Source organism: Dendropsophus ebraccatus, chromosome 6, assembly GCF_027789765.1.
Source record: "Dendropsophus ebraccatus isolate aDenEbr1 chromosome 6, aDenEbr1.pat, whole genome shotgun sequence".
Lineage (NCBI taxonomy): Eukaryota > Metazoa > Chordata > Amphibia > Anura > Hylidae > Dendropsophus > Dendropsophus ebraccatus.
The window spans coordinates 147,532,940-147,677,118 of record NC_091459.1 but is presented as its reverse complement, the minus strand read 5'-3'; the positions used below and the strand labels follow the sequence as shown (position 1 = coordinate 147,677,118).

Genomic DNA, 144,179 nt, shown 5'->3' with positions numbered 1-144,179 from the left:
TATTTATGATTTATTTATAGCAACCAGTCAGATTCCACCTTTCATTTTCCACAGAATGGCTATGTTCACACAACGTTTTTTCATCTCTGTTTAAAATTACGTCCGTCATTTTGAGTCTAAAATAACGGTGCAATGACTGGTGTTTGTACATTATTCTAGTTTGGGTTACTAATTGGATTTTGGGTGTGGCTAAATTAAAAAGACGGTTGAATTTAATAGTAAAAACTGAGAAAGAATGGTGACAAAAGAAAAACCATTAAAAAAACTGCTAATAAAAAACATTTGCTGTTTGCAAAAGACGTCCGAAAATAATGATCATGTTTATTATTTTGAGGTCCGCAGTAAAAATGTCTGTTATTCAATACACTGTGTGCATTGGACGTCCGTCTTTCCATTGGCTTCAATGCATTGCCATTGCAGTCAGTTAAATCTAGTTTTGACATTATGTGAACATAGCCAATCTGGCTATTCCAGCAACGTGTGTAAAGGACATGATGTGAATGGGACCTCAGTAACCCAGTAATAAATGACTCAATGTACACAGACAATGTAGGCTGGTCAGCAGAAAGTAACACAGCAGGTAGCATGGACAGGACTCACGGCTCAAAACCACGGGCAGGATCCACAGGCAGGAATCTTGGGCAGGAATCATGGGCAAGAAAGCTGGGGTGTGGGGTGACTGTGCCGGCCAGGGAGGGAGAATCCCTCCGACTTTCCTGAGTGCCGGACGCCCTCTTCAGCGTCATCAGATGCTCAGCCACAGCCAAGCCGATGACGCGGCAGAGGGCGGCCGGCACTCAGGACGGTCGGGGGGATTCGGCCCGGCCGTCCGAAGACGACATCGCAGACTGAAGATCGGAGACGAGTCGGCACGTGACAGGTATGTATAGCGCACCACACTTCCGGGTACACGGGTGGGGGTGGTGGGACACGGGGAAGGGGGCCATTCACAGACATAACATACATTACAAAGTTGTATAACTTTGTAATGTGTGTTATTCTGTGAATAATTCTTTACCGCCGCACTACCCCTTTAAGGCACAGCAGTAGCGAACATGGAGGCCAGTGAAGGCACAGCAGTAGTCAACATGGATGCCAGTTAAGGCCCAGCAGTAGTCAACATGGATGCCAGTTAAGGCCCAGCAGTAGCCAATAATGAGGCCAGTGAAGGCACATCAGTAGTCAACATGGATTCCAGTTAAGGCACAGCAGTAGCCAATTTGGAGGCCAGTGAAGGCACAGCAGTAGTCAACATGGAGGCCAGTACAGGAGCAGCAGTAGTCAACATGGATGCCAGTTAAGGCCCAGCAGTAGTCAACGTGGATGCCAGTTAAGGTCCAGCAGTAGCCAATTATGAGGCCAGTGAAGGCACAGCAGTAGCCAACATGGAGGCAAGGGCAGGCACAGCAGTAGTCAAGATGGAGGCCAGTGAAGGCCCAGTAGTAGCCAATATGGAGGCCAGTGAAGGCTCAGCAGTAGCCAATATGGAGGCCAGTGAAGGCCCAGCAGTAGCCAATATGGAGGCCAGTGAAGGCCCAGCAGTAGCTAAGATGGAGGCCAGGGCAGGAGTAGCAGTTGTAATGGGGTGACATGAGCAGCAGAGGAAGAATAATGAGGTCCATGGACAGGCGAGAGGTAGCAGGGCAGCAGGAATGGTGGAATGACCAGTAAGGTCTAGTTCACATATAGGCCATAATAGATGCAGAAAAGGTCCTACATCTTGGTGACAACAGGACCAAATCCTACTCTGTGGTATCAGGAGCAGGTGTCACAAAGTCCTTATCTATCCATGTGGCGTTCATTTTGATGAAAGTCAGACGTTCCACGCTATCACAGGACAATCTGGTTCTCCTGGGACTGGCAATATGACCTGCTGCGCTGAAAACTCGCTCGGATGACACAGTGCTGGCCAGACAGGAGAGTATGTCCAAAGCAAATTCAGCGAGTTGTGGCCAGACATCTAATTTTCCCACCCAGTAGACCAGGGGTTCCGGCACGTTAGGTGGCAACGTAGAGTCCAAAAACACTTGGACTTGCTGTTTGTGGTGTGCCGCCATGTCCTGCTGCGGTGCGGGTGCTCCTGTTACCCCGGCCTGTGGCTGCATGATAGCGTGCATCATGGACATCAGGCTCAGACTGGTGCCGCTGCTCATGCCACCCAAGCTGCTAGAGGAGGATGTGGAGGAGGCAGCGCTGCTGGTGGGGCCCAGGTGGGAATGGCGTGAATAAGAGCGTTGTGTTCCAAAGGCTGCCACTAACTGTGCACCCAGCTCCTCTCTATAATAATTCATTTTTTCCTCCCGTTGGGAAGGGTGAATGAATTCACACAGCTTGTTGCGATACCGTGGGTCCAGTAGTGTGGCCAGCAAGAACTCGTCCCGTTGCCGAATCCTTTGCAAGCGTGGGTCAGCCCAAAAGCATATCAACATGCGCTTAGCCATTTCCACCAGGGAGTGGGAAGGAGTCCCCACCTCCGTCTCCACAGCATACTGCCAATGGGTACTGCCTCCATCCTCTTCATCCTCCTCATAGCCCTGCATATCCTCCTTTGGCCCCCTCTGGTCTGGCAGGAAGGCTCATCTCCTTCTCCTCCACCCGTCTCCCCTTTGCATTCAGGTCCTCCTCCTCCTCAACTTCCTCTCCCTCCTCTTCCGCCAAGCTTTCCTACAGCGACCCATGCTGCGACAGTGGCAAGAACTCTTCCCCCTCGCCACTGAGTCGCATCAGCATCAGCTCCAGTACATGAAGCATGGGTATGATGGCGCTCAGTCCTGTGTTTTGCCCACTGACCAGAAAGGTGGCCTCCTCAAAGGTTCGTAGCAAGCGGCAGGTGTCACGCATGAGCTGCCACTGGCCCAGCTCCAGGTTACACAGGGAAGTCGCCGTGTCCGCCTGCATCAAGAGGAAATCAGTCAAGGCCTTCCTCTGCTCATAGAGCCGGTCCAGCATGTGGAGGGTGGAGTTCCACCTCGTGGCTATATCGCAAATGAGACGATGGTTGGGAAGACCATTCCTCCGCTGCAGGTCGAGAAGGATGTGGTGAGAGCGACTTGAATGGCTGAAATGGTTAGACAGCTTTCGAGCCATTGACAGCACAGTCTGTAAATGGGATGAAGACTTTAGAAAGTGTCTAACTATTAGGTTTAAAACATGTGCCATACACAGGGCGTGCCTTTTACCTCCTCGACGCAGCGCGGAGAGAATGTTGCTCACATTGTCACTCACCACCGTCCCAACTTTAAGATGGCGTGGAGCAGGGGCTGGCTGGCAAACTTTAGCCTGGGGGGCAAGCACACAGCAGTGGCCCATGAGTAGCGGATATTTGCCAGGGCACATATACTTAAAGGAGAACTCTTCCCGAACCTAAACATCCCAAGTCGGCAGGAGGTGAGGGGAACATAATAAAGAATCCATACTTACCTGTCCCTATGCCCCCGCAGTGCTGCGTCACTGCTCACAGATCGGTTCCTGCAGCTCCTGGTCCTGCAACATCAGGTATTGGGGCATGTGGGTACTTCCTGCCAGGACACGACAATGCAAGAAAGGGAGGAACAGAATAACGGCAGCTGTGAGAGAGGTGGTGAACCTGTACTGCAGGGGCACAGGGACGGGTAAGTATAGATTCTTTTTTATGTTCCTCCAACCTCTGCTGCCCCAGAATTTTTATGTAAGGCCAGAGTTTAATCTGCTCTGGATTGGATTATACCTTGTATGGACATGGACATCATACTATTACTGACTAAACCCTGTATATTAATATAACCAATAATACTAGTATACAAGGGACAATAATACCGCCACACCATGATCACATACTTCAATTACATAGTAACCACATTATAAATGGTTACTTAATAATACTGTTACAATATGAGCATTACTATTATACAGGTACTACACTCCACCACACGGGCCAATATTCCCCCATACGGTGACCAAATAGTGGTAGATACCAGCTGTACACAGGCTCTGTATACCATATAAGTTCAGTGCAAACACATCCAGTGACTCACAGGTGACGTCTTCTCTGATCAGAGTCGGTCAGGTTACCTTTTCTTTTTGATCCTGAAGACTTCTTCCAACCACAAATCATCACAGCAGTATCTGCCAGACAAACATCTTCAGCACCTTACTTTTACAGCACCTTTACCCACCTTTATAAAACTCCCCATCATAGTGCCCCTAAACAGTAACAGGACCTTCTTTAAAGATCAATCTGTAGTCACTGCCCTTTTCTGTGCCTGTATCTTTAGTTAGGCCCACCCTCTCCTTGTGCTAATTGAATGGCACCCCTTTGTCCTAATGAACTGTACTACTGTCCCCTTGGATAAACTGTGCCTCTTATGAACTGTGTCTATAATAAATAGTACCACTTCTCTCCCCCCCCGTACTATACTGTGCCACAATGTACTTTACCACTGCCTACCTAATGAATTATGCTACTGCCCCCCTAATGTACTGTACCACTGTCTTCTGTAATGTACTGTACCACTGTCCTCTAATGTACTGTACCACTGTCCTCTCTAATGTACTGTACCACTGTCCTCTCTAATGTACTGTACCATTGTCCTCTCTAATGTACTGTACCACTGTCCCCTAATGTACTGTACCACTGTCCTCTCTAATGTACCGTACCACTGTCCTCTGTAATGTGCTGTACCACTGTCCCCTCTAATGTACTGTACCACTGTCCTCTCTAATGTACTGTACAACTGTCCTCTCTAATGTACTGTACCACTGCCCTCTAATGTACTGTACCACTGTCCTCTCTAATGTACTGTACCACTGTCCTCTCTAATGTACTGTACCACTGTCCCCTCTAATGTACTGTACCACTGTCCCCTCTAATGTACTGTACCACTGTCCTCTAATGCAGTGATTTTCAACTAGTGTGCCGTACCACATGGTCGGGTGTGCCGCGGGGAAAGTTCCCCAAACTATGGTGCCCCTGTGAAACAGGAGAAAACAATGGGGGAGAGAAACCTGGGGATTGGGGAGAAACAGGGGAGAGAAGCAGGGGGGAGAGAAGTATGGTGGAGAGAAGCACAGGAGAGAAGCACGGGGGAGAGAAGCACAGGAGAGAAGCATGGTGGAGAGAAGCAGGGGGGAGAAGTAAGGTGGAGAGAAGCACAGGAGAGAAGCAGGGGGGAGAAGTATGGTGGAGAGAAGCACAGGAGAGAAGTAGGGGGAGAAGTATGGTGGAGAGAAGCACAGGGGGGAGAAGAAAACAGGTCCAGGCTTCACACTGAGTGAGTATAAATACATTTAGAATCTATATTATTAACTATATGTATAATATGTACTGTTTTAGTGTCATTCTGTGCCATTTTGGTTGGTGGTGTGCCCCGGGATTTTTAAGTATAAAAAATGTGCCGCGGATCAAAAAAGGCTGAAAATCACTGCTCTAATGTACTGTACCACTGTCCCCTCTAATGTACTGTACCACTGTCCTCTCTAATGTACTGTATCACTGTCCTCTCTAATGTACTGTACCACTGTCCCCTCTAATGTACTGTACCACTGTCCTCTAATGTACTGTACCCCTGCCCCCTCTAATGTACTGTACCACTGTCCCCTCTAATGTACTGTACCACTGTCCTCTAATGTACTGTACCACTGTCCTCTCTAATGTACTGTATCACTGTCCTCTCTAATGTACTGTACCACTGCCCCCTCTAATGTACTGTACCACTTTCCTCTCTAATGTACTGTATCACTGTCCTCTCTAATGTACTGTACCACTGCCCCCTCTAATGTACTGTACCACTGTCCTCTAATGTACTGTACCACTGTCCTCTCTAATGTACTGTATCACTGTCCTCTCTAATGTACTGTACCACTGCCCCCTCTAATGTACTGTACCACTGCCCCCTCTAATGTACTGTACCACTGTCCTCTCTAATGTACTGTACCACTGCCCCCTCTAATGTACTGTACCACTGTCCTCTAATGTACTGTACCACTGTCCTCTAATGTACTGTACCACTGTCCTCTCTAATGTACTGTACCACTGCCCCCTCTAATGTACTGTACCACTGTCCTCTAATGTACTGTACCACTGCTCCCCTCTAATGTACTGTACCACTGTCCTCTCTAATGTACTGTACCACTGTCCTCTAATGTACTGTACCACTGTCCTCTCTAATGTACAGTACCACTGTCCTCTAATGTACTGTATCACTGTCCCCTCTAATGTACTGTACCACTGTCCCCTCTAATGTACTGTACCACTGTCCTCTCTAATGTACTGTACCACTGTCCTCTCTAATGTACTGTACCACTGTCCCCTCTAATGTACTGTACCACTGTCCTCTCTAATGTACTGTACTACTGTCCCCTCTAATGTACTGTACCACTGTTCTCTCTAATGTACTGTACCACTGTCCCCTCTAATGTACTGTACCACTGTCCTCTCTAATGTACTGTACCACTGTCCTCTCTAATGTACTGTACCACTGTCCCCTCTAATGTACTGTACCACTGTCCTCTCTAATGTAAGGTACCACTGACCCCCTCTAATGTACTGTACCACTGTCCTCTCTAATGTACTGTACCACTGTCCTCTCTAATGTACTGTACCACTGTCCTCTCTAATGTACTGTACCACTGACCCCCTCTAATGTACTGTACCACTGTCCTCTCTAATGTACTGTACCACTGTCCCCTCTAATATACTGTACCACTGACCCCCTCTAATGTACTGTACCACTGTCCTCTCTAATGTACTGTATCACTGTCCCCTAATGTACTGTACCACTGACCCCCCCCCCCCCCCCCTAAATCATTGTTTCCCAACCAGAGACTCCTCAGCTGTTTATAAACTACAACTTACATTATGCCAGTAGGACATTATGCCACCGCCCTGGTTCCCTACCAATGGCAAAACTACACCTCCCATTTTACCCTGCTGGCAGGACATAATGAGAGTTGTAGTTTGGTAACAGCTGAGGAGCCACTGGTTAGGAAGCAAGGATTTATGGGTACAGTTTATTTAGTGTGATTTCTCCAACATGTGACCCTCCTGCTGTTATTAAACTACAACCCCCATTATATCAAGCCAGCAGGGCATGATAGGAGTTGTAGTTTGGTAAGAGCTGAGGAGCCACTGTTAGTAATTTAGGGGTACAGTTTATTTGGTGTGGTGTGACCCTCCTGTTGTTACTAAACTACCATCCCCATTATCTCCTGCCAGAAGGGCATGATGGGAGTTGTAGTGTTTCACTTACTGAGCAGTCACAGGTTGGAGAACACTACAAAAAAACTCTACCTAAATGATTGCTTCCTAACCAGTGACTCCTCAGCTGTTGCCAAACTACAACTCTCATCATGTCCTGCCACCAGGATATAATGGTAGTTGTAGTTATGCAAGAACTGGAGATTCACATGTTACAGAACAAATTACAATACCCCCCTCCCCCTCCTCCCCAATATACTCACTAGCAGGTCCGTGCTGCTCTGCTCTCTTCTTGTCAGGTCTGACAAGAGCAGAGCAGAGAGGAGCAATTAGCACTGCCTGAATCACGGAGGGGAAGCTGGCTGGCCGGACAGGGAGGTGAGTGGCCCCTGCTCCAGCCAGTCCTAGGCTACTGTATTGTATTGGTGTCTTACAGACCCCAGTACTATACAGTAACCCCCCCAGACCCCCTCCCCAGATACCAGATACAAGTCAGGGCGGTGGGCGGCTCCTCTCCCGGCAGGCGTCCTCTTCTCCATCCTCCATGTGCGTGCACTGCTCTTTGCTCACTGATGGAACAGGCTGCCTGCTCCACCAATGAGCAAAGTGAAGTGTGAGGCAGAGTCAGCGCGGCTTTCTGTCACCGCTGCTGACTGCTAGAGAGTGAGTGCAGCGGCCGCTACTGCACTTAATGAAGAGAGCATTAAAGTGGCAGAGCGGCCTCAGTAACATCCGGCCGCTGCGGCCATTAAGTGTACTGGGGGGACCGACCCGGGGGGCATATGCCACCCTGCCCCCCGGCCCAGCCCGCCCCTGGCGTGGAGTCAGCCACAAGAGGATTTCCGTCTCGAGCAGGTGGTGCAGCTCTTCCCCTGTTTGTCTCCTTTCACCAAGGCAGGCTAGATGCAGCACAGCGTGACACCTCCGTGCTACACCCAAGTTGTACTAGGGAGGAACTCTGGCGGTTGAGGAGGTTTTGGACCTACTGGAGGAGGTGGAGGGGGACCGCGACACAGGAACCCTGCTGTGACAACGGGGTGGTGTCATCGCCCTTCTCTGGCCAAGTTGCTGGGGGTCATATTACATTTACCCACTGAGCAGTAAATTAAAGGCCGGACGTAACACAGTTTAAGGGAGGCCGGCATGACAGGAAAAATGGCACATAGTGGGTTAAGGTGAAAGGTTCGGCTAGGGGTGGAGTTGGTGGGGAGGGGAGGTGTTATAAGGCTCCTACAGCAGCAGGAAGCAGCACACGTGAGGGAGCAGTGTAAGAGTGTGGACGTGTGTTGTGATCCCTGTAAGGTGGTTTCTTGCTGTGATCGGAGAAGTGCAGAAGTCCTTACCCTGATGTCGCTGTCAGTTCCTGAGCTCCTGCAGCACCTGTGTGAGGCGGCGGTGGCGTTCCCCGACCGGGCCTTGTTGGATACCCAGGTGCAGGCTATCCTGGCTACCCCTGCTCCTTCACCGGCGGCCGGCTCTCCTGTTCGGTCGGCCTTGGATCCCACGGCTGTGGTGTCCCTTGATCGTGGGCCGTCTCCTGGCCCTGCGTCCTCCCCTGCTCCGGACGGCTTTCAGGAGGTGGAGGTGAGCCCGCCCCTTCCTGCCCGGCAACGGAGCTCACGGCAATCCAGGCCTCCAGCGCGCCTAAGCCCGACTTCTCCCCCTAGATCCCGGCGTAGGAGCCCCCACAGTGATCCTCCAGGTCGGGCTTCCCTCCCCGCCACCCGGGGTCAGGCCGCCCGCTCTGTGAGGAATCTGGGAGAGCGGCCGGTTTCTGCGGGCCAGGGGAGGTGTCCGCCCCCATCTTCGGGCCTCCTCCCCCTGTCCGGACGTCATCTGCAGCTGTTTGCGGCAGGCGCCCCCGTTGATGACCAGGCCAGGCCGTCTGCCAGTCTTGCTCCCAGCCTTCTGATCTCCCAGGATTCTACGTGCCGGCCACAGTCGGTGGCCGGGCGCTCCAGCGATGATGTCATCAGCGGCGGACGTCCTCGCGCTCCCCTGCGGTCCTCGGTGTACCAGCCTGCCAGCGGTCAGCACTTCGGGGGGGGGGGGGGGGGGGGGGGAGGATCTCTCCTGCCTCTGTCTCGTCTTTCCTGGCCCGCAGTCCTGAGTCATTGGAGGCCCGTCTGGTGCCCGGTCCCAGTGCCCAGATGCAGAGTCAGCGGATGGATCCGGAGTCTCCGGCTGTCGGGCCACAGGGGCAGCCCGGTGAGTCTCTGTCTTCTGTTTCTTTGCCTGCTAGCGTGTGGGGAGGGGGGGTTTGGCCAGGAGGGTGTGCCTGCAGCTGGGGTTGGTCAGGAGGGTTTAGGCCCTTGGGCGGGTATGGGAGCTGGCTGGCTGGCTCCTGTCTGGCCTCAGGGCTATTGTGGCGGGGGGTGTAGCAGGTCAAGGGGGGCCGCCTGCGCGGGTTGTTGAAGGGCCGGGGGTGCTGGGTCCTTCAGTTGTGACAGGGTCCGGTGTGGCACGGGCGCCAGTTGCTGCATGGGTGGGGGTTCCGTCGGTGACTCCGGCTGCGGTGGGGCGTCTGTGGGTGAGCCGGCGGGGGTGGCGGTGTCGGTTCAAACTGATCATGAGAAGGAGGTGGACTGGGTGCATCTGGACGATAGGATGAGGGGCGAGGTGTACGTGTGTTTCGAAGGGCCTTTTGGGGTCCCATTTGAAACAGGACGTTAAAGACAAAATTTGGCGGGACGAATATGTGGAGATTTTCTCCCTGCTCCCGCTGGAGAAGTTTAATTTGGATAAGGGTAAGAGTTTTGAATTGAAGAAGGAGGAGGAGGAGAATCGCTGGTGGCGGCTGATTCCTCAGACGTTTACCAACTGGCTCCAGGCGTTCGCTATTTTGGCGAGCGTGATTGGGGAAAAGGCTCCGGCTAATTGCTCGGGCCTTTTTTGCTATCTGGACTCAATTGGAGAGGCATACCGGGTCTACGGCGGACAGGCGTGGCTCCGGTATGACGAGCAATTCAGGCAGCGGAAAGCGGTGCGGCCGAGTATAAAGTGGGACCAGAAGGATATTGGTCTTTGGTTGCGGGTCATGGGGCCGTCGCATCAGGGGCAGCCCTTTCAGGGGGGGCCAGCGTGTCCGGCCAGTCTTCATCGCAGGGCAGTTTTCCCAATCTGGGGGGGGGGGGCTTGTGTTGGCAGTTTAATGACGGCCAGTGCAAGTACGGGACGGCCTGTAAGTTCAGGCATGCTTGTAGGACCTGTGGAGGGACCACCTACGGTTCCGCCCGATGTTTTCGGACAGGCAGGGGCTGTGGTGCTTGACAAGGGGGCGACGCTGGTGAAGGTGTGCACGATGCGTGCCTTTCTAGATGGGTATCCGGACAGGGTCAAGGCGGATCTGCTCATTAGGGGTTTTACGGACGGTTTTGTAATCCCGCCTCCTCTGTATGCGGTTCCCTTCTCGTTGCGGAACTTGCGGTCGGCCTATTTATACCCCTCGGTGGTTTCTGAGAAATTGGCGAAGGAGGTGTCCCTGGGCAGGATGGCGGGCCCCTTTTCTGACCCTCCTTGGGGGGACCTGGTTGTGTCCCCACTCAGGGTGGTCCCCAAGAAGGAGGCGAATAAGTTTCGGCTTATTCACCACCTTTCTCACCTCCATGGCAGGTCGGTCAACGCTGGCATAGACCCGGAGCTGTGCTCCGTGGTTTACACTTAGTTTCATGCGGCGGTGGCATGGGTGCAAGAGTATGGTCAGGGGACATTGATGGCGAAGGTGGATATCGAGTCTGCCTTTCGTCTTCTTCCTGTACATCCGGTCAGCGTGCGTTTGCTGGGTTGCCATTGGGGGGGGCGCCTTCTTTGTTGATAGGTGTCTTTCCATGGGCTGTTCCCTTTCGTGCGCTTACTTTGAGGCGTTCAGTTCCTTCCTTGAGTGGGTGATTCGGGATCTGGCAGGTGTGAAGTCGGTCATCCATTATTTGGACAACTTTTTGTTTGTCGGGCCTCCCGGGTGGCCCATTTGTAGTACTCTGCTAGGAACCATGGAGTGGGTGTCGTTTCGGGGTCCCCCTTGCTAGGGAAAAAACGGAGGGTCCGGCGACGGTGCTCCAATTCTTGGGAATCACTATTGATTCCGGTCGGATGGAGTGTCGGTTGCCTGAGGATAAGCTTGAGGCTCTAAAGGTGGAGGTGAGGCGGGCTCAGGTTTTGAAAAAGATCCAGTTGCGGGAGCTTCTGGGCAAATTGAATTTTGCCTGTCGTATTCTGCCCATGGGGAGGGTGTTTTGCCGGGGGCTGGTGGGGGCGACTGCGGGGGTGAAGGCGGCGCATTATTTTGTCCGTTTGACTCAGGAGTTGCGGGAGGATTTGGGGGTGTGGTCTTCCTTCTTGGACACGTACAGTGGGAGGTCGTTGGTTCTGGCCTCGGTGGTGGATAGCTTTGATTGGGAGCTTTTCACGGATGTGGCTGGGGGTGTGGGTTTTGGGGCTTACTGCCAGGGTCGGTGGTGCGCAGGGTTGTGGCCCAAGGAGTGGGTGGAGGCAGGCCTCGTGAGGAACCTGGCTCTCCTGGAACTTTTTCCCATTGTTGTTGCGGTGTCAGTGTGGGGAACAAGTTCCGGGACAGAAAGGTTCGTTTTCACTGCGATAATCAGGCGGTGGTTTCGGCCATCAATTCAGGTTCGGCTTCTTCCCCTCCGGTGGTTCGCTTGCTGCGTCATTTGGTCCTTAGTTGTTTGGCCCTTAATTCTTGGGTGGTTGCGGTTCATGTACCAGATGTTAGTAACTCAATTGCAGATTATCTTTCTCGCCAGCAGTGGGATCGGTTCCGGTCGTTGGTCCCGGAGGCGGATACAGACGGGGTCGCCTGCCCGGAGCATCTGTGGAGGCTTGTCTGCTGAGGGCGGGAGAGCTCGTGCGGTGTTTACTGGCGGAAAGCACCTGGAAAGCGTATTCAACTGCATGGGAGGAGTGGCTGTCTTGGGAGAATGGTTGGGGTGATGTGCGGTCAGATCAGGAGCGGGTGTTGGCATTTTGGGTTGGTTAGGCAATGCAGCGGTGGCGGGCTGGTCAGTGGCACGGGTAAATCACTTTGTGGCGCCACTTGCTTTTGGTTTGAAGTTGCTCGGGCTTCGTGACGTCACAAAGGATTTCATGGTGGGCCAGGCCCTTAAAGGTTTTCGGAGAGGAAGGATGCAGGCGGATGCGAGGAGGCCGGTGTCTTTTGTTTTGTTGGAGCGGCTGGGGGCTTGCTTGGGGTCAGTTTGTAAGTCGGCAGGGGAGGTTTACTTGTTTAGGTTGGCTTTTTCGTGGGCGTTTTTTGAGGCATTAAGGGTGGGGGAGCTGGTGTCCCCGTCTGCTAGGAGGGCTGGGGGGCTGTTGCGGGAGGATGTTTGACTGGAAGCGGATAGGGTGGTCTTCCGGATCCATCGATCTAAGACGGATCAAAGGGGTAGAGGGCGGGAAGTCGTGTTGCATGCTGTGGGGGAGTCTGAGATGTGTCCGGTACGTTGTCTGGCGGCGTTTCCTTTGTTTGCGGGGATGGGGGCTGGCCCCTTGCTGAGGCATGGTGACGGTTCCTTTTTGTCCCGGTATAAAGTTTCGGCGGTTTTCCGGCAATGTTTGGGGGTTTTGGGGCTAGATGGGACTGGCTTCGCTCCTCATTCCTTCCGAATAGGGGCAGCAACTGAAGCGGCGGGCTGGGGGTTTAGTGCGGAAGTGGTGCGCCGTATCGGTCGGTGGGAGTCCGGGCGTTACAGGTCGTATGTTAGGCCTCATTTACTGCCAGTTTAAAGGGGGGGTGTAGTTTGGTTGCGGGGGTTGGTGGCTGTTTTTTCTGTGTGGTTTCATCCCTCCTTTTTCCTTGTTTCTTTTGTTCTTGCAGGGATCGGCCCCGCGCTCGTGTGGATTATGGGGCATTCTTATGTCTGCAGGGGTGCGCAGAGGGCAGCGGTGCGCCGGGATGGGCGTCAGCTCGGGTTTTCCAGAAGGATGGCAGTCGTTCGGTGGCTGGGGGTGAGCGGAATGGGGTGAAACCGTGTACTGGCTGAGTTTAATAGTTTTGCGCTGCTGGACAGGCCCCCAGATAAACTGGTGCTGCACGTGGGTGGCAATGATCTGGGGGTCCGTCCATTTCGAGAGTTAATTAAGGACATTCTTGCGCCTCTGGAGGACGTTTCCGGGGGTGCTGGTTGTCTGTTCTGACATTGTGCCAAGGAAGACGTGGAGGGTGGCTAGGTCGGTGGAGCCACTGAATAAGGCGCGGGTGAAGGTAAATCGGGCTGTCAGTTCATTTGTTGCTCGGAATGGGGGGGTGTCAGTGCGACATCGGGATCTGGAGGATTACGCTGGAAACTTGGGGATTGACTTGTGGGCGCTGGCACTACAGGAGGGTATTGAGAGGGCCCTGTGTTTGTGGAGAAGCTCGCACGTTTGAGGTGGTCAAAGGTGCTCGTTGTGGCAGGGTAGGGGGTCCTTGGGGTTGGCTAAAATGGATGGAAAAGGGGTACACGAGGAGTGGTGCAGCCCTCTTTAGTTAATGGATCATCGGGTTACTTGGAGGATTTTGGGCTCCTGGAAGGGTGGTGTCCCGGGGAGTATTTGGGTGTTATGCATAATCGACCAGGGTAATTGCAATTGGGCTCCTGAGCCTGGGGTAACCAGCTGGGGGCAGTATTTAGAACAATACAGGTATAGCACTAATGGAGAGTGCATTGCTATGGGTGGCCGGTTATGTTTTTAGCTTCAAGGACCCCCTCCCGTTTAGAGAAGCTTGGGATAGTTTGGGTAGCATATTTATTGCTATTGATATTTCATTAGTGTTATTTTATGTATGTATTTTGTTAATAAAGTTGGCTGCTGTGGCCAGATTTATCCAAACTGGGGTCGGTGTCTTTATTCCTTAAGGGGTAAGCATAGGGTATAAGTGGGGCCACGGTGGGATCATTTTTCCCATGTCAAGTAAAGGCCGGACGTAACGCAGTTTAAGGGAAGCCAGCATGACAGGGAAAATGGCACATAGTGGGTTAAGGTGAAAGGTTCGGCTAGGGCGGGAGTTGCTAGGGGTGGAGTTGGTGGGGAGGGGAGGTGTTATAAGGCTCCTACAGCAGCAGGAAGCAGAACACGTGAGGGAGCAGTGTAAGAGTCCCACCCACCCTCCCTATATATTTTGGTACGTTTTGGTTGTGTTGACCTGGGGGATGGGGCCAGGGGGTCGTTTTTTGTTTGTCACGGCAGCGTGGCGGGGTAGGGGGTCCTTGGGGATGGCTAAAATGGATGGAAAAGGGGTACACGAGGAGTGGTGCACCCCTCTTTAGTTAATAGATCATCGGGTTACTTGGAGGATTTTGGGCTCCTGGCAGGGTGGTGTCCCGGGGAGTATTTGGGTGTTATGCATAATCGGCCAGGGTAATTGCAATTGGGCTCCTGACACTAATAGCACTAATGGAGAGTGCAATACTATGGGTGGCCGTTTATGTTTTTAGCTTAAAGGACCCCCTCCCATTTAGAGAAGCTTGGGATAGTTTGGGTAGCATATTTATTGCTATTGATATTTAATTACTGTTATTTTATGTATGTATTTTGTTAAAAAAGTTGGCTGCTGTGGCCAGATTTATCCAAACTGGGGTCGGTGTCTTTATTCTTTAAGGGGTAAGCATAGGGTATGTGGGGCCATGGCGGGATCATTTTTCCCATGTCATGGACATATACTGCCCTTGCCTGTAATTACAGCTCCAGATGTCTGTGGTTAAATGTACATGTCTGCTCACTGAATGGCTCAGCGAGTGAGCAACCTTTTCGCTAACATAGCTATACATGGCCAAGATAGCTGTGTTGGAAAAGTAGTGTCGACTCGGCACCTTCCGCACACGACATCAGTTAACGGAAAGGTGCCAAGTCGACAACTTTAAACGGCAGAGCCTGGAGCACCAGCAACTTGGCCAGGTGGGCGTTCAGCTTGACTGCTGCGGGATTGCTGGGTGCATATGTCTGCCTCCGGTATAGGGACTCCATGATGCCAGGCTGCCTACTGCTAGCAACACAGGGGCCAACAGCCGAAGAAGGGAGTGAAGCCACACTCCCTTCCACAGAGGATGTCTGACTCTGTGAAAGGCCCCCCTGACTACTGCTGCTTCCTGCTGCTGTTGACCGTGGGTGTGCCTGGGCCTGCTGTGACCCACTATCACCCCGTTTTTCCCAAGCGGAAAGGTGGTGGCGCTTCATATGGGCAGCCATGGCGCTGGTGCCAGGATGGCAACTCTTGCCTCTTTTAATGCGCCTGTCGCACAGGCGACAGATGACCACATAGGTATCCTCCGGGCACTTTTAAAAAAACTGCCATACAGGCGAGGTGTAGAGTCTATTACCGACAGGCTGCAAGGATGGGCGGGCGCTGCCGATACTAGGACCTGCAGTGGAGGAGGTTTCCCCAGTGGTCATCTGCTTGTCCCGGCTACGCTTCCGACTTGTTAGTTGACTACTGCTGCCTGTCTGCTTCTTAGTTGTGGCGGGCCTGCTGACGGACGGATTCCCGGTCGACGAATCCGTCAAATAAGCCAAATCCTGCCGTGGATTCCATGTACCATCCGATGTAGCATCATCCTGTTCCAGAATGATGCTATCATCCTCATCAGCCCTCTCTCGTCTACTGACTACTGCTCTCCTGCCAGGCCTAACATGGGCCTGCTCTGATATCGCCCCCCACACAGCTATGCCCTGCACTTGATTGTCCCCTGTCTCTTCCCCCACGTGCTCATCATCATCAAAGAGCAGTTGGCTGCTCATAGACGCCAACAGTTCCCTTGCAGGCGGCGGGTCAAAAGTTAGCGGGACGTTGCTGAGGATGTCAGATGGAGGACGTGGGGGAATTGCTCCGTGCCCGTGCTAAGTCTGAGGTACCCACAGATACCTGGCGGGCTGTCTCACTACTCATCCTTGTGAACGTCGAAGTGTGAGCCAGCCACTCCAGGACTGTGGAATTAGACGTGTGGACACGACCCTGGTGTGACAAAGGAAGCTCAGGCCTGCCACTGGACCCTGGCGGTCCGGGGGTGTCGGTACCGCCGCTGCCAGCTGTGCCACGGGTGAGACGGGGGGGGGGGGGGGGGGCGAGGTGCTGCGGGTGGGAACGGGTGTGGTGGTGTCTCCCCCCCCCCAAGCCTTCACCTCCTCTCCCCCCCCCTTCACATCTCTCTTCCCCCCATCACATCTCTCTCCCCCCCCTTCACCTCCTCTCCCCCCCTTCACATCTCTCTCCCCCATCACATCTCTCCCCCCCATCACATCTCTCCCCCCTTGACATCTCTCCCCCCCTTCACCTCCTCTCCACCCCTTCACATCTCCCCCCCCCCCCTCTTCACCTCCTCTCCCCCCCTTCACCTCCTCTCCCCCCTTCACATCTCTCTCCCCCCCTTCACATCTCTCTCCCCCCCTTCACCTCCTCTCCACCCCTTCACATCTCTCTCCCCCCTTCACATCTCTCTCCCCCCTTCACATCTCTCTCCCCCCTTCACCTCCTCTCCCCCCCCTTCACATCTCTCTCCCCCCCCTTCACATCTCTCTCCCCCCCTTCACCTCCTCTCCCCCCCTTCACCTCCTCTCCCCCCCTTCACATCTCTCTCCCCCCTTCACATCTCTCCCCCCCTTCACATCTCTCTCCCCCCTTCACATCTCTCCCCCCTTCACATCTCTCCCCCCCCCCTTCACATCTCTCCCCCCCTTCACATCTCTCTCCCCCCCTTCACATCTCTCCCCCCCTTCACATCTCTCCCCCCCTTCACATCTCTCTCCCCCCCCCTTCACATCTCTCTCCCCCCTTCACATCTCTCCCCCCCCTTCACCTCCTCTCCCCCCCCCTTCACATCTCTCTCCCCTCCTTCACCTCCTCTCCCCCCTTCACATCTCTCTCCCCCCCCCTTCACATCTCTCTCCCCCCCCCTTCACATCTCTCTCCCCCCTTCACATCTCTCCCCCCCCTTCACCTCCTCTCCCCCCCTTCACATCTCTCTCCCCTCCTTCACCTCCTCTCCCCCCTTCACCTCCTCTCCCCCCCTTCACATCTCTCTCCCCCCTTCACATCTCTCCCCCCCTTCACATCTCTCCCCCCCCCTTCACATCTCTTCCCCCCTTCACATCTCTCCCCCCCTTCACATCTCTCCCCCCTTCACATCTCTTCCCCCCTTCACCTCCTCTCCCCCCCTTCACATCTCTCCCCCCTTCACATCTCTTCCCCCCTTCACCTCCTCTCCCCCCTTCACATCTCCCCCCCCCCTCTTCACCTCCTCTCCCCCCCTTCACCTCCTCTCCCCCCTTCACATCTCTCCCCCCTTCACATCTCTTCCCCCCTTCACCTCCTCTCCCCCCCTTCACATCTCTCTCCCCCCCTTCACCTCCTCTCCCCCCCTTCACATCTCTCTCCCCCCTTCACATCTCTCCCCCCCTTCACATCTCTCCCCCCCCTTCACATCTCTTCCCCCCTTCACATCTCTCCCCCCCTTCACATCTCTCCCCCCTTCACATCTCTTCCCCCCTTCACCTCCTCTCCCCCCCTTCACATCTCTCTCCCCCCCCCTTCACATCTCTCCCCCCTTCACCTCCTCTCCCCCCCTTCACATCTCTCTCCCCCCCTTCACCTCCTCTCCCCCCCTTCACATCTCTCTCCCCCCCCTTCACATCTCTTCCCCCCTTCACCTCCTCTCCCCCCCTTCACATCTCTCTCCCCCCCTTCACCTCCTCTCCCCCCCTTCACATCTCTCTCCCCCCCCTTCACATCTCTCCCCCCCTTCACCTCCTCTCCCCCCCTTCACATCTCTCTCCCCCCCTTCACCTCCTCTCCCCCCCTTCACATCTCTCTCCCCCCCCTTCACATCTCTCCCCCCCACCTTCACCTCCTCTCTTCCTCCCACCTCCATCTCCCCCATCACCTCCTCTCTCCTCCATCTTCACCTCCTCTCTCCTCCCTCCTCCATATAGATATATAGGGTCATTGTACTTCGCAACTCAACCCACGGCACCCAACCCCCCCACTCACGGCTCACCGGCTGACCTGCAGCCCCCCTCACTCAAATAACTCAACTCTGCTATGCAACGCACACAACTCTGCTATGCAACGCACACAACTCTGCTATGCAACGCACACAACTCGGCTATTCAACGCACACAACTCTGCTATGCAACGCACACAACTCTGCTATGCAACGCACACAACTCTGCTATGCAACGCACACAACTCTGCTATGCAACGCACACAACTTTGCTATGCAACGCACTCAACACTGCTATGCAACGCACTCAACTCTGCTATGCTACGCTCTCAACTCTGTTATATCTTGTGGATATCAGCTCTGCTACATCATGGACCAATCAGACGTAAGCATTGCATGATGGGAGATGTAGTTCTCTGGCTGGAGCCATGTTGGATATAGTTCGGCTTTCTAAAAAACTTGTAACTCAGGAATGGAAGCAGCTAGAAAGACGGGAGATGGCTCAAAATTCTCAGGGGTACTTGGTGAGTAAGACCAGCTAGGTTTGGGAGCATTTTATTTTTTTAGCTCTTGGGGGGAATACCCCTTTAAGTCATTAGAGGAGCGTAAGGCACGGGTAGGGCGGTAGACAGAGATGAGGGAGGAGATATAGGGAGGTGCAGCACTGTGAAGAGCCTTGTGGGTGAGCAGGAGGACTTTGTATTGTATCCTGTGTTTAACAGGGAGCCAGTGTAGTGACTGGCACAGGGGGGAGGCATCGGTATGGTGACTGGCACAGGGGGGAGGCATCGGTATGGTGACTGGCACAGGGGGGAGGCATCGGTATGGTGACTGGCACAGGGGGGAGGCATCGGTATAGTGACTGGTACAGGGGGGAGGCATCGGTATAGCGGCTGGACATGGGGATGAGCCTGGCCGCTGTATTGAGAATGGACTGAAGAGAGGAGAGTTTAGAGGAAGGAAGGCCGATTAGTAAGGAATTGCAGTAGTCAAGACGGGAATGAATGAGAACGACAATGAGAGTTTTAGCAGATTCAACAGGAAGGAAGGGACGGATTTTAGAGATGTTTTTTAGATGCAGATTACAGGAACGTGAAAGAGATTTAATATGAGGAGTGAAGGAAAGATCTGAGTCAAACATAACCCCAAGGCAGCGGGCTTGCTGTGTAGGGGCTATGGTCGCACCACAGACAGAGATGGAGATGTCAGGTGGGGGGCGGTTAGCAGAGGGAGGGAAGACAAGAAGCTCAGTCTTAGCAAGGTTTAGTTTTAGGAATAGGGAGGACATAGCGTTAGAGGCGGCAGACAGACAGTTACCGGTGTTCTGTAGAAGTGCGGGGGTGATATCACGGGAGGAGGTATATAGCTGGGTATCATCAGCATAGAGATGGTATATAGCATGGGGTGATATCACGGGAGGAGGTATACAGCTGGGTATCATCAGCATAGAGATGGTATATAGCATGGGGTGATATCACGGGAGGAGGTATACAGCTGGGTATAATCAGCATAGAGATGGTACTGAAAACCAAACTTGCTGATGATTTGTCCGATGGGTAAAGTGTAAAGTGAGAAAAGGAGAGGGCCCAGGACTGATCCCTGAGGAACCCCAACTGTAAGGGGAAGGGAAGATGACGTGGAGCCAGAAAGTGATACACTAAAGGAGCGGTCGGAGAGATAGGAGGAGAACCAGGAAAGAGCAGAGTCCTTGAGGCCGATAGAGCGGAGCGTGGAGAGGAGGAGCTGGTGGTCTACAGTGTCGAAAGCTGCAGATAGGTCCAGGAGGATGAGAAGTGAATGGTCACCTTTAGACTTGGCGGAGAGGAGATCATTAGAGACGTTAGTCAGGGCAGTTTCTGTAGAGTGGTGAGGACGGAAACCGGACTGAAGGGGGTCAAGGAGAGAGTTGTCAGAGAGGTAGCGGGTTAGGCAGGAATAGACCAGGCGTTCCAACAGTTTGGAGATAAAAGGAAGATTAGAGACAGGTCGATAGTTGGCGGCACAGTATGGGTCTAGGGAGGGTTTTTTCAGTAATGGAGTAATGACAGAGTGTTTGAAAGCCGAGGGGAAGACGCCAGAGGAGAGGGAGAGGTTGAAGATTTTAGTAAGGTAAGTAGTGACAACAGGAGAGAGAGACTGGACAAGGTGTGAGGGAATAGGGTCACTAGGGCAGGTGGTGGGACGAGATGAGGAGAGGAGTCTGGAGACTTCCTCCTCTGTTACAGGTTCAAATACTGAGAGGGAAGAGGAGGAAATACAAGAGAGAATGGGATCAACACTACTTGTGGACTGAGCGGTGATCTCCTGACAGATAGTATCTATCTTTTCCTTGAAGTAGGATGCTAGGTCTTCAGCACAGAGGTTAGTTACGGGTGTCTGAACTTTGGGTTTGAGGATGGAGTTGAGGGTATCAAAGAGACGTTTTGGGTTGTGGGATAGAGAAGAAATGAGAGCGGTAAAGTAAGATTGTTTAGCAGAATGAAGAGCGGAGTAGTAGCTTCTAAGCACAAATTTGTAATGTAGGAGGTTTGGATCAGTTTTAGACTTCCTCCACGAACGTTCAGCACACCTAGAACACCGTCTAAGAAAACGAGTTGAAGGTGTGTGCCAGGGTTGTGGTCGTCTGCGTTTTGCTGATTCAGGTGTGAGGGGTGCCATTTTGTCAAGGGTTGTTTTGAGGGTGTCGTGATAGCATTTGGCAGCCAGATTGGGACAGGAGAGCGAGGAGATAGGAGGCAGTGATGACTGTACAGAGTCTGTAAGTTGTTGGGTGTTGATGGCACGTAAGTTTCTGTACATGACCAAGGTTAGGGTGTCAGGAGGAGAATGAGTATTAGTGATTGAAAAGGAGAGAAGATTGTGGTCTGAGAGCCCGGTAGGAGTGTTATTAAGGCGAGAAACTGGGCAAAGTCTGGAGAAGACAAGGTCCAGGGTTGGACAAGATTTTGGGTTGGAGAGTCAGAATGCTGAGAGAGGCCAAGGGAGGAGGTTAGGGAAAGAAACTGAGAGGCCGATGGGGAAAGTGGTTTGTCAATAGGGATATTAAAGTCGCCCATGATGAGGGCAGGAATGTCAGAAGATAGAAAGTAAGGAAGCCAGGTAGAAAAGTGGTCAAGAAAGCGTTGTTGTGAACCAGGGGGGCGATAGATCGCTGCGACTCTCAGGGAAAAAGGCCAGAAGAGTCTAATGGTGTGCACCTCAAATGAGGAGAATGAGAGAGAGGGTAGAGGGGGAATGACCTGGTAAGTGCAGTCCTGAGAGAGAAGTACACCCACTCCTCCACCATGCCTGTTATCAGGTCTAGGAGTATGGGAAAATTAAAGGCATCCATGGGTCAGAGCAGCAGGTGAGGCTGTGTCTGACCCTTGTAGCCATGTTTCTGTGAGAGCCAGCAGATTGAGGGATTTATTGAGGAATAAGTCATGGGTTTCAGTGCGTTTGTTGCAGACAGATCTAGAGTTCCATAGAGCACAGTTAATGGAGATGGGGTCTGGCATGCAGGGAACTTAGTCAGGTTAAAAGGGTTTCATTAGGAGGCCGATGAAGAGAAGCTGTTAGTAAAGGTTGGAGGACCAGGGTTAGGAGAGATGTCTCCAGCAGTAAGCAGGAGCAGAGATAGAGATAGCAGGTGTGAGTAAGAGAGGGAGGGAGGATGTTTGGAGGGAATGGGAAGAAATGGTTTATTGTATGGGAAAAAGATAGCGGGGGGTTATTATTAAAAGTCTATTGCTTGATGTAGGAGTTGGGGGTTTGGAGCAGAGTTTGAGTATTAGGGAAGCAAAAGTAATAGTAAAGTTGAACATTTTTGGAGAGCAGAGGAGTATATGGAATGCAGTTACCTTCAGTTCCAATTCTGGTTTAATTCATCTAGACACTTTGACTGATCAGCACTTAGAATGATCAGCAATGACCATGGTCAGGAATGACCAGAGCAGTTCACTATATAGTTAGTTAACTACTAGCTAAGAAGTACTGCCGGGTGTGAGGGCAATAAAAGTCAATGTTGAGAAGAGTAGAGCCAGATATCATACCATGAAATTTAAACAATGCAATGAATAATGGGGGTAGGAGTAGATAGATGAAGCCAATTCATACCATGAAATTTAAACAATGCAATGGATAATGGGGGTTGGAGTGGATAGATGGAGCCAATTCATACCATGAAATTTAAACAATGCAATGGATAATGGGGGTAGGAGTGGATAGATGGAGCCAATTCATACCATGAAATTTAAACAATGCAATGGATAATGGGGGTAGGAGTGGATAGATGGAGCCAATTCATACCTGTGAATGGAAGAATATCGGATCAGGAGATGGTGATATTCCATAGTTAATTAATTAATTCTTTCTAGTTTAATTCATCTAGACACTTTGACTGATCAGCACTTAGAATGATCAGCAATGATCTGCAAGTACAATTGCATCCTTCTCGATCAGCGTCTCTCCCAGAGTAACTCCCCCCAGGACATATAATGCATGCGGGTTATTAGTACCCAGGTGCATAACTTTACATTTATCCACACTGAACCTCATTTGTCAAGTGGACACCCAAACAGCCAGTTTGTCAGCCTGTAAAATCTGCACATCTTCCATAGATCTTTTATAAGATGGTTAGGCCTCCTGGGTGCTGCAAATGGCCCTGTAAACAATGATGTCAGCTCAGGGAGACTGGGCCATTACATTACCGAGACACCAGGAACCCTAGCAGTTGCTACGGCTGCTACGGCAGGCAGGAACACAGCAGGTCGTGTGGACAGGACTCACGGCTATAGAAACACGGGCAGAAGTCATGGGCAGGAATCAAGGGCAACAGAGCTGGGACCGCAATTTTTAGGCTACCAAATGCAGAGGCCCCAACAGGGGGGTCAGGGCAGGTGCACAAATTTATTAGTGAAGTGTAAAGTGCAGCAACCAATTAAGGGTGTACTGTCAGAAGAGAAAGCGTTGAAGCGTAGAGTGGTAAGGTGCCATGAGAGGCCAAAGGGAAGGTGGTGCCAGAACCCCCCCCCCCCCCCACGTAGGCTCCGGTATCTGCCAAGCAGTGGGAGCAGGTGTGGTGGCGGCCCGGAGCATAGGTCGCAGCCGCAACTGTGACACTCGGTGAGTGCCGCACTGCATTTTTTCAATCTGCTTAGAATTGCCCACCTGGGACTTGATTACTTCAGTGCTGGATGCCACAACTTGAGAATCAGTGTCAGTTACCCTATGTTTTTTTTTTTTAAACATGTGTAAATAGTGCAAAGTTGTTTTTTTTTTTTTTTTTTTTTTTTTTTTTAGTAATAAATAAGACCATCATATTGTACCACCCTGCAAATACATGGTGTAGGCTGAAATTTAATTGCACAATATAGCAAGTGTGTGAGGACAGGGGAGGCAGGGACACGACACAGCAGTGAGCCCTAAAGCTGAACTTGGCGGCCGTTGACAACCACGAAGACGTTCCCTGCGCTGGATATGTGCACACAGAACAAGAGAGAAAAAAAAACACAATATGGGATAGTCAAACGAGCAAGGTCAGAACCAAATGGGCAGCATATTACAGAATCAAGTAACAATTGGATAGTCAAAACGTCAAGCCAGAGGTCAAGTAACAAAGTCGAGCAAGCAGAGGGAGTTAGGACGGGGATCGAAGGAATAGACAGGGGGAGCTGGGACCAGGGTATAAAACCTAATAGCCAGCGCTGGGAGACTTTTTTTTTATGCTGACCAAGAGCCCAGTCTGGATCCCCATTGGACTAGCGGTCTGATCTTCCGGGTAGCAGACAGGTAGAGAAACCAGAGAATCACACAGACTACTCAGCTGCATAATCAAATCCAGCAGAGCTCAACTTAACTCCTGAATAGCCAGGAAGCTGAGAGGCAAGCGGAAGTGTCACACAAAAGTAAAAACAGGCCCAGTTCACACCAGGTTACTAAAGATTCCTGACAGTACCCCCCCTCTTACTAGGGGCCTCAGGACCCTTATCCAATGGACCAGGCTTGGAAGGATTACCTGCATGAAATTGTGAACTAGACGTGGGGCATGCTTGTCCTTCCCAGAAACCCATGTACGTTCCTCTGGACCAAAGCCCTTCCAGTGGACAAGATGCTATATGGAACCCTGGATGACCAGGAGGAATAGAGGGAGACACCGGAGGAACATACCTTTTCAGGAGTGCTTTATGGAACACATTATGAATGCAAAATGAAGCAGGCAATTTCAATTTAACCCCTTAAGGTCAAAGCCAATTTTCGTTTTTGCACTTTTGCTTTTTCCATTTTATGTTTAAAAGTCCATAGCGCTTGCATTTTTTCACCTAGAGACTTATTTGAGTTCTTATTTTTTGCGAAACCAATTGTACTTTGCAATGACAGGCATTATTTTTCCATAAAATATGCTGCGAAACCGGAAAAAAATCATTTGCGCTGTCAAATTGAAAAAAAAAAAAGAATTTGTTTTGATTTCGGGGAGTTTTGCATTTACGACGTTCGCCCTATGGTAAAACTGACTTATTATGCATGTTCCTCAAGTTGTTACGATTACAATGATATATAACATGTATAACTTTTCTTGTATCTGATGGCTTTTAAAAAATTCAAACCATTGTTAACAAATATACGTTCCTTAAAATCGCTCTATTCCCAGGCTTATAGCGCTTTTATCCTTTGGTCTATGGGGCTGTGTGAGGTGTCAGTTTTTGCACCATGATGTGTTCTTTCTATCGGTACCTTGATTGCGCATATACGACTTTTTGATCACTTTTTATTACATTTTTTCTGGATTTGATGCGACCTAAATTGCGCAATTTTGCACTTTGGATTTTTTTGCGCTTACGCCATTTACCGTGCGAGATCAGGAATGTGATTAATTAATAGTTCAGGCGATTACGTGCGCAGTGATAGCAAACATGTTTATTTATTTGTTTATTTAATAATTTATATTTAGAAAATGGGAAAAGGGGGGTGATTTGGACTTTTATTAGGGGAGGGGATTTTTTATTAATAAAAACACTTTTTTACTTTTATTTTTACATTAACTAGAAGCCCCCCTGGGGGACTTGTATATACATAGCACTGATCCATCATATCGGTGATAGATTGCTATGGCCTGCTGCAGGCCATAGCAATCTATTGCCGAGCCGGGATCAGCTGAGGCCTGGGCCGGCCAGAAGAACGGATCTCCCCCCCGCGATCGCATCGCGGGGGGGAGATCCGTGCCACTAGACACCAGGGATGTGCAATACAAAGCACTTCAATGCAGCCGTCAGGTTTGACAGCTGCATTGGAGTGCTTAATTAGCCGGCGCGGCAACGGGACCCGCGCCGGCTAATAGAGGCACTGCCCGGCTGCAGATTGCAGCCGGGATCGGTGCCTTCCAGAGCAGGGTCCCGGCGGGACCCCGCTCTGAACACCCCCCGCGGCACCATGACGTACCAGGTACGTCATGGGTCGCTAAGGGGTTAAACTTAACAGGATTTATGATATCCACAACAGTGTACGGACCGATATACTTGGGTGCCAGTTTGCCAGACTGTACCCTTAACCTTAGGTTCTTAGTAGAGATCCAAACCTTTTCCTTTACTACGTATTGATGGCCAGGTATGAATCTTTTATTAGTGTGTTTCTGAAAAAGCTCTTGGGCTTTAACCAGTTTCTCATGAGCCTGGGCCCAAACTGTGCACAGTTTCAAAAAATTGCTTCTGCTGAGGGGTTAACTGACTTGGTTGCATGAATAGACGAGTACTTCTGGTTAAAACCATAGTTGCAGAAGAACGGTGACATCTTTAATGAGCTGTACTCATGGTTGTTTAAGGCAAACTCTGCTAAGGATATAAAGTCTCTCCATTTATCTTAAGCATCAGCCACAAAACACCTTAGAAACTGCTCCAGAGATTGGTTAATCCTTTCCGTCTGTCCGTTGCTCTGCGGATGGAAGGCAGACGAGAAGGACAAGGAGACACCCAATTGACCACAGAATTCTCTCCAGAATTTACCAACAAACTGAACACCTCGATCAGACACAATGTTCTCAGGAATACCATGCAGGCGCAGAATATGATTAATGAACAGTGTGGCCAGGGTGCGAGCATTAGGTAATTTGCATAAAGGGATAAGATGACACATCTTAGAAAACCTATCCACAACCACACAAATTACAGTTTTTCCCTTGGACAGAGGCAAATCAGTAATAAAATCCATTGAGATATGGGTCCATGGTCTCGTAGGCACAGGAAGAGGGTGTAATAACCATTCAGGTGGCCTCTGAGGGACCTTGGATCTAGCACAGGTCTCACATGCATCCACAAAGGCCTTCACATCTCGGTCCCAGGAAGGCCACCAGTAGTGGCGTGAGAGCAAGTATTTTGTTCCTTCCACCCCTGGGTGCCCAGCTAACACAGAGCTGTGAACCTCCTCCAAGACTCAGAGACGGAGGTCACCAGATCCGGCTGTAAAATGGCCACTACCACACCAGGGGACAAGATGGTATCAGGTTAAATCGTAGGCGTGGTCTTAAAGTCAAAGCTGCGGGACAAAGTGTCAGCCTTGCCATTCTTGAAACCAGGCCGGTTATTTCAAGGAGGGTGCAGTAACCTGGTCTGAACTGGACCTGTTTTAACTTTTGTGTGACACTCCTGCTTGCCTCTCAACTTTCTGGCTATTCAGGAGTTAAGTTGAGCTCTGCTGGACTTCATTAAGCAGCTGAGTAGTCTGTGTGATTCACTGGTTTCTCTGCCTGTCTGCAACCCGGAAGATCAGATCGCCGGTCCAATGGGGATCTGGACGGGGCTCTTGGTCAGCATAAAAGAAAGCGCTGGCTATTAGGGTTCACACCCTGGTCCCAGCTCCCCCTGTCTATTCCTGCGATCCCTGTTCTAATTCCCTCTGCTTGCTCGACTTTGTTACTTGACCTCTGGCTTGACGTTTTGACTATTCGATTGTTACTTGATTCTGTACTACGCTGCCCGTTTGGTTCTGACCTTGCTCGTTTGACTATCCCATATTGAGTTTGATGACTTGTTCTGTGTGCACGTATCCAGCGCAGGGAAAGTCTTTGTGGTTTTCCATGGCCGCCTAGGACCGATTGAGGCAAGTAGGTAGGGACAGTTGTGGGTTCAGCTTCAGGGCTCACTGTCGTGTCGTGTCCCTGCCTGCCCTGTCCTGACAGAATAGCCAGCCAGCTGGTTTTGTCTCACTGTCACCATGGACGCCATTACCGCCATAGTGGACCACATGCAGCATAGTAAAATAGTAATATAGTAACACAGTAAATAAGGTTGAAAGAAGACAAGAGTCCATCAGGTTCAACCTAGGGAAATCTTACTGTGTTGATCCAGGGAAGGCAAAAACCCCTATGAGGCAGACGACAATTGTCCCACCACAGGGAGACAACTCCCTCCCGACTGAAATGGCAACCAGAATAATCGCTGGATCAACGTATCACCGGAAATCTAATGCCCATAACTTGTAATTTTATATTGTTCAAGAAAAGCATCAAGGCCTCCCTTGAACTTATTTAATGAATCAGCCATGACAACCTCATGTGGCAGAGAGTTCCACAGTCTTACCGCTCGTACAGTAAAGAACCCGCGTCGACCTTTGTGGCCCTCCTCTGCACCCGCTCCAGTTCACCTATGTCCTTCTTATATACCGGTGCCCAAAACTGTACACAGTATTCCATATGTGGTCTGACTAGTGATTTATAAAGAGGCAAAACTATGTTCTCATCTTTAGCATCTATACCTCTTTTGATGCATCCCATTATTTTATTAGCCTTGGCAGCTGCTGCCTGGCACTGATCACTATGAGTTGAGTTTACTGTCCACCAATACCCCCAGGTCCTTTTCGGAAGTAGTTTTACCCAGTGTTTTATTATTTAGCACATAACTGTACTTATTATTTCTATGGCTCAAGTGCATAACCTTACATTTATCCACATTAAACTTCATTTGCCATTTCTCCGCCCAAGCCTCTAGCTTCTCCAAATCCCTCTGTAATATGATATTATCCTCCTCTGTACTGATTACTTTACCCAGTTTAGTATCATCTGCAAAAATGGAGATTCTGCTCTGTAGCCCCTCTACAAGATCATTAATAAAAATATTAAAAAGAAGTGGACCCAACACTGACCCCTGTGGTACCCCACTAGTAACTAAAACCCAATCTGAATATGTTCCATCAATGACCACCCTCTGTTTTCTATCACACAACCAGTTACTTACCCATTTGCATACGTTTTCCCCCAGTCCCAGCATCCTCATTTTGTAGACCAACCTTTCATGCGGCTCAGTATCAAATGCCTTTGAAAAGTCCAGATACACAACGTCCACAGCCTCCCCCAGGTCCAATCTATAACTCACCTCTTCATAGAAGCCGATCAGATTAGTCTGACAGGACCGATCCCTCATAAATCCATGCTGGTGCTGCGTCATAAGATTATTTTCATTAAGATACTCCAGTATAGCATCTCTTACAAACCCCTCAAATACTTTACCTACTATAGATGTTAGACTTACGGGCCTGTAGTTTCCAGGATCGCTCCTTGACCCCTTCTTGAATATTGGTACCACATTAGCTATGCGCCAGTCCTGTGGAACAATCCCTGTTGTAATAGAATCTTTAAATACAGTGGTACCTTGGTTTAAGAGTAACTTGGTTTAAGAGCGTTTTGGTTTAAGAGCTCACAGTTTTTCAAAATTGTGACTTGGTTTAAGAGCATTGCTTTGGTTTAAGAGCTCCCTCTACTGGGTGAGAGCGCAAGTGGGGGAGGGGCATGGTCTGCATAGCGGGGTCTACAGCCCTGTACTCTGACTCAGGAAATCTCCCTCACCTTCCAAATCATAGCAGATCCACTTCAGGCTGAGGCTTACATCAGGGGACAGGACTGTGGAGGTAATCTCTTCATAGCTGTAACCCCTCTCTCCCCGGACAGAGAGTGTTGCATTTATGTGCCCACCTCTGCCCTGCTCATTCTATCATGCTCCCTGTCCTCCCTTGTGTTTACCACCCTCTCCATTACTGTACAGTTACTTATAATATCACATATTCTGCTGTTTCTGAATGTTTGTTTCAATTGTTTATATGTTATTCAGAATAATAAATCATTATTTTTGGAGTGTGGAACCAATTGTCTGTATTTCTATGATTTCTTATGGGAAAATTTGCTTTGGTTTAAGAGTGGATTTGGATTACAAGCACGGTCCTGGAACGAATTATGCTCGTAATCCAAGGCACCACTGTAATAGGAATAACGGTCTGTCTTACTTACACAGTATTTAATTCTAGCAAAACTCTAGGATGGATACCTTCTGGGCCCGGTGACTTATGGATTTTAATGTTTTTAAGGCGTTTTCCCACTTCTTGTTGTGTTAGGCAGGTGAGATTTATGGAAGGATTTACATTATCCCTAGTCATGTCGTCTGTTATGGGATTCTCCTCTGTGAATACACTAGAGAAGAATGTATTTAGTAGATTGGCCTTTTCCTCTTCCCCCTCCACCATTACACACAGATTATTTTTGAGGGGACCAACATTTTCGGTTTTAAAGGACAACTCCGGCGAAAAATTTTTTGGCTTATTTAACACACATTACAAAGTTATATAACTTTGTAATGTGGTTAAATACCCCGTCTGGCCCCCTTCCCCCACTTTCCGACCCCCACCCCGGAAGTTAAAGAATATATACATTACCTATTACGGTCGTCACGGCCCTCTTCTCTGGTGTCGGGTGATGTCAGAGCTGGGGGCGGTCCGGGTCTTCTTCCTCCTCGGCGTCTTCATTGAGAGTGAATGGGAGAGAAAAGGCTGCTGGTGCACATGCGCACCAGCAGCCTTTTCATTGGCTGGAGCGCATCACATGGCTTCCAGCTTGCTCAGCCCTGATTGGCTGAGCTTGCTGGAAGCCATGTCATGCGCTCCAGCCAATGAAAAGGCTGCCGGTGCACCAGCGCACTGGCAGCCTTTTCTCTCTCATGAACTTGGAAGCAAGAGACATCGCTGGACGGCGGAGGCAGGTGACGGTGAGGCGGACGGCGGGCGAATGGAGTGGCGATTGTCACCGGAGGGATGGTGAGTATGGTGTCTGTGTGTGTCTGTGTTTTTTTTTTTTTGGGGGGGGGGGGGTCCCGCCGGAGTTGTCCTTTAAGTCTTTTGTTATTTATATAGGTGAAGAACATTTTGGGATTCGTTTTACTTTCTGTGGCTATCCTTCTTTCTGTTGCTATTTTTGCTTCTTTTATTTGCGTTTTACACATTCTATTCTTCTGTCCATACTTGCTCAATGCTTCCCCACTACCTTCTTGTTTTAGTAGTCTGAATGCTTGTTTCTTATCACTTATTGCACCCCTTACAGCTGTAGTTACCACCTTGGATTTCTCCTATTTCTACTACGTTTATTCCCATATGGTATGTGTCGTTCACATGATTTACCCAGGATGCCCTTAAATATGTCCCATTTTTCTTGTGTACTTTTATTTCTGAAGGCATTGTCCCAGTCTATGTCCTTAAGGTCCTCTCTTATATCTCAGGGCAGTGTCCCAGTCTATGTTCCCAAGGTCCTCTCTTATATCTCAGGGCAGTGTCCCAGTCTATGTTCCCAAGGTCCTCTCTTAGTTTTTTGAAGGATAATTGAAAACTTACTATGTTATGGTCACTATTACCTAGGTGACCCCCCCACCTCTATTTTTGATATTCTGTCTGGCCTATTGGTTAAGATCAGGTCCAGGAGTGCCCCCCCCCCCTCTTTTTGGTTCCTGTACTAGTTGGGAAAGGTAATTATGTTTTACTATTCCAAAAAACACGCTTCCCTTCCTGGAGCTGCAGGTTTCTGCTTTCCAGTTTATATTTGGGTAGTTAAAGTCCCCCATAATAATGACTTCCCCCTGCTTTCCTGTATATATTTGGGTAGTTATAGTCCCCCATAATAATGACTTCCCCCTGCTTCGCTGCCGCATCTATTTGTCTTATAAGAAGATTTTCCGATTCTTCCACTATACTTGGAGGTTTATAACTCACTCCTATAAGAATTTTATTATTCTTCGTCCCTCCTCTTATTTCTACACAAAGAGACTCCACATTATCATCACATATATCCTCCCGCAGAATAGGCTTAAGGCATGATGTAACATATAGACAGACCCCTTCCCCTTTCTTATTTTTACGGTCATTTCTGAATAGACTATAACCCTGGATATTAACTGCCCAGTCATAACTCTCGTCCAGCCATGTCTCACTTATCCCCACTATATCATATTTCTCTTCAACCATTATGAGTTCTAATTCCTCAGCTTTATTAGTGAGGCTTTGAGCATTAGTATACATACATTTAATATGTTTGTCCATATTCCCTTTCCTTTTATCACTAGTGACTGTTGTAACCCCTCCCGCCGCTCCACCCCCAGTTCCATAATCTAGGCCCAGCTCTCCATCTACTCTGTCTTTACTTACTATATTGTAGTTGCCCTCCCCCCGGTCCCTAGTTTAAACACTCCTCCAACCTCTTAGCCATCTTCTCCCCCAGCACGGCTGCACCCTCCCCATTGAGATGCAGCCCATCCCTACCGTAGAGCCTGTAACCGACCGAGAAGTCGGCCCAGTTCTCCATGAACCCAAACCCCTCTACCCTACACCAGCTCTTGAGCCACTTATTTACCTCCCTAATCTCCCGCTGTCTCTCAGGTGTGGCTCGTGGTACAGGTAATATTTCGGAAAATATCACCTTGGAGGTCCTAGTTTTAAGCTTCCTGCCTAAGTCCCTGAAATTGTTTTTAAGGACCCGCCACCTACCTCTAACTTTATCATTGGTGCCAATGTGCACCATGACTGCTGGGTCATCGCCAGCCCCTCCCAGTAATCTGTCAGCCCGATCGGCGATGTGACGAACTCGAGCGCCAGGAAGGCAACACACTGTTCAACGATCCCGGTCTTTGTGACAGATTGCCATGTCTGTCCCCCTATTAATTGAGTCCCCCACTACCAGTACCTGCCTGGCCTGCTCTGAACTCCTGTTTCCCACCTTACTGGAGCAGACTCCCCCCTTGGCTTTCAGAGGCAGTGTCCTGCTGCAGCAATGCCACCCCTGAATCAACATCCTCCTCATCCGCCAATTTGGCAAACTTGTTGGGGTGTGCCAGATCAGGACTGGGCTCCCTAACACTCTTCCCTCTACCCCGTTTTCTAACTGTGACCCAACTAGTTGCCTCTTCCTCCTGTACCTCCATGCTATCACTCTCTCCCCCATCTACCCCTTGGAGCGCTTGCTCAGTGAGAAGCAGACCCCTTTCCAGTTTGCTAATGCATCTCAATCGTCGCAGCTGCTCATTTAGATCCAGGATCTGGGCTTCCAAACCAGCAACATGCACACATCTCCCACAATGGTATGCACCCTCGATCGGTTGATCAAGGATTGCATAAATCACACCATACATCGCAGCTCAACACCATGGTGCAGTAGCTGGCTGAGAGGGTCCAGGAGCAGGAGACAGCACCCTGTCAGCTTACTATGAACTTTCCCAGCACCTCCTGAGCCTCCCATCTAGCTCTCTGATAAGTTCAAGGGGGACAGGAGAAGCTTCCGCACTTTTCAGATGGGATGTAAGCTGTTTTTCGACTGCGTCCTCATTCCTCTGGAGACAAGGCTCAGAGGGTGGGTATAGTTTTGTCCCTCCTCCAAGGGCCACAGCAGAAATGGACATTCTCCCTGTCACCTGACTCCCCAGACCTGCAATCAGTTGACCGTTTTAGCGACTACTAACAAGACTACGACAAGGTAAACATGCCGTAGAGGACTATTGTTCCGAATTCCGACAGTGGGGCAGCCCTTCCACTTGGAACAACTCCGCTCTCCGGTTCCAATTCCGGGCTGAGCGACCGACTAAAGGATATGTTAGTGGCCTACCCAACCCCTGATAACCTCAAGGTGAGTATGACCTTGGCCATTAGGGTGGATCGACGGTTGAGGGACCGACAAGGGGAGAGGGGTTCCCCAGACCTGACAGAACCTCTTTGTCTCCAATCTCCTTCCCTAAACCTTCTACTCCTGTCTCACCCTCTCGGGAAGAACCTACGCAAGTAGACGGCACCGATGCCAAGGCCATACGGGCACACCGCTTACAGTACAACCTCTGCCTGTACAGTGGGAATGTGGGACATAGAGTACGGCAATGTCCTTCCAGGCCAGAACCACCACCAGAAAGCTCCAGGCACCTGAGCAATTATCGAGGGGGTCACTCAAGCGCACAGGTAACCTTCATTCAAAGGAGCAAACTGTTACTGCCTATATCTTTGGTTTTGGGGGTAAGATGCATTTCTGGGTACACCCAGGTGGATTCTGGGTCATCAGCCAATTTAATTAATCCTGTGTTTTGGGTGCTTTTGGAAGCATGTCCCCTTCGGCTCAGGTGTCCAGTGAATGTCACTGGAGCAGAGTCAGCCCCCTTTGCTCAAGGGGATGTGCGGTACATTATCCCCAGTCTTGAAGTAAAGGTGGGGTCGGTACATTTGGATTTTCTTATTATGAATAATCTGTCATCTAATGTTATCCTGGGGTTGCCCTGGTTGGAAGAACATAACCCTGTGTTCGACTGGTCCAACAGGGAACTGGTTCAGTGGGGGCCTAAGTGTGGTCCTCGCTGTATTGCTGTGACACTTGCAGAATGTTTCCCTGGGGAGGGGGAGATTCCAGAATTTTTAGCAGACAACGCAGATGTGTTTGATAAGAGTGCAGTGGAGGGGTTGCTTCCCCATTGACCCTATGATTGTTCAATTGAGCTCATTCCAAGTGGCAAATATCCTAAAGGACGTATATTCAACTTGTCCTGTCTAGAGAGGAAGGCCATGCGGGAATATATAAAGGCCACATTCACCCCTCCTCCTCTCCTTTTGGGGTGGGATTCTTTTTTGTGGGCAAAAAAGACGGTGGGCTTCGGCCCTGTATTGACTGTAGAGAGTTAAACATCTACCCCTTATTTAACCAGATTGTGGGTGCTAAATGGTTTTCAAAATGGCTTTGCGGGGAGCATATCATTTGATAAAGATTAAAGAAGGTGATGAATGGAAGACTGCATTCAATACCCCTGATGGGCATTTCAAATACCTCATTATGCCCTTTGGGTTATGCAATGCTTCGGCAGCCTTCCAACATTTTGTGAATGATGTACCTTGGTCGTTTTTTGGTTGCGTTCCTTGATGATATTTAAATTCTTTTCCCCGGCTGGCTATTCTGTCAGGACAGGAGAGGCAGGGACACGACACGACAGTGAGCCCTGAAGCTGAACCCACCAACTGTTCCTACCTACTTGCCTCAATCAGCCCTAAGACGTTCCCTACGCTGGATACGTTCACACAAAACAAGACAGACAAACAAACAAAATATGGGATACTCAAACAAGCAAGGTCAGAACCAAACGGGCAGCTTTGTACAGAATCAAGTAACAATCGGATAGTCAAAACGTCAAGCCAGAGGTCAAGTAACAAAGTCGAGGAAGCAGAGGGAATTAGGACAGGGATCGCAAGAATAGACAGGGGGAGCTGGGACCAGTGTATGGAACCTAATAGCCAGCGCAAGGAGACTGCCTCAGCTTTCTTTTATGCTGACCAAGAGCCCGGTCCGGATCCCCATTGGACCGGCACTCTGATCTTCCAGGTTGCAGACAGGCAGAGAAACCAGTCAAACACACAGACTACTCAGCTGCATAATTAAGTCTAGCAGAGCTCAACTTAACTCCTGAATAACAAGGAAGCTGAGAGGCAAGCAAGAGTGTCACACAAAAGTAAAAACAGGCCCAGTTAACACCAGGTTACTGCACATACCTGACAAGGAGGATGTGATACCTGTGTCTTCTGTACCTCTAGTGCTCTGCTACATCAATGCCTTCCTTATATACTGTATGATGTATGTTTCCAGACTCCCCAGTCTACTTGCAGTAAGAGATGCCTCCATGGATACCATCGGATTCCTATAAAAGGACACCAGAAATGCTGCTACACCTGTGTCCCCTGCCCCGAGGGTCAGATCTCTAACACCACTGGTTAGTAACATGTATTGAATCAAATTAAGCGCAAAATGGGAAGTTTTTTCCCCATATGGATACATTAATTTGTTATTCACAGAGTGAATTATGATCAGAGGACTAAACAATAAACTTTAAAGTAAAGCATGGAGCTGCAGACCCATTTGGTAAGGAGCTATACCAAATCATACCTTTACTTTTACAAACAGCCGCTTGTAGAGGTATGAAATCATCTTTTATCTAAATAGCTTAAGTGCCATAGAGGTGGTGCCACGTTTCTGCAGCATGCCGCCTCCCCTTCCTGCCCGGCACACGATTGTTTCCATTATAGAGCCCTGTTCAGATGGGGGGGGGCGTTGTTTGCCACAGATAGTGCATCTTGGTGCTCACTATGTGGCTTTTAAGATTGAAGAGGATGTTATACCTCAACAAAAGGCCGAGTATCACATTAATGGCTTGGTTTCCTTAGCACCTAGAAACTCATCAATCCTGTAAGCCATACCCTCTGGTTTCAACAATGGTGAGAAACACAGCTTATATAATTCTTATTAAATTGATTTTCAGGTATGGGAAAATGTATCATGTGTCCAGAAGATCAATGGTCAAGCGAGGACAGGAAGGCCTGTGTCCCGCGAGCTACTGAGTTCCTGTCACATGGAGACACGCTGAGCTTATTCCTCATTGTCTTTTCTCTATTATTCTGTCTCCTGACTGCTGCAATATTAGGAATATTCATCAAATACAAGGACACGGCCATCGTGAAAGCCAATAACCAGACCCTCAGCTTTATACTCCTCCTCTCTCTCCTCTTATCCTTCCTCTGTCCTCTCTTATTTATCGGACGTCCCTCAGAGATGTCCTGTCTCCTCCGACAAGTGGCTTTTGGGAACATTTTTACAGTCGCCGTTTCCTCAGTTTTGGCCAAAACAGTCACCGTGGTCTTTGCCTTTAGGGCCACCAAACCTGACCGGACACAGAGGAGGTGGCTCGGGAAGAATCTTGCAATATACGTGTTGTTATTGTCTTCTTTTGGTGAGTTTTTGATCTGTGTTTTCTGGCTCATCATTTCCCCACCATTCCCAGAGTATAATACCTGGGTTGAAGTTGGAAAGATAATCCTACAATGTAATGAGGGATCTGCCATTGCTTTCTATGTGGCTATTGGTTACATTGGATTTCTGGCTGTATTGAGCTTTATTGTAGCATTTTTAGCCAGGAACCTCCCAGACACCTTCAATGAGGCTCAGTACATCACCTTCAGCATGCTGGTCTTCTGCAGTGTGTGGATCTCCTTCATCCCGGCCTATCTCAGCACCAAGGGGAAATACATGGTGGCCGTGGAGGTCTTCGCCATTGTGACATCCAGTGCTGGACTTCTGAGCTGTATCTTCATTCCTAAATGTTATATTATCCTACTGCGACCAGAAATGAATGTAAGATGTAAGTTAAATTCTGAAAACAAAATAAAGCTAAATCATTAGAATTAAATTAATAAAAAATAAAGATAGTTGTTCTGGTGGGCTGCCCCAGCCAATATGTCTGATTAATATTATTATAATTACTATATAAAATCAATAAATAAGTTGCTAATTGTTAATTGGATTTTTCTTATAACAACGTTTGTGCAGCGGCAATGAAGCGGTAGTACACGTAATATACAATCACCAAGGAGAATTTACAGATAGAAAAAGGAAGGCAACCTTATTATCCAGGCATATATCACCACGGGCAAGGCAAAGTATTCTCGATGACCTCAGTAAGTGTAAGTAGGGAGTTTCTCTCAGCTCCAGCGCGGAGGGCAGGATGTGGTTTTGCCACAATTTTTCCAAATCTCTATAAACATGATGCAATCATTTTAAAGGGAACCTGTCACCCCCTGTGCCGGGGTGACAGGCTTCTGACCCCCCGTTAGAGCCCCCTATACTTACCTAATCCCGCCGGGTCCCGCTTCTGGAGGTGGTCGGGTGATGAAGATCTCAGCCGCTGCAGCCCGGCGCGCGCGCTGAGAGATGAGTCCAACGCTCATAGAGAATGACAGGAGCGCTGGACTCTCCTGTCATTCTCTATGAGCTTTGGACTCATCTCTCAGCGCGCGCCGGGCTGCAGCGGCTGAGATCTTCATCACCCGACCACCTCCAGAAGCGGGACCCGGCGGGATTAGGTAAGTATATGGGGCTCTAACGGGGGGGGTCGGGAGCCTGTCAACCCGGCACGGGGGGTGACAGGTTCCCTTTAAATAGCACAATTTTGCTGCACCATTCGGGGGAAATCCCACCAAAAACACAGAGAGCTTCAATATAGGTATATAACGGTGGGATATTCTGATCCCATATGTAGGGATAGCAGCAGGAACATAATCATAGCTGAGTGGGGAGAGAAGGGGTTTGTGAGCTACTAGTTTAATAGATGATGATTAGAGATGAGCGATTACTAAAATGCTGGTTATTTGAGTTGAGTGCTAAAATCGAGTAACGAACCCCAATGGGAGCATTTTTTTCAGGGGCCTCTTATTGGGCAGAAGGGAGGGTGTCTGGTGTACCTGAAAACCTTAGAAAGTTATGGAAACATCACAGACATGGAACTGACACAGCAGGGGCAGCATGCATGCATTAAAGACTCCCTCCTCCCTCAATTACCCCACTTTTACAGTCTGACAATATTGTGCACCCACCCCAAGATAATGTCCAATTTAAAGTGGGGAAAAAAGCTATGAAACACTCTTTCCTGTATATTTACTTGTAAAAACCCCTTAAAAGCGGGCCCATCTCTCACCTATGTTTCAGTCATCTGACAACTATAGATGCCGTAGAGGAGGGGGAAACCAAATGACACCCACCGGTAACTGTTATTGTGTGTGCGTGACATTTTCAGACCTATCCCGTTTCAATTTATAAGGACGGACTTGTAGAATTAACAAGGCCATGCACCAAGTGCAATGGCTGCCACAAAATGTAAGGGAAAGAAGCAATTCCTTATACCCTTCATTACACCTAAAGGAGGGTCTAATGTACATTAAAAAAATTTTTACTCAAGAGCCTTATGGCGACCCTCCTTATAATTGGGGGGAGAGAGCTTGGTGGTAACCCCCTGAAAAATATTGCACAAAATCCCAATGGCAACATTTCTCTTAATTGTGGTGAGAGCCTGGTGTTGGTCCTCAAAATTAAATTTTTACTGAAAATATCCATGCCAAGCAGGATGGACAATTGTGATGGATCCAAAGTGGGTGAGAGCCTGTTGTGACCCTCATATAAGTTATTGGAGGTAGTAATGAATAAACAATACTGTTTCCCTAAGAGACCCGGGAATTTGAATGTGCAGACTCTCAATGCACTAACGACTATCTATGGGAGGGAAAGTGTGGCAGCTCTGGCAAACCATGGCACATTTACGAAAATGCTAAACTACCAATCTGAAAATATGGCACGTATGGGAGTTGAAACTAAAGGAGGGGTCAATGCCACAGAACAGGGATACAGCACCCCAACATATACTGATGTTTGAGACGCTTTAAATTAAAGAAAATAAAATTTGGATTAAAACACCCATTAGAGGTGCCTCTACCGAACTGATTGACCCTGCTTTCAAAACCACTACTACTTCCATGGAAGGCAGAAAGTGGTAAAAAAAAAAAAAAAAGCGGGAAAAAAATATCACTCCAAACTCGGTGGATCGGTGATGATAAGTAATAATACAGTAGCCTTAAGAAGCCCCAGAATTTGAATGAGGACACTTTTGATCCTTTAACGAATGTGTATGAAAGGGCAAGTCAGGCGGCCATAGCAAACCAGGGTATATTTTATAACAGAAATTTTATCTAAAATTAAATTTGAAATTGAATTTACATTTGAGACCCTCATGGTGACCCTCCTATTAATCTTGTGTCAGAGCCTGGTGGGACCCTCTTAAAAATACAATACAGAAATTCAAATAACAATACAGTATTCTTAAGAGGTCCCAGAATTTGAATGAATACACAACATAGCCCAGGCATTGCACTTGGGGTTGTGGAAGAGGGGTTGGTGCCTCAGAATAAGGAGACAGCAATCTGACATATTAAGGGCACAAGTAAATGACACAAAATTCAGTGTATTACACGTGTGCAACACCCTGGTGTGACCCTTTGAAAAACTGTTGGAGAGTTGTGTGACCCTATGAGAAAAATTTTATTTGAATACAATTCTGAAATGACTTTGAAACTGAATTTCAACATTAGTGGGAGGATGACATCTGACACTATTCTTAAGAGGCCATAGAATTTGGTAGGGACTTTTGTAAAAACTGTGGGCGAGAGCCTGTTGTGTCCCTCTTATAATCTGTGGGCAATAGCCTGTTGTGATCCTCATTATAATTGTGGGTAAGAGCCTGGTTTGATCCTCATAATAATTGTAGGTGAGAGTCTGTTGTGACCCTCATTATAGTTGTGGGTGAGAGCCTGTTGTGACCCCAGAAAAACTTCAGCACATTGAGTTTTATTAACATCAGCAGCAATGGGTGGAATAGACAGAAAGACACGGACAGTAAGCCAGGCACTGTTCCCGCCCACTGCCCCTGCCGACTTGCCACAGACAGCCCTAGGCGGCTGCAGACAACCACAAGGGCGGTCCCTGCTCTGGTATACGTAGTACACAAAACACGGACAGACAAACACAATAGATCAGTGTGGACAGACCGGATCAGCAATGTTGGGCAGCAAAAGTACAAAATCGGATCCCAAAGAATAATCAGAGTCAGGCAGAAAGATCGAGGAAGGCTGCAAACAGGGAAGGTCAGAGAACAAAAGCCAAAAGATCAGAAGCAGATATATAGAACAGACAATAGCACAAACAGGCAGAGACTAGCTCAATAACCAGCAAGGAGTATACAGACTGGGAGTGTTATATAGGAGGCCAGGGGTCTGGTCCAGAATACAATTGGACCATCCCCCTGAACTCCAACCACAGACACCTGACACAAAACACATCCACTGGCAGGAAGACCCAACAGTCACAAAAACAACAAATATAAGATTAAGGAGGAGGAGGAGGAAGAAGATGCTAACACACCTGTCAGTTGACTTTACAGGATGCTGCTTTGCTCTAGTGGAGAAGAGAAGTCTGGTGAAATCCCTCTCTTATTCAGTGTGAAAAGCATGAACCTGTGTACATTCTCAGTTGACAGCCGGGTAAGCTTATTGGTGATTATACCCCCAGGAGCACTAAATACCCCCTCTAACAAGACGCTGGCAGCAGGTAAGGCCAGCACCTCCAAGGCGTATATCATCCATTCATGCTCTGTGTCCAGGTTTGATACCCAATAGTTGAATGGCGCAGAGTAATCAGCAAAGACAATGTATGGTCCGCTACATTCTCCTTCACCATCTTATAGAACTTGTCCCTCCGTGACATCCTAGGTGGCTTTATCCTGGTTAGTTGTCATAAACAACTTCCACATTTTGGATAGTGTTTCTGTTCCAATGTTTGCCATACTGGTTGTGTGGTGTTCAGCTACTTTGGTGGACACTTGTGACAACACTTCTGTGGTGTATAACTTGGCCAGAGGTGTTGTTGTGTCTTGACACCAGTGCTAGTCCAGCACACAGGTGTGATGTGGGTACCTGCTTTGTTGCAAGGGTGGTAGTTTCGCCAAATGGTCGGTAACCTGCTGGGTTTGTGGGGGTCTCTTGGGCTCTTGTCACAGCAGTCCTGAGTGGCAACTGACCCACCCAGACTGTCGGTTCCACCACCCACAGGTGTGCGGTGGTGTGTGTATAGGTGCTGATGCAGATAGAGGATGACTAAGTTCTAGTAGTATAAAAATAGAACAGTTTTACTGTCAGGCTTTTCACAAGTACATAAATCTTTACACACTGGAGTGCTTGACCTTTGTGCTGGAGGAGATGCTTAAGAGTAGCAATGGAGTGGGGTAGTTGTAGCAGTGCTTGTAGCGTAAAGGAGAGGAGTTTACCAGAGGAGCCCCAACCCAAGATAGTAATGTACTCTGCCGGAACCTGGAGATATCTGTGTAGTGAAGAGTTACTTGTAATCGTGTATAGACTTAGACTGACCACCTTCTGCCCCCGGTATCGTCGAAGCCATCCCAGTAGGGTAGTACAAGCCCCAGCCGTGGTTATCTGGGTGTAGCTAGGCGTCCGAGGTGTCCCAGTTACCTGCATTGCACGATAAGATACGTAGACCTTTTTACGGTAGCTTTGTTCTATCGAGGCTAGCTTCTCTGTTATCAGGATACTGCCCTGCTCTGTTTAGATGTGTCAGGGTGTTCGGTGGTTACCTCACCCTTTAGTGTGCTTAGCACTGCATAATAGGTATAGTAGTAGTGATAAAAGAACTGGTTGTCTCTTGCTGTATCTTTTCATTTAGGTGACTAGACTCAACTGAACTGGCCACTGCCAGGTTGTGGCTTAACTACAGCAGGAACAGTGTTTTCTGCGACCTTCCTCTCTCAGAATCTGAATAAGACTTAACTGCAATTCCTCCACCATCAAAACTTCTCCTACAGGGGCTTGTAGTGTGCCTTTCTTTTAGTGGTGGGGATAAGTGAGTACAGGAAAAAGAAGTAAGGCAATAGGCTAGACAACAAAGAGCACCTCCTGTTGGTCAGCATAAAACACATGGTACAGATAAAACAGTAGCCCAATACTGGCTTCAGCTGTACAATACATATAAATATAAAATACTGACACCTAGTGGTGAAACTTTAGAATACCTCATCCCCACTTTAATCTGAGAGAAAAAAGGCTATTTGACTGGTGGGTGCACAGGAGAGCCTAAAATACCAGTGGTGGGACACTATATACTCCCCCATTGAGAAAAGCCGTCCATGGCGTAGCACCTGGAGAAAAAGGGTTTTGAAAGAAGGTTATGGCACAGAAAGGGTTAGAACAAGGCAATATAAAATAGGCAAAACACTATATAAGTAACTTTGGCAACTGCAGTAGGCAATGGTTAGATCGTCCATAGTGCAATAACTCATAAACTGAAACACTGGATGCATCAGTCCATCTACACCCTTAATGGTGCCATGATGCGTCAGTCCATCTTTTGCAGCAACAACAAGATATATGAGGTGCTTGTTCCTAACAAGTAAGAGAATTGAGGGGAGAAGGGGATCATGGCAAAAGCCGGGCACGAAAGCTTGCAAAGGGGATGCTACTAACTGGGGACACTGCACACAATAACTGTGGGGAGTCAACGTGACTTAACTTGGGCTCAGCAGAGCGTCTATCTTATTTTGCAGCTTTTACTCAGCAGAACGTCCTTGGTGGAGTGTCAGCGACACTCTTTTACTCCTGCATAGAGCGTGGAGGCGCAGCAGGTGTCTTCTTCCGCGGCTGCGCCGGCAGTAGTCATCTGCAGCAGAAGCAGGTTTCCCCCATGGCTGAAGAAGCGATGGTTGTCACAGGAGTAGGAGTAGAAGTGACAGCAATGTCGTATGTGACCTGGGGCTGTCTGGGTGATGGTGCAGACCTCTGCAGCTGCCACTGGAGCATTTTTCAGCCTGACCTGTTTCTCAGGAACATCTTGCACTTCAGTTGAGGTAGAAGCTCCCATGTCTCATTTCAGTCTTGGGGTGTTGTAGGCTTAAATGACTCTTTGATATAGTGACGAGGCCTTGTCACTGCAGCAGCCCATTTTTCTCTGTCTCATACAAATGGGGTGTACTCAATGAACTCTGCTTCCTTTAGGTAGTGCTTTGTTGCAGGAAGGTAAGCTCTTTTAACAGCTCTGCGGCAGACTCGGAAGTGCTCGCCCGTGTAGAAGTCCTGAACCACTCCAAATGCCCTCTCTTTGTCAAAAGAGATAATGGTGTCTCTCTACCTCTCAAGAGGGTTCTCACCTGAATGTGGCTTCTCTAGGCGCTGGATAAACTCTCTCCATCTCATGGCAACGAGCTCCTCATCCTCTAGGTCGTCTTTTGCCGCGTACTCTGTATCGAAGACAGTGAACTCGGAGTAGACATCCTCCTTGTCTTCTGGGTCCTGGAACCCAACAGCGGGCCAGGGCACCGACGATCTCTGAAATCGCTTGCGTAGTCGCATCCAGCATTTGCTGCTTCTCTTCGTCTGTCATCTTGCCAGCACTAGTAAAGTAGGCGTCACTTCCGGTTGGCAGTAAAACTAATTTTGCTGAAAGTCTATGGGCGTCAGCCTCCTCCAAGATGGCAACGTCAGTCAAATGAGCGGAAGTGTGCGTCATCTGCAGGTTTCCCCTGGAAACAGTCTCTTTGTCTTTGGTTCCGCCAGTGGGCGGTGCTGTAGCTTTGGAGGGAACTTCTGCGGGTGGGCTTTTTAAAAGTGGGCTTTTTCAAAGTAGTTGCACAGTAAAACTACAATCCTCTGCAGGGCGGAAAAACACTGGTCACAGTCCTGTTCACAGCAAAGCTCCCCCACTTTTAGATCTTTGGGGCAATGATAGTTTAGGTGGTCAGACAAACAAATCTCCGCTTTGGTGGGAAACATTTACTGTTGTGGTTATGTACTAAAAATTGCACCACACACTAAAATCACAAAAATAGGCAGCAGCGAGATTTGAATCATGTTCGTGACGCCAATTCTGTGGTACTTGGCTAGTTTGGTGCCAACTCGTGACGCCACTTCTGTGGTGTATAACTTGGCGTAATGTTGGTACTTGCTTTTGTTGTATGGCCGGTAGTGTCCCCAAATGGTCGGTAACCTGCTGGGTTTGTGGGAGTTCCTTGGGCTCTTGTCACGGAAGTCCTGAGTGGCAACTGACCTACTCAGACTGTAGATACCGCCACCCGCAGAAAGGGGAAAAATAACCCAAGGTGTGCGGTCGTGTGTATATAGGTGGCGGTGCAGACAGAGTCCCAGTAGTATAAAAATAGAAAAGTTTTACTGTCAGGCTTTTCAATATAACAGTAAACGTTTCATAAGTACATTAATCTTTACACACTGGAGTGTTTGATCTTTGTGCTGGAGAAGATGCTTGAGAGTAGAGGTAGTTGTAGCGGTGCTTGTAGAGTAGAACGTAGAGGAGAGGAGTTGGCCGGAGGAGCCCAAACCCAAGGTAGTAATGTACTCTGCTGGAAACTTGAGATATTTGTGTAGTGAAGAGTTAAGGCCCTATTCCACGGAACGATTATCGGCCGTACTCGGCCGATGTCGGCCATCGCGGCCGATAATCGTCCCGTGGAATTGACAGCAACGATCAGCCGACATTGTTCATGTCGGCTGATTGTTGTAGTCGTTTGGTTTTCAACATGTTGAAAACCAAACGACTGATATAGCAACGATCTGCTGCCGGCGCTCCGTGGAATAGGAGCGTTGGCAGCAGACGCTGCTGTATCCTATGGGCTGCCCGGACGATCAGCGATCCTCTGAGCAGCCCCCCCGCAGCTCCTCGCGGCCCCTCCCGCACTCACCTGCTTGCTGCTGCCGCGTGGAATAACGGCAGCAGCGAGCGGTGAACGAGGAGTACAAGAGCACTAAAATCGCTCGTTTGCTCCTGTCAGTAGCCCGTGGAATAGGGCCTTTACTTGTACTCGTGTATAGACTTAGTCTGACCACCTTCTGTCCCCTGGTATCGTCGAACCCATCCTATTAGGGTAGTACAAGCCCCAGCCGTGGTTATCTGGGTGTAGCTAGGTGTCCAAGGTGTCCCAGTTACCTGCTTTGCACTCATGCAATTTGCACTGAGAAATTGAAAAAAAGGTGGTCTGGCTATCAGCCATTGGTCTTGCTCTTTATATTGGCCCCCATACAAAACATTGCCCATAAACCCCTAGTGAACCATGACGTACCTGGTACATCATGGCGCTGCAAGTGGGGTTCAAAGAGGAGTCTTACCATGACCCCACTTTGAACCGCGTGGCTCCCAACTGTTATCAGCAGCCGGGGACTGTGGATATTAGCCAGCGTGGCCCATTGCAAAGCCCAGCTAATCAGCTATTTAAATTCTGCTGTCAAAACTTTATAAATAGCTATGAACAAGCCCTCCCTGGTGTTTAGGGGTTAGATCGCCCACCCCCCGATGCAACCATAGAGGGGCGATCCCTGCTTCTACCTCGGCCGTACCTCAGCGTCGCAATGGCGCTGATCCAAGCTCAGCATTCGATTGCTATGGGCTCCAGCAGCCCATAGTAATCAAGCACTGATTCATAAATAAGTACAAAGTGTAAAATTGCAGATTTCTGGTCACATGAAATCTGGAAAAATTGTAATAAAAAGTGATCAAGAGGTCGCATATACACAAGCAAGCTACTGATAGTACAGATCATGGTGCAAAAAATGACACCTCAAACAGCCACTAAAAAATAAAATGGTGATAAGGAAGGCAATAGAACAATTTTAAAAAATATTTAGTTTTTTTTTTTAAAAAAAGGTTTTCATTTTTTAAAAGCAGTAAAATAAAAGTCATATAAGTTACTAAAGTTTTCCCATAGGGCGAACTGCATAAACACAACTGAATTGAAAAAAATTATTGTGTTCTTTTCAATTTCACGTCCACCCAGGGTGCCATCAGGGAAATGTAGCGACCCTGGCCGCAAGCACTGGTTCACGTTTGGTGGTTAAGTGGACCTTCCCCAAAACTGTGTTTGTCAGGGCACTGGTGATATTTCGCATGTTGAGCTGGTGTAAGGCTGGTATGGCACAGCCTTAAAAAATAGTGCTGGCTGGGGATAGAGTACCCAGGTGCAGCTGATCCCCCCCGGCCCCATCCCATTGGATGAGCGCAATCAGAGGACAAAAAAAATTAAATCCAATGACGCCCTCTAATGTGCCACTGTGTCTTAATGAACTGTCACTGCCTCCACCTCATGTACTGTATTTTTGACATGTCATAGAAACATCACAAAGACACGTCAAAAGTTTTGGTCTGGGTCTCACACCTGTAGCGATTGGGAGAACGAGCCGGGAGAAGCTCTCCGCTCTCAGTTAGAAATAAAGAGTCAGGCTTATAATGTAAGTCTTATGAGTGTTACTTTTATGGCCCAAAAATCTGAACTATTCAGCGATTGTGGGAAACAACTTTGTTAATAACGCCCAGGGTGGCGTGATTGCAGAAGAGGTTTCTTGCCATCAGTGACTAGTTAGCAGCTGAGGACCGTCCCCATGCCTTCATACTGTAGGTAGGATCTACAAAGTTCAATTTTGGGGCCATATAAGTAACGCTCATAGCTATTACTTATATGTCTGGAAACAGCACTCGGACCATAGCAATATATTTATAGCAATATAGATATAGCAATGTATTTATAGCTACAGGGGGATTTCTCAGCGATTGGTTCCCTTTAAAGTGAATTCAAGCTTCAATCTCATTAATATTAGATACAGAGCAGCATATATATATATATATATATATATATATTTATATATTGCAGTAATCGGCTATCCTGTTTCTGCCCACATGTATTTGGCACCAATTTGTATATGTTACTCTCCTCTTCATCAGCTAAGGTAGAGATACCTCAGCATTATAGATAATAGAGGAGGTAAGGGCAGCGCCAGATTGAGCTTCTTCTCTTATGGTAATTAGCATGCTACACTACTGAGCCCAGCAAAACAAACATATAGGTGCGGGAATGGTTCAAATGTAGTCGTGTTACTATGTTTGGACCAATAAAGTGATTTGTGTTGCTGCCATTGCATCGTGTATATATATATGCACCACCTTTAGTCATGCTGACATGTTGTGTGAACAGCCCTAATACAGGGCACATACTGTACTGTGGTTTCCCTACAGGAAAGTGATTAGAAGGGGAGGTGAAGGGGTTAAATCTAGAAGCAGTCCGAGGAAGCAGCAGCATGCAGGCCCGGTCAGGGGAGGTGGGGGCGTCCTTTCTCCCTCAGCTGTTACCAGAGGACAGAGCCCTGAGGTGATGGAGCTAGTTCCGGCTGCTGCAGGAGTCAGTGCTCTCCTCTGTCATGCTGTGGACCCTGTGCCTCCTCTTCCTCCTCTCCCGCCCCTCCCCCTCAGACAGCAGCGCAGAAGGGAGCAGACAACAGGTGATTGGGAGGGATCAAGACCTCACACTGAAGCGTTAGGCAGTCTGTAGGCTCAGTGCACTTCTCCCCAATCGGCTGCCATTATCACAGCTGATTTGGGAGAACTGCAGAGAGGCAGGAAGTGGCGAGGGAGGCCAGCGGGCCCCCTGTAGCTAAGGGCCTGGTCGCCATGGTGACCGTTGCGACCCCTATAGCTACGCCACTGCCTGAAGTATTGTTTGCGAATCAAGGAAAGGACCTGAGAACAGTTTCAGGGATTTAACCAGGTTGGAATCGCTCTGTTGCTTTGAAAGGTGGATCAAACGGACACCTCTAGTAGACGTCCAGAGTTCTTGGCCACAGTTGTGGTCAGAAAATCTCACACTAATGTGACACAATATTCCGTTTATTGGCAACGCGTTTCGGCCTGTCAATTGGGTCACAGGTCTTTTACAAGCATAAGGAAATGGTCACACCAGTGTCCTTGTAAAGGTTATGCCAGATTCCAAACAAATACAATGACAGATGACTTCCGGGTCAGTGACCCCGAGAGCCGAGAGGATCATAATTCAATATAAAGTGCACAAAGTGGTAATATGCGGTCACATATTGCACAAAACCAATACAGTGGCAATGGCTTACAATAAATAAATAAACATTACGCTGAAACGTGTCGGATGGACTTTTGATCCTCTTGAGACACCATAAAGATACCTTGTGACGTCACACAGATCTATCTTGGAACGCCGTAACTGGTTGTAGCTGTGCCGCCGGCTGGGGCGCGCTCCCAGTACGCACCACGGACATTGGAAAGCAATAGAAGAACCTGGACTGACACTACTACAAATACAGTAAGTGTAACCTGACATATCATTACAGAGCATTTACGTAGAACTGGATGTACGTATAGTCATTGGAGATTTAATTTGTACCAACGGCAGGGGACCCTTCTTTGCATTACACCCATAGCAGCATACTACCTACTGCCGCACTAGCGACATACAATGTATGTATTTACTGAATTGTAATATATAATATATACAGAACTCACAATCTGTTTATATGATATGTGCTGTTCGATCAAATCGATATAAACTTAGAGCAGGTAGGTGCCTTTTGTTATGTTCAGCCACCTTTTCTTCGACTTAAAAAAAAAAAAAATCCGACCCAGTCATACTGAGGACTGTAATATGCTAGGGGCCTAATACTGGGGTGTGTCATATGCTGGAGGGTCTGATACCGGGGTCTATAATATGCTGGGGGCCTGATACCGGGGTCTATAATATGCTGGGGGCCTGATACCGGGGTCTATAATATGCTGAGGGCATGATACTCGGGTCTATAATATACTGGGGGCCTGATACTGGAGTCTGTAATATCCTAGGTAACTGATACTGTGTCCTATAAAATAGTGGGGCCCTGATACTGGGGTGTGTAATATGCTGAGGGCCTGATACTGGGATCTGTCATATGCCAGGAGCCTGATTCTGGGGTCTGTCTATAATATGTGGGAGACCTGATACATGGGTTTTAAATATGGTGGGCTGTATATTTGGGTCTATAATATAATGGTGGATTGAAACTGAGGTCTGTAAAATGCTGGGGGTCTAATACAGGGGTGTGTATATGCTAGTGGTCCGGTACTAGGGGGTGTAATATGTTGGGGGCCTGGTACTAGGGTCTGTAGTATGCTTGGGGTCTGCCATTGGAACGGTTTATGATATACTGGGGGCCCGATACTGGTTTCTGTAATATGCTGGGGTCCACAATATGCTGGTGACCTGATACTGGGGTCTATATTATGTCGGAGACCTGATACTGAAATCTTCAACATACCGGGGTCCTAAAACTGAGGTCTGTAAAATGGTCTTGGTCTGACGCTGGGTTCTGTAATAGGCTGGGGACCTGAAACCGGGGTCTTTAATATGCTGGTGGTCTGATACTGGGGTCTGTAATAACCTAGGGGCTTGATACTGGGGTCTGTAATATGCTGGGTGCCTGATACTGGGATTTGTAATATGCTGGGGGACTGGCACTGGGTGTGTAATATGCTAGGGGTCTGAAATATGATGGGGGCTTGATTTTGGGGTTTGTAATATTGTAAGGGACTGATAATGGGGTGTGTAATATGCTGGGGTCTGACACTGGGGTATATAATATTCTGGGGGCCTGATTCTGGGGAGTGTAATATGTCGGAGGCCTGATACCGGGGTCTGTAATATGCAGGGGGTCTGAAAATAGCTCTATAATATATAGTGTGCCTGATGCAGGTTTCTGTACTAAGCTGGGGGTCTATAATATGCTGCGGGCCTGAATCTTGGGTCTATAACAAGATGGAGGCCTGATTCTGAGGTCTGTAACATGCCGAGGTCTTGATAATTGGGTATAATTGGGTAATTGATATTATAGGGGGACTGATAATGTGGTCTTTAGTATACTGGAGTCCTGATATGAGGTCTGTAATATGCTGGTGGTCTGATACTGGGGTCCAAAATATGCTGGAGGGTCTGATACTAAGGTCTATAATATGCTGGGGACCTGATACTGGAGTCTGTAATATGGTGGAGGACTGATACTGGGGTCTATATTATGCCAGAGACCTGATACTGGTATCTGTAATATAGTGTTTGTATAGTATCAGTGCCAGCAAGCAGCTTCAGAGCTCATGCCCTTCTTACTCTGCTTCTTGGCGGTGCCATAGAGACGGGTACAGGGAGAGTAAAGAGGATGATCTCTAAAGCTGCTTGCAGTGAAATAGTGATAACTCTGTTTGCAGGCAGTGGCACAGAAAAGGGTCCAGTGAGAGTGATCTTCTCTGTCCACATAACTGATTATCACTGACTATTCACTCCCTCTCTTAATTCTGTAAGTCAAAGCAAGCAAGCCACTGATACTGAAGTATATAATATGCAGGGGAATTGATACCGGGGTCCTGATTTTTGGGTCAATAATAAACTGAGGGCCTGATACTGGAGTCTTCAATGTGCTAGGGGCCTGTTAATGGGGATGGTAAGATACTGGAGAACTAATACTGGGGTTTTTAATATACTATAAGTCTATTAACCACCCATATTAGTAATTCCAAGGAAATTAGTTTTCACAAGATTTTTCGCAGATGCTTTCAGTGTATTTATTGTGCAGAAAACAGTTCAACAGACTATTAAAGAACCCGACGTTTCGGTGCCACATGCACCTTTGTCAAGGAGTCTGTACAATGAGTGCACAATGGAATCCGGTTGAATCCTTGTGGATGAGGATGTGTTGCTCTTTCTCAGCAGCGCTCAGCGTGGCTGGCGAAGTTGGATTGTGGCGTGGGGATGGTAAGATACTGGAGAACTAATACTGGGGTTTTTAATATACTGGGGTCCTGATCTGGGGTCCTGATACCAGGCTCTGTAATATGTTGATGGTCTGATACTGGGGTGTGTAGTATGCTGGGGACTGGATACTGCAATGTGTAATATACCGAGGGCCTGATACTGGGGTGTATAATATGTTAGGGACCTGCTACTGGGATGTGTAATATACTGGGGGCCTGATACTGGGATGTGTAATATAATGGGGGCCTGCTACAGAAATGTGTAATATACTAAGGGTCTGCAATATACTGGGATGGGTAATATACTGGGGGCCTGTAATATGCTGGGAGCCTGCTACTGGGATATGTAATATGCTTGGGACCTGATACTAGAATGTGTAATATACTGGGGGCCTGATACTGGCATGTGCAATATACTGGGGGCCTGTAAAATACTGGGGGCCTGCTACTGGGATGTATAATATACTAGGGACCTCATACTGGGGTCTGTAATATGCTGAGAGCCTTATACTGGTGTGTGTAATATACTGGAAGCCTGATACTGGGGTTTGTAATATGCTAGGGGTCTGATTCTGGGGGGTGTTATATGCTGGGGGCCTGAAACTGGGGGTAATATACTGGGGACCTCATACTGGGGTGTGTAATATGCTGGGGGCCTGATACTGGATTGTGTAGTATACTGGGGACCTCATACTGGGGTAATATGCTGGGGGTCTGATACTGGAATGTGTAATATACTGGGGGCCTGATACTGGGATGTGCAATATACTGGGGGCCTGATACTGGGATGTGTAATATACTAGGGGTTTGATACTGGAATGTGTAATATACTGGGGGCCTGATACTAGAATGTGTAATATACTGGGGGCCTGATACTGGGATGTGCAATATACTGGGGGCTTGCTACTGGGATCTGTAATATACTAGGGACCTCATACTGTGGTGTGAATTTTGCTGAGAGCCTGATAATGGAGTGTATAATATGCTGGGGGCCTGATACTGGGGTGTGTAATATGCTGGGGGCCTGCTACTGGGGTGTGTAATATGCTGGGGACCTGATATTGGGGGTTGTAATATGCTGAGAGCCTGATACTGGAGTGTATAATATTCTGGGGGCCTGAAACTGGGGTGTGTAATATGCTGGGGGCCTGATACTGGGGTGTGTAATATGCTGAGAGCCTTATACTGGTGTGTGTAATATACTGGAAGCCTGATACTGGGGTGTGTAATATGCTGGGGGTCTGATGCTGGGGGGTGTAATATGCTGGGGACCTGATATTGGGGGTTGTAATATGCTGAGAGCCTGATACTGGAGTGTATAATATTCTGGGGGCCTGAAACTGGGGTGTGTAATATGCTGGGGGCCTGATACTGGGGTGTGTAATATGCTGTGGGCCTGATACTGGGGGATGTAATATCCTGAGGGCCTGATACTGAGGGGTGTAAGATACTGGGGACCTCAAACTGGTATGTGTAAAATGCTGGGGGCCTAATACTGGAATGTGTTATATACTGGGGGCGTGATACCAGGGTGTGTAATATACTGGGGACCTCATACTGGGATGTGTAATATACTGGGGGCCTGATACTGGAATGTGTAATATACTGGAGGCATTATACTGGAATGTGAAATATACTGGGGACCTCATACTGGGATGTGTAATATACTCAGGGCATGTAACCGGGTTGTATAATATGCTGTGGCCTGATTATTATTATTATTGTTGTTCTGACCTTTTGGATTTTGTACCCTGACCTTGCCTTCTGGATTCTGATTTTGTACCTTCTATGCCCGGCTGTTGCTGACCTTGTTCCCTGACCGTTCTATATTGTGTTTGTTTGTCTTGTTTTATTTTTGTATTGCACTTATCTCAGTGTAAGGTTTGTCGACCAGTTGTCTGCAGTAATTCTTAGTACTGTTTGAGGCAAGTAGGTAGGGACAGCTGGGGAAGGTGCCAGACTAGGGCTGCACTCGTCTCTGTGTCTTTTCCCTTCCTGACATTATCACAGGCCTCAAAATTTATCACTGGTTACCAGGTGGAGGCATGAGTACCGATAACTCGGTTGCCGACCGCCTGGAGGTTTTAACCACCCAGCTGGAGGGTGTTGCAGGATTGGTGGCACATCAGGCAGGGAGGGTCACTCAGGCACACAGGTACCTCCAAGGAATTTGGAAAAATTTTTGTTACCTGTTACTTTGTATTGCAATGGGTTTTCAGTTGATGGTACCGCCATGGTGGACTCGGGGGCAGCCCTAAGTTTTGTTCAAACATCGGTGGCCCACTCGTTGGGTCTTAGAATGGCGCCATTATGTTATCCCTTTTCTGTAGCAGGCGCTGATTCTAACCTCTTAAAAACAGGATCAGTAAACTATCGCACCCCTGAAGTCACCATGCAGGTGGGTTGTCTTCATCAAAGGCAAATTTCTCTTTTTGTCTTAGAACATCTAGCAGCAGATATCAATTTAGGGTTACTATGGCTGCGTCAACACAATCCAGTGTTTGATTGGAGAACCACTGAACTGGTTAAGTGGGGAGATTCTTGTGGCTCTCATCTCTCTTCTGTAGTACCTATGGTATTTTCTGTTCAAGATTCATCTCAAATCCCAGAATTTATTTGTGATTATGTTGATGTTTTTAATGAATCTGTTGCTGATGCCCTTCCCCCGCACTGTTCATACGACTGCGCTATTGATCTCGCGTCTGGGGCCAGGTATCCCAAGGGCCGTATTTTGAACCTCCCCCCCCCCCCCCCCCCCGCACACAGAGAGAGTCAATGTGTGTCTACATTCAGGACAGCCTAAGAAAAGGACATATTAGACCCTCTGTATCTCCCATGGGTGCGGGTTCACTTTGTTAAAAAAAAGGATGGTGGGTTGCGTTCCTGTATCGACTACAGGGAGCTTTACCAAGATTACCATCAAAGACTTTCACCCACTTCCTCTGATCCCAGATCTGCTTAATCAGAGTGTGGGCGCTCGTTGGTTCTCCAAAATTGATCTACGGGGTGCATTCAACTTAATCCAGATCAGAGAGGGGGACGAATGGAAGACGGCGTTTAATACTCCCGAGGTACATTTTGAATACTTGGTTATGCCCTTCGGGTTAAGTAATGCTCCTGCCATCTTCCAGAGGTTTGTCAACGATATTTTTCAAGATTGTTTGGTCAGTATGTAGTGGTATACCTGGATGATATTTTCATATATTCACCTGATTGGAAATCTCACATGGAACACGTACGGGAAGTCAAGATTACGTAAAAACACTCTTTGTGCCAAAATGTCCAAATGTCTGTTTGGGGTACAGGAAATTGGATTCTTGGGGTATATCATTACCCCCGAGTCGGTTCAAATAGACCCCAAAAAAGTTACTGCGGTCCAGGAGTGGGCTAAACCTACCATTCTGAAAGAACTTCAGAGATTTCTTGTTTTTTATAACTTTTACAGAAAATTTATCAAGAACTTCTCTCTTATTAGTAAACCTCTTACCGATCTTACAAAGAAAGGTCTGAACTTAATTCCCTGGTCCCCGGAAGCAGAAGCTGCTTTTAATCAGCTTAAGAGTAGCTTCTCCTCAGCTCCTGTGTTGGTACACCCTGATTCGGAACTTCCGTTTGTCATTGAGGTTGATGGCTCCGAGTCAGGTGTCGGAGCAGTTTTATCCCAAGGCAGAGAACCATATACCAACATGCGTCTGGTGGCCTTCTTCTCCAGGAAATTCTCCAGTTCCGAACGTAATTATGATGTTGGTAATAGGAAACTGTTAGCCATTAAATGGGTCTATGAGGAATGGAGACATTTCCTGGAACGAGCTCGGCACCAGATCACTGTCCTCACAGACCACAAAAATCTGTTGTATCTGGACAAGGCCAAAAGGCCAAACCCCCGACAAGCCCGGTGGGCACTTTTTTTTACCCGAATCGATATTGCGGTTACATATCGCCCGGGGAATAGAAATGTCAAAGCCAACGCCTTGTCCACAAGTTTTGGTGATAGTAGAATGATTGAGGAGAAACCTGAGACCATTTTAACCCCTGGTACAGTTCTTGCTAGCATGACAGTGGATCTTTGCAATGCTATCCTGAACTCTCAGGGCAGTGCACCACCGCATGTCCCTCCCAGTAAATTGTTTGTACCTCTAAATTTAAGACTGGAGGTACTAAAGGAGGTTCATGCATCCAGTCTAGCAGGTCATCCGGGGATTGCCGGTACAATTAGTTTCCAGGTTTTGGAAAGCATTTTGTGAGCTTTTAAGAACTTCTTTGTCATATTCGGCGGTATTCCATCCTGAGACTAATGGTCAGACAGAAAGTACTAACCATTCGGTCATCCAATGTTTAAGGTGTTATGTGTCTGATAATCAGACTAAATGGTCAGAATACCTACCGATGGCAGAGTCTGAGAATGATGCAGATGACGTCCTTCACAACAAGCAGAGGAGGTTGCTGGGGGTGCGCCGACGGCGTCCTTAGCAGCCGCCCTGCACGTTTGGATCTCGGGCCGTGCTCTGACATTACCACGCTCTGCTGTTGAGCAGGACTGGTTGCCGGGGCCCGCCCATAGCGTCCCCGGCAGCCAGCCTACTGTGTTTAATTTTTTCTTTTGTGTATTGCCGCGGCCGGGGCCTCACCACCCCCGGTCGATCGGTTTCAGGTGTACCGTTGATGGTGACTGACAGCTGACCTAGCCAGTTAACTGTCAGCACCTAGGTTCCTGTTTACTATAAATCTCAGCCCCTGGTCTCATTCCAGTGCCTGTGATAGCGCCTTGTGCCTTGACCTAGAATTCTCCTGACTTACTATTATTGTTGTTCTGACCTTTTGGATTTTGTACCCTGACCTTGCCTTCTGGATTCTGATTTTGTACCTTCTATGCCCGGCTGTTGCTGACCTTGTTCCCTGAACATTCTATATTGTGTTTGTTTGTCTTGTTTTGTTTTTGTATTGCACTTATCTCAGTGTAAGGTTTGTCGACCAGTTGTCCGCAGTAATTCTTAGTACTGTTTGTGGCAAGTAGGAAGGGACAGCTGGGACGGGTGCCAGACTAGAGCTGCACTTGTCTCTGTGTCTTTTTCCTTCCTGACATCTATACTATCTTTATAGCTTTATGCCTTACTTTCAGTTGCTTTATTATATACTGTATGCATTATAGATGGTGAGATTATATTCTATGTGCCTTACGACTAGTATATCAGGCATTGTTATTATAGTATGTGTGATATTGACCTTACACTTCCCCCACAATAATACAGTATACATGGCTGGTTTGGGTAATATAGTAGTGCCATGGCTGAGTATGGGTATAGCTAGGATACATTCTTTCCTTCTTATTCCTGTTACAGATTTGATCATTGTCTCCTCCCCCGGTGGGAATATCTCGCGCTCCATATATAAGTCATGGCTCTCGGCAGCACATAATGATCGGGTTTGGAATCCTATAATTTTATATTCTCTCTTTAACTACAGGAATAAAGAGACAGAAACAAGGTAGAAAACCTCCTGGGGATTCCTGAGCGAGGAAAACATCGGCTTTTATAAACAGAGGCGGAATCCTATTGTCTGATAGAGCAGCGCAGGTGGCGGGAAACTGCGGCCGCCGCCATGTGTCCCACCGAAGACTGAACTCTACAGGGAGAAGGTGAGTGACTGAGGCTTTGTGTGCAGATATAGATCCATCCAGCTGCAGGATGAGGAATCCTTCCTGGGCTCACATGATAATCCACATCTGATTACACAAATACAGGGAGATCATATATCCTCCACTGCCGCTGCCCTGAGGGGACTCCTAACCTGACACCTCAAGGCTGCAAAGACAATTCCATATCCAGTCTCTCCTGCAGCCGCCACACTACATAGAATACACACTGCTGTCTCCCTTATACAGCACAAATACACCAATGTATTATAGACGTCTGTAATAACAGAAAGGGTTTACTCTGTCCCTGTATGACTTCAGTCTTAGGATATATATATATACCAGGCAGGTTTACACTCACTTACTGTAGATTTACCTACCACATCTGCTGGAAGATTTCTACAAGCATCTACTACTTTTTTAGAGGAAAAAATTATCATAATCGTCATGATCTTCCCCCTATAACCTCACATTGTCTCCTCCTCTTCTTCTTGTGTTCAGTTTCTTATTAAAAACATTTCCCTCCTGAACCTTCTTCCTCCTGTAACATATATAAAGGTTTCCATCATGTCCCTCCTTTCCCTTCTTCCTCCTGTAACATATATAAAGGTTTCCATCATGTCCCCCCTTTCCCTTCTTCCTCCTATAACATATATAAAGGTTTCCATCATGTCCCCCCTTTCCCTTCTTCCTCCTGTAACATATATAAAGGTTTCCATCATGTCCCCTTTCCCTTCTTCCTCCTGTAACATATATAAAGGTTTCCATCATGTCCTCCCTTTCCCTTCTTCCTCCTGTAACATATATAAAGGTTTCCATTGTGTCCTCCCTTTCCCTTCTTCCCCCTGTAACATATATAAAGGTTTCCATCATGTCCCTCCTTTCCCTTCTTCCTCCTGTAACATATATAAAGGTTTCCATCATGTCCCTCCTTTCCCTTCTTCCTCCTGTAAATATATAAAGGTTTCCATCATGTCCTCCCTTTCCCTTCTTCCTCCTGTAAATATATAAAGGTTTCCATCATGTCCTCCCTTTCCCTTCTTCCCCCTGTAACATATATAAAGGTTTCCATCATGTCCCTCCTTTCCCTTCTTCCTCCTGTAACATATATAAAGGTTTCCATCATGTCCTCCCTTTCCCTTCTTCCTCCTGTAACATATATAAAGGTTTCCATCATGTCCTCCCTTTCCCTTCTTCCCTCCTGTAACATATATAAAGGTTTCCATCATATCCCCCCTTTTCCCTTCTTCCTCCTGTAACATATATAAAGGTTTCCATCATGTCCTCCCTTTCCCTTCTTCCTCCTGTAACATATATCAAGGTTTTCATCACGTCCTCCCTTTCCCATCTTCCTCCTGTAACATATATAAAGGTTTCCATCATGTCCCTCCTTTCCCTTCTTCCTCTTCTAACATATATAAAGGTTTCCATCATGTCCTCCCTTTCCTTTCCTCCTCCTGTAACATATATAAAGGTTTCCATCATGTCTCCCCTTTCCCTTCTTCCTCCTCTAACATATATAAAGGTTTCCATCATGTCCTCCCTTTCCCTTCTTCCTCCTCTAACATATATAAAGGTTTCCATCATGTCCTCCCTTTCCCTTCTTCCTCTTCTAACATATATAAAGGTTTCCATCATGTCCTCCCTTTCCCTTCTTCCTCCTGTAACATATATAAAGGTTTCCATCCAGGGCCGGCTCCAGGTTTTTGTGGGCCCTTGGGCGAGAGAGCCTCAGCGGGCCCCTTTGTATAGCACACCTCGGGGCACACCTACCACATAAAGTTTGACAAAATACTGAAAAAAAAAACATAATCCAATAACTCACAGGTGACATCTTCTTTCATCTGAGGCGATCACTCTCCTTTTCCTCTCCATCTTGCCCAGACCTCCATGATGATATCTTCAAGCTACAATTCATCTCTTCGGGACCTGTCAGACAATCATATTAGGCTCCGCACATTTTCCATAGTAATGTCCCCTGCTCTGCCCCCATAGTAATATCCCCTGCTCGGCCCCCATAGTAATGTCCCCTGCTCTGTCCCCATAGTAATGTCCCCTGCCCCCATAGTAATGCCCCCTGCTCTGTCCCCATTGTAATGTCCCCTGCCCCCATAGTAATGTCCCCTGCCCCCATAGTAATGTCCCCTGCTCCCCATAGTAATGTCCCCTGCTCTGTCCCCATAGTAATGTCCCCTGCTCTGCCCCCATAGTAATGTCCCCTGCTCTGTCCCCATAGTAATGTCCCCTGCCCCCATAGTAATGCCCCCTGCTCTGTCCCCATTGTAATGTCCCCTGCCCCCATAGTAATGTCCCCTGCCCCCATAGTAATGTCCCCTGCTCCCCATAGTAATGTCCCCTGCTCTGTCCCCATAGTAATGTCCCCTGCTCTGTCCCCATAGTAATGTCCCCTGCTCTGTCCCCATAGTAATGTCCCCTACCCCCATAGTAATGTCCCCTGCTCTGTCCCCATAGTAATGTCCCCTGCCCCCATAGTAATGTCCCCTGCTCCCATAGTAATGTCCCCTGCTCCCCATAGTAATGTCCCCTGCCCCCATGGTAATGTCCCCTGCCCCCATAGTAATGTCCCCTGCTCCCCATAGTAATGTCCCCTGCCCCCATAGTAATGTCCCCTGCTCCCCATAGTAATGTCCCCTGCTCCCCATAGCAATGTCCCCTGCCCCCATAGTAATGTCATCTGCCCCCATAGTAATGTCCCCTGCTCTGTCCCCATAGTAATGTCCCCTGCTCTGTCCCCATAGTAATGTCCCCTGCTCTGCCCCCATAGTAATGTCCCCTGCTCCCTATAGTAATGTCCCCTGCTCCCCATAGTAATGTCCTCTGCCCCCATAGTAATGTCCACTGCTCCCCATAGTAATGTCCCCTGCTCCCCATAGTAATGTCCCCTGCCCCCATAGTAATGTCCCCTGTCCCCATAGTAATGTCCTCTGCCCCCATAGTAATGTCCCCTGCCCCATAGTAATGTCCCCTGCCCCCATAGTAATATCCCCTGCTCCCCATAGTAATGTCCCCTGCCCCCATAGTAATGTCCCCTGCTCCCCATAGTAATGTCCCCTGCCCCCTATAGTAATGTCCCCTGCCCCCATAGTAATGTCCCCTGCTCCCCATAGTAATGTCCTCTGCCCCCATAGTAATGTCCTCTGCCCCCATAGTAATGTCCCCTGCTCCCCATAGTAATGTCCCCTGCCCCCTATAGTAATGTCCCCTGCCCCCATAGTAATGTCCCCTGCTCCCCATAGTAATGTCCCCTGCCCCCATAGTAATGTCCCCTGCCCCCATAGTAATATCCCCTGCTCCCCATAGTAATGTCCCCTGCCCCCATAGTAATGTCCCCTGCTCCCCATAGTAATGTCCCCTGCCCCCTATAGTAATGTCCCCTGCCCCCATAGTAATGTCCCCTGCCCCCATAGTAATGTCCCCTGCCCCCATAGTAATGTCCCCTGCTCCCCATAGTAATGTCCCCTGCCCCCTATAGTAATGTCCCCTGCCCCCATAGTAATGTCCCCTGCCCCATAGTAATGTCCCCTGCCCCCTATAGTAATGTCCCCTGCCCCATAGTAATGTCCCCTGCCCCCTATAGTAATGTCCCCTGCCCCCATAGTAATGTCCCCTGCTCCCATAGTAATGTCCCCTGCTCCCCATAGTAATGTCCCCTGCTCCCCATAGTAATGTCCCCTGTCCCTATAATAATGTCCCCTGCTCTGTCCCCATAGTAATGTCCCCTGCTCTGTCCCCATAGTAATGTCCCCTGCTCTGTCCCCATAGTAATGTCCCCTGCTCCCCATAGTAATGTCCCCTGCCCCCTATAGTAATGTCCCCTGCTCTGTCCCCATAGTAATGTCTCCTGCCCCCATAGTAATGTCCCCTGCTCCCCATAGTAATGTCCCCTGCTCCCATAGTAATGTCCCCTGCCCCCATAGTAATGTCCCCTGCCCCCATAGTAATGTCCCCTGCTCCCATAGTAATGTCCCCTGCCCCCATAGTAATGTCCCCTGCTCCCATAGTAATGTCCCCTGCTCTGTCCCCATAGTAATGTCTCCTGCCCCCATAGTAATGTCCCCTGCTCCCCATAGTAATGTCCCCTGCCCCCATAGTAATGTCTCCTGCCCCCATAGTAATGTCCCCTGCCCCCATAGTAATGTCCCCTGCTCCCATAGTAATGTCCCCTGCCCCCATAGTAATGTCCCCTGCCCCCATAGTAATGTCCCCTGCTCCCCATAGTAATGTCCCCTGCCCCCTATAGTAATGTCCCCTGCCCCCATAGTAATGTCCCCTGCTCTCCCTCAACACAAGAAAATAAAAAAATAAAATCATACTCACTAATCCAGGCGGGGGACAGGTCCTCTTCTCGCTTGTATGCGCCTTGTGGATCCACCAGCAGGCGCCATGTCGTCATCGCTCTGCGCCTGTTGGTGAGATCGGATCCACGAAGGGATGAGACTAGATTGGAGGTGCTAGAAGGAGATCGTCTCCCTGGAGTCTGTATTCTAACTTGTTCACCATGGAGAAGGCTAGAATGGAGTTACAATAAGGAGGCATTACATGAGGTATACCGGGGGGAACTACAACTCCCAGCGTGTCCAGCCTGTTATTATGGGAGATCAGAGGACATTACAGGAGCAGGTATAAGAGGAGGACTATAACTCCCAGCATGTTCAGCTTGTTATTATGGGAGATCAGAGGACATCACAGGAGCAGGTATAAGAGGAGAACTACAACTCCCAGCATGGACAGCCTGTTATTATGGGAGATCAGAGAGCATTACAGGAGGAGATATAAGAGAAGGACTACAACTCACAGCATACAGAGGGAAGGTATTAGTGAGCCCCATCCCCTCATGTCACATGACAATGATCACAGGTCCTTCATCCATTTGCATCCTCTCCCGTTCTCAGCCCCGCCCCCCTTATGACATCACCACAGGTCCTTCCCCATTGCTCGGCAGCAAACACAGCAGGTCCTTCTAGCAACCCGGAGGTTGGTGATGAGGCGGGCGTCTGGCTCACTGCTCAGGCAAGTGTCGGGGGCCCCCTGAGCGGCCGTGGGCCCCGACACTTGCCCGAGTATGCCGGGTGCTAACGCCGGCCCTGTTTCCATCATGTCCCCCCTTTCCCTTCTTCCCCCCTGTAACATATATAAAGGTTTCCATCATGTCCCCCTTTCCCTTCTTCCTCCTGTAACATATATAAAGGTTTCCATCATGTCCTCCCTTTCCCTTCTTCCTCCTGTAACATATATAAAGTTTCCATCATGTCCTCCCTTTCCCTTCTTCCTCCTGTAACATATATAAAGGTTTCCATCATGTCCTCCCTTTCCCTTCTTCCTCCTGTAACATATATAAAGGTTTCCATCATGTCCTCCCTTTCCCTTCTTCCTCCTCTAACATATATAAAGGTTTCCATCATGTCCTCCCTTTCCCTTCTTCCCCCTGTAACATATATAAAGGTTTCCATCATGTCCTCCCTTTCCCTTCTTCCTCCTGTAACATATCTAAAGGTTTCCATCATGTCCTCCCTTTCCCTTCTTCCTCCTGTAACATATATAAAGGTTTCCATCATGTCCTCCCTTTCCCTTCTTCCTCCTGTAACATATATAAAGGTTTCCATCATGTCCCCCTTTCCCTTCTTCCTCCTGTAACATATATAAAGGTTTCCATCATGTCCTCCCTTTCCCTTCTTCCTCCTGTAACATATATAAAGGTTTCCATCATGTCCCCCTTTCCCTTCTTCCTCCTGTAACATATATAAAGGTTTCCATCATGTCCCCCCTTTCCCTTCTTCCTCCTGTAACATATATAAAGATTTCCATCATGTCCCCCCTTTCCCTTCTTCCTCCTGTAACATATATAAAGGTTTCCATCATGTCCTCCCTTTCCCTTCTTCCTCCTGTAACATATATAAAGGTTTCCATCATGTCCTCCCTTTCCCTTCTTCCTCCTGTAACATATATAAAGGTTTCCATCATGTCCTCCTTTTCCCTTCTTCCTCCTGTAACATATATAAAGGTTTCCATCATGTCCTCCGTTTCCCTTCTTCCTCCTCTAACATATATAAAGGTTTCCATCATGTCCTCCCTTTCCCTTCTTCCCCCTGTAACATATATAAAGGTTTCCATCATGTCCTCCCTTTCCCTTCTTCCTCCTGTAACATATCTAAAGGTTTCCATCATGTCCTCCCTTTCCCTTCTTCCTCCTGTAACATATATAAAGGTTCCTATCATGTCCTCCCTTTTCCTTCTTCCTCCTGTAACATATATAAAGGTTTCCATCATGTCCTCCTTTCCCTTCTTCCTCCTGTAACATATATCAAGGTTTCCATCAAGTCCTCCCTTTCCCTTCTTCCTCCTGTAACATATATAAAGGTTTCCATCATGTCCCCCATTTCCCTTCTTTCTTGTGTAACATATATAAAGGTTTCCATCAAGTCCTCCCTTTCCCTTCTTCCTCCTGTAACATATATAAAGGTTTCCATCATGTCCTCCCTTTCCCTTCTTCCTCCTGTAACATATATATAGATTTCCATCATGTCCTCCCTTTCCCTTCTTCCTCCTGTAACATATAAAAAGGTTTCCATCATGTCCTCCCTTTCCCTTCTTCCTCCTGTAACATATATAAAGGTTTCCATCATGTCCTCCCTTTCCCTTCTTCCTCCTGTAACATATCTAAAGGTTTCCATCATGTCCTTCCTTCCTATCCTTCCCTACCAACCCTTCTCCTATGTCACTATCCTTCCCTACCAACCCTTCTCCTATGTCACTATCCTTACCTACCAACCCTTCTCCTATATCACTATCCTTACCTACCAACCCTTCTCCTATGTCACTATCCTTACCTACCAACCTTCTCCTATGTCACTATCCTTACCTACCAACCCTTCTCCTATGTCACTATCCTTACCTACCAACCTTCTCCTATGTCACTATCCTTACCTACCAACCCTTCTCCTGTCACTATCCTTACCTACCAACCCTTCTCCTATATCACTATCCTTACCTACCAACCTTCTCCTATGTCACTATCCTTACATACCAACCCTTCTCCTATGTCACTATCCTTACCTACCAAACCTTCTCCTATGTCACTATCCTTACCTACCAACCCTTCTCCTATGTCACTATCCTTACCCACCAACCCTTCTTTGTCACTATCCTTACCTACCAACCCTTCTCCTATGTCACTATCCTTACCTACCAACCCTTCTCCTATGTCACTATCCTTACCCACCAACCCTTCTTTGTCACTATCCTTACCTACCAACCCTTCTCCTATGTCACTATCCTTACCTACCAACCCTTCTCCTATGTCACTATCCTTACCCACCAACCCTTCTTTGTCACTATCCTTACCTACCAACCTTCCCCTATATCACTATCCTTACCTTCCAACCCTTCTCCTATGTCACTTACACACATATTATAGAGAACAGGACCCAGAACAGACCCTTGTGGCCACCACTTGTAGCAGATTCTCCTCAGCCTACACATTATGTAGTCACATGATGTATAATAAACTTGAATTTCTGACATTTTACACTTCTTCATTTTTCAGCTTCTGTACATCAAAATAAATCATCCACACCACAGATTCCTTTTCATACACGAGGATGATGGTAAGCCGCGGAGTGGTGGGTGGGATGGTAGATGAGGAATTGCACTAGAGCCCTCTATTGTGTGTGTGTGTGTGTGTGTGTGTGTGTGTATATATATATTTATTAAAATCCAAATCCACTATTAAACCAAAGCAAATTTTCCCATAAGAAATCACTGTTCTGCAGACAATTGTCTCCACCCCCAAAATATACTGATTATTATTCTTAATAACATGTAGAAGAGGTGAAACAATGAGAAACAGCTGAATCTGTTATATTATAAATTACTGTACAGCAGGGCTGCTGTCAGAGGTCTGTGTGGTCACATGACAGCAATGGGAAAGGGGGGTCTTCAGCATGTACCAATCAGGAAGTAAAAATCACAGAGCTGTGCAGGAGGACAGTGACAGAAACTTCCATATACAGCAGTGTGTATAGCTGAGTGTGAGTGCAGGCAAATTATAGCAGCAGTGTGTATAGGTGAGTGTGAGTGCAGGCACATTATAACAGCAGTGTGTATAGGTGAGCGTGAGTGCAGGCACATTATAGCAGCAGTGAGTATAGCTGAGTATAAATGCAGGCACATTATAGCAGTAATGGAGAGGATGGGAAACACAAGGGCTGACAGAGACTGCAGGGAGCATGAAGGAATGAGCAGGGCAGATGTGGGTACATGCATGCAGCGCTATCTATCCGGGGAGAGAGGGGTTACAGCTACGGAGAGATAACCTCCACAGTCCTGTCCCCTGATGCAAGCCCCAGCCTGAAGTGGATCTGCTATGATTTGTAAGGTGTGGGAGACTTCCTGGGTCAGAGTACAGTGCTGTAGACCCCGCTATGCAGACCATTTTCAAAAGTTTGGTCCGACCAGTTCCGGATTTTTTTTAAAAGTTCAATCGACCGGATTTCGGATTTCTTCGGATTTCCTAGTTTAAACCATCTATATGATATGGGGGTGGTGTATTTGGTTGAATTTAGGGCTCTACATGTCAGTAACATCATTATCTTTTCGATAACTCAAAGTCAATTTTTTTTTTTAGACTTCAATACAGGGTCTATGCAGGAAACTCACCATCACAGGGTCTATGCAGGAAACTCACCATTACAGGGTCTATGCAGGAAACTCACCATTACAGGGTCTATGCAGGAAACTCACCATTACAGGGTCTATGCAGGAAACTCACCATTACAGGGTCTATGCAGGAAACTCACCATTACAGGGTCTATGCAGGAAACTCACCATTACAGGGTCTATGCAGGAAACTCACCATTACAGGGTCTATGCAGGAAACTCACCATTACAGGGTGTATGCAGGAAATTCACCATTACAGGGTCTATGCAGGAAACTCACCATTACAGGGTCTATGCAGGAAATTCACCATTACAGGGTCTATGCAGGAAACTCACCATTACAGGGTCTATGCAGCAAAGAGGTCACAAATGCAGTGAAGGAGCAGCAGTAGTCATTGGAGGCCAGTGGAGGTCCAGCAATAGTCATTTGAGGCCAGTACAGGAGCAGCAGTTTTCACTGAACGCCAGTGAAGGACCAGCAGTGGTAGCATAGGGATCAGCAGCAGGATCAGCTCCGCCATGAGCAGTGATACTGTGGGGATGAGCAGTGGTTTCATGGGAAAAAGCAGGGCTAGCGTGGGAATCAGCAGTGGTATCGTGGGGATCAGCAGTGGTAGCTCAGTAATCAGCAATGGTATCGTAGGCCTATTCAGGATCAGCAGTGCTATCGTAGACTTTATCAGAAACAGCGGTAGTCACGTAGGCCTTATCATGATCAGCAGTAGGCAAGGAGGCCATATTAGGAACAACCGTAGATATGGAGGGCAGTGCAGGAGCGGCAGTAGTCACAAAGGCTAGGGTAGGAGCAGCAGTAGTCAACATTGAGGCTAGGGCAGGAGCAGCAGTAGTTAACATGGAGGCCAATACAGGAGCAACAGTAGCCAACATGGAGGCCAGTACAGGAGCAACAGTAGTCAACATGGAGGCCAGTACAGGAGCAACAGTAGTCAACATGGAGGCCAGGGCAGGCCCAACAGTAGTCAACATGGAGGCCAGTACAGGAGCAACAGTAGCCAACATGGAGGCCAGGGCAGGAGCAACTGTAGTCGACATGGAGGCCAGTACAGGAGCAACAGTAGTCAACATGGAGGCCAGTACAGAAGCAACAGTATTTAACATGGAGCCCAGTACAGGGGCAACTGTAGTCAACATGGAGGCCAGGGCAGGCCCAGCAGTAGTCAACATGGAGGCGAGTACAGGAGCAACAGTAGCCAACATGGAGACCAGTACAGGAGCAACAGTAGTCAACATGGAGACCAGTACAGGAGCAACAGTAGTCAAAATGAAGGCCAGGGCAGGAGCAACAGTAGTCAACATGAAGGCCAGTACAGGAGCAACAGTAGTCAACATGGAGGACAGCACAGGAGCAACAGCAGTCAACACGAAGGCCAGGGCAGGCCCAGAAGTAGTCAACATGAAGGCCAGTACAGGAGCAACAGTAGTCAACATGGAGGCCAGGGCAGTCCCAAAAGTAGTTAACATGAAGGCCAGTACAGGAGCAACAGTAGTCAACATGGAGGCCAGTACAGGAGCAACAGTAGTCAACATGGAGTCCAGTATAAGAGCAACAGTAGTCAACATGGAGGCCAGGGCAAGCCCAGAAGTAGTCAACATGAAGGCCAGTACAGGAGCAACAGTAGCCAACATGGAGGCCAGGGCAGGAGCAACAGTAGTCAACATGGAGGCCAGTACAGGAGCAGCAGTAGCCAACATAGAGGCCAGGGCAGGAGCCGCAGTATTCAACATGGAGGCCAGTACAGGAGCAGCAGTAGTCAACATGGGGGCCAGTGAAGGCCCAGGAGTAGTCAACATGGAGGCCAGGGCAGGAGCAACAGAAGTCAACATGGAGGCCAGTACAGAAACAACAGTAGTCAACATGGAAGCCAGTAGAGGAGCAACAGTAGTCAACATGGAGGCCAGTAGAGAAGCAACAGTAGTCAACATGGAGACCAGTACAGAAGCAAGAGTAGTCAACATGGAGGCCAGTGAAGGCCCAGCAGTAGCCAACATGGAGGTCAGGGCAGGAGCCGCAGTAGTTAAAATGGAGGCCAGTGAAGGCCCTGCAGTAGCCAACATGGAGGCCAGGGCAGGAGCAACAGTAGTTAACATGGAGGCCAGTACAGAAACAACAGTAGTCAACACGGAGGCCAGGGCAGGAGCAACAGTAGTCAACATGGAGGCTAGGGCAAGAGCAACAGTAGTCAACATGGAGGCCAGTGAAGTCCAAGCAGTAGTCAACATGGAGGCCAGTACAGGAGCAACAGTAGCCAACATGGAGGCCAGGGCAGAAGCAACAGTAGCCAACATGAAGGCCAGGGCAGGAGCAGCAGTAGTTAACGTGGAGGCCAGAACAGGAGCAACAGTAGTCAATATGAAGGCCAGGGCAGGAGTAGCATTTGTAATGGGGTGACATGAGCAGCGGAAGCAGAAGGTCCATGGACAGGCGAGAGGTAGCAGGGCAGCAGCAGGAATAATGGAATGACCAGTAAGGTCTAGTTCACATATAGGCCATAATAGAAGCAGAAAAGGTCCTACATCTTGGTGACAACAGGACCAAATCCTACTCTGTGGTATCAGGAGCAGGTGTCACAAAGTCCTTATCTATCCATGTGGTGTTCATTTTGATGAAAGTCAGACGCTCCACACTATCACAGGACAATCTGGTTCTCCTGGGACTGACAATATTACCTGCTGTGCTGAAAACTTGCTCGGATGACACATAGTGATACTAACACACTGCTGGCCGGATAGGAGAGTATGTCCAAAGCAAATTCAGCGAGTTGTGACCAGACATCTAATTTTCCCACCCAGTAGTCCAGGAGTTCCGGCACGTTAGGTGGCAACGTAGAGTCCAAAAACACCTGGACTTGCTGTTTGAGGTGTGCCGCCATGTCCTGCTGCGGTGCGGGTGCTCCTGTTACCCCAGCCTGTGGCTGCATGAAAGCGTGCATCATGGACATCAGGCTCAGACTGGTGCCGCTGCTCATTCCACCCAAGCTGCTAGAGGAGGATGTGGAGGAGGCAGCGCTGCTGGTGTGGCCCTGGTGGGAATGGCGTGAATGAGAGCGCCGTGTTCCAAAGGCTGCCACTAACTGTGCACCCAGCTCCTCTCTATACTAATTAATTTTTTCCTCCCATTGGGAAAGGTGAATGAATTCACACAGATTTTTGAGATACCGTGGGTCCAGTAGTGTGGCCAGCCAGAACTCGTCCCATTGACGAATCCTTTGCAAGCGTGGGTCAGCCCAAAAGCATATCAACATGCGCTTAGCCAATTCCACCAGGGAGTGGAGGGGAGTTCCTGCCTCCATCTCCACAGCATACTGCCAATGGGTACTGCCTCCATCCTTTTCATCCTCCTCATAGCCCTGCATATCCTCCTTTGGCCCCCTCTGGTCTGGCAGGAAGGCTCATCTCCTTCTCCTCCACCTGTCTCCCCTAAAAGTTCCTGTACATTCAGGTCCTCCTCCTCATCTTCCTCTCCCTCCTCCCCCACCAAGCCTTCCTCCAGCGACCCAGGCTGCGACAGTGGCAAGACCTGTTCCCCCTCACCGCATGAGCATCAGCTCCAGTACATGAAGCATGGGCATGATGGCGCTCAGCCCTGTGTCTTGCCCACTGACCAGCAAGGTGGCCTCCTCAAAGCGTCGTAGCAAGCGGCAGGTGTCACACATGAGCTGCCACTGCCCGAGCTCCAGGTTACACAGGGGGGTCGCCGTGTCCGCCTGCATCAAGAAGAAATCCGTCAAGGCCTTCCTCTGCTCATAGAGCCGGTCCAGCATGTGGTGGGTGGAGTTCCACCGCGCAGCTACATCGCAAATAAGACGATGTTTGGGAAGACCATTCCTCTGCTGCAGGTCGAGGAGGATGTGGTGAGAGCGACTTGAATGGCTGAAATGGTTACACAGCTTTCGAGCTATTGACAGCAGAGTCTGCTAATGGGATGAAGACTTTAGAAAGTGTGTAACTATTAGGTGTAAAACATGTGCCATACACAGGGGCGTGCCTCATACCTTCTCGACGCAGCACAGAGAGAATGTTGCTCCCATTGTCACTCGGCACCGGCCCAACTTTTAGATGGCATGGAGTCAGCCACGAGTGGATTTCCATCTCGAGCAGGCGGTGCAGCTCTTCCCCTGTGTCTCCTTTCGGCTAGATGCAACACAGCATGACACCTCCGTGCTATACCCAAGTGGTACAAGGGAGGAACACTGGCGGTTGAGGAGGCTTTGGACCTACTGGAGGAGGTTGAGGAGGACCGCGACACAGGAACCCTGCTGTGACAACGGGGTGGTGTCATCGCCCTTCCCTGGCCAACTTGCTGGGGGTCCATATTACATATTACCCACTGACCAGTAATGGACATATACCGCCCTTGCCTGTAATTACAGCTCCAGATGTCTGTGGTTAAATGAACATGTCTGCTCACTGAATGGCTCAGCGTGTGAGGAACCTTTTCGCGAACATACCTATACATGGCCAGCATAGCTGTGTTGGAAAAGTAGTGTGGACTCGGCACCTTCCACCGTGGCTCCGCACACATCAGTTCACAGAAAGATGCCAAGTTGACCACTTTAAACGGCAGAGCCTGGAGCATTAGCAACTTGGCCAGGTGGGCATTCATATGGGCAGCCATGGCGCTGGTGCCAGGATTGCAACTCTTGCCTCTTTTAATGTGCCTGTCGCACAGGTGACAGATGACCACATAGGTATCCTCCTGCCATTTTTAAAAAAACTGCCACACAGCCGAGGGGTAGAGTCTAGTACCGACAGGCTGCGAGGATGGGCGGGAGCTGCAGATACTAGGACCTGCAGTGGAGGAGGTTTCCCCAGTGGTCATCTGGTTGTCCCAGCTACGCTTCCGACTTGTTATTTGACTACTGCTGCCTGTCTGCTTCTTAGTTGTGGTGGGCCTGCTGGCAGACGGATTCCCGGTTGACGAATCTGTTGAATAAGCCAAATCCTACCGTGGATCCCATGTAACATCCGATGTAGCATCATCCAGTTCAAGAATGATGCTATCATCCTCATCAGGCTCCTGCCCAGCCCTCTTGTCTACTGCCTACTGCTCCCCTGCCAGGCCTACCATGGGCCTGCTCTGATATCGCCTCTGACACAGCTTTGCCCTCCAGTTGATTGTCCACTGTCTATTCCCCCACATGCTCATCGTCATCAAAGAGCAGTTGGCTGCTCATACACGCCAACAGTTCCCTTGCAGGCGGTTCAAAAGTTAGCGGGATGTTGCTGATGATGTCAGATGGAGGACGTGGGGGAATTGCTGCGTGCCTGTGCCAAGTCAGGGTCGTGTCCGAGGTACCCACAGATACCTGGCTGGCTGTCTCACTACTCATCCTTGTGGACGTCGAAGTGTGAGCCAGCCACTCCAGGACTGTGGGATTAGACATGTGAACACGACCCTGGTGTGGCAAAGGAAGCTCAGGCCTGCCACTGGACCCTCTTCCTGCCCTACTTCCTCTTCTGCCCCTTGAGCCAGACTCTCTGCCCTGCCCTCTGCCTGAAACGCTTTGTGAGGTTTCCTGCTGCCACTGTGCCATGACTTTATATTCAAATTCTGATTTCTACACTTGGTAGATGAGAACAGTATTTTCTGTAATACAGTCTAGCATGCGTGCCACTTTAGTACTTGTATATCTGTATAGCAGGTTTTTTTTTTGTTTTATTCTACAGACATGCACAAGAGATATATATTTGTGTCTCAGGAAACAACGTATGTCATATAGACTCTCGCAAGGGTGCCACTATAGTACTTGGATATCTGTATAGCAGTTTGTTTGTATTTTTATTCTACAGACATACACTAGAGGTATATTTGTGTCTCAGGAATCCACGATGTCATATACACTACTTTAGCAGGCCTGTCACTTGCGCACTTCTGTGGCTAGATAGCTGCAGTTTTTGTATTTTTATTCTACAAACATGCACTAGATATACACTCACCGGCCACTTTATTAGGTACACCTGTCCAACTGCACGTTACCACTTAATTTCTAATCAGCCAATCACATGGCGGCAACATGGTGCATTTAGGCATGTAGACATGGTCAAGACAATCTCCTGCAGTTCAAACCGAGCATCAGTATGGGGAAGAAAGGTGATTTGAGGGCCTTTGAACGTGGCATGGTTGTTGGTGCCAGAAGGGCTGGTCTGAGTATTTCAGAAACTGCTGATCTACTGGGATTTTCACGCACAACCATCTCTAGGGTTTACAGAGAATGGTCCGAAAAAGAAAAAACATCCAGTGAGCGGCAGTTCTGTGGGCGGAAATGCCTTGTTGATGCCAGAGGTCAGAGGAGAATGGGCAGACTGGTTCCAGCTGATAGAAAGGCAACAGTGACTCAAATAGCCAACCGTTACAACCAAGGTAGGCAGAAGAGCATCTCTGATCGCACAGTACGGCCAACTTTGAGGCAGATGGGCTACAGCAGCAGAAGACCACACCGGGTGCCACTCCGCTCAGCTAAGAACAGGAAACTGAGGCTACAATTTGCACAAGCTCATCGAAATTGGACAGTAGAAGATTGGAAAAACGTTGCCTGGTCTGATGAGTCTCGATTTCTGCTGCGACATTCGGATGGTAGGGTCAGAATTTGGCGTCAACATCATGAAAGCATGGATCCATCCTGCCTTGTATCAACGGTTCAGGCTGGTGGTGGTGGTGTCATGGTGTGGGGAATATTTTCTTGGCACTCTTTGGGCCCCTTGGTACCAATTGAGCATGGTTGCAACGCCACAGCCTACCTGAGTATTGTTGCTGACCATGTCCATCCCTTTATGACCACAATGGACCCAACATCTGATGGCTACTTTCAGCAGGATAATGCGCCATGTCATAAAGCTAGAATCATCTCAGACTGGTTTCTTGAACATGACAATGAGTTCACTCTACTCAAATGGCCTCCACAGTCACCAGATCTCAATCCAATAGAGCATCTTTGGGATGTGGTGGAACGGGAGATTGGCATCATGGATGTGCAGCCGACAAATCTGCGGCAACTGTGTGATGCCATCATGTCAATATGGACCAAAATCTCTGAGGAAGCTTCCAGCACCTTGTTGTATCTATGCCACGAAGAATTGAGGCAGTTCTGAAGACAAAAGGGGGTCCAACCCGTTACTAGCATGGTGTACCTAATAAAGTGGCCGGTGAGTGTATATTTGTGTCTCAGGAAACCGTGTATGTCATGACATGCACAAGTGGTATATTTGACACTAAGGTTGAGAAAACTCTTTTCTGGTTTCTATTTTCTTTCTGGCGTTTTTGTTCTGTGCACCCTTTGCTCTCCCATGCCAAATCTATCTACCTATCTATCTATCTACCTATCTATATTTCTCCCTCTCTATTTTTCTCTCTCAATCACTATATGTTTCTCATCTCTGCTTTCCTAATAATCTTTTTGTCTTTGCATTTGTTGAATATCTTCTGAGAACATTCCATCAGCAACACGAGCAATTAACAGCGTTTTGTCACTGACGAGCTGTGTGCAGTAGTAACACTCTCCTTCCTCTCTCTCTGCAGACTGCGCCATGCAGTTATGTGACCGCTCCTTTTAAAGCTATACTGATGTCACAGGGGGTGGGCTTCGGGCATCACAGGAAAGCACTTTTCCTGCCCGGAACACTTCCTGGTTTCTAAAATGGCGGCTGCCATTTCAGAAAGCAAAAAAAAAAAAAGCGGAGCAGAGCGGACTTCCATAAATCCGAATCCGATCGGACTCTGACTTTTTGGGAAATCCGACCTGGATCCCATACCGGGCGAACCGGTTCGCTCATCTCTATTAAAGGTGGCAGGAGGTGGTCGGGGCCTGAATTTGTGGTTTAAAAGACAGGGCAGACTCAAAGGTGACCCCAAGACAGATGACTTGGGGGACAGGGGACAGAATGAATTCCTTGCCTGTGAATGACAGATTAGGTGAAGGAATGTAGCGAGATAGGGAAAGATGATTCGTTGTTTTGTCCATGTTGAGTTTTAGAAAGCGGGAGAGACGAAGGAAAATATAGCTGATGGGATTCTATGATGTGCTTCAGGCCAAATCTGGAAACGAGGCCCCAGGACAGAGACAAGGGGGCGAGGAGTGGAGGGAGTGTGGGAGTGGGAGACACTTAAAGTGTGGTTGGAGAGGTAAGAGGAGATCCAGGAGAGGGTAGAGCTGGTGACACCAAGGGATGAAAGAGTTTGTAGGAGGAGGGAATTTATTTGTCTGAATATCCTTAATTTCATGCTCTAATGGTGCTTTTACACAGAATTTTTGTGATAACAATCATATTTGAGCGATAATCGTAAACACAGTGAACGATCAAGGGACGAGCGAGAAATCGTTCATTGTGATCTTTCAACATGTTCTCAAATCATCATTGGTTGTTCACTGAAAATTCGCAGATCGCTTTGTGTGAACAGTCTTTCACCGATTCACCCTATGTGTGAGATAGGCTTAAGCCGTTAAGATCTTAAAACGACCACAATAATGATTTTTTCAAACAATATATCGTTCCGTCTGAACGCTGATCGCTAAAAAAAACACATTGTTACTTCTTAATTGTTAATCCTTCGATTGGGCGAATTATACCTTATGTGTAAATGCTCCATGAAGAAGACAAATATTAATTATAAGCGACATAATTTTAAGTGAACATTCGGATAAGGCTGCTTCCCATTCTCTTTTAGAAAGGAAGAGATAGGGGTGCACAACGGGTGTAGATAGTAGGTGCTAGTCACGGACGGGTTTCCACCCCAATATACTGTAACAGAAGACTCCGCAGCACTCTTTTTCATGCAAAAGTGTTCAACAGTTTATTAACAGCGTGCAAAGGAATAGGCCAGGTATGTATACAACATTTATCACCACACTGGTGAACATAGAATTAGGTATTTTGTCTGGCGACTGATGATGATGTTTCGACCTGCCAGGGTCTTTTTTAATGTCGCTGTGGAAGAAGAATAAGCACATAAGTACCTGGAATGGACAGGTGGTAATGAGAGTAAAATATAATCACAAAACAGCCTAGTACATAAAATAAACATAATACATGATGCGGTCACCCAACAAAAAGAAAGCATAGCAACTTCTCAATGGTAAGTGGTTAGAAGGATCCATAAAAACCATAAAAATATGGGTCACACGAACAAAAAAAGGGGGGGGGGGGGTTGATGGGGTACATGGTGTATCTTAAGTCACATGTGGATCATGGATGTAGTTAGCTGGGGGAGGGTATCGCATCTGGACTGTAAAGAGTATCTGGTGTTATATGTATATAGGTTATATTGATGAAACATTATGGCAAGACACACGATATATACATAATATATTATACATCATGCAACCTGGTGGTATACGTCCTATATAGTAGGATCAGTCAGTAGCGTACACAAGACATATTCTATGGGGAGAGGAAGAGGGAATAGTAGATGTGGGAGGACAAGCAGGGGTAAGCATGGGCAGGGTAAGGACATGAGAGGGGTAGGGTATGGTAGGCACATGTAGGAAGGTATAATACATACACAAGAGGAGAGTCAAGGGATAAGGACATAAGATTAAGTCAGGTAGGAGGAGGGCGGCAGAGGTATCCCATTCTCTTTTAAACTCAGACTCATAAATTCTGGTTGGGAGTTGTTTTTAATGCAGAAAATCATCTTCTTTTCTATACACTTGGATAAAGTTGCCTTATCCCACTAGAATTTCAGCTCTTTAACGGATACCTGTTCCATTAAAATGTGTTAATCAGAGGTAGCATTCTCACCTGTGGGGTTGAGATTCATCTTGAAGACACTGCAGCTTTTGCCTTCCGACCTGCATGGTCGCCCACATGCCTACTTGCTCTGGTCTAAGCTCTCCTCCATTTCCCGATGATATGGCTTGCTGAGACATGGTTCCAAATTATAAGATCAGCTGCTTAGCTGGTGTGCATTACTTAAATCTTGAAGCACACATACAAAGTTAGTGGTAGTCAGCTCACCGGACACTCCTCCAGATCATGTGCTCGGAAGAGCCCAAGGGTTAAGCCCACAGAAATGCAAAGATTGTCCAGCACCACAGAGCGAGGCAAGACTTCATATCCAAAAGTTTTATTGCAAGTCTATTAAATTATCAGGAATAAAAAGACAGTAGACACGTTTCGGCTTGGCACTTCATTGCATTAAGCTCTTTCACTAGCAGCCGGCAGTGTTATCTTTGGCCGGTCTCCCTGAGATCAGTGATCTGTTTCTCTTATGGCTCTACTAGGCATTGCTCCCACCTAGCCCGAATCCGGCTCCACACTGATGAGGGGCAACACCCCGAAACAGCTGTATGTGGATGGTTACCTAGCCTTGGTTTTACCCTTGTCATTACATTGACTTATAGGGCCAGTTAATATGGTGTTTTGGTGGTTTCCTTACTGGAGCCGCCCCTCGGCTGGGTCCTTCCCGGAGGGATATCTGGCTAGTCCTGTGTTTTGAGACTGTTTGATGAGGCTCCACAGGCCCTTCTTTTGCAAAAACCACTAACATACTCTTACATTTTAGGGTGTGAACAGAGATTAGGGACAGCAGAAGTGAAACAGTTAATGTCTCATCACTATCAAGACACTTCCGAGAGGGTCACAGAGGTGATGTAAAATTACTCAGGGTTATGGGGAGAGAGAGTCCGATTACCAAGACCAGGTGGTTGCCACAGAAGGCCACTTCTGAATAGAGAATCCTTCTGGATTTTCAGACTAGCGACGAGAATACCGCTTGGTCTAAATTCCAGACAAGATCTAATACTTATTAAACAATTGTACTTTCCGCATCTAGTATATCTATCATTTTTTGAAGAAGATCACTGTACTGTATATATTGTTAAATTCATTTTACTATTTGTGATGATCTTTGAGAACAACTTGCTCCTTTCTGCTATGCTCCCGTCCTACTCTACGTTTTACGTCTGTAATTATGTGTTTTCTATGTGATTTTAATTACTGATCATGTGATCTCTGCTCACACCCTACAAATGTAAGAGAGTGTGTTAGTGGTTAGTGTCATACCAAGTTGTGAACAAGGCGTGTGCCGAGCCGAAACGCCTCAACTGTCTTTTTATTCCTGATGATGTAATGGACTTGCAATGAACCTTTTGGGTACGGAGCCTTGCCTCGCTGTGTGGTGCTGGTGGGCTGCACCTTGGGATCGTCCGAGCACATGAGCTGGAGGAGCGTCCGTGAGCTGACTACCACTAACTTTGTATGTGTGCTTCAAGATATAATGTTATGAATCCCTCGCCGTAAATGGCATAAACAGGGAAAAAAACAAGTCTAATTGCCAGACTTGCCTCATACAGACGGAAAAATAAAAAAGTTGTAGGGCTCAGAATGGAGCAATTTAAGCAAGTACATTTTTAAGTTTAAATTTACATTTTTTTAATGTTGTAAAATAAAAGAAAAGTTATATAAATTTGGTATCATTGTAATGGTACCGACCCAGAGAACTCAGATAACAGACATGAAGAGGCCTCCGCACCTGATATCAGTGTGTATTGTTAAGAAACTGCCGGATACAGTAATTACTGATCATCAAATAAGGGAATAATACACAAGATATAATCAATGGATGTAACAGGAATTGTGTCTCTCCAGACAGGTCTGACAGATCTACTGCGGAAATACATAAACCCATTACTAATGTTGTCTGCATTGCGCCTTACCAATGATACCACTAAGCAACCAGCATGTTCCCTGAAGGAAAGGAGTCCCCCGAAGCCCTTTGTGATGGAAGGAGATGTGGTTATTGGGGGAGTCATGAAGGTCTCTGAGTCAGAATTTTTACCTATGCTTTCTCCTCTTTTCAACTTGCCACCATTAGAACCCGTGTGCCCTTCGTAAGTGTGAATATATTGTATTATAATATTATTTGATTGTAAAGCACCAGTAAGTGAACATACTGTACAAAACAGGGCTTAAATACATCAGAAAAACTTTAAAAAGTCAAACAAACATGAAGCAAAAAAGTGACAGACTGGTACAGAAGAGACCGTCCTGTCCACAAGGGAAAGAGACAGAAGGTGAAGGTAGAAGCTGCATATATGGCGGTGTAGGGATAGATGAAGTAGTCAGGACACCTGGGGGTAGTAGTCCCTCAGGCATAGTACCTTAGGGATGTGGAGCTTTGTGGCTGGATGTCCCTATATGTTCCATGTATGTTCCCTATACATTTCCTGTATGTTCCCTATACGTTCCCTGTATGTTCCCCATACGTTCCCTGTATGTTCCCCATACGTTCCCTGTATGTTCCCTATACATTCCCTGTATGTTCCCTATACATTCCCTGTATGTTCCAAATACGTTCCCTGTATGTTCCCTATATGTTCCCTGTATGTTCCCTATACGTTCCCTGTATGTTCCCTATACTTTCCCTGTATGTTCCCTATACTTTCCCTGTATGTTCCCTATACGTTCCCTGTATGTTTCCTCAGCACTTTTGTTATTGGTGTTCTGGGCAGTCAGTGTTACAGTTAATCCCCTCTGGCCCTTCAATATTAAAGGGTTTAGCGCTATAAAAACACGGCCACTTTCTGCCAGAGACAACACGACTCCTGTCTTCAGGTCAGATTGGGTTTGCAATTAAGCTCCATTCACTTCAATGGAACTAAGTTGCTAAACCTGCTCCCATGCTAGAGACAAGAGTGGTGCTGTCTATGGAAGAAAGTGGCAAGTTTTTGCAGCGTTGGATACCCCATTTACCCATCTCTTGGCTGGTGCTTGGCGGAAGGCTGTGATGTTATGTGTACAGTTTAGACCAAGACACCAGGACTTATAGGGTATAATACAGCATAACAGGTAACCTGCAGAGGGTAACATCTTCCACATAATGGAGATCTTCAACAGTCCCAATAACAATACCTGAGGTAGATGTTGGCAGGTGGTAAGCGGTACTGCAGGAGGTATTCTGGGTAGAGTGTAGATGTTATGTAGAGCAGTTCCTGAGATGATGAATCCCTGTAATCCTTGGAAAACTCCCAGAAAGAACAGGACACGCGGCCCAACTTGGGTCAATAAAGACACAGATTTGCTATGGAACTCTTGTTCTACTAATTTCTCTCCTCAGTCAATTGAGCTTTGGCATTGAGCGCTTTCACTAGCAGCCGGCAGTGTTGTCGTTTGGCCGGTCTCCCTGAGTGCAGCTATCTGTTTCTCTTATGGCTCTACTAGGCATTGCTCCCACCTAGCCAGAATCCTGCTCCACACTGATGAGGGGCAACACCCCGAAACAGCTGCATGTGGATGGTTACCTAGCCTTGGTTCTTCCCTTGTCATTACATTGACTTATAGGGCCACTTAATTTGGTGGTTTTGGTGGTTTCCTTACAGGGGCCGCCCCTTCCCAGAGGGATATCTGGCTAGTCCTGTGTTTCGAGACTCTTTGATGAGGCTCCACGGGCTCTTCTTTTGCATATTCATGTTTCCCAGGGGGCAATGCACCTAGGACTTTACTGCTTTGAGCGCTTTCACTAGCAGCCGTCAGTGTTGTCGTTTGGCTGGTCTCCCTGAGATCAGCGATGTGTTTCACCTCAGTCAAGGAAGAAGAGTTTAGAAGTGGAGAAGAAAGTCCTTCAGGTCAGTGTAATGACTGTATTACAGGACATCATTGCCCTCTATAGTAGTCTACCACCATAGTCAGCTTTAGCATTTTGCACTAACTATAGTCAGAGAAATGATCTATGGTATTCTTGAGTCCAATAGCTATGAGATAAATATTTGGGTTCAGTCTGGCTGTGATTGGCTCCAGTACTTAACAATGTAAAGGATCAGGGTTACTTCCCTTTGCTAGAAGGTTCTAGGAATTCTCATGAAGATACTGATGTAGCCCACCAAAGGTGGCAGCAGTGAGCAGAAACCAAATGTGACTAAACTTACTATTACCGGGTAACAGTAGAAAAGTGCAAGTCAATAACCTTCTGTTCATTTACGTTACAATATAGGTACTGTATAATTTATACAGCTATGTTCACACTACGTAAAACTACGGCCATAGTTCTCGCCGTAGAACTACGACCGTAGTTTTGTGGTGTGGAACAATGCCTTATTTTGAATGGGATCCCGGCCGGAGCGTACACACATTGTATATGCTCCGGCCGGGATCCCATGCAGTGCCGGAAAAAACTGACATGTCAGTTTTCTGCAGCCGGAATTCAGTGAAGCAAGTGGCTCTGCCCGCTTGCATCACTGTGCTCTATGGGAAGCTGTGATGCGGGCGCGCTGATGCGGCTGGACGGATGATCCGGCCGGTACTTAAGTACCGGCCGCGATGAACCGGGCACAGACCGGCCGTTCCGTGACCCGGCCGGGGTCACGGAACGGCCGGTCTGTTACGTACTGTGAACATAGCCTAAAAGTGCACATAATATACTGTATTGGGACGCTGCAATAGTCTGGCAAGGTATTGGGACACTAGGTCAGAGATGGATGGAAGCAATAGGTTATAGAAGGCCTTGTATGACAGCGCTACCTTTTAACTGAATTTTCTAGACAAGGGAAAATTAGAGATTGATGGGGGGGGGCAGTAGAGCAGAAGTTTTACAGCAGATGAGGTCATGCTTTATTTTATTTTTGCACTGGATCCAGCAATGTGTTACAATGGCCCAGATGGTTGTGCAGGTACTATACAAGGATGGTACAGGGTGGTCTAAGGTGGTGAAGTGACTAGTGTCATATCACATTGCTTTCTTATTAAGTCATTAACCCCTAGGTGACCCTGGACGTACCCATACGTCTAGGGGCGCCTCCACGCGTTCAGAGCGGGGCCCCGTGGCGGCTGCGCTCTGAGCTGCCGTGGTCCCGGGTGCTGCTCGTAGCCCGGAACTGCGGCTATTAGCGGGCACGGTACGATCACCGTGCCCGCTAATACAGTAATCGGATGCAGCTGTCAAAGTGGACAGCTGCATCCGATTACTTACTGCAGCTCTTCCCTGGTGTCTAGTGGGGAGGATCCACACATCTTACCCCGTCCGGGGTCAGCGACGTAATGGCACTGATCCCAGCTCGGCACTCGATTGCTTCCGGCTGGAGCAGCCGGAAGCAATCGATGTGCCTATCTCATCAATCTATGCTGCATATCTATGCAGCATAGATCTCAATGAGAGATTAGTGCACTTATACTAAAAGTCCCCCAGGGGGAATAACCCTAACCCCAGGGGGAATAACCCTAACCCCAAGGGGAATAACCCTAACCCCAGGGGGAATAACCCTGACCCCAGGGGGAATAACCCTAACCCCAGGGGGGAATAACCCTAACCCCAGGGGGAATAACCCTAACCCCAGGGGGGGAATAACCCTAACCCCAGGGGGAATAACCCTGACCCCAGGGGGAATAACCCTAACCCCAGGGGGGAATAACCCTAACCCCAGGGGGGCTTCTAGTATATGTGTAAAAGTAAAAATAAAAGTGTTATTAATAAAAAGCCCCCTCCCCTAATAAAAGTCAGAATCACCTTTTCCCACGTTATGAATAAAAATAAATAAATAAATAAATAAACATGTTTGCTATCGCCGCGTGCGTAATCGCCCGAAATATTAATTTATCACATTTCTGATCTCGCACGGTAAATGGCGTAAGCGCAAAAAAAAATCGAATTCCAAAGTTCGAATTCCAAACACAACTTCTGGGTAAATTTTCGTTCCAATACCAAGCAGTTCGAGTTCCAAAGCGTTCGAAAACCGAGGTATTACTGTATATCGTTTTAATCGTAACGACTTGAGGAATATATATAACAAGTCAGTTTTACCTCAGGGCGAATGGCGTAAAAACAAATACCCCCCAAATAAACAAAATGCGTTTTTTTGTTTTCTTTTCAATTTCACCACACTTTGAATTTTTTTCTGGTTTCGCAGTGACTTTATGAAAAAATTCAGCCTGCCATTGCAAAGTACAATTAGTGACGCATAAAATAAGGGCTGATGTGGGTCTCTAGGTGGAAAAATGCAAGTGCTATGTATGGCCTTTTATACACAAGGAGGAAAAACCGAAAACGCAAAAATTGAAATTGGCCCCGTCCTCTAAGGGTTAATATACGTTTATTGTTGTCTGCCATAGGTCAGTCCTCCAATACTTCAGACATCTCCTGGCCTTCATGTTTGCTGTAGAGGAAATAAATGGCCAACAGGAGATCCTACCAAACATTACGCTGGGCTACATACTCCATGACTCGTGTGAGACAGAAAGGGCAGCTCTGCACCAAGCTCTCTGTATCATCTCTGGGCGAGAAACAATGGCTCCAAACTATGACTGCTTCCAGAAGGGGCGACTGGTCGGTATAGTCGGTCATCGATATTCATCCGTATCGGCCTCTATTGCAAGTGTGACTGGAATCTATAGGTATCCTCAGGTGAGCACAGACATATATTACATATCGTATACCATCAGAAATATCCCCAACTTGTTACTTTTACACACATGATAGATGTTTCTTTGACATGTAGTATACATATACATATAGTGCACATATGATAAATAGACACATATAGTACACATATACATATAGTGCACGTATGGTAAATAGACACATATAGTACACATATAGTATACATATAGTACACGTATGGTAAATAGACACATATAGTACACATATAGTATACATATAGTACACATATACATATAGTACACGTATGGTAAATAGACACATATAGTACACATATAGTATACATATAGTACACGTATGGTAAATAGACATATATAGTACACATATAGTATACATATAGTACACGTATGGTAAATAGACATATATAGTACACATATAGTATACATATAGTACACGTATGGTAAATAGACACATATAGTACACATATAGTATACATATAGTACACGTATGGTAAATAGACATATATAGTACACATATACATATAGTACACGTATGGTAAATAGACATATATAGTACACATATAGTATACATATAGTACACGTATGGTAAATAGACATATATAGTACACATATAGTATACATATAGTACACGTATGGTAAATAGACACATATAGTACACATATACATATAGTACACATATACATATAGTACACGTATAGTAAATAGACACATATAGTATACATATACATATAGTACACGTATGGTAAATAGACATATATAGTACACATATAGTATACATATAGTACACGTATGGTAAATAGACACATATAGTACACATATAGTATACATATAGTACACGTATGGTAAATAGACACATATAGTACACATATAGTATACATATAGTACACGTATGGTAAATAGACACATATAGTACACATATAGTATACATATAGTACACGTATGGTAAATAGACACATATAGTACACATATAGTATACATATAGTACACGTATGGTAAATAGACACATATATACACATATACATATAGTACACGTATGGTAAATAGACACATATAGTATACATATACATATAGTACACATATACATATAGTACACATATGGTAAATAGACACATATAGTATACATATACATATAGTACACGTATGGTAAATAGACACATATAGTGCACATATACATATAGTACACGTATGGTAAATAGACACATATAGTACACATATACATATAGTGCACATATGGTAAATAGACACATATAGTACACATATACATATAGTACACATATACATATAGTACACATATAGTATACATATACATATAGTACACGTATGGTAAATAGACACATATAGTGCACATATACATATAGTACACGTATGGTAAATAGACACATATAGTGCACATATACATATAGTACACGTATGGTAAATAGACACATATAGTACACATATACATATAGTACACATATACATATAGTACACGTATGGTAAATAGACACATATAGTATACATATACATATAGTACACGTATGGTAAATAGACACATATAGTACACATATACATATAGTACACGTATGGTAAATAGACACATATAGTACACATATACATATAGTACACGTATGGTAAATAGACACATATAGTACACATATACATATAGTACACGTATGGTAAATAGACACATATAGTATACATATACATATAGTACACATATACATATAGTACACGTATGGTAAATAGACACATATAGTATACATATACATATAGTACACGTATGGTAAATAGACACATATAGTATACATATACATATAGTACACGTATGGTAAATAGACACATATAGTATACATATACATATAGTACACATATACATATAGTGCACATATGGTAAATAGACACATATAGTACACATATACATATAGTACATGTATGGTAAATAGACACATATAGTATACATATACATATAGTACACATATACATATAGTACACGTATGGTAAATAGACACATATAGTATACATATACATATAGTATACATATACATATAGTACACGTATGGTAAATAGACACATATAGTATACATATACATATAGTGCACATATGGTAAATAAGGCAGACAAAATTTAAAAAGATGGAACTCACAAAATAGCCCTGTCCCAAAAGTCCAAAACTGACCATAAAATTAGATCAGGATGAAATTTATTGTAAAAGCTCAAGGTTTACGCGTTTCAGGAGTTTTAACATTCTCCCTTCATCAGAACAGTGCAGTATGTACAGTCAGGTAAGTAGGCAGTTTAAAAAGGGAAAAAAAGCCGGCCAAACACACCCCTTTCCAAAGGGAGGGGGGGGGGGCAAAAGAGAGAGGACATAGAACTAAAATGTAACTAATCACATTCATAAATAAAAGTAAAAGTAAACATTAAGCCATAAAGTGTTTAGCCTGTAATTACAGTCAACATCAGTATTTCAATAAACTTGTATCAGCTTATACTCCTTGAGAAAAAAAGAGGCTTGAGAAAGGCACTGATGGATTATAGTGACGAAACGCGTCGCTACCTTTAATAAATTTGCTTTATTGTTTTTGTCACTACTTTGGTCAGGAGTCATATTTTTCGGTAACCGTAAATATGGAGCTTACCATTGACTACCCCTCCCTAGTACATATACCTGCGCTATGCATTGTGGAGGATCTTACTTGGCTCCTAAAGTCTTCTAAGGACCCTGTTGCTTTCGATTACAACGATATATAACATGTATAACTTTTATTTTATGTGATGGCTTTTAAAAAATTCAAACCATTGTTAAGAAATATATGTTCCTTAAATTCGCTCCATTCCCAGGTTTATATCGCTTTTATCCTTTGGTCTATGGGGCTGTGTCAGGTGTCAGTTTTTGAACCATGATGTGATCTTGCTATCGGTACCTTGATTGCGCATATTTGACTTTTTGATCGCTTTTTATTAGCAATGTATTGCCGAGCCGGGATCAGTGTCATTGCGACGCTGAGGCCCGGCGCGGGCAGAAGGACCGATTTCCGACCCATTAGACACCAGGGACGTGCAGCGCAAAGCCTCTTAATGCAGCTGTCAGGTTTGACAGCAGCATTCAGAGGCTTAATTAGCCGGCGCGGCAACAGGACCCGTGCCGGATAATAGAGGTGCTCGCCGGCTGCAGATATCAGCCGGGAGCTGCGCCGTTCAGAGCGGGGTCCCTGAGGGCACCATCAGATACGTCATGGGTCGCTAAGGGGTTAATAGAGAGTGAGCACCCACTGCTAACAGCAGCCGGGTCCTCACTGATAATGATGGGCTATGACAATTGCCTCCCACCATTAGACCCTTAAATGTCACAATCACAGTGTTTAAGCTCGGCGATCTTCTCATAGAGTCTGCCTTGAGTGTGGCTACCGCCTACAAGGGTGAAGGATAATCATGCTAAAAGGGTTACCCTAATTCTCTAAGCTCTGCATTCCGTAATGAGCTTCAGTCAACAAAGAGTAGATTGGAGAAGAGCTTATTCAATGACGTACCCCACTCCAACCTGCCAGGACCTAAGGCTAATGCCAGTGCTGGAGCCTGTTCTATTGGATGCAGTGTCGGACTGGAGTACCTGGGGCCCACCAGAGGAAATCATTTTTGGGGCCCAACCTTCAGTCACCACATTTATCTATGTTAACAAAGGTAAGAGTCGTTTTACATGGTGCGATATAGGGCAATGTAGTGCCGCTTGCACAAAGAGAGATCTAAGATCGATAAAAAGATCAAATGAGCTTGTTGGTTCCACAAAACAGAAAAAATGCGGAAGGCAGCGGGGGGCACAGGGAAATAATAAACAAGTAAACTCTTGTGCCCCGTAGTGTTTCTCTCGGGTCTCATTGACAGCTGCAGGTGTCCTAGCTCTCTTAGCTGCAACACGTACCAAGCTGGGAGACTGCCCGCTCAGCCAATCTCTGACTGGAGTGGTGACATTGCAGCTGGAAGACCCCGTTACATACCTGGTTTCCAGCAGAAGGTGACAGTCAGTGGCCGTCAACAGGACCCGGGAGAAACGAGGGAGAAGGGGAGAGCTTATTGTTTATTATTTTTTCTCTTACCCTCTGCCTGCCGTTTTTCATTTACATGAGACTTCCTCTTTAAAGCGAACGTACCATCAGTACGGTACATTAGCTTTAAGCTTTGCACACAGAACAGTGCCGGCACAGGTAAGCCAGTGCAGTCACAGGTACGCTAGTGCCGTCACAGGTAAGCCAGTGCCGCGGGCCTTTTTTTGAACCGCGGCCAGGTTCCTGTGTACAATGCCTTTCCATTCACTGGCACTGGCCCGGGCTGAAGCCATGGAACTGTGTTGTAGAGGGGCAGGGGTTTCTGGCCCCGTTCTACCCATGTGCAAAATTTAAAGTAAATGTACTGATGGTACATTCACTTCAAGACAATTTTCCATGCATGATAACACAGTATACTTAAATACAAAGGTCATATAGCTACCAAATAAGACAGGTATATAAAGACTTAATACTATCCCCATACATATTACCTCAGTACCATTACTCACAAAATCCTGTATACCGAGACCATTACAACCAATATCACCAGTAACCAAGGGGCAAATATCATGAACACTACTATTACCACTATACTGTTACTGACCAGAACCAGTACACGAAAACCATTAAAACCAACAGTATCAGTTTACAAGGGATAAATACCACCACAACATAATAACTAATACCACTACATGCTGACTAATGCCACCACTCTGCTACGGAAAAAACTCTTCTTCATCTTAAACAGTGACCATATAAATGTATATACCAACTCTACACAGGTTCTGTACACCATAAGGCTATGTTCAAACTACGTATGAGACCGGCCGTTCCGTGACCCCGGCCGGGTCACGGAACGGCCGGTCTCTGGCCGGGTGATCTTTCTGGCCGCAGAGCTCTGATGCGGGCGCATCAGTGTGCGCCTGCATCAGAGCTTCCCATAGCCCACAGTGAAGCAAGCGTCCGGAGCCGCTCGCTTCACTGTGTGAACTGACAGGGCTTTCTGCGGCCGGAATTCACTGAATTCCGGACGCAGAAAACTGACCTGTCAACTTTTTCTGGCGCCGCACAGATCCCGTCCGGAGCGTATACGATGTGTGTACGCTCCGGCCGGGATCCAATTGCACACAAGGCTATGTTCGACTCCGCAAAACTACGGCCATAGTTTTACGTAGTGTGAACATAGCCTAAAAGTGATTACAGTGCAGTTACACCCAGAGGCTCACAGGGGGCATCTTTTCTGTGTGAATTTAAAGGGGTAGCTTTACTGAGTCAATCACAGGTGTGCGTCTTCTCTGATCAGAGTTGTTCCCTTTTCATTTTCTTCTCCATCTGTTCTGGGCCATGAGAACTTCTCCCAGCCCCAATCTGTCAGGCAATCAGAATCTGTCAGGCAAACATTAGGTTCCTCACATGTGTATTGGCCCCTGTGTGCCCTCATATAGTGCAAATAGTATTAGGCCCCTCATATGTTTCCCTTATACAGTAGATTACCCGCTGTGTGCATACCCCACTGTAGATGGGCCCCATCTGCATTGTTCTCATTTTAATAAATTTCCCCCTTTTGTGTAGTCCCCCTTATAGTATATGGACCCTACTCTGGGTTGCTCCAGGCTTCCCACTATGCATATTTATATATGCATAGTGAGCGGCACGGGAGGGGGCGGGCTGAGTAGTCCAAGCTGGTGATCCGGTGACGCCCCAAATGCTCTTAAGCCCCTCGTTAGCATAGGGGCAATTAGAGCATATCTCTAGGATGCGGGGGAGAAGAAAAGAATTATTCACATCCCTGCAGTTAGAAGGTAATGAGCTTGTGGGGCATATCAGCAGGTTCATTTGACAGAACCTGCTGATAATGCCACTTTAAGTCACCATGTGGTGTGTGCTCGACCGGTCACCTGTTGAGAACTCCACACACAGTGTGTACAAGGATTTTGTGTTATCTGTGCAGTAGATAAAGAGCAAAAATCCAGCACTCACCACAACTTGTAGAACGGCCAGCTTTATTCGACTTGCATCATGAAGCAGGATGTAATCCCTGGTATGACGGCCATTTCAGGTGCGTGGCCCTTCTTCTGGCGAGAAATGCGCATTCTGTCGAAAGGGGTGTGCTGTATACAGGTACACAAGTGCAGGTGATTAAAAGTACAAACATACAGTAGATACAATGACAAAATCTTATATGAAAACACATATTGTTATGCTCTTTCTAGCTGAGGGGTCCTTTGGCATTTAGACACAAAATCCACAAAGATTCCTTCCTTAACAGCATTTCATGTCTATCGGCCCCAACTAGTAATGAATTAACCCTTTAGAGCTTAGGAAATTTTAGGACGCTGGTGTCACTCTGGTGAACCTGCCAGACGTGCTCAATAAGATGAGGCTCACTCTTACCCATGCATGCAGAATAGGCATGTTCCTTAAAGCACACCCATAATGGTCTTTTAGTTTTTCAGACATAAAAATGTTTACATAGGCAGATAATGGCATACACTACATATACAGACCTACATGTAACAAAATCTTTGATGAAAATGTTTACCCGGAGGGGCCCAAAGGCTTTGTTTTGCAAACTGGTCATCAGAAATTTTAGGGTCCCTCCATATCCTGAAGCCACATGTAAAAAGGCCTTTGACCTGGTTAGATCCCATCCCCATCTTATAGCTAAAAGAGCAGATAAAGCAGGAGCTGTGGTACATATCTGTGGATCATATTACCTACAGGAGGCTTAACATTAGTGAGGAGATGGAGGGACAAATACAGTTCTTGATAAAGACCCTGTGTTGCACATCAAAGAGGGTCTTAGACAGTTGCTAAATAGACATACTGTTGCAGGAGCTATTGATAAAAAAAATGGCTGCAAAGCTACTTCCAGACTCCCCCAGACTGCCCAGGTGGTACATTCTACCGAAGTCCACGAATTGTTGGACAAGCCACCTGGGAGAAATAATGTCTTTCAGTTTGAGGTAGGCTAGTTTCGACAGGAGATCGGCACTTCCATGGGCATGCCGGTCTCCTGCAAGTATGCCAACCTATTCCCCACTAAGCTTGAGCATGACTTGGTTTTCTCCACAAGGAATCCTTATCATGTCCACATGAAGGCGTATTACCACTTTGTGGATGATGTCTTTATTGTTTGGGATGATTCAGAGGACCTTTTCCTTGATTTTGTTAAGTATCTCAATGATTATAATTAAGTGAACATGAACGTGACTGGAGTTTTTAAATGTACTTGTTGAAGTTAAAGATGGTTAGATCTGTACATCAGTGTACAGAAAACCTACTGCCAGCAACTCTTTCCTCCACTTTGATTCGCCTGCAAAGGTTGAACAATACAGAGGAGTCTTCTCTGCGGCGAGCAGGTGAACTGGAGGAGAGATTTGCTGGCAGGGGTTACCTGGATGGCGTCGCTTGTTGTGCTTTTGATCAAGAACATAGATTGGTCGGTCCTCCTGCATTCTAAAAAACATAATAAGAGATAAGAATTGAACTTCATTTTTTAATACTCCCTGAAGTCATTCATAGGCACTGTTTTTTGTGTGAGGAAAATCCCGATCTGAAACAAATAGCAGCACGTAAACCCTGAATTGCATACTTCTGCCTCTGTGTCGAGTTTCCATCTTGGTTGGTAGTACGAGTCTCAGGTCTCTGTCTCTGGGTGTAGCTTGCTAGTCCTTTTCTTTCTACTCAGCCGAGTGAAATTCAGTGGAGAGCGGCTATCTTGCACTGTGCTCTACAGGACTGCTTGGTTTGAAAGAGTGTAACAATATGAGTAGAGATGAGCGATGATTGCTTTTTTTTTAATGTTCGTTACCTAAGGTGTCTCAGGAACAGGCCTGTAATATGGATAAGGGGCTTGAGATTGGGGAACTGAAAGAGACCCTTACTGGTTGCGCTAGCTCCTCATCCCAGGGCTCCGATGTCTTGCCGTTTAACATATATCAAGAATTTGGGGATGTGCTGCTGCCTTTTTTAATAGAAGTAGTCAATGAATCCTTGGGGAATAGAAAGCAGCTTCCTGAATCCATGCGGCAGGCATATATTACTTTAATACCCAAAAAAGGCAAGGATCGCTTGTTTGTAGAATCGCATCGGCCGATCTCCCTGCTCAACACCGACTACAAAATTGTGGCCAAGGTGTTGGCACGGAGGTTGGCGGGTGTGATCGGTGACCTGATCGGTCCGCAGCAGACTTGATTCGTGCCTGGACGCTCAATATTCGAGAATATAGCAAAGACCTATGCAAATGTTCAGATAGGCAGTGAGACACCCCACTCCATCCTGTCACTAGATGCGCTTAAGGCGTTTGGCAGGGTGGAGTGGGGCTTCCTGATATAAACTCTGAAGTAGTTCAGGTTTGGTCCCGGATTTATTTCCTGTATTGGGCTTCTCTTTGCATTTCCATGTGCTAGTATAATCATAAATAGGGAGGTCTCAGACAGGTTTAAATTAGGGAGGGGAACGAGTCAGGGCTGCCCATTGTCTCCTCTGTTGTTTGATCTGTATATGGAGCCCTTGGCTAAACGTCTAGAGAGGGATAACAAAATAAAGGGATTTGGACTTAGTGGAGATAACAGCGAACACTTGCTATATAGCGACGACGTCCTCCTCTTTATGAAGAATACATCAGAAACCCTTCCCAGAGTAATGAGGGTGATTGAGAAATTTGGCAAAGTATCAGGATTTGGAGTTAACTGGGGGAAATCCTCACTTCTTACGCTGGGGGAGGGAGGGGAGAATATGGATAATGAGGGGCTGCCGGTCAGAAGGGCTACAGTAATAAAATACTTAGGGGTTAAAATAAGTAAAGATATAGGGACTTACCTAGACACCAACTTCAGGCCTCTGATGAGTAAATTAAACAAACAAATCGACACCTGGTTAAAACTCCCCTTAGCAATGGTAGAAAGAATTGCGATAATCAAGATGGTGATCCTTCCGCAGATTCTGTACTTTCTAAACGCATCTCCAATATGGATACCAGATGGGTGGTTCAGGAAAATTATAGCAATGTTAAATATTTTGGTGTGGGGTCGGAAAAAAAGTATGCATAAGATATGAGGTGTTGGCACAATTAGAAGATAGAGGGGGCCTGGCATTGCCAGAGTTTCGGCTTTATTTCTTGGCGAGTGGAGCCCAGGCTCTGGCAAGGTGGAGGACGTCCCCAATAATTATTTGTTGGAAAATAATAAAACAAGACACGTTGATTTTTTTTAATTATCGGAAGCAGGGTATTGCACACACGACAATTTGGGGAATTTATCGTTTGTCAAATATATGCTAATATATGGAAAAGAATTAAGAAAATATGTAGGATAGAATATAGTTTACACTTTACACCTTTCAGCTGGGTTCACACTACGTATGTTTCAGGCTGTATTTGGTCCTCAAGTCAGGTCCTCATAGCAACCAAAACCAGGAGTGGATTGAAAACACAGAAAGGATCTGTTCACACAATGTTGAAATTGAGTGGATGGCCGCCATATAACAGTAAATAACGGCCATTATTTCAATATAACAGCCGTTGTTTTAAAATAACAGCAAATATTTGCCATTATATGGCGGCCATCCACTCAATTTCACCATTGTGTGGACAGAGCCTTTCTGTGTTTTCAATCCACTCCTGGTTTTGGTTGCTATACAGCCTCAAATATACGTAGTGTGAACCCAGCCTCATGGGAGAATAAAATGTTTAAGGGATTGATGACAGGGGAAATAGCCAATTTTGGGGGGAAATTTGGTATAAAATATATATCACAACTGTTTGAAGAGGGTAAGTTAATATCACTGGAAGAGATTGGAAGGAGATATGAGGTTAGTGAGTGTCATTTCCTTCAATATGCACAAATTACTTGGGCAACTAGAGGTTTCAAGGACACAGTTCAATTACACATAAATTCACATATAGTGATAGATAGTATGTACGAAATCCGTGAGGGAAGCAAGATCTTGTCTAGGGTGTATAAGATATTGCTAGGGCAAATGGACACACCACAGTTAGCAAGGATTAGAAAGCAATGGGAAAGAGCTCTGGGGAGTATAGATGCCACGACATGGGAGGTAGTAGTGGGAAACCTCGGTCGTGTCTCTAGTAGTCCCTCCCACAGGTTAATCCATTTGAAGGTATTGTATTGGTTATACTATACGCCAAAGAAGATCATGCGTTGGAAGAAAGGAGAGAACATTGCGTGTCGGAAATGCCAAGAAATAGGAGTAGATCAGGTTCACCTCATATGGGAATGTGTGGAAATACGTGGTTTTTGGGGAGAAGTACTTGAATATGTGAGGCAAGAGATGGTGATGGACCTTAGAGATCATTCCGGAGTGGATCTTCTGTTGGGTGGGTTAGTAGAAGATGGAGAAGCTAATTCCCTGTTAAATAAAATTCTGAATTGTGCGATTGTGGTAATAGTAAGAAGGTGGTTGGATGTGAACCCCCCATCCTTGGAGGAATGGAGGGGGACAGTGAATAAAGTGAAAATGTATGAAGGGATTGCAGCTAAGCGAACAAACAAAGGGCTTGCCCGACATAATAAGATCTGGAAAAAATGGAAGAGTTAATGGGAAATGGAGGAGGTGTATCCCTTCCTTAACCCCTTAAGGTCAAAGCCTATTTTCGTTTTTGCGCTTTTGCTTATTCCATTTTAAGTTTAAAAGTCCATAGCGCTTGCATTTTTTCACCTAGAGACGTATATGAGCGCTCATTTTTTGCAAAACCAATTGTACTTTGCAATAACAGGCATTATTTTTCCATAACATATGCTGCGAAACCGGAAAAAAATCATTTGCGCTGTCAAATTGAAAAAAAAAAAACGAATTTGTTTTGATTTCGGGGAGTTTTGCATTTACGCCGTCCGTCCTATGGTAAAACTGACTTGTTATGCATGTTCCTCAAGTCGTTACGATTACTATGATATATAACATGTATAACTTATATTGTATCGGATGGCCTGTAAAAAATTCAAACCATTGTTAACAAATATACGTTCCTTAAAATTGCTCCATTCCCAGGCTTATAGCGCTTTTATCCTTTGGTCTATGGGGCTGTGTGAGGTGTCAGTTTTTGCGCCATGATGTGTTCTTTCTATCGGTACCTTGATTGCGCATATACGACTTTTTGATAGTTTTTTATTACATTTTTTCTGGATTTGATGCGACCAAAAATGCGCAATTTTCCACTTTGGAATTTTTTTTTGCGCTGACGCCGTTTACCGTGCGAGATCAGGAATGTGATTAATTAATAGTTCGGGCGATTACGCGCGCGGCGATACTAAATATGTTTATTTATTTATTTATTTATTAATTTATATTTATAAAATGGGAAAAGGGGGGTGATTTGGACTTTTATTAGGGGAGGGGATTTTTTATTAATAAAAACACTTTTTTACTTTTTTTTTTTACTGTAACTAGAAGCCCCCCTGGGGGGCTTGTATATAGACAGCACTGATCTCTCATAGAGATCAATGCTGTGTATATACACAGCAAAGATCGATTAGATCGGTCATAGATTACTATGGCCTGCTGCAGGCCATAGCAATCTATTGCCGAGCCGGGATCAGCGTCATTCCGACGCTGAGGCCCGGCACGGGCAGAAGAACGGATCTCCCCCCCGCGATCGCATCGCGGGGGGGAGATCCGACCCACTAGACACCAGGGATGTGTTTACCTGAGCCTCTAAGTGCAGCTGTCAGGTTTGACAGCTGCACTTAGAGGCTTAATTAGCCGGCGCGGCAACGGGACCCGCGCCGGCTAATAGAGGCACTGCCCGGCTGCACGTGTCAGCCGGGATCAGCGCCGTTCAGAGCGGGGTCCCGGCGGGACCCCGCTCTGAACACCCCGAGCGGCACCATGACGTATCAGATACGTCATGGGTCGCTAAGGGGTTAATGAATTTATTTATTTAACTTGTGTTTTTCTTTTTTCTTTTCTTTTTTTTTTTTTTTCTTCACAGCTCGCTCAGCAGGGTGGGGGCGGGGTAGAATTTGGGTGGGACCCCGCTCTGAACACCCCGAGCGGCACCATGACGTATCATAAAATGGCGGCCATGCGCTATATTTCATCAGTTTGTGAACATAGCCTTTCTGTGGTTTTGGTTGCAATAGGAGGACCAAAATACTGAGCAAAAATACTGGGTGTGAACATAGCCTTAGAGTTGAACTAGGTAGTTCCACATTGAACTTTGCTTTATCCGCCCGCCCCATAGCAATGACGGTGGCTGTAAAACAGCTGCACACCCACTGAGGGTTTTAGGCCTTAACTTGGAATTTTAGCTGCTTCCTGATGACTTTAGTGTGGGGCTGCCAGGTTTCTTCTTCTGGTGGCTTTATAAAGTCGCTCAGCATTGTTTGGAGGCTGAAACAACTACAGTGGCTACTGCTGGCCCTCACGCTTGTGCTACTAGTCAATGTAGACTAAACAACGTCCTCCTGAGTGGTTGGGCATCATAGATAGTGTTGTCTTTGATAGGCCTCAACCAAACGACTTAGCAGTAGATGATGGTACTGTTTGACTTTTGCGGTACTGTTTGAATTTGCCATTTTCCGCTGGAAACAAGGGTGAACCAGGGTTGCCAGCCAGAACTTGTCCCTCCTACAGATGTCCTTCACACGCATGTCTAAACACAAGCATTCAAAGAGGCATATGGCCATATGAACAAGTTTGGCAATGGGTTAGCTTCACCCATTAACTTTTTCACAGTAGACACTATTTGTAAATATAGCCACACACTGGATTCACTTTAGACACAGTTACAGCAGCTACACAGTGGATAGTAGTTTCCCCAACACCCACAGGCAACTACTATCCCCAACTCAACTACCTAAACTGCCCTCTCCTATCCTTTCCCTATCTCTACTCTGAGCTCTCTGTCCCTGCTCCTCTCTCCTCCCTACCTAAAGCCAGAGTGCCGTCTGCTTCAACAGGCGAGCACTGTATAAAGGGGGAGGGGCGGGGACTACACAGAGCTGCGGAATAGCGGTTTTTAGATTATTCTATGGGAGAAAGTGATCATTGATAATCCCTTTCTTTTATAGAGTAACCAAATAACTGTATGCCAATATGAACGGCCGCTATAATTTTTAAGCGAATCGGGCAAAATTTGCTTTGATATGCAAAGTGAATTCGCTTTGCTCATCCATAGATATGAGTGCTTTCATATAAGATTGTGTGACTGTATCTATGTTTGTACTTTTACTCAACTGCACTAACCTGCACCAGTACCTGCACATATCTGTATATAGCACAACCCGCTCCACAGAAAGCGCGTTTCTGGCTGGAAGAAGGGCCAAGCGCCTGAAACAGCCATCGTACTAGGGATCATGTCCTGCACCTTTCTCCATACTTGCTTTGTGATGCAAGTTTAATAAAGCTGAGCCTTTTTCGAGTTGCAGTGAGCGTTGAATTTTTGTTCTCTATCTACTGCTGGTACGTGTGTCTCCTCATCCATCATAGCACCCCATTGGGCCGTTTGTCCTAAAGGAACTGTCTGGAGTGTTTGTTGCTATACTCCTTCCTGAGCTAGTTCATACAAGCGATGCCGGCCTTCTGTCTCTGCCTACTGCATATTCATCTCATATTAAATTCAAAATAAGTGCAATCACAGTGTTACACTACACTTATACATTCAGCAGCAGAAATAAGAGCAGGCTTCTGGGACACTGCACTAATACCATATATTAGATACATTTTTTAAAAGGTGTCCAGTATCTGCACAGAAAACTTCAGACTTTTTAGCCTAAAGTCATTTTTTCCTGTTTTTGCAGTATATCCATGTTTATATGTTTATAGTACATATTTATCATTTTTATGGTAAAATGAAAGCTGTACTGTGATTGGTTGCTATCGGCAGTTTACACCAGTATCTATCTTACTATTTTAATCCCTTCAATAATTCTGGATCTGAAGTGATTGTAGCTCGAATAGAAAGACAAAAATGTATTCAAACAGAAATATAGCTGCTTGTTTTCATCTTATGTCATTGACAGATCAGTTACGGGAGCAGAGATTCGGTTTTTAATGATGATGTTAATCTTCTGTCCTTCCATCGCACGTTCCCTGGTCAGAGGGCGCAGCATGATGCGCTCATACAGCTACTGAAGCATTTCGGCTGGACCTGGGTGGGAATTTTCTCTTCGGTTGGTGACAGCAGCCAACGTTCCAGTCTGGAGCTGAAGGAGAGACTGACCCAGAGCGGGATCTGCGTGGAATTTCTCATCACAGTGAATAATGCATTTATACAGGTAGATTTAAAATCCAGAAATGCCATAAAAAAATCCACCAGCCATGTGCTCATTTTCAACTATGAATTCGACGACATCTCCTTATTATCCGATATCACTATAAAAACCGACCTCAGAAAAGTCTTCATTTTTCTTTTCAACTTTCCAGCAAAACTCAATGTCAATGACATGTCAGAACTTAACGGCTCCTTACTGTTCCAATTACACAGAACAGAGATTCCCGGCCTGAAGTCTTTCCTCCTAGATGCAAACCCCCAGAAATATCCCGATCTCTATGTTTTACGGAAAATTTGGGTGGATACATTTGATTGTTTGCCTGAAGGTTTAGTACGTAACCACTTGAGAGAATATCTGGCAGGTGTCTGTAATGAGTCGGATAACTTTCACACTTTACAAAGTGAAGCGTATGATGTGAACAATTTCCACCTCACCTTCCACGTGTACGGGGCGGTGTATGCGCTGGCGTATGCCCTGCATGACCTGACTACTCACAGGGCCCAAGAGCATTCAGTGGACTCTCCATCAAGATGGAAACCATGGGAGGTGAGTGTGTGGTGCCTTACAGTGGTCGACCGCTCACTTGCTCTGTGATTATGTGTGATGCTACTGCTGTGGTGGTCATAGCTCAGCCAGATGGTGAATTGTCGTGATGCCAGTGCGGGGTGGGCACACAGGTATGGAGGCACACCTGCTTTTATTTTAGAGTGGGGAGCTATACTCTTTCCCCTTTGGTCGTTGACCTGCAGGGCTGCGAGGGGGTCCCTTGGGCACTTATCACGGTGGTTCAGAGTGGAGTTGTGACCCATCTGGACTATCGGTACCACCACCCACAGAAAGGGGAGGATGTGATACCTACTGTGTAGGTGCTTGAACAATGATCACTGAGTCCTGTTAGCATAAATAGATCTTCTTTATTGAGAGAATACTTTGTACAACAGCTGATAGCAGACTGTAGACTTGACAAAACAGAATCTGTACTGAGAACCTTTAGAGCAGAAAAGCTGTGAGCAGTAGAGAGGAGTTTGTACTGGGAGTCCAGAACAGTGGAGAGGAGTTTTTACATCAAGTTCAGAGTAGGGGAGAGAAGTGTGTGCTGAGAGTCTCAACCCAGGGTAGAATTGTGCTTTGCCGGAACTTTAGAAGAAGAAGAAGTAGAATACTGAAGACTTGAAAGTAGACGTTTACTTGTGCCGGTTTTTCGACCTTATCTGTTGTGTACCACCTGTTGTCCACCAGTGTCAGGTGACCTTTCCTATGTGGGTGACACAAGCCCCAGACCTTGTTATCTGAGTTGAGCAAGGTGGCCAAATTACCTGGTTACAACTGCGCTGCGAGATAGAATGCGTAGGCTTCTAGCAATTTTGCTCTATCCAGATCAGTTCCTCTTGTTTCAGCATACTGTCCTTAACTTTTAGACTTGTTCTCGGCATAGGTTGGAGTGTTCTCTGACTTGTCCTCTCCCTTGAGTAGCTTAACACTGCATACTTACCTGCAGCTGTGCAAAATACAAGTACAGTGTCACGGCCGCGGCGGCGTCCCGTGCTTCGGGCCGCCGCCGCAACCTCTCTCTGCCCCATGCAACCGCCGGGGTCCATGTGCAGGGACCCGGCACTGCTACCTGTTCGTCCCCGGTGGGCGCCTTACCTCGCCCAGCTCCTGGCTCCATCTGTGTCGGCCGGCGCACGTCCCCGCCTCCTAGGGCGCACGCGCGCCGGTTGTCTCAGATTTAAAGGGCCAGTCTGCCCCTAATTGGAGGTTTGCACCAATCACTCCCTATAAATCCCAGCATGCCCTGTACCTCGTGTTGGAGCCTCTACATGCTTCCCATAGCGTTTGGCCCAGCTCCCTGTTGTTCCTGACCTTAGTCCTTTTTCCTGTCCACTGTCCTGGTCCCTAGTCCCTGTCGGTTGCCTTCCTATTGCTCCTGTGTTCAGCCTGTCACCTGCGGTTACGTCTACAGACCTCTGCGTGCATTATCTCCTGCCTACTGCTCCTGCCATGCCTCGCCTGCCGTCACTAGCAACCAAGCCAGGGGTAGCGACCTGGGGGTCGCCTGCCGCAGCAAGTCCATTCCGCCTTGCGGCGGGCTCTGGTGAGAACCAGTGGCCCCTTAGACTCTGCTCCCTGGTGAGGTTAGTGCCATCGCTAGTGACGGTTCAGTGGATCCACGACTCCAGGCGTTACAGTAGGCTCCAACCATGGATCCCGGCGAGGTGCCTGATATCTGTGGCGTAGCCAGAGTGGTCGCCCAACAGGCGCAAAAGATCCAGCAACTGACTGCCTCCTTACAGCAGCATACTACAGCCCAGCGCTCACCACCTCCTGCAGCCCCTTCGAGACTTCGACTGGCTCTCCCGAGTAAATACGGAGGCGATCCCAAGTTGTGCAGAGGATTCCTGACTCAATGCACCATGCATATTGAACTTTTAAGTAGTCAGTTTTCCACCGAGTGCTCTAAAGTGGCTTTCATCATCAGCCTACTGGAGGGTAGAGCTCTGGCTTGGGCCACGCCTCTCTGGGACCGAGATGACCCTGCTGCTGCCAATCTCTGAACCTTCCTGGCCGAGTTTCACTCCGTCTTTGAGGAACCCGCCCGTGCATCTTCGGCTGAGACTGCTCTCCTCAATCTCTCTCAAGGGAGTTCCTCCGTTGGCGACTACACCATCCAGTTCTGCACCCTGGCAGCAGAATTAGACTGGAATGAGGCCGCTCTAATAGCCACCTTCAAGAAGGACCTGTCCAGTCGGGTGAAAGACGTGCTCTCCGCCCAAGACCTTCCTACCTCCTTGAACGATCTCATTCTACAGGCTACCAGAGTCGACAACCTGTTTTCCGAGAGAGAGGAGGAGGTCTGGCAGGAACAGCGACTAAGCCTGCCCCGTCGCCGGCATCGGTTTTCCAGAATCCTGTCGCTCCAGTACCCCAGTCGACTCCTGAAGTTCCCATGCAGGTAGAACGAGCTCGCCTGACGTCAGATGAGAGAGCTCATCGACTGGAGCTGAATCTCTGCCTCTATTGCGGTGGCTCTGATCATTACTGGCAGAGATGTCCCCAACGTCCTCAGCGTCTGGGAAACGCTCGCACCTAGGTCCGGTGGGAGATGCCTCCCTAGGTGTGAATGCTACCTCTTCAAGGTTATCTATGCCCGTTTCCATCCAGACACCCTCAGGACAAACTCACCAGACTACTGCCTTCATCGACTCTGGGTCTGCAGGCAGTTTCATTGCAGCCACATTGGTCCAAAGATGGCGGCTACCCGTGACCCAGCTAGCTCGATCCCTGTCTATCTCCTCGGTCACGGGCGAGACTCACCGAAGCTGTACACTACCAGACTGCACCTCTAGTCCTCCAGGTAGGCGCTTTACATCAGGAGAAGATCTCCTTCTCTGTCTTGCGCCATTCCTCTTCCTACTGGGCCTTCCTTGGCTGCAATTACATACCCCTAACATATACCAGAAGCACCGGCACTCCGGACACATCTGTGGTGCGGTGCACGTAGTAACAATAGTAGCAATGATGAAGAAATCCCGGCACTCGCAACTGTAGTGTCATAAGCAGTAAATCTTTATTTGCGTGAGAGCTGCACGCGTTCTGACCGCACTGGTCTTTGTCAACAGCATCCTGTTGACAAAGACCAGTGCGGTCGGAACACGTGCAGCTCTCACGCAAATAAAGATTTACTGCTTATGACACTACAGTTGCGAGTGCCGGGATTTCTTCATCATTATTACATACCCCTAAGCTAGACTGGAGAATCGGGGAGATTCTCAGTTGGGGTCTGGACTTTTCAAACCGGTGCCTGAAGCCTCCTCAGCCCAAGTGCTCTATGACGTCACCTGTCTTCGTCAACCCTCTACTCGGCCTACCGGCGGAATACCAAGACTTGGCTGATGTCTTCTCTGCCAAGGAGGTGGACTCTCTACCCCCTCACCGGATGTACGACTGTCCCATAGACCTCCTTCCTGGAACTTCTCCTCCACGAGGTTGGGTGTACCCTCTCTCCGTACCCGAGACTGAGGCCATGTCCTCCTACATCCGGGAGAACTTACAGAAGGGTTTCATCCGCAAATCCACGTCCCCTGCTGGCGCAGGATTCTTCTTTGTGCAGAAGAAGGATGGTTCTCTCCGCCCATGCATAGACTACCGGAGCCTAAATAAGGTGACTGTCAAGAACCGATATCCTCTTCCGCTTATCCCTGAAGTATTCGATCGTCTCCGTGGAGCCAGGATCTTCTCCAAGCTGGATCTCAGGGGGCGTACAATTTAATCCGTATTTGTGAAGGAGACGAATGGAAGACCGCCTTCCGGCCTATTACAGCCCTTGCCAGTTCCAAGCCGTCCCTGGTGCCACATAGGCATGGACTTTGTCACAGACTTGCCTCCATCTGTGGGAAACACAGTCATTTGGGTGGTCACTGACCGCTTCTCCAAGATGTCTAATTTTGTGGCTCTTCCTAGACTTCCATCTGCTCCCCGTCTGGCCCAGTTGTTCTTTCAACACATCTTCCGCTTACATGGTCTTCCCCTTCACATCGTGTCCGAAAGAGGCTCACAATTTGTCTCAAAGTTTTGGCGTGCCCTCTGCTCACAGCTCCAAGTGAAGTAGGACTTCTCGTCTGGCCCCAGACCAACGGGCAAGTGGAGAGGGTCAACCATATCCTGGGCAACTATCTACGTCATTTTGTCTCAGCTCGCCAAGACAACTGGTCCACCCTACTTCCATGGGCAGAGTTTTCCTACAACTATCTGGACTCGAGTTCCAAAGGCAAGTCACCCTTCTATGTGGTCTATTGGTGTCACCCTCGTCCTCCTCTGCCTCTCTCTCCATCCTCCGAGGTCCCAGCCGTGGAGGAATTGTTGTCCGACCTGCAGTCGATCTGGGAACAGACTCGACAATCTTTGCTCAAGGCATCTGACCGCATGAAGGACCAGGCGGATAAGAAAAGGAGACCTGCCACAAACTTTCTCCCAGGTGACAAAGTCTGGCTCTCAGCCAAATATGTCCGACTCAAGATTCCCAGCTACAAGTTGGGTCCTTGATTCCTCATTCCTTTCTCGGTGCTAAAATGCATCAACCCAGTCACCTACAAACTCCGTCTACCCCCTACTATGCGGATCCCGAACGCCTTCCATGTTTCCCTCTTAAAGCCAGTGGTCCTTAACCTATTCTCCAATAAGTCTTTGTTCGCTGCTCCACAAGCCGTCTCGGACGACGTCTACATTGTTAAAGACATTCTGGCCATGAAAACTGTCAGAGGAAGACGGTTCTTCCTAGTGGACTGTAGAGGATTTGGTCCTGAGGAGAGGTCCTGGGAACCCGAGACTAACATCCTGGACCAAGATCTCATCAAGAGGTTCCTGCAGGCAAGAAAGAGGGGGAGGCCAAAGGGGGGGTACTGTCACAGCCGCAGCCGCCTGCCGTCACTAGCAACCAAGCCAGGGGTAGCGACCTGGGGGTCGCCTGCCGCAGCAAGTCCATTCCGCCTTGCGGCGGGCTCTGGTGGAGACCAGTGGCCCCTTAGACTCCGCTCCCTGGTAAGGTTAGTGCCATTGCTAGTGACGGTTCAGTGGATTCACTACTCCAGGCGTTACATACAGTTACATACAATAGCAACATCTTGTGGCAAAACGTAGGTACTACTTCATTACCACAGTTACTTGAAGTGCAGACTTTTGCGAGGGGTGTAACATACTAGTAATACTCGTATTGGGATACCACAAGTGCTCACTATATATATATATATATATATATATATATATATATATATATATATATATACACTCACCGGCCACTTTATTAGGTACACCATGCTAGTAACGGGTTGGACCCCCTTTTGCCTTCAGAACTGCCTCAATTCTTCGTGGCATAGATACAACAAGGTGCTGAAAGCATTCCTTAGAGATTTTGGTCCATATTGACATGATGGCATCACACAGTTGCCGCAGATTTGTCGGCTGCACATCCATGATGCGAATCTCCCGTTCCACCACATCCCAAAGATGCTCTATTGGATTGAGATCTGGTGACTGTGGAGGCCATTTGAGTAGAGTGAACTCATTGTCATGTTCAAGAAACCAGTCTGAGATGATTCTAGCTTTATGACATGGCGCATTATCCTGCTGAAAGTAGCCATCAGATGTTGGGTACATTGTGGTCATAAAGGGATGGACATGGTCAGCAACAATACTCAGGTAGGCTGTGGCGTTGCAACGATGCTCAATTGGTACCAAGGGGCCCAAAGAGTGCCAAGAAAATATTCCCCACACCATGACACCACCACCACCAGCCTGAACCGTTGATACAAGGCAGGATGGATCCATGCTTTCATGTTGTTGACGCCAAATTCTGACCCTACCATCCGAATGTCGCAGCAGAAATCGAGACTCATCAGACCAGGCAACGTTTTTCCAATCTTCTACTGTCCAATTTCGATGAGCTTGTGCAAATTGTAGCCTCAGTTTCCTGTTCTTAGCTGAAAGAAGTGGCACCCGGTGTGGTCTTCTGCTGCTGTAGCCCATCTGCCTCAAAGTTCGACGTACTTTGGGTTCAGAGATGCTCTTCTGCCTACCTTGGTTGTAACGGTTGGCTATTTGAGTCACTGTTGCCTTTCTATCAGCTGGAACCAGTCTGCCCATTCTCCTCTGACCTCTGGCATCAACAAGGCATTTCCGCCCACAGAACTGCCGCTCACTGGATGTTTTTTCTTTTTCGGACCATTCTCTGTAAACCCTAGAGATGCTTGTTTGTCAAAATCCCAGTAGATCAGCAGTTTCTGAAATACTCAGACCTTCTAGCACCAACAACCATGCCACGTTCAAAGGCCTCAAATCACCTTTCTTCCCCATATTGATGCTGGGTTTGAACTGCAGGAGATTGTCTTGACCATGTCTACATGCCTAAATGCACTGAGTTGCCGCCATGTGATTGGCTGATTAGAAATTAAGTGGTAACGTGCAGTTGGACAGGTGTACCTAATAAAGTGGGCGGTGAGTGTATATACAAGCCAGTCATTATACTGCACTAAAAACACAAAACACAAATATATTTTATTTCTCTACTATCTGGTCATATGCAAAAGAGAATCCTTTGGAGCCTCATCAAAGAGTCTCAAAACACAGGACTAGCCATATATCCCTCGGAGAAGGACCCAGCCAAGGTCCATGACAAGGGAAAAACCAAGGCCAGGTAACCATCCACATACAGCTGTTTCGGGGTGTTGCCCCTCATCAGTGTGGAGCAGGATTCTGGCTAGGTGGGAGCAATGCCTATTAGAGCCATAAGAGAAACAGATCACTAATCTCAGGGAGACCAGCCAAACGACAACACTGCCGGCCGCTTATGAAAGCGCTCAATGCAGTGAAGTCCTAGGTGCATTGCCCCCTGGGAAACATGAATATGTAAAAGAGGAGCCCGTGGAGCCTCATCAAAGAGTCTCAAAACACAGGACTAGCCAGATATCCCTCCGGGAAGGACCCAGCCGAGGGGCAGCTCCTGTAAGGAAACCACCAAAACCACCATATTAAGTGGCCCTATAGGTCAATGTAATGTCATCTGGTCATCATTTCTTTACATTACTTTGTTCATGGATGACATTTCCGTTTTATAGACACATTTTTGAATTCTTATTATGGCAGAAAGTCCTGGGCTGACCATCGCTCTCATCACCCAAACTGACCGGTGTCAGGCTGGGACTTGTCAGTCGTATTATAGATATAAAATGCAATTTTAATACTCCTGTATAAAACCATATTTAAAAAGGATGTGCTAGTGGAGTAGCTGCTGAAGTCGCAGCTGTAACCGGGCCCATCAATCATGGCAGCCCAGAGGTCCTTTCATGTTAAAGGGGTTATCCAGCGCTACAAAAACATGGCCACTTTTCCCCCTACTGTTGTCTCCAGTTCAGGTGCAGTTTGCAATTAAGCTCCATTTACTTCAATGGAACTGAGTTTCAAAATCCCACCCAAACTGGAGACAACAGTAGGGGGAAAGTGGCCATGTTTTTGTAGCGCTGGATAACCCCTTTAAGGTCAATTGCTTATTCATAACTTGTTATTTATTTATGTAAATTGTTGCTCCTTCTGGGCTAAGTAGTCATGTAGGCGGTCCTGCTTAGTGATTGACAGCTGTCTCTATATTCATATATACACAGATATCTGTCACAGATATCACTGATTATCCCCGCCCATGTGACTATTAGCCCAGAATAAACAGAGATTGACATGAATAAATGAGTTGGAACTTTACCTAGACAACTATATATCCCCCTGCTCAGCTCCTCCTGCTCTATAACATGATGGTGGCAGATTGAGTTGGATAAAATGTTATTTACTTCTAAACCAACAGCTCAATTATTACCTGAAAAGAATTCACCTGTTCACCCCCGGGGGAGAGGAGATCTATTTCACTAAAGACGGACACTTTCGTACTAAATTTGACATTTTAAATTATATTTTATTTGACAACGGATCCTCGCAGAGAAATACTGTCGGATATTACCGAGAGACTACTGACGGTTTCCAACTGGAAGTAAATGACAGCGCCATCTGGTGGAATCCACATTTTTCTCAGGTACTGGGTGTCATATTACCGCAACTAAACACCAAGGGGGAGATTTATGAAACATGATTTAAAGTAAAATTGTCTTAGTTGCCCCTAGCAACCAGTCAGATTCCACCTTATTTTCGTCAGAATCTGTGAGGAATGAAAAGTGGAATCTGATTGGTTGCTAGGGGCAACTGAGCCAGTTTCACTTTACACCAGATTGATAAATCTACCCCCCCCCTGTCCATATTAACTGATAGAAGAATCCCAATATTCACTTATATATGCATCTAAATGACATTCTTGGGATGTTATGTGTTAGATGTCAATAAAATTTTTTTTTTTATACATTTGTAACAATGAGAAATTTGTGACATGCAACCAGTGTAGCAAGTATGTCATTACAAGTTCGCCCACATACAGTGGTTTGCAATAAATTAGAATATCAACAATTTTTTTTTCAGTAATTAAATTAAAAAAGTGACCTCATATATTCTATAGAGTCATTACCTACAGAGTGAACTTTTTCTAGCGTTTATGATTATGATTCTGGATTACAGCAAAGGAAAACCCAAAAGTCAGTATTTCAAAATATTAGAATAATTAACCCAAAACACCTGCAGTGGTTTCCTAAGTGTTATAAAAGGTCCCTTAGTCTGGTTCAGTATGCAACACAATCATGGGGAAGACTGCTGACTTGACAGATGTCCAGAAGGCAGTCATTCACACACTCCACAAGGAGGGTAAGCCACAAAAGTTAATTGCTAAAGAAGCTGGCTGTTCTCACAGTGCTGTGTCAAAGCATATTAATGGAAAGTTAAGTGGAAGGAAAAAGTGTGGTAGAAAAAGGTGCACAAGCAACCGAGAGAACCGCAGTCTTAAGGAAATTGCCATTCAAAAATTTGGGAGAGATTCACAGAGTGGCCTGCTGCTGGAGTCAGTGCTTCAAAAGCCACAAGCACATCTATAATGTCCTATGCGTGGCGCCAAGAAAATTATCCCTTTGGTGGTATTATGGTAATATGCTGAGGGTATTGTGTTGCTGGGTGGTGTAGTGCAACCTTAGGGCTCACCTTCTGAAACCTTCCTGTCACGGTGGGGTCAGAGGGTGCTGGGGCCCTTGTCTTCTTCAGCATGCACGCAGGGACATATAATTTTTAATAAAAGTCTTCACACAATAGCGGTGAAAGTATATCAAGGCTTTACTTGAAGGATAACTATATACAATCCAGTACAGGGGCATCTGATGACGGCAAACTGTTGGCTTGATCAGAGTCCTTGGCTTCAGGGGGAGGGTTACCGTGGTTACTATAGCTTAGACTTGGTGGATAAATAGGATTTCAAAGAGACCTACCTGTTCCAGAGACTTTATAGCTTTCCACCTTTATAAGGATACGTGTGAATAGGTACTTGAAGTTACTGAAGAGACTTGACGCTGTCGGTGCTCGCTATCATGTCGGAGGAAGACGCATGGACACACTGACTTGGAAGCCAGGAAGATGTGGACGGTGAATGGGAGACCCTCTATCACTTCACCAATCCGACAGCAGGCACTAATAAATACAGGGGATGTCCTGCTGAGACTTAGAAGACACGTATTAGTCCTTATGGCTGACTGGAAACAGGTTAGGGGGCTGAGGATGGAGTCTGACAGGATTACTGAGGTGACGTAGGGAGGTTAGATGTGACTCTGGCAATGCCAGACTACCAACTGCCAACTGACAAGACCGCACAGCCCTTCTGGGTAAATGGTGGGCGCAGCTAGCTTTCCCCTGGCCAATCACTAGAGTGTTGCAGGGGAGGAGCACTGATCAAACTCAACACTTGTATTATTAGCGATTAATACATATCAACATAATAAATAAATACATAGCAGAAAACAATACCACTACAAGAGAGCTAAGGAAGAGCAGCAAATACATAGGCCCTAATACAGACTGTCTAAGGTTGCCAATAGCAACAATACATTTCCAGACGCCTGACAATAAATACCGTTCTGGGCCATTACACATCCAGACGTCTGCAGGACATGGGCTACAAGTGTTGCATCCCATGTGTCACTCCTGACCAATAAACAAGGCCAGAAGCGTCTTATCTGGGCCAAGGAAAAGAAGGACTGGACTGCTGATCAGTGGTCCAAGGGGCTGATCTCAGATGAAAGTAAATTTTGCATTTCATTTGGAAAACAAGGTCCCAGAGTGGAGAGGCCCAATCCAAGCTGCTTGAGGTCTAATGTGAAGGTTCCACAATCAGTGATGGTTTGGGGAGCCCTGTCATCTGCTGGTGGAGCTTCACTGGGTTTCATCAACACCAAAGTCACCGCTGCCGTCTACCAGGACATTTTAGAGCACTTCATGCTTCCCTGTGGTAAAAAAAAGGTTTTTGGTGACGGAATTTTCATCTTCCAGCAGGATTTGGCACCTGTCCACACTGCCAACAGTACCACTACCTGGTTTACTAACCACAGCATCACTGGGCTTGATCGGCCAGCAAACTCACCAGACCTTAACCCCATAGAGAATTTATGGGGATTGTCAAGAGGAAGATGAAAGACACCAGACCCAACAATGCAGACAAGCTGAAGTCCGCTATCAAAGCAACCTAGGCTTCAATAACACTTCTGCAGTGATCAGCTGATCGCCTCCATGCCACATCGCCGCATTGATGCCGTCATTCATGCAAAAGGTGCCCCGACCAAGTACTGAGGGCATTTTCTGTACAGACTTTTCATTTGGCCGACATTTCTGTGTAAAAACATTTTTTTCAGTTTTTTTTTTATAATATTCTAATTTTTTGAAAAACTGACTTTTGTGTTTTTCTTGGCTGTAATCCATAATCATTAACTTTAACAGAAATAAAAGTTTAAAAAAGTTCACTCTGTATGTAATCACTCTATAGAAAATATGAGGTCACTTTTTGAATTGAATTACTGAAAAAAAAAACAGTTGATATTTTAATAGTTGATATTTTAATTTATTGCAAACCACTGTATTCCAGAAATGTGTGTAAAGGACATGATGTGAATGGGACCTCAGTAACCAAGTTATAAATAAATGGTTGAATGTACGTGTAGACAACAGTGGTCAGCAGAAAGTAACACAGCAGGTAGCATGGACAGGACGTACGGCTCAAAACCATGGGCAGGAGTCACAGGCAGGAATCACGGGCAACAAATCTGGGGCTGCATATCTGTGAGAGCCAGCACCCATTCCTTAGTTGGTGGGGACGACTGGGCCGGCCAGGGAGAGACAGTGCTGGAGCGTGGAGTGGTGAGGGGCAGAAGGAGACCCGGCACTTGGGCTCCGGTTTCTGCCAAGCAGAGGGAGCAGGTGGAGTGGCGACCCAGAGCAGAGCACCAGTGACAGTACCCCCCCCCCCCCCCACACACACACACACACACACACACACACTTTGGACTCATCCTTTTGCCTGCAAGAACCCCTTGATGAGCTCTCATTCCAGAATGTTAGCTTCAGGCTCTCAGGACTTCTCTTCAGGACTGAAACCTTCTAATTGACCAAAAAGAAGAACCATCTCCTCACTATCTTTATAGCCAGGAGACTGCTTTTGGAGGAGGAGAACTTACTTGAAATACACTTTAGGATCACAGGCTTTAGGAGGAAGACAATGAAAGAATTTGTTATATGCATGGCGGGAGGCAGGCAAGTTTGTAAGATATTGGGAGGATGCCGGGTTGTTGTTTTAGCACCGAAAATGGTCCAAGAAGCCATTGGCCCAACTTTTAGCTTGGCATTTTCAACCAAACATATTTGGCAGAAAACCAGACTTTGTCACTTGGAGCAAAGGTTATGGACGGTCTCCTCTATTTTTCTGCCTGGGGCTTCATCCAACCGGATGCATACATCAGAGATTGGTGAGTTTGTTCTCAAATGGACGCAAAGTCCTAGACCAGTTCATTTATGGCTGGTACCTCGGAGGATGTAAACAGAGGCAGCGGAGGATAAGGGGAACCATCTATAGACAATAAAGAATGGAGATGTGCCTGTGGAATTTAAATCCACATGGTTATAGGAGAATGTTGCCCACGGAAGCAAACTTGACCACTTGTCCTGGCAAGCAGAGACAAAATGGTGGAGATAATTTCCTAGAACCTGACTGACTCTCTCTCGACTTGAGTTCAAGTTCAGCAGAGAGCATGCCAACACTTGGAAACAAATTAAGGTCCCGGATCGGAAACTAGGTGTGCCGGACGCACTTAGGTCTTGCCAGGAGGGACATTCTGTAGAATGAAGGTGGCTATAGGAACAGCAAAAGTTTTTTCCGCTGCTACTCTGTATATGCTTCACTTGCTGCAATATACAGTAGCTGGCTATTCTCTTTTTCGGAATAGGACTGCAAAGGACCTCACCTGTGGGTGATCAGGAGTTGCAACATGGATAAAAGAAACGTATTCCAGCAGTCCAATAAAATCCGGTATTTATTGTATTAATTCCATAAAATCGTTACATACAAAAAAACGTAGAAAAATGCTAAAAATGCTTTTATTGGACTGCTGGAATACGTTTCTTTTATCCATGGCTATAGGAACATTGAGCATTGAGAAGGAATGATGTGACAAGGAGTGTCCTCCTGCCCTAGAACATCAGATGCCTGTGAGAGAGCGTCGGCTTTTAAGTTCTTTTCTGTCGTTCGAAAGTGGAGGACAAATTTATATCTGGAGAAAAAGAGGGACCAACTGGTTTGCTTGGAATTAAGACGTTGAGCCGTTTGGAGAAAAACAAGGTTTCTATGATCCGTATAAATGTTGATAGGATGCTTCGCCCCTTTCAAGAAATGATGCCACTCTTCCAGAGACAACTTAATTGCCAGTAGCTCGTGATTTCCTATGATGTAATTCCTCTCTGCAGGAGAAAATGTCTTAAAAAAAGAAGCCACACATTCTAGTCTTCCCTGAAGAATCCCTCTGGGTGAGAACCTCTGCGGTTCCACCGAAGAGGCATTCACCTCCAAAGAGAATGGCCTGGCAGGGTCTGAACAAAACAGAACAAGAGCAGAAGCAAAGACGGACTTAAATCTAGTGAAGGCTTGCTCAGCTTCGACCAGCCACTGCTTGGCGTGGCCAGTGAGGAACAGCTGACAGCTTAGCTGGATCCATCTGTAGACCATATACGGGGATGATGTACCCAATAAGCATCTCTTGACGTATATGGCCTGCATGGGTCTGCAGATCTGGTGAATAAATCAGAATATCATCAAGGTACGCAATGAGACTAGAATACAGGAGGTTTTGGAAAATGTTGTTGACAAATTCTTGGAAGACAGTCTGGGGCATTGCATAATCCAAAGGGCATCACCAGGTGCTCAAAGTGCCCATCTCTGATGTTGAGGTCGGTCTGCCGCTCGTCGCTTTCACAAATTCAAATCAGGTTGTATGCACCCTGCAGGTCCAGTTTCGTGAACATTCAGGCGCCATGAAGATCGTTCAAACAGTTCTGAGATTAAGGGCAGGGACATCGATTCTTCACAGTCACCTTGTTGAGACCCTGGTAGTCGATATACAGATAGAAAGACCCATCCTTCAACTAAACAAAGGAGAACTTGACACCAGTTTGAAAGGGAGACTTACAAATTAAGGCTTTCTGCAGGTTTCCTTTGATGTACTATAGGCAGACATGGTTTCAGTGTTCGGAACCGAGAGAGAATATACTTTTCCACGAGGGGTAGAAGGTCCATGGGACAGTAATATGACTGGTGCAGAAGTAGCGTATCGGCTTGTTTTTGCAGAAAAGACGTCTGCAAGATCCTGGTACTGAGCTGGGACACTAGGCAATGGCTTATAGGAATCCGGCAGTGGTGAAGAAGATCATAGTTACATACATAGTTACATAGACACATGTCCATCAAGTTCAACCAAAGAGGGGATGGATGGAGGTAATGGGGAGTGATGATAGGTAGGTTCTATACATATGCATTAATGTTATTTTGTTCTAAGAACTTGTCTAAGCCTGTTTTGAGACCCTCTTCTGTTTTCGCTGTGACCAGATCCTGGGGTAGACTATTCCACAGATTCACTGTTCTTATGGTAAAGAAGGCTTGTCGCCTACGGATATTGAACGTTTTTTTTTCTACAGGTGGAGGAAGTGCTCCCTTGTCTCTCCAGGCGGAGGCAGCGCCCCCTTGTCTTTTGAGGGTGTTTTACCTGGAATATCTTTATATATGTACATAAATTAATCATATCTCCCCTTATATGTGTCTTCTCAAGACTAAACAAATTTATTTTAGTCTCTCCTCATAACTAAGATTTTCCATTCCCCTTATTAGTTTAGTTGCCCGTCTTTGTACCCTCTCCAGCTCTAGAACATCCTTTCTATGAAGCGGGTTCCAAAACTGGACGGCATACTCCAGATGGGGCCGCACCAAAGCTTTATAGAGCGGTAATATTATATCCCTGTCCCGAGAGTCCATACCTGTTTTCATGCATGACAATATCCTGCTGGCTTTAGAAGCAGCTGACTGACATTGTGTGCTGTTCTGTTGTGCTGTTCAGAAACACAGCAGGTGGTGTGGAGAGGACTCACAGTTAAAAAAAAACATGGGCAGGAATCAAAGGCGACAGAGCTGGGACCGCAATGCTTAGGGTAGGAAATGCAGAGGCTCCAACAGGGGGTTCAGGTGAAGAAATTAAGGGTGTACTGTCAGAAGCAGGGGCGGACACAGATTGCAAAGGGCCCCTGTGCAAAAAATGTGTTTGGGCCCCCATAACCTATTTGTTTCTCCACCTTTCTGCCCTAAAGACGCACACATATGTATGCCCGGGTATCCGGTACATGTGTCCTGGTTTCTCGGGAGACCCCTACAGCACAGATGCCAGGGCCTACTGAAGGACTGTACTGCAGTCTGTGCAGGCCCCAGTGTGGGACTGGAGTACCTGTGGCCACCAATAGAACTGATCATGGGGGCACCCAAATAAAGAACCCATCAGAAGCAACATGCTGACCTGGTCCCATCCTGCAGTGATGTATCCATGACCACAGCTCCCAGAATAACAATAACTACAACACGCAGAATGCCTCACACTTATGAAGCTCTCAGAGAATGCTGGGATTTGTAGTTCCCAAGAGGACAACCCCTTTAGTTGTCTGCTTATTTGTACTTCAAATCCCAGTATAGGGTCTTGGGTGCATTGTACACTGGATGCTGTGTGGGAGATCAGAGATATATAGCTCAGAGTGTGACTGCAGAACAGCATTAATAGGGGATAGAACACATTGGCCCTTAATCACTGTTGGGGCACAGGTGGGAGACATGTTCTGTATGTGGCTGCACAGGTGGGATACATGTACTATGTGTGGCTGCACAGGTGGGATACATGTACTATGTGTGGCTGCACAGGTGGGGTACATGTACTGTATGTGGCTGCACAGGTGGGGTACATGTACTGTATGTGGCTGCAAGGGTGGGGTACATGTACTGTATGTGGCAGAACAGGTGGGAGACATGTACTGTATGTGGCTGCACAGGTGGAACACATGTTCTGTGTGTGGCTGCACAGGTGGGAGACATGTACTGTATGTGGCTGCACAGGTAGAATACATGTACTGTATGTGGCTGCATAGGTGGGAGACATGTACTGTATGTGGCTGCATAGGTGGGAGACATGTACTGTATGTGGCTGCACAGCTGGAATACATGTTCTGTGTGTGGCTGCACAGGTGGGATACATGTACTGTATGTGGCTGCATAGGTGGGAGACATGTACTGTATGTGGCTGCACAGCTGGAATACATGTTCTGTGTGTGGCTGCACAGGTGGGATACATGTACTGTATGTGGCTGCACAGGTGGGATACATGTACTGTATGTGGCTGCACAGGTGGGAGACATGTACTGTATGTGGCTGCACAGGTGGGATACATGTACTGTATGTGGCTGCACAGGAGGGAGACATGTACTGTATGTGGCTGCTTAGGGGCTAGACTAAAGAGAAAAACAACCATTCTGCAGGGGGGAGGGGTGCTAAATTATTGGAAAAAAAGGCATAAACTTACAATCAAACATCAGCATCAGAGGTTGGGGTGGGGGCTCTGTGCTTTCTCTTACACAGTCCTTAATTGCACAATATAGCAAGCGGATGTGATATCTGTGTCTTCTGTACCTCTAGTGCTCTGCTACATCCATGCCTTCCTTATATACTGTATGATGTATGTTTCCAGACTCCCCAGTCTACTTGCAGTAAGAGATGCCTCCTTGGATACCATCGGATTCCTATAAAAGGACACCAGAAATGCTGCTACACCTGTGTCCCCTGCCCCAAGGGTCAGATCGCTAACACCACTGGTTAGTAACGTGCATTAAATCAACAAATTAAGCGCAGAATGGGAAGTTTTTTCCCCATATGGATATATTAATTTGTTATTCACAGAGTGAATTATGATCGGAGGACTAAACTATAAACTTTAAAGTAAAGCATGGAGCTGCAGACCCATTTGCTAAGGAGCTATACCAAATCATACCTTTACTTTTATAAACAGCCGCTTGTAGAGGTATGAAATCATCTTTTATCTAAATAACTTAAGTGCCATAGAGGTGGTGCCACGTTTCTGCAGCATGCCGCCTCCCCTTCCTGCCTGGCACACATGATTGCTTTCATTATGAGCCCTGTTCAGGTGTGTGGGGGGGGGGGGGGGGGGGGGGGGCGTTGTTTGCCACAGATCTTGGTGCATCTTGGTGCTCACTATGTGGCCATTGAGATACAAGAGGATGTTATACCTCAACAAAAGGCCGAGTATCACATTAATGGCTTGGTTTCCTTAGCACCTAGAAAATCATCAATCCTTTAAGCCATACCCCCTGGTTTCGACAATGGTGAGAAACACAGCTTATATAATTCTTATTAATTGATTTTCAGATATGGAAAAATGTATCACGTGTCCAGAAGATGAATGGTCAAGCGAGGACAGGAAGGCCTGTGTCCCGCGAGCTACTGAGTTCCTGTCACATGGAGACACGCTGAGCTTATTCCTCATTGTCTTTTCTCTATTATTCTGTCTCCTGACTGCTGCAATATTAGGAATATTCATCAAATACAAGGACACGGCCATTGTGAAAGCCAATAACCAGACCCTCAGCTTTATACTCCTCCTCTCTCTCCTCTTATCCTTCCTCTGTCCTCTCTTATTTATCGGACGTCCCTCAGAGATGTCCTGTCTCCTCCGACAAGTGGCTTTTGGGAACATTTTTACAGTCGCCGTTTCCTCAGTTTTGGCCAAAACAGTCACCGTGGTCTTTGCCTTTAGGGCCACCAAACCTGACCGGACACAGAGGAGGTGGCTCGGGAGGAATCTTGCAATATACGTGTTGTTGTTGTCTTCTTTTGGTGAGTTTTTGATCTGTGTTTTCTGGCTCATCATTTCCCCACCATTCCCAGAGTATAATACCTGGGTTGAAGTTGGAAAGATAATCCTACAATGTAATGAGGGATCTGCCATTGCTTTCTATGTGGCTATTGGTTACATTGGATTTCTGGCTGTATTGAGCTTTATTGTAGCATTTTTAGCCAGGAAACTCCCAGACACCTTCAATGAGGCTCAGTACATCACCTTCAGCATGCTGGTCTTCTGCAGTGTGTGGATCTCCTTCATCCCGGCCTATCTCAGCACCAAGGGGAAATACATGGTGGTTGTGGAGGTCTTCGCCATTGTGACATCCAGTGCTGGACTTCTGAGCTGTATCTTCATTCCTAAATGTTACATTATCCTACTGCGACCAGAAATGAATGTAAGATGTAAGTTAAATTCTGAAAACAAAATAAAGCTAAATCATTAGAATTAAATTAATAAAAAATAAAGATAGTTGTTCTGGTGGGCTGCCCCAGCCAATATGTCTGTTTTATATTATAATAATTACTATATAAAATCAATAAAATAAGTTGCTAATTGTTAATTGGATTTTTCTTATAACAACGTTTGTGCAGCGGCAATGAAGCGGTAGTACACGTAATATACAATCACCAAGGAGAATTTACAGATAGAAAAAGGAAGGCAACCTTAATATCCAGGTATATATCACCACGGGCAAGGCAAAGTATTCTCGATGACCTCAGTAAGTGTAAGTAGGGAGTTTCTCTCAGCTCCAGCGCGGAGGGCAGGATGTGGTTTTGCCAAAATGTTTCCAAATTTCTATAAACATGATGCAATTATGGGAAATAGCACAAATTTGCTGCACCTTTGGGGGGAAATCCCACCAAAATACGACCAAAAACAGCAGAAAAATTAAACACAGCTTCAGTATAGGTCTATAACTGCGGGATATTCTGATCCCATATGTAGGGATAGCAGCAGGGACATAATCATAGCTGAGTGGGGAGAGAAGGGGTTTGTGAGCTACTAGTTTGATAGATGATTAGAGCGAGTACTAAAATGCTTGTTATTCAAGTTGAGTATTTTCCAATGCTCGAGTGCTTGATTCGAGTAACAAACACAATTAAAGTTAATGGGAGACTCGAGCATTTTTTTCAGGGGCCTCCTATTGGGCAGAGGGGAGGTAGTCTGGTGCCCCTGAAAACCTTAGAAAGTTATGGAAACATCACAGACATGGAACTGACACAGCAGGGGCAGCATGCATGCATTAAAGACTCCCTCCTCCCTCAATTACGCCACTTTTACAGTCTGACAATATTGTGCATCCACCCCAAGATAATGTCCAATTTAAAGTGGGGAAAAAAGCTATGAAACACTCTTTCCTGTATATTTACTTGTAAAAAAAAACCCTAAAAGCGGGCCCATCTCTCACCTATGTTTCAGTCATCTGACAACTATAGATGCCGTAGAGGAGGGGGAAACCAAACGACACCCACCGGTAACTGTTATTGTGTGTGTGTGACATTTTCAGACCTATCCCGTTTCAATTTATAAGGACGGAATTGTAGAATTAACAAGGCCATGCACCAAGTGCAATGGCTGCCACAAAATGTAAGGGAAAGAAGCAATTCCTTATACCCTTCATTACACCTAAAGGAGGGTCTAATGCACACTCTCTAAAATTTTTACTCAGGAGCCTTGTGGTGACCCTCCTTATAATTGGGGGGAGAGAGCTTGGTGGTAACCCCCTGAAAAATATTGCACAAAATTCCAATGGCAACATTTCTCTTAATTGTGGTGAGAGCCTGGTGTTGGTCCTCAAAATTTTTATTGAAAATATCCATGCCAAGCAGGATGGACAATTGACAAGGATCCAAAGAGGGTGAGAGCTTGTTGTGACCCTCTTATAAATTCTTGGAGGTAGTAATGAATAAACAATACTGTTTTTCTAAGAGACCCTGGAATTTGAATGTGCAGACTCTCAACGACTATCTATGGGAGGGAAAGTGTGGCAGCTCTGGCAAACCATGGCATATTTATCAAAACACTAAACTACTAGTGATGAGCGAGTACTAAAATGCTTGGGTGCTCGTTACTCGAAACGAATATCTCCCGATACTCGAGTGCTCGTTTCGAGTAACAAACCCCATTGAAGTCAATGGGAGACTCAAGCATTTTTGCAGGGTACTCAGGTTCGGTAGAGGGAAGGACGTGTGAAAACCTGTCAACCTTAGAAATTGATAGAAACACAACGAAAATGGACAGGAAACAGCAGGGGCAGCATGTATGTATGCCTAATGGCACCATTACGCCTAATTCTGTGCAACAGCCTGGTTAAAACAGAGGGAGGCATATGGACCTCCCAAAAACTCAGCCTGACACAGCAAGGCAGTGAGAACACAGGGAACCATTAAAACAGAGGTAGCATATCATGAACCAGCCAAAAAGTCAGCCTGACATAGCATGGCGGTGAGGACAGAGTGAACAAGGTAGAAGCGGTAGCCAGTGAGCCTTACAAAAATTATACCAGACCTAGCATGGCAGTGAGCTCACAAAGAACCATTAAAAGTGAGTGAGGAAGCAAGTGAGCCTTCCAAAAATTATACCAGACACAGAATGGCAGTGAGCACACAGAGAACCATTAAGAAAAATTTATAAAAAATTTAATTAAGAAAAAAGTACAATATATCTATACATGGTGTCTTAGTAAGGGGTGGTGTGGTACATCATAGTGCAAATGTTTGGGGGGGGGGAAAGCACACATCCTTCTAAACTATCAAAGTGGTAAAAGTGAACTCAAAGGGGGAGATGTATCAAAGGGTGTAAAATTTAGACTGGTGCAAACTACCCACAGCAGCCAATCACAGCTCAGCTTTAGGCAGTGCTGAAAGGAAAGAGGAGCTGTGATTGGTTGCTGTGGGCAGTTTGCACCAGTCTAAATTTTACACCCTTTGATAAATCTCCCCCATACTGTGCAATCAAACAACAACAACCAATGAAATGTGAGATAAGTGCAGAACTTTAAACTTTTACAATGTGAACTATGAACTGAAAACAGTCACCCAACAATAGTGACATCCCATTCCCTAGTTGACTAATGTGACAATTCTAAGTGTTAACTGGTTTAAGTACTAACAAACAAGCATGAGCGCAGCTAGATAGATTTCTCTCTCATACTGTGAAAACTTACAATATGTATTGTAGAGTTATATATGTATTGCAGTGTTATGCTGCTGAGTTGTTATTTATTTTTACCGGGCCTGGATTTACATGGAATGGTAGGTAGGTTTTGGTAGTGGGACTTGCCATTCCATCCCCCCGATCCAGTTTGGGTGTTCCCATTAGGTGAGCTCTGATGAGTCTGAAAGAGGGTAAAAGCTCTCACAGTGTGCAGATGGTTGCTCTCAGCCAGGAGTGATCAGCCTAGGGGTCTGTTTGGGAGCAACCTAGGAATACAGCCTCTGTTGGAGCTTATACATACCCTGCGGTATCCAGGTGAAAGACGCTGTTATCTAGTGTCAGATAGGTGAGAAACCTGTTAGTAAGCGCCCAGACGGGCAAGACCTTTTTGTTTGTTTTTAAAAGCACGGTGTTGCTGTATTTCTGTTTGCTGGACTGTTTATGCTGCAAATAAACGCAAAGCTGTTCTTTTATAAGTCCAAGTCTGCTGTGAACTGTGTCCAAACACACCATCCCCGGGAAGATCCCTACAATTGGTGCTGCGGAGCGGGCAACAGTTGCTAGGGGCAACGGTGTGCATCAACTTGGCTACAGCTGCTTATGTCCTGGGTGAAGGCTGCGGCTTCACTCCAAAAACAGCCAAGCCACATGGAGGAAATGATGAAGCAGTTAATGCAAGTGAGTCTGCAACAGCAACAGGCTCTGACAGACGCTAACCTGCGCCATGAACAGGCTACTAGACAGCAACAACAGGCTCTGACAGACACTAACCTGCGCCATGAACAGGCTCTGATAGCCGCTAACTTGCGCCATGAACAGGCGATGGCTCAACAACAGAAATTCATTGAGCACCTGATAGCAAAGCAAGAGGCGCCTGCAGGTGCTAATCCACAGCCGGTGGCAGCAGCCGCGCCAAAAACTTTGTCTGTGAGAAGAGCTGTGCAGCGAGCGCTGCAAAAGATGACTGCTGATGACGATACTGAGGCCTACTTAACTGTCTTTGAGCGTGTGACTGAGCGAGAAAAGTTACCCTCCACTGAGTGGGCAGAAGTGATTGCGCCCTATTTAACAGGCGAACTTTAAAAGGCCTATTATGACCTCAGTGAGCAAGAGGTCAAGGACTATCCTCGGCTAAGAGCGGAGATACTTGCCCGACTAGGAGTTACTGCTGCTACAGTCTGGACAAATCAGCGAGGTCCCAGATGTATGACCTGATTCATCTGGCAAGAAAGTGGTTGGAGCCAGACACCTCTACTCCTGCCCAGATCCTAAAGAGGGTCGTGATGGATCGCTACCTCCGAGCACTTCCTGCTGATCTGCAACGCTTGGTGGGACAAGGTGACCCTAGGCGTGCCGACGAACTTGTCAACCTTGTGGAGAGGTTCCAGGCGACTGAGGACTACCTCTGTGATGTTCCGGCAGCACCTTCACCTCCCAGGAGTGCCAGATCTGTGCCGTCAGCTAGTAAGAGACTTCCATCTATTGGGGGAGTGTGGAGGGGGGCTGATAGGGGGAAGAGCGCTCAGGAGGTGTCTCAAGGACAAAAGACTGGTGGTGGACCCAGGTGGCTAAGTGGCCCTAAAAAGGACTCCCTGCCAAGGAGACCAGGCCCTATCCAGTGTTGGAGATGCCATGAGACGGGACATGTGTCTGCCCATTGCCCTCTTACCCATGAGCCCATGGAGTGTGACGCTAGCCGGCGTCAGTCTCTATTTGCGGAACCGTCTTTTGTTGCAGCCACTGGACTAGAGACTGAACCACAAGTCTGCAACATTACGGTCAATAACTTCCCTGTTAAGGCGTTGCTGGATTCAGGAAGCCTTGTCACCTTGGTGCATGCCAGTCTGGTGGCTGGGGACTTTGTGCCAGCAAGACATATGAGTGTGGTATGCATACATGGTGATACAAAGGTTTACCCTATAGTGCTGGCTAATGTCGGGACTGAACTCGGCACGGTACAATATGAAGTGGGTGTGGTTAAAAACCTTATGCATAATGTGATATTGGGGCGTGATTTTCCTTTGTTCTGGGCTCTATGGGGAAAAAGACAATCCCCTGAAAGGATTGAGGATACCCCTAAGTCTATTGCATTAACCACGGTAAATGATAGAAATGTACAGGATGAAAATTATGCTTTTCCTTTGCAGGTCCTGGCTGGTGAGGAAGAGGCTCCTCCTACCGAGCAGAATGTTCCAGACTTAGGTGTCTAGGGATAATTTTGGTACTGCACAGGTGCAGGACCCCACTCTCAAAAATGCGAGAGAGCAGGTTGCAGTTATGAATGGAACCTCAGGAACCAGATGCTGAGAAAAGATTTCCACATTTTTCTGTGACTAAGGATCTCTACTATAGAGTCACTAAGATTAATGATGAGGTTGTGGAACAGCTTCTGGTCCCTAAACCATACCGGCGTCAGGTCTTGGACATGGCCCATAATCATGTCTTTGGGGGCCACTTGGGGACGGATAAAACGCAGGAGAGAGTCCTCCAGAGGTTTTATTGGCCTGCGATTTATGATGACATTAAAAAGTACTGCGAGTCCTGCACCACATGTCAGCTTAGAGCCCCAGTGTCACATTTCCGCAGTCCTTTGGTTTCGCTCCCCATCATAGAGGTACCTTTTCCGCATTGCAATGGACTTAGTGGGTCCCATCGTAAAGTCGGCTAGGAGACACCAGTACATCTTAGTTGTCTTAGACTCTGCGACCCGCTATCCTTAGGTTGTGCCCCTAAGAAACACTGCGTCTTAAACAATTGCACGTGAGTTGTTTTATATGTTTTCCAGGGTGGGGATCCCCAAGGAAATCTTGACGGACCAAGGTACCCCGTTTATGTCAAAGGTGAAGAAGGATCTATGCAAACTGTTCAAAATCTCACACCTACGTACCTCTGTATATCACCCACAGACAGATGGGTTAGTGGAGAGGTTTAATTAAACCCTGAAACACATGTTAAAGAAAGTGGTGGAAAAAGATGGTCGTGATTGGGATCACTTACTACCTTATCTAATGTTTTCTATTAGGGAAGTGCCCCAAGCGTCCACAGGGTTCTCTCCCTTCGAGTTGGTCTATGGTCGTCACCCTAGAGGTTTGTTGGATATAGCGAAAGAGACATGGGAAAGTGAGTCCACCCCATACAAGAGTGTTATAGAGCATGTAGCACAAATGCAGGACCGTATAGCCACTGTAATGCCCCTAGTAAGGGAACACCTCCAGAGGGCGCAAGAGGGCCAAAGTAGAATTTACAATCGTTCTGCAAGAATCAGGACATTCAGCCCAGGTGACCGGGTCCTCATACTAGTTCCCACGGTAGAAAGTAAATTCTTAGCGAAGTGGCAAGGTCCCTATGAAATTGTAGAGAAGATCAGTGAGGTAAACTACCGGGTACACCAACCAGGTAGAAGGAAGCCTTTCCAAGTTTATCACATAAACTTGATCAAACCCTGGAAAGACAGGGAATCCTTGGTGGTGACAAACACTGTTAATAATTTGTCACAACCAACCCCTCCGGTCAAGATTGGTGATACTCTATCAGTGTCACAGAAGCAGGAGACTAAGGAGTTTTTGCAGAAAAATAAAGACAAGTTTTCTGACCTTCCAGGGCGTACGCATCTCATTAGTCATCATATTGAAACTGAGCCTAGAAGCAGAGTAAACCTCAAGCCCTGTAGGATACCAGAAGCACGGAGGGAGGCGGTGTCAGCCGAGGTAAAACGTATGCTTGACCTAGGAGTCATTGAGGTGTCCCAGAGCGAGTTGTCCAGCCTGATTGTGTTAATCCCAAAGCCCAATGGAACTTGGAGGTTCTGTAATGATTTCAGAAAGTTAAATAAGATCTCCAAGTTCAATGCCTACCCCATGCCCAGGGTAGATGAGTTGATTGAAAGGATGGGTAATGCCAGGTACATAACCACCCTCGATCTCACTAAGGGCTACTGGCAGATCCCACTCACTCCTGAGGCTAAAGAGAAGACTGCATTCTCCACCCCTGATGGGCTCTTCCAATATGTAGTGATGCCATTCGGGTTACATGGAGCCCCTGCCACTTTTCAGAGGTTGATGGACTTGATTCTGCGACCACATCGTGAATACCTCGCTGCCTACCTCGATGATGTGGTCATTTTTAGCCCTGATTGGGAAAGTCACCTCTGTAAGGTCCAGGCGGTGTTAGACGCCATAAGTGATGCGGGGTTAACCATAAATGCGGAGAAATGTGCACTAGCCTTAGAAGAGGCCAAATACCTGGGCTACATTATTGGGAGGGGGTTAATCAAACCACAGCTAAATAAAATTGAGGCAATACAGAATTGGCCTAAACCCCTCACAAAGAAACAGGTCAGAGCTTTCCTGGGGATTACCGGCTATTACCGCAGGTTTGTGCCAAACTTTGCCACAGTTGCAGCCAGTTGCTAACTGACCTGACAAAGGGAGGTAAGTCAGCAATGGTGACATGGACTCCAGAGGCCGAGAAGGCTTTTCAAAGCCTTAAGTCTGCCTTGTGCCAACAACCGGTGCTAGTTACCCCTGACTTTAGGCGAGAGATTCTAGTACAGACAGATGCCTCTAACACAGGGTTAGGTGCCGTCCTCTCACAGGTCGTGAATGGCGAGGAGCACCCGGTGATGTACTTAAGTAGGAAGCTATCCCCGGCCGAGAAAAACTACGCCATTGTGGAGCGAGAATGTCTGGCAGTGAAGTGGGCCCTAGAGTCCCTCAGGTATTACGTACTAGGCAGGAAATTCAAGTTAGTGACAGACCATGCCCCCCTAACATGGATGAAGCTAAACAAGGAGAAAAACGCAAGGGTGACTAGATGGTTTCTGTCCCTACAAACTTTAATTTCATTGAGGAACACAGGCCAGGGAAATTACAGGCAAATGCTGACGCCCTATCAAGGGTACACTGTCTGTGGGGACAATACGCTTGTTAGGGCCACGGCGGCGTCCCGTGCTCTGGACCGCCGCCGCACCCTCTCTCCTACATCTGCAGCAGCCGGTGTCCATAGGCAGGGACCCGGCGCTGCTGTTGCTTTGGCCCCGGGGGGGCGCCTCACCTCACCGCGCTCCTGTCCGTCGCTGTGCCGGCCGGCGCGCGCGTCCCCGCCTCCTAGGGTGCGCGCGCCGGCTGTCTCAGATTTAAAGGGGCAGTGCGCACCTAATTGGCCTTTATGTCAATCACTCCCCTATAAGTTCCAGCCCTGCCCCCTTCCAGGTGTTGGAGCCTCTACATGCTTCCCATAGCGTTTGGCCCAGCTCCCTGTTGTTCCTCATTCCTGTCCGCTACCTTGTCCCTAGTCCTTGTTCCTGATTCCTGTCCGCTACCTGGTCCCTAGTCCTCGTTCCTGGTTCCTGCTCCTCTGTTACACTATTGCTCCTGTGTTCAGCCTGTCACCTGCGGTTACGCCTACAGACCTCTGCCAGCACCATCTCCTGCCTACTGCTCCTGCCATGCCTCGCCTGCCGTCACTAGCAACCAAGCCAGGGGTAGCGACCTGGGGGTCGCCTGCCGCAGCAAGTCCATCCCGCCTTGCGGCGGGCTCTGGTGAAAACCAGCGGCCCCTTAGACTCCGCTCCCTGGTGAGGTTAGTGCCATCGCTAGTGACGGTCCAGTGGATCCACGACTCCAGGCGTTACAACGCTCAGCCCTCCGGTCTGAAAAAGAGGGGGGGGATATGTAGACGTGTCACTGAAGAAGTGTTCGAGGGGAGGTACATCTCACCGAGGTTGATACCCACGGTGAGATGGTGAGTCCAGGATGGATCTGTTGCTCAGCAGTGTTATGCTGCTGAGTTGTTATTTATTTTTAACGGGCCTGGACTTACATGGAATGGCAGGTAGGTTTTGGTAGTGGGACTTGCCATTCCATCCCCCCGATCCAGTTTGGGTGTTGGGATCAGGTGAGCTCTGATGAGCCTGAAAGAGGGTAAAAGCTCTCACAGTGTGCAGATGGTTGCTCTCAGCCAGGAGTGATCAGCCTGGGGTCTGTTTGGGAGCAACCTGGGAATACAGCCTCTGTTGGAGCTTATATACACCCTGCGGTATCCAGGTGAAAGACGCTATGTTAGATAGGTGAGAAACCTGTTAGTAAGCGCCCAGACGGGCAAGATCTTTTTGTTTGTTTTTAAAAGCACGGTGTTGCTGTATTTCTGTTTGCTGGACTGTTTATGCTGCAAATAAACGCCAAGCTGTTCTTTTATAAGTCCAAGCCTGATGTGAACTGTGTCCAAACACACCATCCCCCGGGAAGATCCCTACAGTATATATCCCAACAAATTAAAATGAAGGGTAACCATCATTTCCAAATTTCTGACATGTCACCAAACTTGTTAGGGTCCAATTGCTGACCCTAACCCTACTTGCTTAAAGGAAGGGGCAGAGGGCTTTCAGCAGAGTGCGGCATCTGTTCCTTCCTGATCATCACTTCCCGGATAGACAAACAGAAACAAAAAGGTGACGACCTGACCACCTCTGCCCTATTTTGGAGGGACCAGGCTGTGGGGAAGGAGCAAGGGTTCCACTCCCTGGGTAGTGTGGGTGGACTGTGTGGAAGACTGGGTGGTGGATACTTACTGGACACATTATCCGCTATCCACTTGATCACCTGTTCACACTGCTGCGGTTTCAATAACGGTCTACCATGAGACCCTGTAAGTTGGGCAAAGAAGCTAGGGAGTGGACGTCTGCGTTGTGCCACTGCTACCTCCTCAACAGGTGCTGCTGTGTCACCCTGCCCTGGACCACGGCCTCCAGCAACCACATCACTTGGAACCCCACGCCCACGCCCTCGACCCTTACCCGTGGGGTTCACCATTTTATGGACACTGCACAGTATGGAACTTAGATAGAAAAAATCAGGAAACATACTTGTGCTCCCACAAGTTTTGGGGGGCTGTAGGGTACAATCTGGTAGTGGCTGGACCTATAAACAGTCTGTGACACCCCATTACAATGAGCAGTGAAGTACTATGCAGGTGTACTACAAATCCCAGCAATACAGTGTAGTACCCACGAGTTTTGGGGGGGCTGTACGGTACAATCTGGCTAGGCCAGCTGTCAGTCACCATCAAGGGTACACTTGATGCCTCTCAACCGGGGGTGGTGAGGCCCCAGCCACGGCTAGACCAAAAAAAAACAGCTGACTGGTTGGCGGGGGCGTGATCGACGGGCCCCCGGCAACCAGTCCCGCTCCTCCGCAGACGTAGAATGACGTCCGAGCATGGCAGTGAGGACATAGAGAAGCATTAGAAGTGAGTGAGGAAGCAATTGAGCCTCCCAATAATTAGGCCAGACACAGCATGGCAGAAGGAGTCTTGGATGTTGGCTGAGAATTGAAGGAAGAGGAGGAGAGGAGATAACAAGAATCTTCATGTTCAGCTGCTTTCCCCGGGTGGACAGTTGAATTCAGTTGAAATCCAGACTATGTTCGTTTTTATAAATGTCAGCCTGTCAGCGCTGTCAGTTGACAGGTGGGTGCTCTTATCAGTGATGATGGCACCAGCTGCACTGAAGACCCGTTCAGACAACAAGCTAGCGGCAGGGCAGGCCAGCACCTCAAAGGCGTAAAGCGCCAGTTCGGGCCACGTATCCAGCTTTGAAACCCAGTAGTTGTAGGTAGCAGAGTGATCGGGAAGGACGTTGGTATGGTCAGCAATGTACTCCCTCACCATCTTCCTGAAGGCTTCCCCCCTACTCTGTCTTGCTGGGGTGCCATGAAACTGTCAAAAGGCCTTGGAGAGTGTTCCCCTGCCCCTTGACAAGCTGCCTGCTCCACTCCTCCTCTCCCCCGCTCTTTGGCCCACAGAACTACGTCCTCTGGCGCTAGTGGTGTCAGATGGGAAGTACATTTTCAGCTTCTGCACCAGGGCCTGTTGATATTGATTCACTCTCATACTGCGTTCTTCGGCAGGAATGAGAGTGGAAAAGTTCTGTTTGTACCGAGGGTCCAGGAGGTCCAGTAATCTGTTTTGTCCAAAACCAGTAGTCAACATGGATGCCAGTTAAGGCCCAGCAACAAGGAAGCAAGGGCAGGCACACCAATAGTCAACATGGATGCCAGTTAAGGCCCAGCAGTAGCCAACAAGAAGGCAAGGGCAGGCACACCAGTAGTCAACATGGATTCCAGTTAAGGCCCAGCAACAAGGAGGCAAGGGCAGACACACCAGTAATTACATGGATGCCAGTTAAGGCCCAGCAGTAGCCAACAAGTAGCCTTCTACCCCCACCACCCTTTCAATTTTTAATTTGACTGCAGCAGTTGGGGTAACATTCCCTGCATAATGTGACTCATCACCTCTCCCCCCACCACCAGGGCAGCCATCAGGAATTTCAGGGCCCCATACAGCTGAAGTGTCTGGGCCCCCATTAACAAGACAATCTGAAACGTATCTTTGACTGACGTCTCCGGAGCGGTGTGCAGAGGCAGATGCCACTGAAAGATTGTTTTTTTTCGGATATGTCTCACACCAGCCAATTTCAATGCACAAGCCCTATTATATAAGCACGGATATGCACATATTAGAGCTGCCAATTTCCAGTTACCTGCATTGCATTTTCTAGGTGACTAGGAATGAGGCGGATCTATGACACTGTTTATAGCCGCGCAGCTCTTGGACCACTGCTCTGCCTCCAGACCACCCTCCAAGAATGATTGGCAGTTGGCTGTGCAGGATTTCAATATAGCCAAAGATGAGCCGGCTGTCAATCGTTTTCGGAAGCAGCAGCATAATGACAGCGCCATAGTTCAAGAGCAGGGTGGGCACAGTACCACAGACCCACCACTGTCACAAACAATGATAGAGGTCCCTACACTGACCAGATATCAGAGACTGCCAGTTACCATGTGACTCGTGCATCTGCAGGACAAGTAAATGGAGTTACATTGCCATGAGTGGATGAGACTCCACACGTATCGTCTCACTAAGTCATAAACTAAATTGGGTCCAATATTTACACAGTACCGCAATAATAATTTACAATGATTCTACAAACCTGTGTGCGGTCAGTGTACAAGCACCATGGGGGAGATTTATCCAACATGGTGTAAAGTGAACCTGGCTCAGTCGCCCCCGGCAACCAATCAGATTCCACCTTCCATTCCTCACAGACTCTTTGGAAAATGAAAGGTGGAATCTGATTGGTTGCTAGGGGCGACTGAGCCAGTTCTACTTTACACCATGTTTGATAAATCTCCCCCTATGCTTCTAAATGTGTCATCAGTATATTCCCCCAATATCGGGGAATTGGTCAATGCCCCCAAAAAAGATGGTGCTTTTTAAACTGTATATGCATGTATCAGACTCAGAGCATGTCCAAGGGCAATAATAATGATATATCAGACCAGAATATGGTGCATATGAGAACATAAAATATAGTGAATAAACCATTCATGGCACAATTATATGCAGCAGGTAGGGATATCACCAGAATTTTGTGTTTCATACCAACACCATCTTTTTTATTTCGATGCTTGATACTAGGGATGGTCCGAACCTGCCGAGGTTCGGGATCGTACAAACCTGAACTATCAGCTTCTGATTCCTGCTGTCTGGCTGCTCCGTGCAGCGGGTGGATACAGCCGGAGGACCCCCTGGAAAACTGGGATACAGCCATAGCCATAGGCTGTATCCCAGTTTTCCAGGCGTTTCTCCCGCTGTATCCACTCTCTGCACGGAGGTTTAAGACAGCGGGAATCATTGCCGAGAGTTCAGGTTCGTACGATCCCGAACCTCAGCAGGTTCGGACCATCCTTACTTGATACCAATTCAATACTTAATAAAGCATACCTCCTTGTGCACAACTACTCCCAGCATACCTCCTTGTGCACAACTACTCCCAGCATACCTCCTTGTGCACAACTACTCCCAGCATACCTCCTTGTGCACAAAAACTCTAAGCATACCTCCTTGTGCACAAGGAGCCATGCTGGGAGTTGTAGTGAACAGAAAGGTATGCTAGGAGTTGTTGTGCACAAGAGGGTATGCTGGGAGTTATTGTTGTATGGAGAGGCTGCTGCTGCACAACTGCAACTCCCAGCATACCTCCTTGTGCACTACAACTCCAAGCATACCTCATTGTGCACTACAACTCCCAGCATACCTCCTGGAGCACTACAACTCCTAGCATACCTCCTGGTGCACTACAACTCCCAGCATACCCTCTTGTGCACTACAACTTCTAGCATAACTCCTTGTGCACCACAACAGTTGTAGTGCACATGAAGGTATGCTGAGAGTTGTAGTGCACAAGAAGGTATGCTGGGAGTTTTAGTGCATGTGAAGGTATGCTGGGAGTTGTAGTGTATGTGAAGGTATGCTGGGAGTTATAGTGCACAAGAAGGTATGCTGGGAGTTATAGTGCACAAGGAGGTATTCTGGGAGCTGCAGTTGTGCAGCAGCAGCCGCCCAACACAACTCCTGGCATACTTCTTTGTGCACTACAACTCCCAGCATACCTCCATGATATGCTGGGAGTTGTTGTGCTGGTAGTTGTTGAGTTGTTTTGGGGGGGGGAGGTTGGGGGGTGGCCCTGGGGGTGCGAGGGACAGCTGGCTACTGTGACGGTTCCAGGGGAGGATGGGAGTGGACCTGGGGTGCGAGCGATCGCTGGCTGCAGTGGCAGATCCAAGAGGGAGATGATAGGGGACGGGACCGCAATGGTTAGATGATCGTGGGCCACAGTCATCAGCAGTGGTGGACCCTTCATATACGGCAGACCCTTGCTGCATATGAAGCTGCTCAGGAGCGGTTAGAGGCCGCTGTCAGTTGTGATAGCCGCATGCACACTGTAAAAGGATCCTGGATGCGGAAATTGGTCATTGGGGTCTTTTGTTTGTTATGGAACCAAGTATCAGACTTATAGTGAGTTTTCTGTATGTATAATAAAGCTATACATGGTTTCCTGAGTTTGCTTGGATGTACATTCTTTGCTGTGTGCTTATGTATACACATGTATATCATCCATCCATCATCCACACACATACACATGTATATCATCCATCCATCATACACACATACACATGTATATCATCCATCCATCATACACACACATACACATGTATATCATCCATCCATCATACACACACATGCACATGTATATCATCCATCCATCATACACACACATACACATGTATATCATCCATCCATCATACACACACATACACATGTATATCATCCATCCATCATACACACACAACACACATACACATGTATATCATCCATCCATCATACACACACATACACATGTATATCATCCATCATACACACACATGCACATGTATATCATCCATCATACACACACATACACATGTATATCATCCATCCATCATACACACACATGCACATGTATATCATCCATCCATCATACACACACATACACATGTATATCATCCATCATACACACACATACACATGTATATCATCCATCCATCATACACACCCAACACATGCTGTATACACTGCAGTCATACTTTACACAGATTTATGCACTTATGCACAATACATATTTACATCCATGATCCATACTACTGACACACACACACACACACACACCCAATATACTTACTCAGCAGGGAAGCTACAGGGGGTCCATGTGGTGCAGGTCTCAGCTTCAGCTCTTCTCCTCACAGCCTCTCCGGGCCCCTCCCCCTCTTCTCTCCCGGCATCATAGAGAGCAGGAAGCTACCAGAGAAAGTAGTGAGTGTGTGGGGGAGGGCCCGGGGAGTGAGGAGGGGGCCCTGCTTGTGTCTACACCTCCCTGTCACCCTTCTTTCCTGTCTCTTTATAGTACGATTACTGTATAGAGACAGTGAGCAGGCTGACAGGGAGCTGCAGTGTGCGGTACAGCTGGCAGGAGTCTCTATGCAGGGAGCCTGGATGGCCGGGCCCCCCTGAGTCCAGTTTTGCCTCAGGCCCCTGACAGCTGTACCGCCAATACTGCCCTGATGGCGGCCCTGCCCACCACTGTTTTGATTTTGAATTTGACTTTGATACTTGAGGATCTGGCAATTGTCTCATGCAAAGGGATCATCACTTGAGGGGTAGTGTACTACAAATCCCAGCAATACAGTGTTGTACCCACTAGTTTAGGGGGGGCTGTATGGTACAATGTGGTAGTGGCTGGACCTAGATACACACTCTGTGATACCTCCTTACAATAAGCAGTGAAGTTTTATGCAGTTGTACTACAAATCCCAGCAATACAGTGTAGTACACACTAGTTTAGGGGGGCTGTACAGTACAATGTGGTAGTGGCTGGACCTATAAACACTCTCTGCCACCCCCGTCCAATGAGCAGTGAAGTTCTATGCAGGTGTACTACAAATCCCAGCAATCCAATGTAGTACAGCAGGACTACCAGCCCCAAAATAATAATAAAATAATAAAAATAGTACACTGAGCCCTTCTTAGGGGTCTGTATGCAACACCTAATGTCCCCTTTCTGCCAGCAGCCGGTCACCACAGTGTGCTGGTTAAATCGCGGTAGCAGCACTGCAACTCCCAGCCAGCAGTCTGTAGTAATAGTATTAATAAAAGCTTTTAAAGGGAACCTGTCACCCCCCGTACCGGGGTGACAGGTTCCCGACCCCCCGTTAGAGACCCCTATACTTACCTCATCCCGCCGGGTCCCACTTCTGGATTCGGTCGGGTCCCGGAGATCTCAGCCGCTGCAGCCCGGCGCGCGCGCTGAGAGATGAGTCCAACGCCCATAGAGAATGACAGGAGAGTCCAGCGCTCCGTCATTCTCTATGAGCGTTGGACTCATCTGTCAGCGCGCGCGCCGGGCTGCAGCGGCTGAGATCTCCGGGACCCGACCACCTCCAGAAGCGGGACCCGGCGGGATGAGGTAAGTATAGGGGTCTCTAACGGGGGGTTGGGAGCCTGTCACCCCGGCACGGGGGGTGACAGGTTCCCTTTAAGCCCCGAAAAGGTCTGTGTGTTTGTATTGCTAGTATATACCCTGCCTATTGGAACGCTATATCCTACACTGACACTCTCCCTGACCAGCAGCAGCTCTCTCCCTGATCTCTCACAGCATGCGTCTGAAGCGAGCACTGCCGGCGCCGAGTTTTATATGGCAGGGTCATCTGATCTGGCCGACCAATCGCTGCTATCGACATGTATGGGTCCCACGTGATCACAGGATGTACCAAAGAGTCTCCTGCATGTTTATTGGCTGTGAAAAAGCGCCCAAACTTACAGGAAACGGATGATGAGATTTCCTCGAGTATCACGAGATGCTCGTACGAGTAACGAGTACCATCGAGTACCCTAATACTCGATCGAGTACCCCGCTCGGACCAGCATGCTCGCTCATCACTATAAACTACCAATCTGAAACTCTGGCACAAGTGGGAGTTGGAAGTGAAGGAGGGGTCAGTGCCAAAGAACAGTTATACAGCACCCCAACATATACTGACTAGTGATGAGCGAGCATGCTCGTCCGAGCTTGGTACTCGTCCGAGTATTAAGGTACTCGAAGGTACTCGATGCTCAGATGAGCTTCTTGCGATACCCGAAAAAATGGCATCATCCTTTTCCTGTAAGTTTAGGCGCAATTTCTCAGCCAATCAACATGCTGGAGACTCTTTGGTGCATCCTGCGATGATGTGGGACCCATACATTTCGATAGCAGCAATTAGTTTGCCAGATCAGATGACCCTGGCATATAAGAATCTGGGCCGGCGGTGCTGGCCTCACATGCATGCTGGAAGAGATTAGGGACAGAGCTGCTGATTGTCAGGGAGAGCGTTATGGAGGGAATTAGCGTTGCTGTAGGCAGATCACAACAGCCCTTGTAAGGGCTTAAAATCTTTATTTTTTTTGGAGTACTCCTGACTGCTGGCTGGGACTTGCAGTGCAGCTACCACGATCTTAGCTGTACACTGTTGTAATCGGCTGCTGGCAGAAAGGGGACAGTAGGTGGTGCATACGGACCCCAAAGAAGTCTTTATTTTTATTTTTTTTTTTTTTTTTGTGGCTGGTGCTGCTGCTGTTGTACATTGTATTGCTGTGATTTGTAGTACAGCTGCATAGAACCTCACTGCTCATTGTCCTGTGTAACAGGTGGCATACACTACAGTATATAGCAGCACTTACACACAGACTCTATACAACTACCTCTAAAAGTAGTCTGAGTAATATATTTTCTTGGCTTGCTGTGATCTGTAGTTTAGCTATCTCAGTCTTGACTGTGTAGTGTCCATAAAATGGTAAACCCCAGGGGTAAGGGTCGAGGACGAGGGCGTGGGGTTTCAAGCGATGCAGCGGGCAGAGGCGGTGGTTCTGGGTAGGGTGACACAGCAGCACCTGTTGAGGAGGTAGCAGTGGCACACCGCAGACATCCATTCCCTAGCTTCTTCTCGCAACTTACGGGGTCTCATGGTAGACCGCTATTGAAACCGCAGCAGTGTGAACAGGTGATGACGTGGATAGCGGATGATGTGTCCAGTAACTTATCCACCACCCAGGGTACCCATGCTCAATCCTTAGCTGTTGAGTGCGCATGGCCTGAAGAGGAGGAATTGGTGGAGGAGGAGGAAATTGAGCCTATTGAGGAGAGGGAATTTTTGCGTGTTGGGACCCTGGCGCACATAGCTGACTTTATGTTAGGCTGTCTTTCCCGTGACCCTCGATAAAAAAAATTTTTGACAACACAGATTACTGGGTGTTCACCCTTCTGGACCCTCGGTACAAACAGAACTTTTCCACTCTCATTCCGGCCGAGGAACCCAGTATGAGAGTGAATCAATATGAACAGGCCCTGGTGCAGAAGCTGAAAGGCTGCCTTATCTTCCTTGTTCACTGGTATGCTGTCAGTTCTCACTGGTATGCTGTCAGTTCTCACTGGTATGCTGTCAGTTCTCACTGGTATGCTGTCAGTTCTCACTGGTATGCTGTCAGTTCTCACTGGTATGCTGTGTCAGGCATAATTTTTGGGAGGTTCCACGCCTGCCTCATCTAAAGGCTGGTAAAGGCCACTTTATGGGCTGCTTTTTTAATCTTCGATTTCAAATTTCAAACAAATCGACTTCAGGTCAAGTGCAATTTTGCAGGGCTGTCAGGTCATCTATTGTATCTCCTACATACACGCCACTGTTCAAAGGAACAGACAGTGATAATGGTGGATCCTAATTTAGGATCCTTGTGTTGTCCATTTCGAACCATATAATTGGTGGATGACTTGGGGGTGTCCTCTGCCGTCCTTTGAATTTGTAGCTGTTTCAAAGGCAGTAGTCAGCAGCCCAGTAATGGCCACCTTATCGGCTGTTTTTTCAATCTTCAATCAAATCAACTTCAATTCAAGTGCTATTTTGCAGGGCTGTCTGGTCATCTATTGTATCTCCAAGATACACGCCACAGCTAAGAGGAACACACAGTGATAATGGTGGAAAAAGTCCACCCACTACTACCGCACTTGCCCTGTCTTAGGGCCCTATTCCACCAGACAATTATCGTTCAGATTATCGTTAAATCGTTCGTATCTAAACGATAATCGTTCGGTTGAAATGCAGTCAACGATTAACGACCCAACGAGAAATCGTTGATTGCTTTATAAGACCTGGACCTATTTTTATCGTTGCTCGTTCGCAAAACGTTTGCAAATCGTTCGCATTGAATAAGACATCGTTCGCAGTAGATACGAACGCAATAGCGAAGAAATAGCGAAGAAAACACGATGGCAAATACGATCATTAGTAACGATTATCGTTCCATGGAAATGAGTGAACGTTTTAAGGTCTTTCGCAATAGCGGTCGTTTGAGATCGTTAATCGTTAGAGCCCTTAGATACTCTTTAAAGGATTAATAGTGTATTCATTCAAATGCCAGTGCCTTTTAAGAAGACTGTATTGTTATTCTTCGTCCCTACAGTACCGCCAATTTACGCCTATTTACGCCTTTAATTTCACTTATAAGAAAGCCCTAGCGCATTATTTGGCATTGCCCTTAATGTAAAACCCCCAAAGCCGACTTATTCCAAGTGTTTATTGCAGCACTGGCTGAAGGACACGGTTCCTGTTATGCAAGAAATTAGGGATACACCTAATCACTTACTGAAAATGGACAAAATAAGTACGCTGCATAATAGGGAACAGTCCACAAAAAGTTTCTTTGCAAAATGGCGGCCTTTTATTGTTAGCACATTCACCACGGATGAGATCAGGCACCTCATGGGACCTTTTAGGTGTACCAAATGGTAATGCAAGGAAGACTTGAAAGGAACGCTGGGACCGCTGGAAATGACCTGACACAATGGGTTGGTAGAGGGTTCTCCTTGGCACTTTTGCTGCTTGTTTTTTGTTATCATGGTTATGTTGTTCTTTCTGACCTTAGACATTGTGACCTACTGATTATGTCTGTGACTGTATGTTCTTTGGTCACGCGTGCTTTTGTGTGTAAGAGACTGGTGTAAACTTCTTGTAACCTCTACAACACTCAGGGATTTGTGGCTACTGTCATGGCTAACTTCATAAAAAGAGGGCAGGTGTTGTAGCTCTGGCCACAAACACTTTTCCATGTGTCAAGAGGATCTTCCCAGTAACATTGTTGGTAAGGGCTAGAGATGAGCGAACCAGCCGGATTTCTGGTTCGTATGAATGAGAAATCTCGGCGGCTGACTCCCGCTGCCTGCTCCCTCCGTGCAGCTGGTGGATATATCGTAAGGAACGCCTGGAAAACTGGGATACAGCCAATGCCAATGGCTGTATCCCAGTTTTCCAGGCGTTCCTTACGTTGTATCCACCAGCTGCACGGAGGGAGCAGGCAGCGGGAGTCAGCCTGCCAGTCACAAAGAGAACAAATATAAGATTAAGGAGGAGGAGGAGGAAGAAGATGCTTCCACACCTGTCAGTTGACTTTACAGGATGCTGCTTTGCTCTTGTGAAGAGAAGTCTGGTGAAATCCCGCTCTTATTCACTGTGAAAAGCATGAACCTGTGTACATTCTCAGTTGACAGGCGGGTAAGCTTATTGGTGATTATACCCCCAGGATCACTAAATACCCCCTCTAACAAGACGCTAGCAGCAGGTAAGACCAGCACCTCCAAGGCATATAGCACCAATTCATGCTCTGTGTCCAGGTTTGATACCCAATAGTTGAATAGCGCAGAGTAATCAGCAAAGACAATGTGTGGTCCGCTACATTCTCCTTCACCATCTTCCAGAACTTGTCCCTCCGTGACATCCTAGGTGGCTTTATCCTGGTTGGTTGTCATAAACATGTTCCATATCTTGGATAGTGTTCCTCTTCCAGTGTTTGTCATACTGGTTGTGTGGTGTTTGGGTACTTTGGTGGAAACTTCTGCCACTTCTGTGGTGTATAACTTGGCCAGAGGTGGTGTTGTGCCGTGACGCCAGTGCTAGTCCAGCACACAGGTGTGATGTGGGTACCTGCTTTGTTGCGTGGCAGGTAGTGTCGCCAAATGGTCGGTAACCTGCTGGGTTTGTAGAGGTCCCTTGGGCTCATGCACAGCAGTCCTGAGTGGCAACTGACCCACCCGGACTGTCGGTACCGCCACCCACAGAAAGGGGAAAAATAACCCAAGGTGTGCAGTCATGTGTGTATAGGTGCCGGTGCAGACAGAGGATGACTGAGTCCCAGTAGTATAAAAATAGAACAGTTTTACTGTCAGCCTTTTCACGTTTCACAAGTACATAAATCTTTACAGACTGGAGTGCTTGACCTTTGTGCTGGAGGAGATGCTTGAGAGTAGAAAGAGAGTAGGGTAGTTGTAGCAGTGCTTGTAGAGTAGAGGAGTTGGGCAGAGGGGCCGCAACCCAAGGTATTAATGTACTCTGCCGGAGCCTGGAGATATCTGTGTAGTAAAGAGTTACTTATACTTATGTATAGAAATAGTCTGACCACCTTCTGCCCCTGGTATTATCGAATCAGTCCCAGTAGGGTAGTACAAGCCCCAGCCTTGGTTATCTGGGTGTAGCTAGGTGTTTAAGGTGTCCCAGTTACCCGATTGCGCGATATGATACGTAGGGCTTCAGTGCCGGCTGCTTTGTTCTATCGAGGCTAGTTTCTCTGTTATCAGGATACTGCCCTGCTCTCTTCAGACGTGTTACTGGTGTGGGTCAGTGTGTTCATTGGTTACCTCTCACTTTAGTGTGCTTAGCACTGCATAATAGGTATAGTAGTAGTGATAAAAGAACTGGTTTTCTCTTGCTGCATCTGTTCACTTAGGTTTCTGTGTCCTTCCTCTCTGAGAATCTGAATAAGACTAAACTGCACTTCCTCCACTAGCAAAACTCCTCCTACAGGGGCTTGTAGTGTGCCTCTCTGTGAGTGATGGAGATAAGTGTCTACAGGAGAAATAAGAAAGGCAATAGGTTAGAAGACAAAGAGCACCTCCTGTTGGTCAGCATAAAACACATGATACAGATAAAAAAGTAACCCAATACTGGCTTCAGCTGTGCAATACATATAAATATCAAATACTGACACCTAGTGGGAAACTTTAGAATAACTCATCCCTACTTTAATCTGAGAGAAAAACGGCTATTTAACAGGTGCAGAGGAGAGACAAAAATACCAGTGGTTGGACACTACATACTCCCCCACTTGAGAAAAGCTGCCCATGGCGTAGCACCTGGAGAAAAAGGGTTTTTAAAGAAGTTCAAGGCACAGCATGGGTTAGAACAAGGCTATATTGTCACGGCCGCGGCGGCGTCCCGTGCTCCGGGCCGCCGCCGCGAATCCTCTCTTCCCCATGCAGCAGCCGGTGTCCATAGGCAGGGACCCGGCGCTGCTGTTACTTCGGCCCCGGGGGGCGCCTCACCTCTCCACGCTCCTGTCCGTCGCTGTGCCGGCCGGCGCGCGCGACCCCGCCTCCTAGGGCGCGCGCGCGCCGGCTGTCTCAGATTTAAAGGGGCAGTGCGCTCCTAATTGGTCTTGCACACAATCACTCCCTATAAATTCCAGCCCTGCCCCACTACAGGTGTTGGAGCCTCTACATGCTTCCCATAGCGTTTGGCCCAGCTCCCTAGTCCTTGTTCCTGATTCCTGTCCGCTACCTGGTCCCTAGTCCTTGTTCCTGATTCCTGTCCGCTACCTGGTCCCTACTCCTTGTTCCTGGTTCCTGCTTCCCCGTTACACTTTAGTTCCTGTGTTCAGCCTGTCACCTGCGGTCACGCCTACAGACCTCTGCCAGTACCATCTCCTGCCTACTGCTCCTGCCACGCCTCGCCTGCCGTCACCAGCAACCAAGCCAGGGGTAGCGACCTGGGGGTTGCCTGCCGCAGCAAGTCCATCCCGCCTTGCGGCGGGCTCTGGTGAAAACCAGCGGCCCCTTAGACTCCGCTCCCTGGTGAGGTTAGTGCCATCGCTGGTGACGGTCCAGTGGATCCACTACTCCAGGCGTTACAGTAGGCTCCAACCATGGATCCCGGCGAGATGCCTGATCTCCGTGACGTCGCCAGAGTGGTCGCTCAACAGGCTCAACAGATCCAGCAACAGTCGCAGCAAATCCAGCAATTGACTGCCGCCCTACAGCAGCATACTACAGCCCAGCGCCCACCACCACCTGCAGCCACCTCGAGACTTCGATTGGCCCTCCCGGGGAAATATGGAGGCTATCCCAAGTTGTGCAGGGGATTCCTGACTCAATGCACCATGCATATTGAACTTTTAAGTAGTCAGTTTCCCACTGAGCGCTCTAAAGTGGCTTTCATCATCAGCCTATTGGAGGGTAGAGCTCTGGCCTGGGCCACGCCACTGTGGGACCGTGATGATCCTGTTGCTGCCAATCTCCGAACCTTCCTGGCCGAGTTTCGCTCCGTCTTTGAGGAACCTGCCCGTGCTACTTCAGCTGAGACTGCTCTCCTCAACCTCTCTCAAGGGAGCTCCTCTGTTGGTGACTACGCCATCCAGTTCCGCACCCTGGCAGCTGAATTGGACTGGAACGAAGCCGCCCTATTAGACACCTTCAAGAAGGGCCTATCCAGTCGGGTGAAAGACGTGCTGTCCGCCCGCGACCTCCCTACATCTCTGAACGATCTTATCCTACTGGCTACCAGAGTCGACAACCGATTTTCCGAGAGAGAGGAGGAGGTCCGGCAGGAACGACGACTGAGCCTGCCCCGTTGCCATCCTCGGCTGGCACCGGTGTTCCAGAGTCCCGTTGCTCCTATGCCCCAGTCGTCTCCAGAAGTTCCTATGCAGGTGGAACGAGCTCGCCTGACGACTGATGAGAGAGCCCGATGAATGGAGCTGAATCTCTGCCTCTATTGCGGTGGCGCTGATCACTACCGGCAGAGATGTCCCCAACGTCCTCAGCGTCCGGGAAACGCTCGCACCTAGGTCCGGTGGGAGAGGCCTCCCTAGGTGTGAATGCCACCTTTCCAAGGTTGATTATGCCAGTCTCCATCCAGACACCCACAGGGCAAGTTCTCCAGACTACTGCCCTTATCGACTCTGGCGCTGCTGGCAGTTTCATTTCTGCTTCGTTGGTCCAAAGATGGCGGCTACCCCTGATACAGCTAGCCCAACCCCAGTCTATCTCTTCGGTCACGGGCGAGATTCTTACCGAAGCTGTGCACTGCCAGACGGAACCCCTAGTCCTCCAGGTGGGCGCCTTACATCAGGAGAGGATCTCCTTCTACGTTTTGCGCCATTCCTCTTCCAACATCCTGTTGGGTCTTCCTTGGCTGCAATTACATACCCCTAAGCTGGACTGGAGAACTGGGGAGGTTCTCAGCTGGGACCAGGACTGTCCAAATAGGTGTCTGAGACCTCCTCAACCCAAGTGCTCTACGAGGTCACCTGCTAACGCCAAGCCTCTATCGGGACTACCGCAGGAATACCATGACTTCGTTGATGTTTTTTCGGCCAAGGAGGCGGACTCTCTACCACCTCATCGGCCCTATGATTGCCCTATAGACCTTCTTCCAGGAACTTCTCCTCCACGTGGTCGAGTATACCCTCTCTCTGTGCCCGAGACGGAAGCCATGTCCTCTACATCCGGGAGAACTTACAGAAGGGCTTCATTCGTAAATCCACGTCTCCCGCTGGCGCTGGATTTTTCTTTGTGCAGAAGAAGGACGGTTCCCTCCGCCCATGCATAGACTACCGGGGCTTAAATAAGGTGACTGTCAAGAACCGCTATCCTCTTCCGCTAATCCCCGAACTATTTGACCGTCTCCGTGGAGCTAGGATCTTCTCTAAGCTGGATCTGAGGGTAGCGTATAACCTGATCCGAATTGTCAAAGACATTCTGGCCATGAAAACTGTCAGAGGGAGACGGTTCTTCCTGGTGGACTGGAAAGGATTTTGTCCGGAGGAGAGGTCCTGGGAACCCGAGGCTAACATCCTGGACCAAGACCTCATCAAGAGGTTCCTACAGGCCAGAAAGAGGGGGAGGCCAAAGGGGGGGGGGGGTACTGTCACGGCCGCGGCGGCGTCCCGTGCTCCGGGCCGCCGCCGCGACTCCTCTCTTCCCCATGCAGCAGCCGGTGTCCATAGGCAGGGACCCGGCGCTGCTGTTACTTCGGCCCCGGGGGGCGCCTCACCTCTCCACGTTCCTGTCCGTCGCTGTGCCGGCCGGCGCGCGCCTCCCCGCCACCTAGGGCACGCGCGCGCCGGCTGTCTCAGATTTAAAGGGGCAGCGCGCTCCTAATTGGTCTTGCACACAATCACTCCCTATAAATTCCAGCCCTGCCCCACTACAGGTGTTGGAGCCTCTACATGCTTCCCATAGCGTTTGGCCCAGCTCCCTAGTCCTTGTTCCTGATTCCTGTCCGCTACCTGGTCCCTAGTCCTTGTTCCTGATTCCTGTCCGCTACCTGGTCCCTACTCCTTGTTCCTGGTTCCTGCTTCCCCGTTACACTTTAGTTCCTGTGTTCAGCCTGTCACCTGCGGTCACGCCTACAGACCTCTGCCAGTACCATCTCCTGCCTACTGCTCCTGCCACGCCTCGCCTGCCGTCACCAGCAACCAAGCCAGGGGTAGCGACCTGGGGGTTGCCTGCCGCAGCAAGTCCATCCCGCCTTGCGGCGGGCTCTGGTGAAAACCAGCGGCCCCTTAGACTCCGCTGCCTGGTGAGGTTAGTGCCATCGCTGGTGACGGTCCAGTGGATCCACTACTCTAGGCGTTACATATATAAAAAAGGCTTATAAAACAATAGTGCAATAACTCGTAAACTAAAAGACTGGATGCATCAGTCCATCTATATGTCACGGCTGCAGCAGCGTCCCGTGCTCCGGGCCGCCGCCGCAACATCTCTCTGCCCCATGCAGCCGCCGGGGTCCATGTGCAGGGACCCGGCGCTGCTACCAGTTCGGCCCCGGGGGGCGCCTTACCTCGCCCCGCCGGCGCGCGCGTCCCCGCCTCCTAGGGTGCGCGCACGCCGGCTGTCTCAGATTTAAAGGGCCAGTCCGCCCCTAATTGGAGGTTCGCACCAATCACTCCCTATAAATCCCAGCATGCCTTGTCCCTCGTGTTGGAGCCTCTACATGCTTCCCATAGCGTTTGGCCCAGCTCCCTGTTGTTCCTGACCTCAGACTCTGGTGAAAACCAGCGGCCCCTTAGACTCCGCTCCCTGGTGAGGTTTGTGCCATCGCTAGTGACGGTTCAGTGGATCCACGACTCCAGGCGTTACAGTAGGCTCCAACCATGAATCCCGGCGAGGTGCCTGACATCCGTGACGTAGCCAGAGTGGTCGCCCAACAGGCGCAACAGATCCAGCAACAGTCGCAGCAGATCCTGCAACTGACTGCCGCCTTACAGCAGCATACTACCGCCCAGCGCTCACCACCTCCTGCAGCCTCTTCAAGACTTCGACTGGCTCTCCCAAGTAAATAAGGAGGCGATCCCAAGTTGTGCAGAGGATTCCTGACTCAATGCACCATGCATATTGAACTCTTAAGTAGTCAGTTTCCCACCGAGTGCTCTAAAGTGGCTTTCATCATCAGCCTATTGGAGGGTAGAGCTCTGGCTTGGGCCACAACGCTGTGGGACCGAGATGACCCTGTTGCTGCCAATCTTACAACCTTTCTGGCCGAGTTTCGCTCCGTCTTTGAGGAATCTGCCCGTGCATCTTCGGCTGAGACTGCTCTCCTCAATCTCGCTCAATGGAGTTCCTCTCGCGACTACGCCATCCAGTTCCGCACCCTGGCAGCAGAATTAGACTGGAATGAGGCCGCTCTAATAGCCACCTTCAAGAAGGGCCTGTCCAGTCGGGTGAAAGACGTGCTCTCTGCCCGAGACCTTCCTACCTCCTTGAACAATCTCCTTCTACTGGCTACCAGAGTCGACAACCGGTTTTCCGAGAGGGAGGAGGAGGTCCGGCAAGAACGGCGACTAAGTTTGCCCCGTCGCCATCACCAGCTGGCACCGTTTTTCCAGAATCCATTCACGCCAGTACCCCCATCAACTCCGGAGGTTCCCATACAGGTAGAACAAGCTCGCCTGTCCTCTGATGAGAGAGCTCGCCGGCTGGAGCTGAATCTCTGCCTCTATTGCGGTGGCTCTGATCGCTTCTGGCAGAGATGTCCCCAACATCCTCAGCGTCCGGGAATTGCTCGCACCTAGGTCCGGTGGGAGAGGCTTCCCTAGGTGTGAATGCTACCTCTCCAAGGTTGTCTATGCCAGTCTCCATCCAGACACCCTCAGGACAAACTGACCAGACTACTGCCTTCATCGACTCTGGGTCTGCAGGCAGTTTCATTGCAGCCACCTTGGTCCAAAGATGGCGGCTACCCGTGACCCAACTAGCCCGATCACTGTCTATCTCCTCGAGACTCTTTCCGAAGCTGTGCACTACCAGATTGCACCTCTAGTCCTCCAGGTGGGTGCTTTACATCAGGAGAAGATCTCCTTCTACGTCTTGCGCCAATCCTCTTCCGACATCCTGCTAGGTCTCCCCTGGCTGCAATTACATACCCATAAGCTAGACTGGAGAACCGGGGAGATTCTCAGTTGGGGCCTGGACTGTCCAAACCGGTGTCTAAAACCTCCTCAGCCCAAGTGCTCTTTTCTGCCAAAGAGGTGGATTCTCTACCCCCTCACCGGACGTACAATTGTCCCATAGACCTCCTTCCAGGAACTTCTCCTCCATGAGGTCGGGTGTACCCTCTCTCCGTACCATGTCCTCCTACATCTGGGAGAACTTACAGAAGGGTTTCATCCGCAAATGCACGTCCCCTGTGGACGCAGGATTCTTCTTTGTGCAGAAGAATGACGGTTCTCTCCGCCCATGCATAGACTACCGGGGCCTAAATAAGGTGACCGTCAAGAACCGATATCCTCATCCGCTTATCCCCGAGCTATTTGACCGTCTCCGTGGAGCCAGGATCTTCTCCAAGCTGGATCTCAGGGGAGCGTACAATTTAATCCGTGTTCGTGAAGGAGACGAATGGAAGACCGCTTTTAACACCAGAGATGGGCACTACGAATACCTGGTCATGCCATTCGGCCTATGCAATGCCCCAGCGGTCTTCCAGGAGTTCGTCAACGACATATTCCGTGACCTCCTCTATGTCTGCGTCATCGTCTATCTTGACGACATTTTAATCTTCTCCGCTGACCAGCAGGCTCACGTGACACAAGTACGTCAGGTCCTACGAAGACTACGGGCCAATCATTTGTACGCCAAGCTGGAGAAGTGCGTTTTCCATCTGCGCAGCCTTCCGTTTCTAGGATATATTGTTTCCAAACGAGGACTACAGATGGATCCAACTAAACTCTCAGCTGTTCTCCAGTGGCCACGTCCTGTGGGACTCAGAGCTATCCAACGCCTCCTAGGATTTGCCAACTACTATCGGCAGTTCATCTCACATTTCTCTACCCTGGTCGCACCCATCGTGGCCCTCACTAAGAAGAAGGCGGATCCCAGCCATTGGCCACCTGAGGCTGAGCAAGCCTTCACTAGCCTAAAGTCAGCCTTTGCCTCTGCTCCTGCTCTAGTCCGCCCGGATGCCACCAAGCCGTTTTCACTTGAAGTCGACGCATCTTCAGTGGGCGCTGGAGCCGTCCTCTCGCAAAAGGACGCATCAGGCAAGACCAAAACCTGTGGGTTCTTTTCTAAGACTTTCTCCCCTGCCGAGAGGAACTATACTATTGGCGATCGCAAACTCTTGGTGATTAAGTTGGCACTGGAGGAATAGCGTCATCTCTTAGAGGGGGATAGGCATCTGGTCAACATCTACACGGACCACAAGAACCTTCTCTACCTCCAATCGGCCCAACGCCTCAATCCCCGGCAGGCCAGGTGGTCGCTTTTCTTTTCACGTTTCAATTTCATCCGGCTGAGAAGAACGTGAAAGCCGATGCTCTCTCCCGAGCATCTGATGTCATGGGACAAGAGGACTCTGCTCGCCACATCATACCTCCCGATCGTCTGATGACAGTCGCCACCTCGGCTCTGTAGGGAGTGCCCCTGGAAAGACCTATGTTCGCCCTGGGCTTCGAAGAAGGATTCTGAAGTGGGGACATTCCTCATTGGTGGCCGGGCACCCAGGAGTCCAAAAGACCGGGCAACTGATCTCCCGCCACTACTGGTGGCCCTGCCTTTTCCAAGATGTCAAGGACTTTGTGGCTTTCTGTACCATCTGTGCCAAAAACAAGTCCTCTCGACTAAGGCCTGCCGGCCTATTACAGCCCTTGCCAGTTCCAAGCCGTCCCTGGTGTCAGATAGGCATGGACTTTGTCACAGATTTACCTCCATCTGCGGGCAACACAGTTATTTGGGTGGTTACTGACCGCTTCTCAAAGATGTCTCACTTTGTGGCTCTTCCTGGACTTCCATCTGCTCCCCGTCTGGCACAGTTGTTCTTTCAACACATCTTCCGCCTCCATGGTCTTCCCCTTCACATAGTGTCCGACAGAGGCTCACAATTCGTCTCAAAGTTTTGGCGTGCCCTCTGCTCTCAGCTCAAGTGAAGTTGGACTTCTCGTCTGCCTATCACCCCCAGACCAACGGGCAAATGGAGAGGGTCAACCAGATCCTGGGCAGCTATCTACGTCATTTTGTCTCAGCTCGCCAAGACAACTGGTCCAGCCTACTTCCATGGGCAGAGTTTTCCTACAACCATCTGGACTCGAGTTCCACAGGCAAGTCACTCTTCTATGTGGTCTATGGGCGTCACCCTCGTCCTCCTCTGCCTCTCTCTCCATCCTCCGAGGTCCCAGCCGTGGAGGAGTTGTTGTCTGACCTGCAGTCGATCTGGGAACAGACTCGACAGTCTTTGCTCAAGGCATCTGACCGCATGAAGGACCAGGCGGATAAGAAAATGAGACCTGCCACAAACTTTCTCCCTGGTGACAAAGTCTGGCTCTCGGCCAAATATGTCCGACTCAAGATACCCAGCTACAAGTTGGGTCCTCAATTCCTCAGTCCTTTCTCGGTGCTAAAATGCATCAACCCAGTCACCTACAAACTCCGTCTACCCCCTACTATGCGGATCCCGAACGCCTTCCATGTTTCCCTCTTAAAGCCAGTGGTTCTCAACCGATTCTCCAATAAATCTTCGTTCTCTGCTCCACAAGCCGTCTCAGACGATGTCTACATTGTTAAAGACATTCTGGCGATGAAAACTGTCAGAGGAAGACGTTTCTTTCTGGTAGACTGGAAAGGTTTTGGTCCTGAGGAGAGGTCCTGGGAACCAGAGACTAACATCCTGGACAGGGGCGTAACTAGAAATGGCTGGGCCCCATAGCAAACTTTTGATTGGGGCCCCCCCCTCCCTCGATCGATCGACCACTACGCCATCAACACCCTCAGCTCTACACAGGTTCTGTACACCAAATACATTGCAGTGCAGTTATATCAGGTGACTCACAGGGGATGTCTTCTCTGATCAGAGTTGTTTCCTTTTCATTTTCTTCTCCATCTGCCCTGGGCCATTATGAGAACTTCTTCGAGCCACGAATCCACATAATCTGCCAGACAAACATATTAGGCTCCTTATACTGGCACCATCCTCATCTCTGTACACACTGCACATCTGTATCGGTCCCTTTACACCCTCATTTAGTTGGTAGCCCTAACACTATGTGACCCCCTTATAGTATATGCCCCTCTGTGTATTCCCCCTTATTGATGCCCCCGTGTTAGCCCCTTATAAATGACCCCCCTGTGCTTTCCATCCCCCTCATAGATGGTCCCCTATGTTGCCCACCCCCTTATAGATGCCCCTCATGTTGTCCCCCTATAGATGCCCCCCTTGTGTTGTGCCCCTATAGATGCCCCCCTTGTGTTGTGCCTCTATAGATGCCCTCTCGTTTGGTCCCCCTATAAATGCCCCTTATGTTATCTCCCTAGAGATGGCCCCCTGTATTATCCCCCTAGAGATGGCCCCTTGTATTATCCCCCATAGATGCCCCCCCTGTATTATCCCCCATAGATGCCCCCCTGTATAATCCCCCATAGATGCCCCCCTGTATTATCCCCCTATAGATGCCACCCCCCTGTATTATCCCCCATAGATGCCACCACCCCTGTATTATCCCCATAGATGGCCCCCTGTATTATCCCCCATAGATGCCCCCCCTGAATTATCCCCCATAGATGGCCCCCTGTATTATCCCCCATAGATGCCCCCCCTGTATTATCCCCCATAGATGCCACCCCCTCTGTATTATCCCCCAAAGATGCCACCCCCACCCTGTATTATCCCCCATAGATGCCCCCCTTTTTTATCCCCCACAGATGCTCCCCCTGTATTATCCCCCTTTGCAAAGCAGATTTTAAAAAAAAAACACAACTCACCTAACTCCCCCGTCGGCTGTCTTCTCCGCTTCTCCCCAGGGGGCTTCCTGGCGGGTGTCCAGGGGATTCCAAAGCAGCACTGGTACCGGACTCAGTACTTCCGGCGCATGGAGCATCTGCGCCGGAAGTACATGCCGGGGGGGCGGACTCTGAGCTCTCTGGTACCTGTGCTGCCG

General features: G+C 47.7%; 1 protein-coding gene across 4 annotated transcripts; it reads left to right on the top strand.

Annotated features, from left to right (window-relative positions):
- Positions 1-46,986: 46,986 nt before the first annotated feature.
- On the top strand, positions 46,987-113,674 carry LOC138795150 (vomeronasal type-2 receptor 26-like). 4 transcript variants are annotated; one of them, XM_069974131.1, is made up of 9 exons: positions 46,987-47,055; positions 55,817-55,988; positions 63,550-63,610; positions 76,266-76,507; positions 80,718-81,009; positions 95,008-95,262; positions 103,607-103,831; positions 111,978-112,101; positions 112,673-113,674. In XM_069974131.1, the coding sequence occupies exons 3-9, from the start codon at positions 63,605-63,607 to the stop codon at positions 113,587-113,589; spliced, it is 2,061 nt and encodes a 686-aa protein (XP_069830232.1). In that variant the 5' UTR covers positions 46,987-47,055; positions 55,817-55,988; positions 63,550-63,604; the 3' UTR covers positions 113,590-113,674. The 4 variants fall into 4 exon arrangements, with proteins under 4 accessions (XP_069830232.1, XP_069830231.1, XP_069830234.1 ...); XM_069974130.1 differs by lacking the exon at positions 46,987-47,055 and adding an exon at positions 47,258-47,885; XM_069974133.1 differs by lacking the exons at positions 46,987-47,055; positions 112,673-113,674 and adding exons at positions 47,258-47,885; positions 112,187-112,273.
- The last annotated feature ends 30,505 nt before the right edge of the window (positions 113,675-144,179 follow it).

What these genes read in the sequence shown, in the direction of transcription:
- LOC138795150 (XM_069974131.1), top strand. An exon ending in GAATCTATAGGTATCCTCAG is followed by an intron (nt 81,010 to 95,007) that starts GTGAGCACAGAC and finishes TGTCATTGACAG; the next exon opens with ATCAGTTACGGGAGCAGAGA. An exon ending in TGAATAATGCATTTATACAG is followed by an intron (nt 95,263 to 103,606) that starts GTAGATTTAAAA and finishes CTAAACCAACAG; the next exon opens with CTCAATTATTACCTGAAAAG.